Below are 144,179 nucleotides of genomic sequence, written 5' to 3'. Positions count from 1 at the left end.
CCTCCTCTTCCTTGTCCACGTCCTCTACCTCTTCCTCTTTGATTTCCAAAGTCTTGATCACGGGAGCGGTTGGAACCCTCATTCCTCTGGTTCCTGCTAGTACCCTCATCTTCATTTTTCTTTTGAGTTTCATTGCGGCCTCTAGATGATCTACCACTTCCCCTTCCTCCTTGACCGTGCCCTCTTTGTCTTCCTTCAAACCTTTTACTCAGCTTCTCTTCAACTCGTAGGGCACACTGGTATGCTTCTTCAACGCTGGCCATTCTTACCAGACTTAATTCCTCCTGGATGCTAGGTTGCAACCCACTGATATAATGAGAAATCTTCTCCTTATTTGCTTCTTCATGCCCTGCTCTAATCAGGAGTCGGTAAAACTCCTCTGTATATTCTTGGACTGATCTTCCTGCTTGCTTTAACCCATGCATCTTCTTAAACAGATCAAGCTCGTAGTCCACAGGAATGAACTACTTCTTCAATTTTTCCACCATGCGATCCCATCTTGTGATCTTCTCCTTTCCTCTTCTAAGTCTTTCCAGTTGAATCTCTTGCCACCAGATTTTGGCATGGCCTTTCAGTTTGGCCTTCGCAAACTTAACCCTATCTGGGTCCCTTATATCCTCATACTCAAAGTATTCTTCCAGTTCATTGATCCAATCGATCAACTCATCTGGTTTCAAATTTCTTGAAAATATACCCACTTCAATTGTAGGTCTTTTCCCAAACTTAGTAATGGCCCTAAAAAGCCTTTCCTCTACAGGATTCAGAACTTCCCCATCAACTTCCATTACTTCCTCTTAATTTTCATCCTCACTATTGTCATCTGCGGCAACATTTGCTCCTCTACGAAGCTCCTCTTGCAATGCTTGTACCTGTCTTTGGAGGGCTCTAACCTCCTCAGGATCAATAGCTCTGGCCCTTCCACCATGCTCTCTTCATGGAGGCATCTTCTAACTCGAACCCACAACCACACAGTCCTGGTGCAAACTGCCTCACAGTCAGCGCTCTGTCTACACAGTCAGGAAAACCCGCTCTGATACCACTTGATGGGGACACAACCCAACAACAGAATGGACACAATAGAAAAGGGGAATTATATTAACTGAGAAAATAAGCTAGTACAAATAGTGCAGAGAAAATAAACTTCAAAACATGCCCTACGGGCTTACAATAGCATAAATCTAGAGAATACTTCTCCTTTTAGCACCTCCTCTCAAGCTCCAATCCGAACTGCCTTTTACAATGCCAGAAATCTCTTTAAATAGACTCCGAAGGGTTAAGGACTAGGAGTACATTCTAGAAAGTGCTAGTAGGCATCCACCGACAAAATAGAAGGTTCCAGAAGCTGCGTTAGAAGTCTGTACAAATCTAGAAGAATCCAGAAATGGTAGCCAAACTTCTGGGAGGCATAACTTTTGAACCATAGCTCTTATTGATGAACCGTTTTCATTTTCAAAAAGCTCTCAAAGCACTCTATAGCCCTATGGACAAGCTTTTCTTGTCCCCCATTTTTTGACCTTTTTTGAGGTCATTTAATGCCCCAAACCTGACTTTGAAGCATTCTTAGGAGGTCTCCAAAACCCAAAAAACTACAATAACTTTCAAACCATGGGGCCTATTGACCTGATTCTTTTTTTGGAATGCTCTAAATCATGATTGCATTCATCTGGCCAATTCACACCTTCTAGTTTACCAAAATGATGGCCCAAATACATGCTCCTATTTTTTTGGAATTTTCAAATGCACTGATAGTTGAACTATGAGAGTTGGAACCTTTGTTTGAGCCAAATGGGTATCCAAAAATGTAAAGACATAAAACATAAAATAAGTCTAAGTACATTTTTTTGGGTGACACAGGATTGCCCTTATACCTCTAGATGCTCTTGCATCAAGAAATTAGTGAATTATTTTGGTTCTTCTACAAAAATATATTAGAGAAGGTCTCAATTTCAAACCCTTGGAATAGGAATTTGGGAAACCTAATTATGCCTATGTCTTTTGTGGATGTTGACCTAGTCAAGGCATTGTTGAAGTCTTAGAATCAGGTCAACAAGTTCTTCCATAGGAAAGATAGAAGCATATTATTGGCACTGGATAAGGAGACATTCATAGAAGCTTTTGATTCGGGAGGTCTAATGTCATTACCAATTGACATGGACAAATTGAATTAAAACTTCAAGAATTAAAAGAGCATCTACATGGGTACAACAATGACAAGGCACATCAAAATTTCAACAAAAGAAAAAGAAGAAATAACAAAGAAGGATGAGGTGGAAGATATTATGCCTCTTCAATTCTTTTAGAGGTATATGCATAACACTGTCTTTGTTTTAAATAAAGCCCTAGGTTTAGATGGAACCATGGATACTCTTGGTGGCACTACATCATGGCATTAGATATTCATAATCCCTACACAAATGTATGATATGATTTTGTCACATACATAATCACTAGGATCCATGATGAAATTGTTGTTGCACATAAGGGAAGAATGGAGAATTTCAAGTTCCATCATTACTCCTCGATCATGAATCTAAATATGTTCAAAAATTTACAATTCTTTGACCAATGCTTCTCTGAGTGTATAGAGGAATGGGGAGAAAAGATACCTATACAAAGATGGACAAGGGTATGAAAATTATTCTACCCATATTCTAATGCTATTTCTTTTTATAATGAATGTGTGCCCCCTATTCTAAATATGATAGGAGTTGTTAATGAAAGAGTACCTAGGAATATTAGAAAGGTCGTTAAGCCCAACTTATGTTTTGATGTGGGGAAAGAATTAGGGAATGACTAGGAAAGTGTGTTTATTTTTTAAGATTATAGTTTCATAATGGTTTATGGGTGCCCACATCCACCTCACCTTCTTCCAAAGTATGTCCCAGAGAGACTAGGATTAATAGAAGTCTTTTGATAGTTAATCGCATTAGATAGAGAATATCTAGGTTGAACTATCAAGAAGGGAACATTTTTGTGTAGATTTACCAAAGTAGGGCATTTTTATATAGGGAAGAATACAATAGAGGAAACTGATGCTTTCTTAAGAAGCTATAAATTGCCGACTGCACCTACAAGAACATATGACCCCTACAATGTAGTAAAAAATTCTTTAAAGCAGATGTGGGGATATAATTTTCTTCCAACAAAGTATTTATGGGAGGAGGATGTCATTGATGATTTTTTAGACGAGAATGTGTGTAGAGAAAGGATGATTATATTCAAAGATGTTCTAAGTTTTTAACATGAGATGAAAATGGTAGACCCATTCTTTAAGGGATTCTATCCTAAATTTGAGAACTGGTCTAGGTTTGACAAATGCATTTGAAACTTTGATGAGATATCATAACAAGTTCTAGAAGAAATAAGATAGAAAGTGGATCCCAAGTTTTGTGATGAGGACATTGTTGCGAAGGTTAGTGATGATGATGTGGAAGGCCAAGAAAAAAGTTTATAATGCACTCAACAAAGGACCAAGGGAAAAAAATGGTAGAAATTCCACAAAAATCTATGAAAAAAGCCTTGTAGATTATGCCATGAAATTTTCAATAGTTTGACAATTTAAGAAGAAATTATCTAGATAGTTCAAGACACTAAGGATGGAAAAAGTGCTAAATAGTTACAGCTTTAGGTTCAGATGATGTTAGGAATAAGTGTCTCAACCTTGGATAATTCCTATTATTATTATATTTTTTGCAAATAATGTAATTAAGTGTGAGTGTACATGTCTAGTTGGCATGTTGATGTATCACTACACTTACATGTGTCAGCATCTTGAATTTTATGTAAGGAAATCATGACTAAAACAATTATGACAGATTCCTATGATGCATAATAGCTATCTTTGGAAGTTGCCCTAAAAATGGAAAGCACATTATATAAGCACTTTTAGGGTTGTAGATAAAAAAAGTGTGAATAGTGTATTCTTGGTAGCTATTGGATAAGTCTTTTGTGTCTTGAAAGAACTTGCACAACAAGTATGTTGTAACCTTTGTGTTGAAGATAATACATTGTGTAGATTTTAAAGGGGTGAGGTTGTTTTACCGAAAGGTTTTTCCCCACTGACATATCTTTATGTTTATGTGTTATTATTTCTCTATCTATTTTTGTATTCATGGTTGACTGCAATATTATTGTTTACATAATATTGAAAATGATGTTTTAACGATTTAATAAGAATTTGCACAATACTTTCCTTCAGAGACTAGTGTAGGAAGTTTTTTTTTCACCTAAGTTTCCTTACAAGTGGTATAAAAGCTTGATCAACTTTTTATCCTAGTTGCTGGGTAGGGATTTTTGAGCTAATCTCAATTTTGAGTGGGAGTTTTGTGCAGAGAATTTGAAATCCTATTTGTAGATTGAGATGGCTAGTTCATCATAAAAAAAGAATGGAGGTGAAGAAATTTAATGGCAGTAATTTTGAGTTGTGGAAACTTGAGACAAAAGACTTTCTTGAAGATTATGATCTATGGGAGGTGGCTTCACTTGATGTGAGACTTGCAACAATATCTCAAGTAGATTAAAATTTTAAGGATCAGAAAGCTAAGGGTCTCATTAGACTCTATCTACATGATTCAATTCTCCCAAATGTTCTTGATGAGAAGACTGCAAACAGTTTGTGGACATGGCTTGGGTCTGTGTATCAGGCCAAATCTTTGGTGAACAAGTTGTTCCTGAGAAAGAAGTTTTATTCTCTAAGAATGGAGGAAGGAGGATCTATTATAGATCATCTAAATTCTTTTAATTTGTTGATTGCACAATTGACATCATCTGGTGTCAAGATAGAGGAGGAGGATTGATGTATGACCTATTATGTTCCTTGCTAGATTCATGGGACCATCTTGTGATGGCTCTTGGAAGTACTTTAATCACTTTCAAAATGGATGATGTGGTGTCTTTGCTATTATCTAAGGAGATGAGGAGAAAGCCATTAGACTCAACTAAGGAATCTTTTGCTACTCGTAGGAGATCTAACAACAGAGGGAAGAAAAAAGATAACAAGTATAGAAAGGGTAGATCCAAATCTAGTGGAAAATCAAAGACTCCTAGAAAGTCCAAGGTGAAATGTTAGAACTATGATAAGACTAGATACTTCTAAAAAGACTATAAAGAGCCAAAGAAGAAGAAGGCCTCAAATTCATGTTCAAAAAAATCTCAAGAAGACAGTGATGCTTTCATTGCAACCTTGGCAATGCATGCATTGGATGATGTGTGGTTGATAGGCTCACTAACTTATTTCCACATGACCTCTCATTAAAGCTTGTTCTCAAAGTATGAAGTTTTTGATGGTGGAAAGGTGTACTTGGGTGATGATTCTCACCTAAAGATAGCTAGATGAGGATGGGTCACTATCAGATTCCTTGATGGATGAGTAAAGGGGATCAATGGGGTAATGCACATCCCTATTTTGGCACAAAACCTATTATTTGTAAGTATGTTGAATGATGTAGGTGTGCAAGTTTTTTTTCCTAAAGATTGATGTAAGATGATGAGAAGAGCTATGGTTATTACTAAGGGTACTAGGAGAGGTACTTTGATTCAACTTGATGCATGCATTTCTCAGTGCAATAGTTGTTCTATTTCAAAAAAGAGAACAACTATCACTTCATCCCCACCATCTGAATGAGTAGTAAAGAAGACTATGGTTATTGGTTCTAATGGCAGTGCAACATGTATACCTAAGGGTACAAAAACATTGTAAGGAAAGCTTCCTACATAAAAGACAATGTTATGGCATATGAGTTTTGGCCACATTGGTGAGAAGGGTCTTAGAACCATTAAAAACAAAAACTTCATTAAGGGGTTAAATGATTGTAATCTTGAGTTTGAATTCTACAAAGATTGTGTTTCTGGAAAACAAAATTGTGTTCAATTTTAGACTAGTTCTCACAAATCTTTTGACGTTTTGGATCTTATTCATGTTAATGTATTTGGTCCTGTAAAAGTTCCTTCAATCTCCTATACTTTATTTTTTGTATCTTTCATAGATGATTATAGTAGAAGGACATGGATTTATTTCCTCAAAAGTAAGGCACAAGTCTTTAGCTAGTTCAAGGAATTTAAAGCCCTTGTAGAGAATCAAACTAGTAAGAAGATTAAGTGTGTGAGAACTGACAATGGTGGTGAGTTTTTCTCAAAAGAGTTTCAATAGTTCTCTAGAGAATGAGGTATTGAGAGCCATAAGATAACTCCTTATACCCCACAACAAAATGGAGTTATAGAAAGAATGAACAGGACACTAATGGTGAAGGCTAGGAGTATGCTTAGTGGAGCTAGTCTTGAACAAAAGTTTTGAGCTGAAGTTGAGGCCACTACTTTCTATCTGGTTAACAAATCTCCCACATCAGCTCTTGTTGGTAAGACACACATGGAGGTGTGGTCTGGTAAGAAGCCTTCAATTAGACATCTTTGTGTTTTTGGTTGTGAAGCTTATGCATGTGTGTTCCAAAGGAGAAAAGATCTAAGTTGGAAAACAAAGTTGTCAAATATATTTTCATTAGATATAGTGTTGGTATGAAAGGATACAAGCTTTGGGACCCTATGATTACTAATGTGTTGTATAGTAGAAATGTTATTTTTAGAGAGCTAACATTTTCTCCTATTGTGCTACAATAGATGAAAAAGAGAAGAAAGAAGATATTGTTCAGTTGCCTCCTACCCCTAAGAAGACTAGACAAAAAGACCATGTTGGGTCTAACGATGAGGTGAGCCCTAGTAGCTCTAATAGTTCAAAAGAAGAGAAAGAACAATCTCAACCTCATCCCTTGAGGAGATCCACAAGAGCAAGAAAACAACCATAAAGGTTTGGTAATTCTCTGTTAGATTCTAGTTGTGCTTTTCCTTTGATTACTAACACTAATAAGCCTAGATCTGTAAAATAGGCTTTGGATATGGAAGATACAAGTTCTTGGATTAAGGCCATGGACGATGAGATGGCTTCATTGGATTTAAAAAAAACTTTTACCTTGTACCTTTGCCTAAAGAATAGAAACCTATTGGTAACAAATGGCTATTCAAGAAGAAATTATGTGTAGATGGTAGTGTTGAAATGTACAAAGCTAGATTAGTTGTGAAGGGGTACTCATAGGTAGAGGGAATAGATTATGGTGAAATATTATCTCCTATTGCAAAGTTGACATCCATTAGATTTCTATTATCTCTTTCTGCATCATACGATTTAGAGATAGAATAGATCCATGTGAAGACAACTTTCCTTCATGGTGAACTGGAGGAAGAGATTTATATGTCATAGCCTAAGCACTACATTTTTAAAGGTAAAGAATCTTTGGTTTGCAAATTAAAGAGGTCTCTATATGGTTTGAAACAATCTCCTAGGATGTGGTACCTTAAGTTTTCTTTGGAAAGGTTCAACATGGAATATTGTAGACAATCATGTGTTTCTATTTCTATAGGAACAAACTTATTTGTAAATGATTGTCCAAAATATCCCAGTGAGGTGGAGGACATAAGTAGAGTACCTTATGCTAGTGTAGTTGGAAATCTTATGTATGCTATGGTCTATACTAGACCAGACATTTCCCAAGTAGTGGGATTTCTGAGCTGATTTATGGCTAATCCTAGATGGGTACATTGGGTTGTAGTTAAGCAAGTATTTAGATATTTGAGGGGTACATCAGATTAATCCATTTGTTATCATGGTAACTCTTATGGAGCTTTTCATTTAGTTTGTGTTCATGGGTTTACGGACTTAGATTGGGTAGGTGATATTGGTTGTAGGAGATCCACTAGTGCTTATGTGTTTGCTATGTTTGGTGGTACCATCAGTTGGATGAGTAGGCGATAGCCTATGGTTGCTTTATCCACTACAAAAGTTGCGTACATGACTACTACTCATACTTGTAACTAAACCATTTGGAATGGGAGATTGTGTTCTACTATTGGTGTTGATGCAGGACATATTATTATATGTTGCAATAGTTAGAGTGCTATTTTCCTTGCAAAGAATCCAAAATTCCATGCCAGAATGAAGCACATTGATGTGTAGTTTCAACTTGTGAGAGATATGGTGGAAGATGGAAAGGTAAATTTGGAGAAGATAGATACAATAAAGAATGTTGGAGATGCATTGACAAAACTAGTAGCCATAGAGAAGTTGAAATGGTGTTCATAGTCTATAGGCCTTTCAACCTATAGCGGTTAGTTCTTGTTATGTTCCTATTGCTCTTACAAGGTGTTCAACAAGTTAGAGAATGCTAGAAATAAGGTGTCTCAACCTTGGATAATTCATATTCTTATTATTTATTTTGTAAATGTATTTTTTTGCAAATAATATAATTAAGTGTGAGTGTACATGTCTAGTTGGCATGTTGATGTGTCACTCCACTTGCATGTGTTAGCATGTTGAATTGTGTGTAAGGAAATCATGACTGAAATGGTTATGACAGATTCCTATGATGCATAAGAGCTATCTTTGAAAGTTGCCCTAAAATTGGAAAGTGCATTATACAAGCTCTTTTAGTGCTATAGATAAAAAAAAGTGTGAATATTGTATTCTTGGTAGATATTGGATAAGTCTTTCGTGTCCTGAAAGAACTTGCACTACAAGTGTGTTGTAACCTTTGTGTTGAAGATGATACATTATGTAGGTTTTAGAGGGGTCAAGTTGTTTTACTGAAAGGTTTTTCCACACCAGCATATCTTTGTGTTTATGTGTTATTATTTCTCTATCATCTTTTGTTCATGGTTGACTACAATATTATTGTTTACATAATATCAAATCTAAAATTGTAATGATTTAATAGGAATTTGTACAATACTTTCCTTAAGAGATTAGTGTAGGAAGCTTTTTTTGCACCTAAGTTTCCTTACAGATGATTGATGACAAAATCATTGAGATCAATGAATTCATGAGTGATGAAAGTTTCATCAAATTGAAGAATTCAAAAAAAAAAATTGTTTAAGTTAAAATAGAATTAAATACCATTGTAGATGAAGCCTAATGATTTTGATGAAATAGTCACTTAAATAGTTTAAAAATTTCAAGAGTATGACCCCGTAAGTGAAACCCTCACTATAGAAGAGGCTAGGGAGATGATACAAAGGAGGGGAATGATTATCTTCCTAGGATGGGATATCAGTTCCTCATTTTTGTTAGATCAAATGAGGAGGCAAAAAATAACTATATCATTTGAAGATGAAAATTGGCAAGAGTAGTTGAGAGGTTCTATATATAACATTGATGCCCAGACCATGGCAATATGGAGTTTGGCTCTACAAAACCAAAATCCCACCCTCATGGAGATTAATGATTTCCTTAGGGGAAATGTAATATTTTGGAATGTCCATTCCACCTCAAGAAGCTAGATTTATGGGTTGCAAACTTCAACATCACTATTAGGGAAGAACAAAATTGATGTCATGGAAGAATAGTTACAAGGAGCATATGAGAGGTACATCAAGAACAAGAGGTAATATGAGGAGGAAATGAAGAAAAGCTATCTCCTTAAACAAAGAACCTCCAACTAGAAAATGAAATGGTAGCATTGAAAAATACTGTCAGATCTACTACAAAGATTGAAGACAAGGGCGTAAAGATAGAGGGCCATGCACCTATGATAGAGGATATGATAGGTCAAGCCATGATAGTGGATGAAGAGGAGTTGGATTCCAACAAGGAGATTAAAATTAGAACCATCAAAAATTTCTTGACTCATAAGCTAAATTCATTAAAATTGGTTTCTTAGAATGTGCATAACACTTACCTTGTTTTGCAAGGAGCAGAATATAAATGTTCTGAGCCAGTTTTCTTGTTATCTCTTTTCTTCACCACATGGGGTCACTTCACCCAATTATTTTAGAGAATTTTTCCCATCCTTCCTTAGAAATAGGACTCCCAAAGGGGCAAGTTATTACTTTCAAAAAATTAATTCACAAGGTAAAAGAGTTAAATGGTTTCTTTGTGGGCAAGTTGTAGTTAATTCAAAATAAGATGAAAATAGTTGCCATAGGAACACCTAATTTTCTACCTGTCATTTTGGATAATGATGGAGGAGTCAAGAAATGGCTAGAATGGTCATCCTCCTTTGATAACATCCTAAATCACTCTAGATTTTTGGCATACTGCAATGGTGAAGCTTACATTGTAGTAGTGTATGATTTAATAGACATGTTATATAAACTAGAGTCAAAGATGTGAAAGATAACCACATAGATTAAGATAATAACTGATGCTAAATGGATAAAGTGCCTCAAGGAACTAAATGGTATTAGAGATGCCACTTAGCTAGATGTGGATAATGACATAGCCATTTGGGAGGTTATAGCAAAAATAAAGGCTTTACCATCAAGGGATAGTGATTAAGTCGTTAAAGTCACAGTTAGAGGAAAAAGAGACAAAACAAAGAGAAAAGGAAAGGAAAGTAATAGTAGTTAAAGTACAAATAGATTCAAGCTTAAGACACCCAAAGAAAGTGCCACCTACCAATTTTGCAACCATTTCCCCATATTTTGAACTACTAAAGAGAATGTTTTATAAAAGTAACATGTAGAAATATGTTTGTATTTTGTTTCCAAATAATTTTTTAACATGTTTCCTCCCAGTTAAAGCTTATTCCAATCCTCATTAATAAAAGGATTTCCAAGTAATGAAGGGAGGGTCTGAGTCTAGTAGAACTTTTAGTGTTTATGCTAATTACAGTCGGTCCAAGTTTTGTGTCAATTGTATATTGTATTCAATTTGAAAATATGAGAATACAATGAATTTAAATTGATAAATTATGTCATATTTTGAGTTATTTATTGAGTTTATACCAGTATTGTGTCACTTTCAAGGAAAATTAATACAAAAGGAGAGTTCTAAATATCTGTGTCTTTGAGTTTTGTCTCCATTTTCTTGTATATGTTCTTTTGAGATTGAAATGATAAAAGTTCTTTAAGTTTAATATAACTTGGATGAGTTGTACATATCATTTGATTTTTTCTTTCAATTCAAGGAATCAAGCAAATGCTTCCATGAAGTTGATAGAGTTTCTAGGTATATGCGAGGGATATCATAAGAATGCAATTCGGGGTTAACAACTAATAAGTTTAATTGAAAGTTAATTAAATAGGTCAAGGATTATTATTTTGACTCTATATAATAATGGGTAAGGCACTGGTCATAAATTTAGGTGCAAATTTATATAGTCATGGGGTTGCACAATAAACATTTAAATCAAAATCAATTTTCCATTTCTGTAATAAAGAATTGAATTGTTGGTCATTCCCTTATTGTGACAACTTTCAATGATTTTATAGTAAGCTACTATGAATCAATAGGTTAATTACAATTCAAGAAGTTTTCTAACCATTTTTTTTCTATAAGGGATAAGTTTGAGAAGAAGATTATTAGTGAATAATTATTGAAGAAGAAAATCAAAGAAGAAGCGAATAAATCCCTTGGTGCATCCTCCTTGGCCATATAGAGCCTAAAGAGTAGAAAGCCCCATTGTGCTTTGGTGAAGTAGGTACAAATCTAAGATAATTCCTATTGAATATGGGAACTAGCTAATCCTTAGGCATTTATTTATTTTTTGCATCCCAATGCTAGTTATTAGAACCTATAGTTTTAAAACACCAATAGAATGAACAACCAATTAGATGAAGAGGCAAAAATAGAAGCATCTAGAAGAATCCATAGAAGTCTTTAAATGGGAATATCCAAACATTATTTTTTAAGAAGTGATGAGAGCTATCATAGAAGAGATTTTGAGGTGTGCGAAGGAAGTGAAGAAGTTAAGTTTTGGATGCTGCATGCATCATAGAGTTGAGAAGAATAGAGGTTAGCAACCTTATGAAGAAGTGAAGGACTAATAAAAGCTATATTAGATTGGAGATCATATTAGAGATTCAATGGAGGATATTTGTAATATAAATTAAAGTATAGACCAAAGGATCGGGTACTAAGACAATTCTAACAGATTGAATCAAGGAAAGTCTCTTAACAAAGTAGTTTTAATAGACCTTTATAAATCCCCTAACAATGTCCTTACATCATTGTAAGAAAAAATATTTTACCAAGGCAAGGCCTAATAGTTTTAAATACCTTTAGCAGAGTAGACCCCTAACAGGGCATATCATTAGAAGTGATCAAAATTGTAACCCTAACATATTAACTTTGTTACTATAGTAGTGAAGATTTATGGATGTCATCCCCATGCCAATTTTACCTTCACCTTGGAGAGTTTCTGTGTAACCAATTTTTTTTCATGTGTTTACATTTCACGGATGTGATTAATAGTTATCTATTTATTACAACATTCAATTTTACAAACTATGTTATGCATAAAGTAGAGATGAGAAGGTCAATATGGTGAATGCAAGAAAGTTATTTTGAAGATAAAAGCTTTATAGATCCTAATTCATCCCATCTCTCAGTATCTTGGTTTTCCAATTAAACTTCGAACGATAGGTAGTATGTCTAACCACCTTAATCACAATCAAATGATGATTTTTTTTTAAAGATTCTAGATATAATTAGTCTACTCATACCTTGATGTGATGCATATTATTTTGTAATTTTATTCCAAGTAAATAATTTAGTTTTATTTTTCTATTAAAACATTTTTCAAAATAAAAAATACCTTAACTCATTCAAAACTATACAAAATTAAAATTTGTTTTTATTTTCTCATAATTGAAAAAACATAGAATGTGATGCATCTTTCAAAATTTGAAAATATTATACCATTTTAAAGTTATAAATATTTTGAAATAATATGTAAATCAACACTTTATAGGTAACCTCATCAAAAAATAAGTATAATTACTTACTGAACTCATAATTTGACATCAATTATATCCATGGAAAGATGATAGTGTCCTTAAGAAACCCTTTTCATTTCATGAAAGTCAGATGAAAAGTAATTTTGTTTCATATTGCCACTTTTTGGCCCCTCATGATCCTGCATATACCCAAATGAATAATATTTTTTTAACTAAATATTAAAAAGATATTAGAGATCTAATTATATTTAAAATGTTTATTACATTATAATTCCTATAAACCATATCTCTAATATTTGAAAGGTTACATATAATTCTAATGTATTTTTAAAATAAAATAAATTTTTTATATATTCTCCATAATTATTTTAAAGTATGAAGTATTTTTGAAAGATGAAATAAACATACAATATTTTTAAAACATATATTAAAAAGAATCTAGAAAATTATTATTCATGTATTATGATGAAGCTAACCATTATCATTTATATATTATGATTAAGTGAAAAATGACTCAAATATAAATATTTAAGATTAATTAATTTATAATATTTTTAGTTCATCATAGTTATTTAATGTTTATTATATTTAAGATATACATTAAATCATGTTTTTTAAATATAATTCATTGAAAATGTAATTTAAGATAATAATTTTTGTATGATGATTCTTATTTTAATTTCTACACTAAATATATAAAACATAATTAGATAAATTAAAAGAACTTCTAAAAGCTTTTTATTAAGTGAAAGAAAACTTTGAAGAAGCCCTAAATTTTATACCACAAAAACCATTAAATATGGACTGACTAAGCTCTGCAAGACAATATAACTACAAAATGAAAAGTTGAGGAAAACAACAAAAGAAAAAGACTTGACCAATGAAAAAGACATCGAAAAGAAGACAATAGGTAGAGCAGTAGGTAGACACAAACTAGATCCACAAAGAACACTAAACCAAATTGTTGAATAGCCCAAGAACTTAAGCCTCAAGTTTCTCTATCTTCAAGAACCTTCATAATATCTTTATTTTCCTTAGTTAGGGCTTGATACTTCTTTCTAGTGCTAGCTCAAGTGCTTTTCCTATAGCTAGAGGAAATAACCCTAGGTTTGTCTTTATCACAATCTCACTATATGATATATTTTTTCATTACAAGAGGTCTCCAACTTTCCAACTCTCTAAGGATCATCCTTATAGGTCTTCAATATTTTTTAAATATCTTCAACAATTCTCTCAAGGGAAAACTTGATGCTAGCAATTTTTTTCCTCCAATTAAGAAAGGTGGCCCTCCCTCTTCTTGAATCTAGCATAATCCATATCCTTATTGATTAGCTCATCCTTGTCACAAATCCATAGACCCACACCTTCCACATAATCTTTTCCCACTATCACTACCTCAAGAAGATACGATTTACTCTTCATAGTCCATAGGTTTATTTCTATTTCTTTTATCTAATGGATAGACAATTTAATTTTCCTATAGAATCCAAGTACATCATTTCTAGCACCTTGAAATATATCAATACCCTATTCATAAATAGAATGACAAAGAATAATAATGGAGGGATCAATAAATGATTCCACACTAAAATCAAATCTATTCATTCCAACACTTGGAAAAACACCATTCTTTACATAGGACACTTGTGGTTAAAGGATAAGAGTGTTCAAACCCTAAATGTGAAAATTATGTATAAAAGCCTTGCTAGTAAACATGACCAACACAAGTAGATTAAGGATATGAATATAGGGCATATAAAAAATATCAAAAATTTCTAGTAGTCCATCACAAAAGAAGATCCCATGGTTGATTTAAGCTACTTGGATGATCCCCAAATGTCTAGAGAGTCCTTGCCTGGTTTGGTTCTAGAATAAAAATAAAAATGGATCTATTGATTTGGGCACTCTAACCCTCCACTCTATGAAGATGGCCTCTTGTTACAATAGATTGAAAGTGGTGGCTAGGTGGCTTCTTTTTCAAATGTATATGGATTGGAAAAATATTAATATACTAGAGGCAATTGTTGAAGCAAAGAGAAATTCTATTAACTTGATGGATGGTTGTAGGGATGAAGTCTAGTGGGAAGTGAGCTAGGAGCTAAGAGACAAGCTTAATTATAGCTGGAAGAAATTGAAGAAACAAGTGGATGATATAAAGAAAAAAGTTCCCCCTAAGGAAAAGTGAAATGAAGTTCTAAAAGCCTTTGTTTCTATTAAGAAGGCATAGGTCCAGTTAGGAGAGAAAATTAATAATCTAGCCACCCAAAGTATTCAAAATTAGACCAAGATGGAAGGGGAAATTGATTTTTTGGAGGTACAGTTAGAGGAGAGAGTGGTAGAGAGGAAACTAAAGAAGGAGACTTTGAGAAAGGAGGGTCAACATGAGAGCTTCCTAGGGTTTAGCAAGTACAAGATTTCTTTCTCTAAGTTCTCCTTTCTCGACTAGCTCAAGGAGTTGTGAAAGTTGTGGATGATTCATGCTTTGGTGCCTAGTGATTTTTTTGGGTTCCTTCATTTTTTGGTGTTGGTTCTTGATGTTGCGTATTTTGTTTTAGGATGGTTTCTGATTGGTGTGATGTGGTGGTTGGATGTGGTTTCTAATTTGGTCAACCATGGTCTACTCGTTAGAAAGTATTGTTTTTATGCTATATGCTAGTGGCGGCTTAGCTTGTCTCAAAATTCATTTTGATGGTAGGAAATTTTTTTTTAACCCATCTTGATTTAGTTTAAAATCTTTGTTTTTGTTTAGCTTTAGCTATTGGTTTTAGTTATGACTAGTTTTGGTTGGCTCAAGGTTGGTGATCCTTTGGGATATCTGTTTAAGACTCAATTTTACTTTAATGTTATGGGTTTGAGTCCTTCCCACTTTATTTAATAAAAAAAATACTAGAAGATGATCCAATAAGGCTATGAAGAAATACATATTTAAATATGTTAATATTTTTCTTATTTAAACATGCATCTTATATCAATGAAACCAATCAAATCAACATAATATCAAATCTTCATTCAAACTACATAAATATAAACACATAAACACATAAAAAATAACACATTAACACATAGATTTGGAAATTCAAAAAACCTTCTAGGTGAAAGAAAAATTGTGGTGGGGATGACACAGACAAAATCTTCACTATTGCAGCAATAAAGTTGTTCATGTTCAGGCTACAATTATTTAACCACTTCTCATGATCTACCCTTGGAGGGATCTGCTCTTTTAAAGGATAAAAGAACTGCTAGGTTCTACCTTGGTTAAAGGATTTTTACATCACAATGAAGTTAGTACTCTGATAGGAGATTTACATAAGCCTACTAAAGCTACTTTATTAAGAGATTTAAATCCCAAAACACCTGTTAGAATGTCCAATACTTGATCCTTTAGTTAGCACTTGAATTCTTGATAACACATCTCCTCTATGCAATAAAATATCACTTGACTATGATAGATCTCATCTTTCTCTTCTCAAAACATTCATAGAATTTCCTCTCTCTCTACTGAAAACTCTTGACTACACTACTCTATATCTCTACTCTGATAAACCTCAAAAACTTTACTCTTCACCTATTCATGTGCAAACATTTTATCAAATATGAATTAGGTCATAAACACTCCTTAAATAGATAATTGGGTGAATATTCTAGATCTAAATCAATAGTCTAGAATCAATCCTTTTTCCATTTGGTCCTTCCATTTTTCTGGTTAGTGGATTGCCATGACCAGGGATTAATGATTTCCCTTTGAATGCGTAATCACCTCCTTGATTATCTCCATGATCTTCAAAATAGGCTTCCAACTTGTTAAAGATGGTTAACATAGGATTTAGTGCACTTCTAAAAAAAATGTAAAATTGAGTTATTGGACACTTACATTGCATTGGTGCTGAACATATTTCATTTCTTCATGTCTTCATTGGGTCTTAATTATGCTCAGCATGAACTGAATAAATCAGCCTCCATATCACTTAGCAACTGCTAAACTTTGACTAACTTGAAAATCACTATAATCTCTAATAAGTCTTTGATAAGCTCAACAATCATTGGCTTTCTCGTTAGTAACTTCTTCTTGGTCCATTATGTAACACTCCACCATGTGACCCAAAAGAAGTTAACCTAAAGTTTTACTAAGTTTGTCAAACATTTTTATTTTTTTAAGAATAACATGTACAACAATCATAAAGTAGTGGAAGCAATTAACATACACTCATACATCAACAACATATAAACAGGTTACAACTCTTAAGGGTCCCATGACATTGAATGACATTTAATTTTAATTAATACTAAAACTAATATATTCATACTAAAAAATAACTACAAGTACCAATTCTTTCTACATAATATACAATTATATATGATGCCACTTGGCAATAAACAGAATGCACAATCATCCACTATATAGGTCACAGGGTATGAAAGGCTTAAATAATATACATTCTGAAATAAATTACATCATCTCTTAAGATCATATGAAATCAATTACAATATAATACTACAACCATCCATCATAGAAATACAAGAACAAATCAAAATTAATATTTGCGCAAACATATCCAACAGTGGCATCTGATGGTCAGATCTAAATGGTATAAAAAAAATCACTACCACCTAACCTCAAGGAACCAAAAAGGCCCACTCCCACCATGCTGAGGAGATAAATTCTAGTCCTAAATAGGATAACAAACTCAAAAGTTAGACCAACATCTAAGTTGAAGGAATCACCTTAAAGTAATCTAACTCAAAGTTACCAAGATACAAGCGACATCTAAACCCAGAGGTAACAATGACACTTAGGGAATCTACTATGCATTTGGGCAAGTGTCATCGCATGAACCAACTCTAGGGTTACCCAACTAGTCTTTTTATCCTCTAACCCCCTAGTGACTCTATGCAGCACTAGTATCTTTTTGTACTAACAAGGCATACTAATGAGTCAACTCTAAGGTTACCCGGCCAATCCTTTAATCCTCTAGCCCCTTAATGACTTTCTGTGGTACCAATATCTTGTTAATTCATTTCAATCCCATTTAATGAAATGTTATCACTTATTAAATAACATACAGATAACCTACCCTAAGCTCAGTAAAATCAAAAGATCACAAAAGACCACATACCACACATCAATTCTTAAACAAGCAACTAACAAGTATTGAAAAACATTGATCATAATGATGGATTTTACCAATACGACATCCTAACAAGACTGATCCCAAAATCAAGTATGCATAAACCAATCCATGTCATAACATGACATCACCAAGAACAAATCATAAAAACACCTTAGTCCTATAAAAGTGACTAGAAAGCAATCCAAATATAATTGATTGAAGACTCAAAGGTTATATTAGATAGGTCACACCATTCACCTCAGTTTTACAAAAGAACACTAGAAATAAATAACAATCAATAGATCAACACACATCATAGAGCATACCAGATACATTACCATGGTTGAGTATAAAAGATCATATAGAACACATCATCATGACATCATAGACAAAATCCCAAGCCTTTGGTAACATCCTAAGATTAGTCAACATTCTAGTCAACCCAACCCAAAACATAAAACAACATACAGATAATAGTACAGTTTCATAGTTTGGTTTGATTTTGAAAAAACATAGTTTTAGCTAGCAGTAAGGTTTGAATTAAATATCAAACCTTATTAAATATCACATGACAAGTAAAAAGTAATTATCTATCTTATTATTAAATTAATAAATATCGATTATTAAATAAAATACTCACGATTCTATTAATAATCATTTTATTAAATAATAATAAACTAAATATATTTTAACATTACCAATTGATTTCATCAATATTAATCTAAATTACTAAATTAATAATCATTAATTTAAATTATTTAATATTTAATATTATTAATTATAAATTAATTTAATAAATATTAATAAAAGCTATTAATAAATTTTATTAATAAATAATAACTTAAATTAAAATTAAATTAAATTAAATTAACTATCTTTTAAAACATTAACCCTGTGGTTTAAGGCCTATTGGCCAACCTTAATAGGTGGTTGTCATGCGACTGCAATCTGTCTGTTGTCCCAAGCAGTAGTAGAGTTTGTATCGTAGGCAGTAATTGAGCCTGTGAGGGGGTTGGGGGGGAGGAGAATAAATTGAGGAGGTTGGGAATTGGTAGCCCCACCTCCTCCAACCCATTTTATTTATTTATTTTCATATATTTTTTAATATAAAACAGTTTTCAAAGCAAGCCCCCCATATAATTTTTAATATAAATATTTTTTATGCAAAAGTTCTAGCTAAACTCTGATAGGGAAAATACGGCAAACCCATCAAATTTACAATCTAAAATTTCCATTTCATTTCAAACTATTCTTGATTAAAATAGTAATTTCTTTAATCTATAGATGAGGGTTTCTAATTACTTTTCAAATCTTGATATACAGATAGAATTCAATATGAATATCAAATAGATTCAAAATGAAAGATAGAAAGATTCATAAAAATGAAACTTGGAAAACATATTCCACAAACACAACATAGACAAGAATATCGAATTAGATAATTCATTCGGCAATCAAAACAAAAGACCCTGCTTGAGTCTGATGCTAATACGCAACCACCCGAAGATTATGAGAGAATTATCTTCTCTCTAAAAAATTCCCTTCTCCAGAAATCCGTGGTTCTCCCACAACTTCCATTTTTTTTTGAAAAATGAACTCTAAATTGCTGATAAGGAGTTCTCTCCTAAATTTGAGGCATTGATTGTGTGATCACTTGAGGGAACTCCTTGATCACAACTTTTTAACTCTTTATTATATTTTTTTTTATGTTTTCATGTATGCCTTTTGCAATATAAAATATCTTTATTAAATTATGCTCTCTCTCTCTCTCTCTCTCTCTCTCTCTCTCTCTCACACACACACACACACACACACACACACACACACACACACACACACACACACACACACACAAAATCATGAAAATGTTTTAATAATATATTTATTAATTTAACTAACAATATTATTTAGATTTTATTAATTAAAATAAAAAATCCTAAAGAAATTATTATTAAATTAAATAAATATAAAATACCAAAATTATAACTATAACTTTATCTTTAAATTGATTTTTTTTTAATTTAAATAAATTCATGAGATATTTTTAATAATATATTTATTAGCATAATTAATAGCATTATTTAGAGTTTATTATTAAAATAAAACTCCTAAATAATTATCATTAAATTAAATAAATATAAATATGTAAAATTTAGAACTTTAATAAAATCTTTAAATTTAATTCTTTTATTTAATTAATTTCTCAATTAATTAAATATGATTAAATATCAAATTTTTTTATAAAATTTTCATTAAATTAAATCATTAAATTGTCTTTTAATTTGATTTCATTACAATAGAAAATCACAATAGACTCACAAAACCAAATACGATAACTCAATTGCAAATCAAAGAACAAAGTTAGACTCCAAGGTCAAAGTCACCAATTCATGTCATTTGACAAATTCGAAAAGATGAAACTAATTTAGATACTTGTCCTATTTTCTAAGACAATTAGGTTTAGGATTGGACTCAAGAGTTATCTCCCTAGTTATACATTGAAATACTATGATAGGGTATGCTCATCCTAGCAATTTAGGGAAGTTGATACTTGGTACTTGCAATCTGCATAAAATCCACACATGTACAAACAAAATATTCTAAACTAAATAGGAAATGGAAGGAAGTGGTTGATCATGTAGATCTTGACTAGCAAGTGACTATGACTCCCTTCCTCAACCACATCAGAAATGTCAAACATAAAGTAAAAGAGACACACACACCATACACAGGCAAGTATAGGGTAAGTATCCATAGAAACTGCATAAAAATCATTCATCTAACTAACATCATTCAATAATTGAAAGTCAATATATGAACATATATATCATCATCGAACATAATCATAGCACAAGCCTAAAAGAATCTAGTCAAGACAAATCAAAAAATTCAAGTAGGGGTAGGCATTACACATTACTTGGAATATGTACAAGTCTTCATTCCAGTGTTTAGGCTATATAGTATGACTCACTCACAGTGATGATCGAATAATTCATAGTGAATGACTAATTATTTGATGCTAATAGCCAACATGGCTTAGGAATGTACACTCCTTTGCAGCCTTCACTTGTTCATATGCAAGTTAAACATCAATCTTCTAATTCTCAATGATATTTCCTAGTTTGTAGGGTTCCATCTTCAAGATATTTTACTCCCAAGTGATTGTACTCATGCCAAGAGTATGCTAGCTTGATTACAATTGTTGGAAATCTAATAGGAAAAGTGAGATACTTAGTTTGGGGGGCTGAATTAGGATCTATAGAAAATTCCACACTTTAAAAATCAAACATATTTGATATCACCACATAAATCCTTATCTCAATATTACAATAAACCATCAGATCTAGTATATAACTGCATGAATGAAAACTCATAAATATATAACATATTACCACACATATTTGGTAATGCAGAAACCCTCCAACATAAAGGTAAAACTATGGTGGGAATAACACCCACAAAACATTTACTACTAGAGCAATAAAGTGTGCATGTTAAGGCTACAATGTTTGATCACTTTTGATGCTCTACCCTATGAGGGTTTTTCCCTGATAAAAGCTAAAAGAACTGCTAGGTTCTACATTGGTTAAAGGATCTTACATCACAATTAAGTGAGTACTCTTTTAGGAGATCTACAATAGCCTGTTAAACCTACTCTATTAAGAGATTTAAACCTAGAAACTCCTTTTAGAATGTTTAGTGCACGATCCTTTAGTTAGCAATTCAATGCTTGATAACATATCTCCTCTATGCAATATAATATCACTTTACTATGATCGATCTCCTTTGTATCTACTTATAACTATTCAATGCACTACTCAGTCGATACGAACTTAGCACTCTAATTCACCTCCAAAACATCGAATGCAATCATAAAATTCATTCACATATACTCACACACGATCATCCATATGAACTTCTTCAAAGACGCTCTCAAATAGATGTTTTAGTGAACCTTCTAGATCCAAATCAATGATCTAGATTCACTTCTTTTTTTGCTTAGTCCTTGCATTTTTCTGATTGGTGGATTGTCTCACATAGGGATTAATGATCTTTGTTTGAATGCGTAATCCAAACCCCCTTCCCTCTTCGTTTCTCGCTCTCCCCTCCCTTATCTCACCATCAAATCCCTCTCTATACCCCTATCTCTAGATCTTTCTCTATTAAAAACATAATAGGATCTTGTGTGTCTCTCTAGATATACTCTCTAATCACCTACCCCTCTCTCTATATATATGCCTCCTAAGAACCTCCTCACTCACTCTCCCCTCCCTAGTCTATTTTTTGTTTATGATTACAGTTAATAAAATAATTAGGATTATTGTTAGCACAATTATTTATACCATAATTAGCATTATTTTTGGTGTTAGGATTTTGATTTAAGATTTATGATATAGTGTTATCAGTATCTTTAGGATTTACATTATCGTTACTATAATGGTTTGAGTAATATGTTATTAGCTTTAATGTTTAAGATTAAAATTATGTTTAGAGTTTAATAATACAATTATATTTATCATGAATATCCCTACCCTTCTCTTGGTACAACTCCCTAACTGTGTATCATTCATTCACTACGACTATATCTATTAAGCTATTTCTCAATCTCTCTTCTATATCACTCTCCCCGACTCCATTTTTCCCGCTCTTACCCTCCTGGCTCCCTCTCGCAATGTTCCCAACCTATTCAGCGTATTTATTACACATTAGGCTGTGATGGCTAGTTTTCAAATCTTTGAATGGTACGAGACGCTAATGTTGCTTCTAAACTGTTTAAACTGCCAAATATTTCGATTTTATGAATCGCCTGATTAACGGACCATTCTTTTTTTGTCACACGGTCCTTCTGAAAACAAGTCGTGTTTGCTGACAATCTCCTACTCACAAGTCTCGATTTTCCTTGCATTCACACAACGCATAACCATTCGTCTTCTTATAATCAGTGTGAATTGGAAGTTTCTAGTGCGCTCGCCCTCAGCTGATCGTGTATAAATACTCTTCTCCCCTTGCAACATTTCAATTCACCATCAACAATTGCAATGGCTCTCAATAAGCTCCTTCTACTTATCGCCTTGTTTGCATTTGTATTGGCATGTTCATCGGAGAGGCCATTTCCTCCGTTCCACCACAATCATGGAAATCCTTTACAAGGAGCTCACCCTCCTTATACACTTCCTCCACTCTTTCACAACCCACAACCACACAGCCCTTCTCCCTTCATTCACAAGCCCCCATTTGAGAAGAAGCCAGATCTCATGAAAGAAGCCCACCCGCCTACATTTCCAAACCCACAATCCCCCCACTCATCTCCTCTTATTCCAAAGTTGCCACCTTTCGACAAAAACCCACCATTCTCTCCTGCAAATGCTCCTCTCTATCACATGCCGGGCTCCCCCATCTTCAATGGCCCTGGTCAAGCGCATCCCCATATGAAGAGATCTCCTCCCAAGCCAATAGTGAATCCCCCACCAAAGCATCCTCATCCCATGCAGAAGGCTCCTCCACCTCATACAATTTATTAGATATTGTAAGTTGTTGATTCTATTTTAACTAGAATTTTACATTTTCATATTTTCATATATGCGTACTCTTAAACATTATATATACGGAAGAAAAAATTAAGCTAAAAGAAATTAATCATTGATAATTTAACACTTCTAGTTTAAAAATCAAATCTTACTATATAATGTTTAAAATAGTAGTGTAATTTTCCTTTCTTTTGCTTTGGCTTCAAAATTAATCATGTTTAATTTTTGTTGTTGTACAATAGAATATATGGACTATAAGTAAAGGAGGCGTGGTTTCGATTACACTGAACTATAGGAATATTACTACATATTGGTTTCTTCAACGAGAAGTATGGCTAGATACTTGAATTATATACATGGGATATTGTTGCCCGTGTAAGCAAAAACCATGGCTTCTTTGTGTATTATCGTGTTTCTATGCTATAACTAAATTTATATTAAACTATTAATTGTGCTTATACTATTCTAATGCCCTTTTCTATTGAATTTCATTTATGCTTGTCTTAGTAATGTGAAAGATGTGTAACATGCAATTATGGAAATACTAGGAAATCTCTTTATTCAAGGTATTAATTTATAATTAATATTGTATTGTTTGGGAAGGCAGGTAGTTTTAAAACAACTATGCCTGTTAAGCTAAAATATGTTCATAGTTATAATATTGCTTGCAATTTAGTTGTTTGTTTTGGTGTAAATGGAAATAAATTTGATCATATCTTCATAACTATATTGTGAAACTGTCAATTTTTATACATTAATATCCTAAGTGACAACATTTGGATATAAAGTGAAAACTAGGACACTTAAAAGGCTTCTCAATAATTGAATTTTTAAACATTTTTAGCATTACTAGAATTGTAGAAATATAATCACAGATTTCTATTTGACTAGTTAATTATATAATAAGTAGAAAGTACTAAAATTTATTTGATAATAATAATTAGGTTAATTTTCTCTAAAAATTGAAAATATTAGAAAATTAATTTTCTAATCTCAAAATCAAACAGGTATAATTTTTTTTTTAATGTTGATTATTGTTCTTATTTTTAATATTTGAAGAATGTAATTTTTTTCTTTATCATCGGTTTATGTGAAAAACAATTTTCTTAAAAATATATATAATTAAGATGACAACAATTTTAAAAATACTACACAATATATTGTGACTAAAGGGAGAAATATGAGAGTACATTCGGTTGTTATTGTTGACATCCCTTTCTTGTTATTCATGGTATTTCAATTGAAGGAAAAAAGTACAAAATAATTTTTTGGTGTTGACATTGTCTACCAGAGCACAAGAGATTTTGTGTTTTAATATGGATGTTGGATTCTTCGAATTGGTTCATTTTGATCATTTTTTACAAAAAATAAACTAAAAATAATGATTTTTGTAAAAGAGAGAATTTTAAAATTTAATGTAAATAATATTGGAAGAAGTAACATGTAAAATACTAGCAATTGTATAAGAATTAAATAAATGACATTTTGGATATCTATTGTAAGTGAAGGTTTTTTGAATGTGGAGTATATTAATGACTTGATTATAGATATTAAATTGTAAATATTAGGCCTAGCCTTTTCACCTTGCCAATATTGATGGTTTCTTTCGACAAAATTATCCCTAGGATTTGTGTATGATTATAGCCGATGACATTGTGAGTGATATTTTCCTTTGGTTCCTCAAAGATATAAGAATCATTGGTATACATTTTGATTGTTCATCCTATGCATGGTCATTTGAATTATTGATTCTTTCTACAATACACATTAGAATGTTAGGTTATTGAAAACCAAAATTGTAAACAATTTTAAGTACTTTAGCAAGAGCTCCATTAGCATGTATTTCTTGTGTCCATTTGTTGGTTGTGAGAATAATATGTTGAACACTATAACGAAGGACATATTTTTCAATGTTTTCATTGAGACTTGTATTTTCCATTTTGTTCCCAGTGCTTATTACCATACACAATGCAATTAGGCAATCAACATATTAAGAATTCTTTGATTGTATAGTTTGACAAAATTATTTGTGGCAAACAAATGCATCAATGTGCCAATTAGCTCATTTTCACTTAATGCAAGTTGATTACTTATTCATGTCATTAGGAACTCTCAATCTTATTGCATTGGACATTATATATGTATTTTGAAAATTGATGAATTTTTGCTTGTGTTCTACACTCTCGTTATCATCTGGACATTATTTGTAATGTCACAGCTATTATGAATTGGTCCCATAGTATTTTGGAAATTAAACATGATATAGAGATTGACTTGTCTATCATAGGAGACAATTGTCAAAGGACTGCAACCAAAAATATAGAGGCACCTTTTAAGCATATTATTCTCTCTAGAGATACTCTAAAATGTTAATACCAATTTTATACATTCTCATATGTTTCACAACCTAGAAGCTTAGTACAACAAAGAGAAAACTAAATATAATGTCAATCTGTATCATGTTATTATTATTTTTAATTTTATATAATAATTAGGAGAAATACAAACTAAAATGTAATACATAATATAAATAATGTAGAGTTAAAAATAATCAAAGTAAAAAATAAACATTTTAAAATAAGAATGATAAAATAATTATTTAAATAATATTGTTTAATAAATTCATCAAGTATTTTAAATAAGAAAAGGTGTTATCTATTGTAACTAAAAATCAATGATGTCTCTAAATCATTATTAAATTTTATATCAAAATTTACTTTCTAAACTCCTATTCATTTTATATGTATTAATTAAATAATTTTAAAAAAAATTATATGAACTTTTCATAACAACTAATTAAATAAATACAATTTATCAAATTTATCTATATGTGAGTTTTATGTGGTGTTGTCGCTATATATGTCATTGGAGAGGTGATCTTTCTATGCCCATTTGGGCTAGACTATTTTTCTTCCAACTGCTGATTCACATCAAATTTTATATCCTTCGAAAAGCTCAATCAACTAGGGGATCTTTCTCTTCATTTTTGGGGTCCAACATAATTTTGAGTTGCCCTCTATACTCCTTATTTTTTCACATTGGTTGTGTCATTCATTTGGTTTGAGAGCTCAGGCATTTCATTAGACGTGGCTACATTTTTGGTTTTGTTTATTTTCATGCCAGAGTATTTTAAATTTTTAAAAATGGGTTTCATGTTTTGGTGTAGTGAAGTGAAGTACGATAAACTTATGTTGCCGAAGATGGTATGAAATATTTCTTATATAATCAAACTCTAAGCATGGTCTTCTCTATTCTTGTCCTGTTGAACATTGTTGAGGCACAAGTTTCAATCGCTCGCTTAGTTGGTCTTCTTTACTTTCTTTGGTTGTTCTCTTCTCTTTAGTTCTTTCTTTGGATTTTTTTGAGAAATGATTGGATGTTTTCTTATTGATTCTTTCTTCTATGAGTTGTCAAAATGATTTAGTTAATAAATTCCACTTGTCAATTGTTTATGTATTATGATATTGCTAGCAAAATTTAATGTGTAGTTTTAGAGTAAAACTCATTAACCCATGTATCATGAGTAGTGATCAACACATGAATCCATTTTTCATGTGAATAAATGGAATACTTAACACTCATTGGATCTTGGTAATGCTCACAGAGGTGAAGCACTTAGACCTCTCAAGGGCCACCCATCCCAGTACTAATCCAAATCAAGCGCACTTAACTACAAAGTTTCCTCCATGGGTAAAACTAATATGTTTGCAACCCCATTTTCAAAGCCTTAACCAAGAGTTTTTCCTTGTGAATGATTCATTAGAAAGCCCCTTAAGATTATCAATTGATAAGTAGGATAATTAATTGTTAATATATTTCCAATAATTTTAAAAAAAAATTGAAGCATTTTGAAAAGACTAAATAAACTTACAATATTTTAAAAAAAAATGTTAAAAATAATTTGACAAATTATCATTCATGTATTGTGACGAGGTTAACCATCATTTTTAATATATTATGATCAAGCTTGGATGATATATAGCTAAATATTTATGATTAATTAATATATAATATTTTTATTCATCACAATTGTTTAACATTTATTATATTTAAGATGGACTAGGATATTAAAAAAGATAAAAGAAATGCTGATATGGGTTCAACCTGATTTATTCAATATAAACAATTTATGCAATGTTCAAATTGTAACAAGAAAGAACACATAAAAAACAAGTGTTGGGAGAAGTTTAGAGATAGTTTCCCCATAATTGGGATGATATTTGTGCCAAGTCTTTAATGGGTTTGTAGTAAACCAAAGCCACTTGTTTGGGTGAGAAACCCTAAAGAAAATCAATTGCATTAGTTGGGGGAAATCTCAAATGGTTATGGGTGAACTAGCTAAAAAACCAAAGCTAGTGACAAGAGGGACAAAGTGAAAGTGATAAGGGGAGCCAAATTTTAATGTTGTAAATGGGCACCCAAGAAGACTTGATGTTGGGACCCATCCTATTTCATTAAACTTAGAACACTGTTACATCTCACAGACATTGCTATTAGAATTTCTTCTTCTCATAATTTCTCCCACATTAAGAGGCACTAGTGGTAGAAATTAAGGGGGAATGTTGGAAGAAATTAGCACAAACCTTCCTATTCAAACTTAGTCATAACTGAACTACAGAAGATGGCATATACTCCCTAAAATATTTGTAAAGAATTGTCATGCTATCAAGTGGACTAGGCCTTACCCTCATTTAATCATCCACATATTTGTAATCTAGAACCTTCCTTCTACCATGTAGAGTTGTTGGGAGTCTCTATAAATAAAGGTAGAACCACAACTTGTATATCATTATAATCATAGAGATATAGATCAATATAAAATATTTCTCTATTTTGCTTAGTGTTATATTTGAAGTGTTTTTTCTATTATTTTTCATTTTTTTCTATTATTTTCTTGGCTACTAATATATTTATATCTAGTTTTCAACACATTGCACTGGTAGGGGAAATGATATTTTTGTCCTCTTATGATATTTCTATGTAAGACAATTTTGTTTTGACATGTGTAATTACTTTATTGGAAACTACTATGTACTGTGATTCACATTGTAGCCTTTAGATTAAAAAAAATAGAGCTCTAACCATCACATCACCCTAAATGATTCCCTACAAAGCATGGCCACAAAATAGTATTCTAAGACTTATTTACTAGTGTGTATCAACTTTTGATTGTAGGAAACTTAAGAGAAAATCTATTGCATGACTTTCATTACTCATTAAAAATATACTATAAACAACTTTTTTATGTGGAAGGCATACTATACTCAGGAAAACAACTTAGGCCTATTGATCAACAATTGAATTTCTATAAAACACCTTGCAAGACCATTGAAATGATCTTGTTCATAGATTAGTTCTCCATTATTTCGGTGGAGTTTGTTTGTCACAAGCTATTTTTGTTCCAGTTTCCCCTCCATATGTGACATGTTGATAAGGTGGTCACTGCATGTCTATTTTAGTTTCATGAATTATCTTATCAGTCACATTTATGCATCCATTCGATGCCTCCCCCATTCACTTTCCCCTAAATAAACTGAATTGTTCTATTTTCCAAGCAATTCTTATTAATAATTATTATCTATAACATAAATAAGAATATGTTTTAGAGCTATTTTTCATTATTAACTATAACATATATATGAATGATTTCTATAACTATTTTTCATACTCCACAATTGCTAAATTCCCAATGAATATATGTTTCAATTTGTATAAAAGAATGTAGATAATGAATATTATTCTTTATAGAAAAATATATTTTTAATAAAATTTAAACATTTAAATCTATTCATTTTATACATAGATATATATTAGATTAGATGAAAAGATATAATAAAAAAATTATAACTATTTTTATACTTGTAATATTGATCTTAAATATAAAGAATTATTTCTTATCTTAATTTTAATTCTTATAAATTGATTGTGAAATTATTTTCCAAAACATTAAAACAAAATCTATTTCTATATAATTAATTATGAAAATCAATTTAATGATGCCAGCATTGCAGACAATTAGGCTACCTTCGATGATGCTCTTAAAAAGGTGCTTAAGGAAATCAGGAATACTAGAGGGCCCTACTTGAATTATTTGCTCATATCATGGAAAGGAAGAAAGTTGTTTGGATGGAAGGTGCTCGAGGATGGACCTCCTAGATTGAAGACTATAGTGATCCTCTGCTCTAACTGCTATTGGCCCCTTTTTAGTGTTTATACTCTCAACAACTATTATCTATTGTAATGATCTATCCTACTTTGTATTACTTTTTTTTATGAACTTGGTGGGTTGAGGCTCCGCTTCTCCACCCCTCCTTTTGTACTTCTCCTTTTTGATCAATTGATATATAATTTTTAAAAAAATCAATTTAATACAAATTATAATTAAGATAAGATTAATTATATAGAAATAAATTTTGTTTTGATGCCTTGAAAATTGATTTGACAGTTAATTTAATTAGGATAGGCACCAATAATTACATTTAAATATAAGTTTTTTTTAATAAATATAAATTTTTTGAAGTTTATTGAATTAAATTAAATAAAAAAATTCAACCATGATTTATTAATTAGTAATTGATTTTATTTTTAAAATAATAATAAATAATTGATTATATTATTGTACTATTTCTTTTTCATATTAACACTATATAATATAATATAATATAGTATATTATAATATATACATAATAATTATTCTATATATTTTTAATGTCTAAGACTCAAGAAAGCTAGCATATTTATAATATTCAAACTTCACAAGATATTATTATAGAATAATTTAAATTAATATAAATTACACTAATTTATGATTTTTTCAATTTATTGAATGAATTATTCAAGTATAATTGCACTTTTAGATCATTTTTAATTTACATAATATTATATTATAATTTTTAATTTTAATGATTTTTTAAAAAAATATACTTTTATGAATTACTCAAATTTATTATTTATTATTAGATAATAGGCATATTTATTAAATAATAAATAACATTAAATAGTTATGATCGTTAGTATTATGGATAAAATTAGGATTTTGATTACCATTCATGATAAGGATTAAGGCTTACATCACCCTTACAATTATCTTAGGATAGTTATAAATATGATTGTAAAGTTTTAACTATTTTTTGATGCTCAGGGCTAGGGCTAGGGTCACAAGAAAACTCTAGAATTAGGTCATGGTAAGAGTTTGATTGGGTTTAGAATTTAGATGAACATGCCTAGAATTCAGATTTAATATTTGGATTAGGGTTACAAAACTGATTGTTGTTAGGGTTCTAATGAATAGGGTTCAAGTTGACAATTATTATTAGTGTAAGAGACTACATCATTTACCTATACTAATTTTTAATGATTTGTGTACCTTTTAATGCTCCATTTAGACTTTTGACCAACTCATGTTATTAGTTTAGATGTTGCTTCTTTTTTGACGTACCCATTGCACCCTAGAATGTGATTGCTAGTTTTAATTATACGAACTATTAAATTACTACATATGTCTCATGTTCACACATATTTCTTATATCTCATTCTACGTGTCTATCTCAATATCTTTATATCCCTTACTTATATCCCACCTTTTCTCTAGCTATAGCTCTCTTTATTTGTATCATTCACTCTCTCCAACAATATTATTAAGCTTTCTCTCAATCTTTTCTATCTCGCTTAGCTTCGACTCCATTTTTCTGCCCTCTCACCCTCGAGACTTGAGAATAATGTAACGTTCGAGTCAGATCCGTCCCTTTTGCATTCACACGGCTCAACGTTGAAATTCCCCATTTCTCCCTTCCCTGCGATTTGACTCCACAGGTGAGACGGCCTTCCCTTTGATAGATTGTTATAAGCAGTGTGAATTGGAAGTTTCTAGTGCTGGTCGAGTATAACTACTCTTCTACCCTAATTACCACATTTGAACTAACCATCAACTCCCTTCTGCTTGTTGTTGTGTTTGCACTTGTAGCAGCGTGTTCATCTGAGAGGCCATTTCCTCCCTTCACAATCATGTAAATCCTTTACAAGGAGCCCACAACCACACAGCCCTTCTCCCTTCATTCACAAGTCACCATCTCACGCTCACCCACAATTCCCCCGCTCATCTCCACTTATTCCAAAGCTGCTACCTTTCCACATATATGCTTAATTGTATCGTGAAACTGTAAGTTTTTATACATTAATATCGTAAGTGACAACATGTGGAATAGAAATTGAAAACTAGGACGCTTAAAAGGATTCTCAATGTTTTAATATTTCAACATTTTTAGCATTACTAGAATTGTAGAAATATAATCATAGTTTAAACTATTTGACCAGTCAATTATTAGTAGGTAGGAAGTATTAAAATTTGTTGGATAAAAATAATTAGGTTGTTTTTTTTATATTGAAAATATTAGAAAATTAAATTTTCAACGTCAAAATCAAAAATTATAAAAAATATTTTAGTACTAACTTTTTTGTTTTTCAATTAGAATTTTTTCCTTTTCTTTGGTTTATGTGAAAATCAACTTTATATAGAGAGAGAGAGTTAATCTAATGTCTCTTTTTTGAGACATTTATATATTTTACAATTTCATCCGTACAACTTTGATAATCTTCCTATATGATGATTCTTCTCCATAGTTGATTCAATATATATATATATATATATATATATATATATATATATATATATATATATAATTTTATTATAAGAGTCATGTCTTTTCATTATATCAATAATAATAATATAGTTATATTATATTAATTATATATTTATATTAATAAAATTTTCAGTAATTAATATAACTATATTAATAAGTATATCATTTATATTTTTTATCAGATATAAGTATTAAATATGTTATATAACATTCTGTGTTTATAATAACATATTCAAATATATGTTGTTATAAATACAATATCATATTGTATTATTGTTAATTCTTGTATTATTAATATATATTATATTCATTAGTCTATTAATCAATTTATTATTATTATCATTAGATATTAATATTATATATATTCAAATGTGAATGCATTATCTTCTTTGGTTTCATAATGTAATTATAATATTTATTATTATCTATTTATTATTATTCTTAATTATTATCATTATATAATATATTATTCAAATATTCATATATCCTTAAATTTGGGGTCATGACAAGTCCGCCCCTCTCAAATTTGCTTGTCCTCAAGCAATAATCATTTTCATATTTGTTTCACCTTATATAACAAAATTGACTACTAGATCCTATTCAAATTTTTACTTATAAGGTTACTTCATTCTATTCTATAAAAGAGCCGCACATGTAGTATGCATTTGAATGCAAAGTATACATATGAATGTATGAAGACACAAAGAAAACATGAGGCATACACATTGATGCATGAAGACATGAAGTAGACACGATGTAGACACATCATACATAACCTTGATTAGATCCAAAAATTAACAATGCACAATGATGATACTTCTTCATTAGGCTTATGGACCCTGCAACCACAAAATAAGCATCAGTACATGCATATAAATATAAACTTCAAAGAAATTCAAATGATAATAAGTTAATCCAAGCCAATTCCATACTAAGCCCAAGAGCAGAACTTTGGCCCACTTGGCCCAGGTGGTAGGTGTTAGGTATCTACCCGAGGTGGTCTACTTAGTCGATTGTTTGTTTGGTTAGAAAGGTTCTTGTGAAAAGGAGCCATTACTATCTTTCCCTTAACTAGCACTACAATAGGATGTCTTAACCGCTCTCCCTTGATTGCAAACTCCATAGGAAAGTTGGTAGGGTGCCCTTACTATCTTCCCCTTAACTAGTACTATAATAGGGTGTTCTCCCCTGATTGCAGACTCCATAGGAAGGTGGTAGGGTTCCCTTACTATCTTCCCCTTAATTAGTACTGCAATAGAGTATCATAGCAACTCTTTCCTAATTGTAGACTCCCTAGGAAGGATAGATGCCCTTATAGTCTTTCCCTTAACTAGTACTACAATAAGGTGTCTTAATAGACCTTCCTTAATTGCAAACTCCATAGGAAAGTTAAATATGGCCTTTCCCTTAACTGATACTACAATAAGGTGTCTTAACAGACCTCCCTTTATTGCAGACCCCATAGGAAAGTTAAATATGGCCTTTCCCTTAATTGATACTACAATAAGGCGTCTTAACAAACCTCCCTTAATTGCAGATCCCATAGGAAAGTTAAATATGGCCTTTCCCTTAACTGATACTATAATAAGGTGTCTTAATAGACCTCCCTTAATTGCAGACCCCATAAGAAAGTTAAATATGGCCTTTCCCTTAACTGATACTACAATAAGGTGTCTTAACAGACCTCCCTTTAATTGCATACCCCATAGGAAAGTTAACTATGGCCTTTCCTTTAACTAATACTACAATAAGGTGTCTTAATAGACCTCCCTTTAATTGCAAATCCCATAGGAAAGTTAAATATAGTAGGGTTTCTATATAGTATTTCCCTTAACTAGTACTACAATAAGGCATCTTATAGACCTTCCCTGATTGTAGACTCCATAGGAAAGTTACTTGAAATTCCTAAATCATTTCTCAAATAATCAATTTTACACCTCTATGATTACATTAATTAAGAAACTTATAATTTCATTTCATTATAACTAGAATAATTGATAGAGTATTCAATATTCTTGCAAATAAAAGGTTGATATTAATTCAGTTATCAATCTTAATGTTCATTCTTTTAATAGAAAGATTAAATGTTAACTTAACAATCAACTTAGATGTGTATGCTTTAATAGAAAAGCTAATGCCAATACAATTATTAACTAATATGTATATTCTTTAATAATAAAAACTAATATCAATCCAATTATTAATCTTAAATGCATATTCCTTAGTAGAAGACTAATGTCAATTCAATTATTAATTTCTTAGATGTATATTCCTTGGATAAAATGTTAATCACATCTTCTATCAACTAACATTGATTACTTTATTTGATTAACTATTGGAATGGCATTTATATAATTCATACGGATAAGGGTATTAGCCTACTTATGACATACATGCCTCAATCCTGCACAGGGTCTATATATCTGTCAATCATAGCATACTTTTCTGTGCACGAGGAGGCCGTAGAGGCCGTGGACGGTATCGACTTCAACTGCAGATCCCTTACATACAGGTTGGAAGAAGATTTATGACATCCTCTGATAATATTATTATCAATTTTATTCGAAGATTTCACTTTTTATATTATTACTTCTCTTTCTTTTATTTCCAACTTTGCTTTTTTCTAAGAGTCTTTGTCATGTCCCCTTTTCAAATAATTAAAAAATAATAATCTTTGCTAAGGCAGGCAAGCCCAAGAAAGTGAAGTTTCAGAAAAAGGGGGTTAATCTTTGGAAACCATTGGACTAATAAATGAAAATTATATTAAAATATGTTTCATTAACCTCTCTTGGACATGAGTTATGGTTATGCCCTCTTTTAAGAGGTTTGGAAGCATTTTGGGCTAATTCCAGAACTTGATTTTTGCTCATTTCTTTGTTATTCTTCAGAGGCTGCCAAACTTGTGGAGAAGGACACCCAAGAATGGGAGTTTGTAGGTTTCTAGGGAGACCCAAGAATGAGAGTTTGTAGGTTTCTAGGAAGGCTAAGGATGGGATTTTGAAGCCATTCCATGTGCATGCTCATACAGAGTTTGCCTTTGTGTTGAACAGTGCAGATTTGTGGGTTTTTGGGTGTGTTTTTGGTATGAGTTTGGTGTTTTCAGTTGAGTATTTCATATTAGTTTGGGTTGCTGCTGTATTTCAATCTTTAAGGTGTTAAAATAGAGCTGAATATATGTATTGGGACATGATTAAACTTCTAAGATAGATTATTAGTATTTTTGTGGTGTTTTTGGGCATTTTTGTGTTAATTTCGGGAGCCCGATGAGCATAGTTTTTGTCCTACATTTGAGAATTGTTGTGTAAAGACTATAAGGATCTGAAAATGTCATTTTGTAGGCTGTTATGATGATGAAATTTCTATAAAAAAATGTACACTTTTAGATTTATTAATAATAGGTGAAGCTATGAAGCTTTTGACACAATTTCTAGCATACCCGATTTGGGGTTTCTTGAGAAATTTGGTGGATCTTTGTGATATTAGTTGTTTGATCTTGAAAATCTGATTAGAGGTTAGAAACATCATACAAAATCAGAAAAGGGACATTTCAGTGGTATCAGAGCTATGATCTTGCCAGCCTGAGGGTTTGTAGAAGTTTGCATGTCAGTTTTGAGAACTACCCAAATCTTGCATGTCATAATTTATAGTTGCATGTTGCTTCTAATAAGCTGCATGTCAAAATTTATGGTTGCATGCTACTTCTAATCATTTGCATGTTAGTTCTTGGTGAATTTGGTGGTTTTAGAAGTTTGCATTTCAGTTTTGACAACTACCCAGATCTTGCATGTCAGTTTTGACAACTACCCAAATCTTGCATGTCAGTTTTGACAACTACCCAGATCTTGCATGTCATAATTTATGATTTCATGTTGCTTCTAATCAGCTACATGTCAAAATTTATGGTTGCATCCTACTTCTAATCATTTGCATGTTAGTTCTTGGTGAATTTGGTGGTTGCATGTTGCTTCTAATTAGTTGCATGTCAAAATCTATGGTTGCATGCTACTTCTAATCATTTGCATGTTAGTTCTTGGTGTTTGAAGAAGTTATATCCTATTGGGGTTACACTCTACTTTATCCAGAATGGACAGGTATAGTACAGAGTCTCAAAGGACACGATCTTGGACAATTGATATCCAGAGTCAAAACAATAGAAAGGATGGTTATTTAGACATTCGAGATAAACTTATGAAAATAAGCCATGACATGTCTGAATAGTTGGTTGAGCACCACCGTATAATGAATGACATGTTGTCTGACCCAGCTAAGGTGGATAAGTTGACTGAATTTCTATTTGGCATATTTTCTCATAGGGCAGATGACATAATTACCAAGAACTTGCATGAGAAGTTTGAGAAACTAGCTGATAGCCAGGTAGAGATCTCAGATTCTACTCTGCCACAGGAGGTGGTGGGAAAAGATATTACACAAATTGATAGTAACGGTCAACTTGATACTCAAATTGAGACAATTGTTTACAGGTCGTCAAAGGGTGATGCCATAGGTATTCAAGATGGTATAGTTACAATAGGCAGTGACTATAGTGTAGTGGGTTCAAATGATGATTATGAGGATGTTGTTGTGCAGGATGGTGAGATACCTAGTAGAGATGAGCAGGCATTGAGCATTCATGACTTTGCTGAGAAAGAGTATCAGGCATAGTTAGATGCTTCATCACATGAGGTTGAGGCTGGTAGTACTTCACATGATTTTTCCAGCCAGCTGAAGGTGAACAAAGATAGTATTGTGACTTCATGATCTCATCATGACAGGTATGTGGAGTTAGTTGGTATTGGTCATATTACTCAGGTGAGGAGTTTTCTTGAGTTACTAGTTGATTCTAGTTTACGAATATGGACTTGAGATTGTTATATTGGCATTTGGGATTCAGTTGATTGGAGATCTTTAACACTTTTTGGTAGCAGTGTTTGTTTGGGTGCTATCATGGATTTGATTAGCATATTACATGGTGTTGTCTTTTCTTGTGCCAGTATCTTGTCTAATGTTGGTATTAATTTTTATACACCAATGTTGGGCTTTGTTCATATATCCAATCGACCATACTTGCTGGAATGTGTTGATGATATTTCATATTTGGCAGTGTGTATAGATGAGTCCCAGGATCATATTGGCATTGATGACATCCAGGAGAATGTAGTGGGCAGTTTTGAAGACTTAGTTTCCTTGGGTACAGAGGATTTGGAAAATAGTGCTAATGTTTTTGATACTTTGTATGTTGATATGAGCTTTAGATTTGATTCACAGGATATGGATGGTAATACTCTAGAGACTAGTAACTTTGAGGATACTCCTTTAGACAGTGCATCAAAGGAGGTTTTTAGGAGACAGTCAAGCTAGTGCCATCATTTGTCTAATCAGTTGAGAGTTAGTGACCAAGACATTGCAATCACTCGCCAACATTTTGATGTTGCTCATCAGTTGTTAGTAGTTTATGGATGGGGTTATCCTCCTAGTGATGAGCAGGAAGGCAATTATCTTTCCTTGACAGAGATCTACTCTTTATGGGAGGCTATTCGAATTTTGAGATAGAATTATATACAGTTGGTAGCTGACAGAGATTATCTTATGGAGTGGGGCAGTACAACATATGATGCATTTTTGGCCAAGGAAGATGAGGTGAGTGAGCTTACTGAGCAGCTTGAGGTGACTTCTAAGATTCTTGAGAGTACACAATTGGCTTTCAAGGAGTCACAGTTTCATTTGGCTAAGGTGACCATGGAGTTAGAGCGACTACATTCTTTACCTAATTCTATATAGTCACAAGCTGTGGTGTTTGGTGATCCGAGGATGTCCATGGCTGAGATTGTCAGAGATAGTGGAGATGGGGATGCATCCATCCTTGATACTAACATTGGCATATCAGGTTCATTCCCACTAGAGTTAGGTTCAGTTGAGTTGGGTGTTGTAGCAGATTGTTGTATGCCTGACATGGTGGTGGCCTCTAGTATTGATGGCACAGAGACTAGAGATGTATCAAAGATCATGTGTGATGTTGGTGAGTCTGTAGTTGGCATGGTTCCTGCTAGTAATACTACTCCCTTGGTGATATCTTCGAAGGTAGTAGTCAGTTCCAACATCGTTAATGATCAATTGCAGTTAGTTCCATCTAGATTACAATCTAAGCCACTCACTGAGATTGGCGAATTCTATCGGCATTACACTGTGAGTTTGATGCCTCAAGATGAGAGTTGTGATGGGCATGACATGGTGATAGGTTCTGCAGTTGACAACTTGATAATATGTGACTTAGAGAAGGAGTTTGGGAGTGATGCTATAGTGGGTCTTGTTATTGATTCTACTCCTTTGGCTATGACATCTCCTGACTTAGCTAGTGATTAGTCATAGTGGGTTGTATCACTTGTTCATGGTGAGCTGTTGACTGAGGTTGGTTTTTTTAATCAACATTATATTGTAGGGTATGTACATCAGTTAGAATTTGATCCTTGTTTTGAGGAGTTTATGGTAGGCAAATTTGGTTTGGATTCCATTTCTTACTCTTTATCTTATAATGTCTTTTCACCATCAGCAGTGCATGGGAGTTATGGTTATGAGATAGTGGCCGATGATTTGCAGAGTTGTGTTGACTGCAGGAGTTGTACAGTGTGTGGATTCTCCATACTTGGTACAGTTTCATTCGAGAGCGTTCACCATTGTTGCAGAGTTGGATTGTACATTTTGTATAGGCCAGTGGGATGCGTTGATGGTATTTATTGTGTTGGTAGTTTGATTTGTCCACTTTACTTGGGTTCTGGTGCTCTAAGAGCTTGTGTCTCATGGGTTTTTGACTATGGTAGTGGTGATTTTGGAGTTTGGTTGAGCTATAATTGTCAGTTTGATTATGGATTCCTCTTGGTCATATTGTAGAGGATATTGCAGGAGCCTATGTTAATTGGTAGTAGTATAGTTCATGACTACATTTGGGATCCAGGTGGATTGATTGGTTTATTGTTCAACCATTGCTTGAGGACAAGCAATTTTTGGGAGGGAGGACTTGTCATGTCCCCTTCTCAAATAATTAAAAAATAATAATCTTTGCTAAGGCAGGCAGGCCCAAGAAAGTGAAGTTTCAGAAAAAGGGAGTTAATCTTTGGAAATCGTTGGACTAATAAATGCAAATTATTATTAAAATATGTTTCATTAACCTCTCTTGGACGTGAGTTATGTTTATGCCCTCTTTTAAGGGGTTTGGAGGCATTTTGGGCTGATTCCAGAACTTGTTTTTTGCTCATTTCTTTGTTATTCTTCAGAGGCTGCCAAACCTGTGGAGAAGGAGACCCAAGAACAGGAGTTTGCAAGTTTCCAGGGAGACCCAAGAATGGGAGTTTTCAGTTTTCCAAGAAGGCTAAGGATGGGAGTTTGAAGCCATTCCATGTGCATGCTCATACAGAGTTTGCCTTTGTGCTAAACAGTGCAGATTTGTGGGTTTTCGGTTGTGTTTTTTGTATGAGTTTGATGTTTTCAGTTGAGTATTTCATATTAGTTTGGGTTGCTGCTGTATTTAAAACTTTAATGCGTTAAAATAGAGCTGAATATATGTATTGGTATTTGATTAAACTTCTGAGATAGATTATTAGTGTTTTTGTGGTGTTTTCGGGCATTTTTGTGTTAATTTCGGGAGCCCGATGAGCATAGTTTTTGTCCTACATTTGAGAACTGTTGTGTAAAGGCTATATGGATCTTGAAATTTCATTTTTTAGGCTGTTATGCTGCTGAAATTTCTATAAAAAAAGTCCACTTTCAGATTTATTAATAATAGGTGAAGCTGTGAAGCTTTTGGCACAATTTCTGGCATACCCGATTTGGGGTTTCTTGAGAAATTTGGTCGATCTTTGTGATATTAGTCGTTTGATCTTGAAAATCTGATTAGAGGTTGGAAATATCATACAAAATTAGAAAAGGGAAATTTCAGTCTTCCTTCATTCTTTCATGAAAATCCATCCCTTAGATGAATATATATTTCTTATTATTTGATGTGGTTTCTCCCATAGATCATCTAGGATGGACGGTAGTTTATTTCCTGAGTTGTAGATTTGATATCCTTGTCTTAGCAAGTGTTTAACACTATTAGATGATCATTAGTGTAAATTTTCATGCTCAAGTTCCACCAAGGGCATCAGCTACAACTAAAATCACTCCAGATACCTCTAGCTACCAACACAGATTACTTACTATGAGATCACCTTAAAGACGATAAGGAATGATTGTATATGCTGCTTGTTGTGGTTCTCCAAAGTTATCGTAATTATGGTTTTTACAATGTTGCATACCTAAATTTAGTAGCAACCTATGCGCATTTCTAAATCTTGCCCTGAAACTGGCATCACTTCCTCAATTGATTCTGCTTTTTTCTACCTAATATGTCTGCCTGACAGTGGTTTGTTGACTCAAATGCATACAAGTCTACAAGCTGATTTACTTATTGAACCAAGTTTATTTTCTTACGCCACAAAATGAATGTTTTTCAATTATTCATGAAACTCGACACATATTCAGCCACCTCCTGTCAAATTACATTTGATTGACAAGTATATCTAGATTTTAAACCATTGTTCACACTTTGACTCACCAACACAACTTTTCATTATTTTGATTCAGAGTGAATTTTTGTCTAAAGATGGTAGAATATATTGTAACCATGTCTATTAAACCATAGGAGACAAAGAAACTAGTTTGTCTATGCCCAGTCTTCGTATCCATATAAACCAGTTTCATAAGTGTCATTCAAAGCCTTTGTATATAAACATTTCTAAGTCACTATTATCTTCTGAATATACAGAAAGTATCTATAGCTTCTCTAGTCATATCAAATGCCTGAAAACATCGTTGGATCAATAATTTCCTACAACCATCGAATCTTCATAACCAACTGTAGCATCACTATCTCCATAATTGGGATTATCATTGGAAAGTATATTTTCAAATAAAACACTTCTATCTAGTCTTGCATTATTTTCCATCACTTTCACATGGTAGCTCCAAGCTTGTTTAACAATAATTGTACCAATCTGTAGAATCAATAGATCTAATTTTAAAATTCTTCATGACTGATTTGCTTGCATTATCATTCACAGGATGGCAGGAACATGCTCTGATACCCTTTGTAATGTCCCCTTTTTGGGACATTTATATATTTTTCATTTTCATCCATACAACTTTGATAATCTTCCTATATGATGATTCTTCTCCATAGTTGATTCAATATATATATAATTTTATTATAAGAGTCACGTCCTTTCATTATATCAATAATAATAATATAGTTATATTATATTAGTTATATATTTATATTAATAAGTTTTTTATTAATTAATATAACTATATTAATAAGTATATCATTTATATTTTTTATAAGATATAAGTATTAAATATGTTATATAACATTGTATGTTTATAATAACATATTCAAATATATGTTGTTATAAATATAATATCATATTGTATTATTGTTAATTCTTGTATTATTAATATATATTATATTTATTAGTCTATTAATCAATTTATTATTATTATCATTAGATACTAATATTATATATATTCAAATATGAATACATTATAATCTTCTTTGGTTTCATAATGTAATTATAATATTTATTATTATCTATTTATTATTATTCTTAATTATTATCATTATACAATATGTTATTCAAATATTCATATATCCTTAAATTTGGGGCCGTGATAGTTAAAATGACAATAATTAAAAAAATACTTGTACAATATATTGTGGTTAAGGGGAGAAATACGAATTGTTATTGTTGATATCTCTTTCTTGTGATTCATAGTATTTCAATTAAAGACAAAAGGATACAAAAAAAAAAATTGTTGTGACATTGTCTACTGCAACACAAGAGATTTTGTGTTTCAATATGCATGTTGGATTCATGAAATTGGTTCATTTTGATCACTTTCTACAAAAAGTGAACTGATAAAAGAAGAAATTTGTGAAAGAGAGAATTTCAAAATTAAATGTAAATGTTATTGGAAGAAGTAACATCTAAAAAACTAGCAATTGTATAAGAATTGAATACAAGGCATTTGAAGTACTATTGGATGATATACAATTAGCACTTGAAATGTGATATATGTATGGGAAAGAGTTGCATACCTTGGTTTGTGTGTCTAGTGAGAGGGGGGTTGTTCTAGGAAAGCCTCCCCTTTTCTCCTTATAATTACGCAACTATATTATTTTCCATTTTGGAGTATCTCTTATTCTTAGAATAAATACTGATGATATTCCTATCATGGATGACCCTAGCATTGGTGGAGCATTTGGGAGATTCTTAGTATGAGTGTGTGTTGCACTCATGGCTATGTTTGGTCATTGATGTCAACATATTAATGATTCTATGAAGATTGATAGAGAAACATAAAGAGATTGAGACTGATAGCCCTCATTTTCACTATGCTAAAATTTTGAATATTTATTCTAAAAATTATCTGAACTGTATTGTATTGTTAGGGTTTTGTGTTTCATTCATTTTCAATTTTCAAAAGAAACCTAACCTAGTTATTTTTCCATAGCTCAATAATAAAAATCGTGCCTTAGGACAATAATTTTGCATCCTAAGGTCATGTTTTATGCCTTGTCATTAAAAGAATTCATTAAAAGAATGCCTTCTCATGATAATGTATTTTAAGCATCTGGTCGTAGGCCTCAAGTTTGAGTCTCCCAACCATAAGATACATTATGTGTTCATAGCATTGCTAGGGTTAAAATTGAGATCTCCTTTCTTATGATTCCCTTTATATCATATCAACTTATGTATTAGTTGGAAAGGTTTGAAGTCAAAGTCATGAAACTATGACAAGCTAGTGATTGGGTGATTGTAAGAAAATAAGTAAGGATTCTTGACAATATGATGAGGTACATGGTGAAGGATCATAGAAGTATAAAGTGCAAAGATTAAATAGGGTCCTGATGTTACAATAGACAATGTGTCATGGAATCATGAAAAAAAAAGTGAAGACCAACAACTATACGAAAATAAGGTGATTGTAAGATCAAAATGGCACAAAGGTGAAGATGGTTAAGTGACTTCTAACCACACAAAAAAGAGAGGATTGAGGCATCACAAAGCATTTCAAAAGGGTTTACGAAGATGTTGACCAACTTTTTTTTTCCTAGTCTATTGGTAAAAGTGAGTTAAGTTTTTTTAAATAAGATTAGTCTTTTCCTTGAATTTCTTGGGTGTAGATCTAGATCCTAGAGGGCTAAGGGACCTTTGTTAGATTTTCCCATTTTTCCTTCTCTCTCTTTATAGCCAAGTGGGTGTCTTTTTAACCTTGTGATTGGTTGAATAAGTTAGTACCTAGTCTGATAGAGATCAAATTTATTCATTGTAGATTATATATGTGCTATATTTTGTTGTGGTGTATCATCCCTTGATAAAATGGACATTTGCAAAAATTTAAGACTTCTCTTTTCCTCAGTGGGTTTCTAACCCATGAAGGCAATTTCTTGCAAAATATCATTTCGAGACATATATAACACAAGAAGTTCCAAAAGGTGTAGGATTTCAAAGAAAATTGATGTTTGAGTCCAAGATATGACTCCTAAACATTATTTGGATTCATTATTACTCTAATATTCAACCTTGGTAGAAAACCCAAAATTGTCTTCTCCTTGGCAGGTTTCCAACCCATCAAGACATTTTTTTGCAAAGTAGTATGAGATGAAAAGAAAGATTTATAATATTTCTCAACTAAATTCTTGCACCTTAATTAAGCATCCTTAAGAACTAGGAATGGAGTGGGAAAATATTCAACCTAAAAGGAAGCATTGGCAGGAAAACAAAAATTGTCTTCTCCTCAGTAGGCTTCCAACCCATGAAGACAATTTTCCAATTATTCAAGAAGGATCAAGGTAATGATTGAGTTAGGCCCCCATACTATATTTGAAGTGTGCCAGAATGATATTAGAATAGATTGAAATATTATGGAAGGAAGATTCCATTAGAATCTTACTAGGCATATTTTCCCCAATGGAAACATTCTGAAACATAAAGAATAAAAGAAAAACAAGCAATGAGCTTATAGAAACTTACTGTTGAGCTCAACAGAATAGTGAAAAGACCCCTAAATGTCTGTTGAACTTTTGCATTTACTGTCCAACATGTATTTCCTTAAATTTCATATGTGTGGCATAGATCCTGAAGAATAATGGCTCTCATATAAAGATGCACAAGCAGTTGAATGAGTTACATCTATTCCTTGTTTCCTCCTTCTATCAGTAAACATACCTTTTGAAAATTTTGTGACTATTGCATTTTTTGTCTCATTCAATCTTCCAATTCAAAATCTTATTCACAAACTCATGGCAACCAATTTTACAAGTATCGATGGTTTGACTGGGATCAAGTCCTAATTGTAGAATTTCATGGACACATCCCTATGCCTCTATGACGTGGAAGATTTCCAAAGATGGGTGAAATCTGAATGAATTCACCCCATTACTAAAAAAATCTAAGGATGTAGTTTAGTTGAGGTTGATGGTTTTCTAGTTTTAGTCCAAGCCCTAGAGCTGATTTATGAATACATTCATCACTACAACATAGAAAATAGGAAAAATGTTCTACCTGATGATATGATATTAATCTCAATAGATAGGAAAAAAATGGTGAACTATCTTCATGTGCCAAAGTGAGAGGAATTCTCTAACTTGACTGTTGATGGGGGTTCCTCAAAATTCTCAGCAAAGAAGATAATCTAGAGTAAGCAAATCATGATAACTTGGTTCTAGAAGCCACAAAGTGATAATCTAGCAAAGCTCCGAAAACTTTGTTCAAAACCAATCTTAAGCCAAAAATAGTTGACATTTTGGTCCTTCTGCCTAGGTTGAGAGGTGAGATAGAAGCTTTAAATTTCATTTATAAATACATCCTTCTAGTTCAAGTTATATGATCAAATACCCAATATATTGATTGGACACAAGAGGTAAGTGAGATTATGTCTAATGCTCTCTAGACGACCAAGTTTTACAATACATTCTATACATCTTCCTTCTTGATTTACATGTTGTATTCATTGCAATTATGGCCAAGCCTTCCAAGATTAGAGAATTTCCTTAATGATGTTAAGACTTATGACGTTTACCCATATCTCCAATTATAGAATAGTTATGCAAACTATGTTAAGGTGAATGATGTGTTTACAATGAGGATTTGGAGGGAACTATAATGATGCCCAGAAAGGAGATTCAGCCCAAAAACCATGGCCACCATTAACCAATTTGGATGTTACTTTATTTAGTTCTCATCATTTTCTTATTTGCATCTTGTAATATTTGATGGATTTCCCTTGAAACTACCAAGGTATCCAAGTGACATGATTGTGTTGATCGAGATTGTGTAGCAAGCTCTAGAAGTGAACATACTAAGCGAAAGCCTGAATAAGAAATGATACAAATTCTCCATGAGAATTAGAGCCTTTAGCTACAATACTGAGTTCAATGCTAAGAACATGATGAAGGTGTTTGAAATGAAATATAAGTTGGACATGTATGAAGTCTTAGGACCTATGTTCTACCTGAATGAGTGTGCTAGAAATGTCCTATAGATTGGGAGCATGATAAAAGACATCACTATCATCAAGGATTATTGGTCAGATTACAAAGATGATTTTGAGAGCTATGATTGAGCCTTTACGAGGTTGACAATCAACCAAGTGAAGATGTATAAGGTAAACATTAATGTAGGTGGGGTTGACAATGATGGTCATAATATGTATAGCAATACTTATTTGACTAAACTAAGGAACACTCCCATAAGTTCATATGCTTATGAATATGTTGTGGAGGATCTAGATATGATGATGGCCATAATCTACTTGGAACTAGAAAGTGAGTCAAATGGACCATAGCATGGTGAGGTAAGAGAAAAGGCACACCTGCCCAATCCTCCCCAAATATGGTAGCACCTTCATCTTCTCAAAGTGGTGCTTTAGGTATAATCCTACCTCTCACTCAAGGATCTACTCAACCAACTGGAGGAGGTGATCAACCTCCTAACAAGAACATACCACTTGATAAAACTTCTCAAGATGGTTCAGTGCTTATGATTGAAATAGGGACAAAGGCTGAGAAGAAGAAGGCAGAAGAATTGAAGAATAGTGCAGTCATAGTGGCTCTCTCACCCCACAATAGATGTTACTTGTATATTTGGTACCTTTGAGATAGATTGTTATCAAAACTCCTTGACCTAGATTCTTGTGATGAATTTTTGATTTTTATCCATATGTGACTTGAGATTATCTCCTCAACATGGTGGGAGTGGGCCATTTAGGTTCCATGAAGTTGGGTGGTAATGTTTCTTATACCACTGAGATTTGATAGCTAGATTTCAATGCTAAATGTACCTTATGTATTTGTTCTTTTCTTCTTATCTCGTGGTTATGTTATATGGTCATATTTGTGTATATTGTACTTCGATTATTTGAGATCTTATGGGATACTATATCTTATCATGATGTATATTGTTTTAAAATTTCATAACTTGCGACATGTGCAGAGGATGAGTATGCATTTTGGTTGTCATTTCACAAAGTATGTACTTGTATATTCTTTCATATGATTTTTTACCTATGGTTATTCTATGACATGAAACTTATTTACTTCTCAAATTTAATCTTATTAAAACTTATGTGTGTGATGCAACATTATGGAACCCTTGAGAGATGTAACTAGTATTGTATTGTTTATGTATGTATGTGAGTTATTGCTTCCTCTTTGTTATCTCTTGATCCTTTAGATCATTACAAAATATGTTTATCAAACTTAGTGACATTATAGGTTGATTTCTCTTAGGTTCATTATCAGGGCATTACATTTGGTATCAAAGCTGAAGTTTCTACATTAGGAGCTTTGGGCATATTGGAATGCCACTAGATGACAATTGTTCAACTTAAAACAAACTTAAACAACTATACTTACATATTAGAACTTGAACTACATAATCAAGTACTTAAATGTATATAAAAAAGAAAAACATGAAGTATTCCTCATTTGGTTATCAAACATATTTTTTTATTATTATTATTATTATGCTTTATGGTAGTATGTCTTTGTTGATTTTGTTGCTATTTTGTTGTTCTTTCTTGGATGTTGTGGGAGGATCATGATTGGGACTAGATCGAATATGAGGGTTTGTAGCTTGAGCCAAGGTAGAAGTCATGCTAGAGGGAAAATATCAGCAAGCATGCATGTGATTGATCATTAGAATCATGTCCTAGAAGAGAATGGGGAGGAGAACAGTGGAGAGTAGCATGCAAACTCTGAGGAACCTTGTACTAGAGGTAGGTATTGATGATTATTTTAGAGCACCTACCTAACCAGGAGAGGGTTGAGCAAGGGTAGTCACATCATTCAGGGAATGATGAGAGATACAGACCCAAGAGTCTTATGAGAGGTCATACAGGGGATAGGCCAGGGGCTATCGAAGCCAATCAAATGAAAAACCTCCTAAGAGTCAAGCTTAAGGTTTTTTTAGAAGCTAGTACTAGATTCCCTAGTGGGGTTTTACATAGTTCACTATAATTGGTGCAAAATAAGTACTCCCTCAAAATATGATTAAATTTATGCATGTCATTTTTAATGAAATTTTTAAAATTTCAGTAACTACTTTTGTTTTTAGATTGAATTATATGCTACATTTGATGTCATCTTTTAATGTTAAAATGTATGTTTAAATAGTCATGTTTGATAAATGAGAATTTGATTTTTTAAGGATTAATGTAGCATGAGAAGAGGAGTAGACGGATAATTCCATACTAGTTATTATATTAGTTCTATTTTACTATTTTCTATAGTTTAACAATTATATTGTTATATTAGTGACATCTCCTTTGTATAATCCTCCTTTTCCTTGTCCTCCTACTAATGGTTCTATTTATAATGTGTTTCTTGTTCTATTTCCCTAGAACTAGACTTAAGATAAGAAGTGACTAAGAAGGTATCCTTCTTATCTAGAAAAAGATTCATCTAATGATTTATCCATGTGTGGTTGTGACTTCTTGATTCATGACAACAACACACCTTAAGTGGTCATTAAGCTAGACATCAACCCTTGTACTAGGTGATTTGTATTTTTTTAGTATTTGGATAACTATAAGATTATTTTTTTTATTGGGGTTTGATATTGAGATTCACAACCTATTTCATTCAATCATTTATCATCTTTTTTTAATCCCCATATGGATTCAACAATTGTTTCTTCTATTGTGAATGATACTACCATACCTCACCTAAGAATTTTGAGGTCAATTTGTCTATTTAGCAATTTTACAAATACAAGAACTGCTATTTTTTTCTCACACTTCATATGCTTGTTTGTTAATTGGTGTTAGTCTTTACAAAGTTTTTCCTTCAAATATTATATTAATTCTATATAACTTTCATTAAACACAACTAATAAAATACAAAGTTCCCCTATTTTTTATCATTTACTCACCCTAGCTATATCTATTAAGTTATCTCTTAATCTCTCATGTCTCCTCTCTCCAACTCTTTCTACAACATTATATTTCATCCTCCTCACTTTTTCTTGCAATCTTCCCAATCTCTTTAACATACTTATTAGGCATCAAGATGCGATGGCTAGTTTCTAAATCTTTGAGTATTACCTTACTAGCTTGTATGTGCGTGCGTGTGTCTATGTCTATACATATACATACATACATACATATACACACACACATACAGATACATATACAAATGTACATATGTATATATGTATCTATATATATATGCACATATCTATAAATGTGTGTGTACATATATATGCATGTATTTATATATATCTATATATATATGTACAAATACATATATGTATATATAGATATATATGTATATGTGTGTATATATATATATGCATATATATATGTATATATATGTACATATATATATATATATACATATATATCTATACATATATATATATACATATATATCTATACATATATATCTATACATATATATATACATATATCTATACATATATATATACATATTAATATATACATATACATATACATATATATCTATACATATATATATACATATATATATACATATTAATATATACATATACATATACATATATATATATACATATACATATATATATACATATATGTGTGTATATATATATAGATATATATGTATATATATATGTATATATGTATATATATAGATATATATCTATAATATATATCTATACATATATATGTATATATAGATATATACATGTATATATATGTATATATATATACAGACATATATATATATATTTGTCTGTATATACATATATACATATATACATATATACATATATACATATACATATATACATATATATATACATATATACATACATATATATATAGATATATATACATATATATATACATATATATATGTATATATATATATAATTAATATATTGTATTAAGAACAATATATTAATTATGTATCTGTGTGTAGTTTCTAGAACATACTATAGTATGTCTTTATTACAAGAGTTAGTGTGCATAACCTAATTTGACAATGTATGGAATATATGATTGATCTATAAACAACCATATGGAAATAGAGCATTAGGAAATTAGATCCTATTGTGTGATTACTGTAGTTTATCACAAATGTAGTGAAAGGTTGCATAGTTAACTAGAGATAGTATATTGGGCATTTATGATGTTAGAGAGTGCGCATGTATGGGTGAACCCACAATAGTGGGTTACACTTTTTCAGAGGAAGAAATTCCTCCAAACAAGCGCGGGTCCAAAAAATTATCCGTATAGTTTCGATAGAAGCTCTTTTTCAAAGTTTCGATCAAAACTAATTACTTTCGATAGAAAGTAACTGTCGATTGAAACTAACCGCGCCGAATAGTTTCGATCGAAACTTGGAAAGCGGGTTTCCCCGTAGTTTTAAAGTTTTGATCGAAACTTTACTTAAGTTTCGATCAAAACTATGAAACCTGCTAGCATAAATAGCGGCGAGTCGAATTCTCTCCTCATTATTTCGATCAAAAGTTGGAGAGAGACTAGCATCCGCTTTATCAACCGTCTGAAAATGGTATGAAACATTTGTTTTTTCCTTTTTTTTATTGTTTTAGTTAAAATTTATATATATTTTTGTATATTTTATTGTTTTTTATATATGTTTCTTTGTATATTTTATTTTACTATTCATGCTTAAGCCTCTAATGTTATTATGAATCTCTAAATGCACAAATAATATTTTTTTAAAGATAATTTTCATCTATATTAGATCTAAGTATATAATATTGTCTTTTAATTTAAAGTTTATTTAAAAATTTATTATTTTAGATGTTTTGAAATGTATTTAGTTTATGTATTTATTACAATGTTGAATGATTAGATTAGATGTAAATTTATTGTTTAAGTTACATGTAATTTTACAAATAAATATAATTTTGACTTAGAACCATATAACCTTGACCTAGAACGATATAACCTTGACCTAAAACCATATAACCTCAACCTAAATTCATTATTTAAACTATAATCATGACCTAACCATATAGTTATGTACAATAAAACCCTAAACATATATAACTAAGTACTTAATCACATAAAAACTCGCCAAGGGATCCAAACAAAAAACTTCTAATACTATTTAAAATGATTTTACTTAAATTGTGTTGTACTTTGTGTCATGGATCGAAAATGGATGATGTAAACTATTTTATAAATGTATATTCTTTCAGCCTTTCATACCCTATGACATGTACAGTGGATGATTGTGCATTCTGAATTAATTTGCCAAGTGGCATTCGGAACAAATGTATATAAATTATTTAAATGGATTGAACTGAAGTCTAGTTAATATTATTTCATGTGAATGTGTTATTTATTTTACTTTTAGTCCTTATAATTATTTAAAAATGAAATGTAAATGTGCTCATTAAGGAATTTGCAATCTCTTATGTTTTTTATAATTGTAAATTATTGTATGTATGTTATTGTTTGCTTAGTAAAACTTTTGATTAGTTCTTTGGATCCCTTGGCTAGGCCTCATTTAGAATTAACTATAATGTCAGTTTGTAAATTGAATTTAAAAATAATCTAAGTATATAATTAACTATATTATAATTCAATCACATGTCTTAACTTGGGTCTAGATCCTAAATTAAATACATATATAAGAATGTCAGAGATTAATTTGCATCTAGGTAAGAATATAACATACATATACATACATAAGAATGTATATAACTTAGAATGTGTATGACCTAAAGAATACATGCTACAACCTTTAATTAATAAAAGTTAATTATAAGAACATAATTTGATTAAATAATATACAAGTTACATAAAAAAATGTACATCATATAATCTAATGTTCATGTAAAGATTAAATATATTTAACTTAAATTTTAAGTCTTAAGTTCCTTAATGCTAAACAGTAGCCCTATATTATACTAAACCTAGTCATAATCCTAACTGCAAAACCCTTTAATCATAAATTATAACCCCTAATCTTAGATGCACACTTGAAACCATAAAACTTTTCTAAATCTCAATTTGAACCGTAGAGGTCTAAATGATAAACCCCAACATTAAATAGTAAATCATATTAATACTTGATCCTAACTTTAATTATATAAATTTATTTAAACTATGTGTTAAAACCATAATCAAATTTTTTATTGCTAATACAAATCCTAACCCTCAGAATCATACTTCTAGTTCAACATGATGTAAACCCATACCCTAACCCTCTAACCATGTACTTCTAGCAATGATCATGTACAAACCTATAAGCTATAATCATAAATGTTAAACCATGAACCTAAATTATACTAAACCCTAGAATCAAGATGTATGTACACTAAGATCCTAAAATTTGTTAAATTTAAATGCTAAACTCTAATTTTAAAAGCTAGCTAGATATAAACTAATTTAAGTACTAAACCATTATTCTAACCCTAATCATAAATTAAAATGGTAAGTTCCCTTATACTAGATGATAAGCCCCAACCCTTATTCTAAATTATAAGCCCTAATCATAATCCTAGTTCCATAAATTTAAACCCTGATGTACAAACCATAACCCTAAAATAATACTAATACCAATGTCAACCCATATCCTAACCCTATAAATAGTACTAATAGAAATGTAAACCCAATGTACCCTAACCCTAGAATCATAACTATAACCCTAAATCCTAAATGCTAACTTGCCTACCTTACTAACCCTAATTGATCTAGACTATAATTTCTACTTAGGTACTTGGGACCTCCGACCACATGATCCTAACCCTTTAATCACAGTCTCAATCCTAAATCATATCCCTAACCATAATTCTAACTCTAACCCTAAAACTAAAACTAAAATTTAATTATCCAAACCCTAACCCTAACCTCAAGATCTTAAAATTTAATTTCTAAACCCTTATATTATAAATGATAATTTACGGGCTAAATCATAAGATTATATATATATAATCCATGCATATCATATCAAAAGAATCATATAGAAATGTCATTTATGACATGTCCATCATATCAAAATATCAAAAAATGAGTGATATCATAATTTAGCATTATATCTTAATATTTAACACTAAAATAAACTAACGCCTAGGTCAACCTTAAACCAAATTGAATATATCAAACTAGATTGAAAGGTAACCATGGCCCTTAACTAATTAATATTATACTTATAAACCAAATTGAATTAAACCATGATCATAAACAGGTAATTATATATCCCAAGTTAATAGTAGAAACCTTGAATTTAACCTTAAATCCTTTCCCCAACCATTAACAAAATTGAACCATTACCCTAAGATTGAATTGAAATGTTAATTCAATTTATTAACTCTTGTCCTAATTGAAACCTAAGTATGTAAACCTAATCAAATAGTACAAACCAAATTGAACCCTAATCCTAAAACTAATTAAACATTCATATCAAGGTCTCAAAATGATACATCAATGTTATATATATGTACACAAATAGATCTATATATGCATATGTGTCATGATATATATATTTGCACATATCATGTGCATGTGTATATATATATATATGCACATATATGCATATATATATACACATGTGCATGATAGATCTATATGTGCAAATATACATATCATGTACATGTATATACACATATATCTATATATACATATATATGCACATATTTAAACTTCGTGGACCTAAATTACATCTGACAAGTTTATGTGCACACATATGTCTAAAACCTTTGAACATTCAATCTAACTTAGATAGATATATAACTTGCACACATGTAGTTCTTAAAAGGTCCCTGAGTTACAAACATTATATATATAACAACATATGTGTTTTAAAATTTAGTTTTCTTTTAAGGTATATGTTAATTTAAGTTTTAGGACTTTTATATATATGTAGACATGTACGTGCATGTTTAATTTTATTAAAACAATTTAGATACAAGTTTTTTAATTTTTTCAAATTGTACATACATATATGTTAATATAAATTTCAAGTTTATTAAATGTCATACATTTTAATTTTAATTTTCAGGTTTACACATTATACACACACCTACATACATTGACATGGCTGATCAACAACCTTCTATCCCCTCCGAGTAGCCTGTCCCCCTCGAGCAGCCTATACTCGAGCCCAAGCAGCCTATCCCGGGACTTGAGCAGCAGCCTATACCCGAGCCCGAGCAACCTATCCCAGGCCCTGAGCAGCAGCCTATCCCCCCTGAGCAGCATCATGTCCCCCGTGATCAGCTACCTATCCCACCTCAGGAGCTCTATGATCGCACTAACTAGGAGATTCATAGACTCCAGGAATCTCTGACTAGTGGCACATGCTCCAGTGTTTATAGTGGTACATGCCAGACTATCTTATGTAGCCTGACATTTATTCGAGATGAGATTCATGGCGCTGCCCCATATTCTGCACATACTATACAGGCTGTCCTTGACAGTAAGAGACGAGAGGTCTCCTCTAGTCTTTCACTGTAGGAGGTGCAGGGCTTGGTGCCTAAAGATGTCCTGAAGAGGGAATGTTTCCCTTATTATCTTTCACAAAATTATGTGAAGGGGTGTTCTCCCCTTAAGTGTACAGATCCACAGATGGCTGCATTGATATACCCACGCTTCCTTGCTTCCCATGGTCGTTATCCAAATAACGACCAAATTCCACTCTATTTTGCCCGACAGCTTTATGCAGAGGTTCTCTTATGCAGGGCAGTAAACTACACAGATTTACCAGGACATTTAGGATAGGGGCATGGTAGATTGGCTGATAGGCAGCCAGGTCATCCCCCACTAGCACATAGATCAATTTTTAGATAGAGGGCACCTGCTATTTCCCCTATTTTAGGTCCATCAGTTGATGAGGCCATGTGTACCACTCAGTTACGTGGGGTCCTTCAGGGAGTTGGAGAGATTGCAGCATCTGTTAGATCTATTTCGAGTGATGAGGTTGGTCAGTATTTGATGTCTTGTCGGTGTTCCAGATCATCATCATATGCTTCATCTTCAGGAGACTTGTACAGTGCAACAGGCATCCCTTCAGTGGCTAGCTTAGAGGGTCTCACTGGAGTGTTAGCATGAGATACTATGATTGGTTTGGTTGAGGATTTATTAGATACATATAGATTTGTATCAGAGCATCTTGGCATACCCATATCAGATGTTCGAGGTCGTGTCCATGGTAGTACTAGGACACATCCTTAGCCATATTCCTCTCATTGATCAGGTAGTGGTCATGGTGGTAGTGCTCATGATGATCCATCTACTGACCACTCTTTTGCTCCACAGAGACATATACATACCATAGACCCTTCAACCAGTGTTACAGTGCAGGCTCAGAGTTCAAATGTGGGCCTTGATGATGTTGATTTAAGCTTGTCAACCACAGGGTGGATGGACTTGTTGACACGTGATGATTCTACTTCTATGCCATCTCATGTACATAGTCCACTTGGCTCGTCATTATTAAGACATGTGCCAGTCACTAGCCATGGGGCCCACGTAGATGCAGAGATTGAGCTTGATGCGACGCAACAAAATCTGGATGCATTAGTGGACACGATCGATGCTAGGCAGTTCGAGTATTATCAGATGTCACCATCTACACATGTAAAAAAAAATTCAAGTTCATGTTAAAATTTTAATCATTTCAAACTAATTTATTTTAGACATGTGGATGTGTGCACATGTACATGTATATCATGCACGTAGATTCAAATGTAATCATGTAGAGAAATTTTAATTTGATGTGTTGCCCGTGAACGTGTACAATGTAGGGGGACATGCCTATTTTTACTCCAGCTTTGATGCCAGATCGTGTACGTCGTCGAGACTCATTGGATGATGTCAGTAGTGGACAGGTAATGTTTATTTATGTTTTGATTAAATACATGTACATGTATTTCAATATCACTTTCTCTTGATTAAATGTATGTATGTATTGAGATCACTTTCTCTTGAATTTATATATAGGGGTCAGCACATCCTAGTGAGCACCTTGATACTAGTCAGTCTTCAGAGCGCATTGTGAGGACGCGTGGCGATGATAGTCTTGCACGTGATGATCTATAGTTTTTTTTATCTTGATGATTTGTTGTAGACTTTCATCCAGAGAGACATTCATATATGTTAGATAGACACTTTATATACACACATGATGATTGTTATATTTATATTTGATTTGATATAGATGTACCTAGATTTACATGTCTACATGTGTGCACACTATATTTATATTTGATATTATCTTCTGATAGATCTCTAGATAGATACATGTTTTTGTTATTTGTTCTCGAGATGATTGATACATGTTGCATTATGTTGTGGAATCTAATGTACATACTAGATCTAGAACTAGTATATTATAAATTGTTTCTATCTAAGATATGTAAGTAATTTATTTAGATATGTACGTGCATGTTTAATATATTGATTAAATTTAGATACACACACACACACACACACACACACACACAGAGATATATATATATATATATATATATATATATATAGTTCATGTAATTTAAATGTTTGGTAATATATTGAAAATGTATTAAATGTTAAAGTATCAGGTAATTAGTTGTACATAATTCCTAACTCGAGTAAATCTATAGAACTCATCCCTTTTATTTGTACACATATCCTAGAATTTTATCCCCTTAAGCCCAATATTGTAAAATTCAAGTCCAACTTAAAACATGTACATGTTCAAAATTTAGTTTAAACAAATTGCAATTTGAACTTGAAAGCTCACATGTCAAGTAATTAGTTAAATCGAAAGCTCACATGTCCTAAAATTGAAAGCACATGTCCTAATTAGTTAAATTGAAAGTGTACATGTGTTCTAAAATTGACAAGTTAAATGAAATAGAAAGTTCAATATAATAGAAAGTTAAATGAATTCTTGCATTGAGTTAAAAATGAAAGAGTAAACGTTCAATTTAGAGAATTAGTTATTGGACACCAAATTTCAAATTGTTCTTGAGTTACATTTCAAATTTTAATCATAGTGAAATTTTAATTCAAGTGCACACATGTATCCTAGGATTTTATCCCCTTAAGCCCAATGTTCTAATTCAAGTCCAACTTAAAACATGTACATGTTCAAAATTTAGTTAAACAAATCGCAATTTGAACTTGAAAGCTCACATGTCCTAAAATTGAAAGCTCACATGTTAGGTAATTAGTTAAATTGAAAGCTCACATGTCCTGAAATTGAAAGCACATGTCCTAATTAGTTAAATTGAAAGCGTACATGTGTCCAAAAATTAACAAGTTAAGTGAAATAGAAAGTTCAATATAATTAATTTTACAAACTCCTAATTTCATCCTCTTAAGACAAGTGGTGTTCGAATTTCTTTCCCTCAAGGTGCACATGTTAGGTAATTAGTGTACACACATGTACATATAAGTTCATAATTTCTATAATTAGTTACTTTAGAAAATTCAAAATGAAAGAGTAAAAGTTCAATTTAGAAAATTAGTTATTCCACAAAATTTCAAATTGATCAAACGATTGTTCAACCAAATTTCAAATAGTTTGAACCAAATTTCAAATTGTTCTTGAGTTACATTTCAAATTAGGAGTTGTTTCTATCTCATATCAAGTGGATCAACTCGTTCTTGGATAACATTTAATATTTTCTCATGATCATCAATATGGAGCCTCCACTTACGTATTCCAGGTCCTTTGACTGGATGAAGAGTTAGACCAGTGGCAATAACATGGTTACTATATTGATATACCTTATTATTAGGTTGATAAGCGGTGAAATGAATCCCACTTTTAAGTACTTTTATTTGCTTCAAATATGTTCCTTGTACAACAACAGAACCTGCACATTTACACATTTAAAAAATACATCAATCTTGAATTTAAGTCAAAGAATTTGAATTCATTAAAAATATAGATACTTGACATACATATATACATAATTCAACTATATACTAACCTGTGGGAAAAACAATTTCATCACTTATTTCAGTCTTTGTTAGCTTCTCTCTTTCCATGGTGCAACATAATAAATAATAGCTAGCACCTTCTACATTTTCCGATTCTGCTATGACTGTAAAAACATTTCCTACACAAACTTATATATGTCAAAATTCTGGATACACGTCATTTACATAAGTACATATATATAATAAAAATTAACCAAAATTATGAAAAATGTATACATGTACATGATCCAGGTATATATATAGTTCATACATACCAACTCTGATCAATCCTGAAATATGGTTATAATCACTAGAAATCAATGGAATATCATCATAGCTTTCGTCCTCAAACTCATTCGTATTAATAACATCTAGAGGCACCAAAGTCCATTCACCCACATATCCATGTTCTTGATTAATGCAACCACCATAGTCTTCATCAATACAATTAGGACAAAAACATGAGTATTCTGTTGTATACAATGACCACACATTACTATTTGTACTCATGACTAAATGCAAAGATCGTGTCTTCTCTACCCTCTTGCATGCATGCATTGATCTTCTATCAACAACTGAATGTGTACACAAGGTACATAATTTAGTTAGAGATCATCTAAGGTAACATATTAAATATAAATTTAAGATTCAATTTAAAAATATGAACAAATTAATTTATATATACTTGATACCTCCCAAAACACTCTAAATGGTATGACTCGATCCGCTTCTGATGATGTGTTATCTATATTTGTTGGCACCGAAAAATGTGTTTTGCACCACTCAACCACATCATGAGCATTATTAATGTGATATCCTTTATAGTCCATTTGATATTTTCTTAAAGCAGGTTTGATACAAGCTCTTGCACCATCATGCTCACCCTTTCCATGTCCACTCTCAAAAAAACTCCAAATGTGTGGTATATTAAGGTATCAATGATATCCACATAATGCATAAAATGGTCTAGCTGATTTAAATTGTGCTGCACATCCATCTGACCATACCAAATGTTTTTCTATTTTAATGTTTTTTTTTTTCAAATATTCAAAAAATGTCTTAAAACAATGTTCCACAAAATGTGTTTCATGTTCTTTGTCATCACTAATATAAAAGTGATACTCTTTTTTAATGACTCGTGCTTGATTTTTACTTTCCACACCATCCAGATCAATTTGTGCATGTCGATAAGACACTTGAACCATAATAGTAACCTGCTCTGTATAGTAGTATTTTGCTTGAAGTTGTTTTTGAGATATGAAAGAGTAATTCTCTGCAAAGTCAACAACAGATAGAATTGTTCCAAGTGGGAAAGTTTCTCTTAGTGTTTGAAATTGTTCTGCTTGCCACTTAGCAAAAAATACATGGCGTATATATGGTTGAATCAATTTACGAAAATTTGACATAAATTCTCCAGCCGATATCTTATCCTCTACATATTCTAACCTTGTTGATTCTTTTTCAGCTTTTGTTTATGACTTTATGTACTTATATCTCTTACATTTTACCATCCTTGTCGTATTAGTATCTTCTTCTCTCAAAGGAAATTTAGTCAAGTTACCACATGTTTCACAAGTTCCTCTTATGCAATCTATTTCACGGACACAATCATTTGGTTTGTCACATAAGATTGATGTTATGAATTGACTCGATCATTTAGGAAAAGTATTTTGAGAAGTTTCACCACTTTCTTCTATCATCTTTCAAAACCCTTCATAGTATAGATCAAATTAAACATGATATCGACAACAACATGTTTCAAAAGATTTATTTATCTTCACAAAATAGGGCTTCAATCTTTCAAACATTGTTTGTCCAATCTTTATGTTAGGATTTAAATTACAAAATGAGAGATACAATTCATGTTGAGTGACATCCAACCAATGTTTTGCGTGTTGAATATATTCCTTAGGCCCAATCCTCCACTTGATGATATAACTTCTCTTTGGTGAAGGACGAGTATTATTAATCCAAAATTGAATAACTAAGTTCTTAACTGTTTCCCCAATCATGTCAGATCGAGGAGCTCTACACATTAGTGCCCAATTACCTTCTAATGTACTATCATTCAAATTGTTTCTCCTTTTTAGATAATGTAGTACTGTCTTTCGACTATACCCAAAATGAGATGATAATGAAGAGATCTGTCTATTTTGGGATGTTTTCTTATTTAAAATAGATGTTAGTATCACTCTTCGTGCAATGGATTTATCTACAGATCTAGTTTTTTTCCCAATGGAATGTAACCCTTCGTTAACACTTTCAACATTATCTTTTTCTAGTTTAAAAGTCCTCATCTTTTTTATACTTGTATCTATACCCAATAGTCTTAATGGCTCTTTTAATTCATCTTTGAGAAGTGAAATTGATAATAGTTGAGTTTTCTCCACTGTTGATAGATTCTCAAATTGTGCAATTATGTCTTTAGACTTTTTATTCAATTTCCTCTTCGTAGTATGTGTAGGTTGATTAGCATATTCTCTCAATGTTTCCACATCCATTTCAATTAAATGATCTATGTTTCTATGATTAATTTTTCTCTTCAATCTTTGAGCTAAATTAACATTCTCATTTGTTGTTTGATCTCGGGCTGCACAAGAAAAAATGAAACAAAGTCTTAAGATACAATCTCTTTAAGGGACATATATGTATACATATATACATGTTTAACTCAAGAGTGAAATATTATGTACTTGATTAAATTATCTAACCTTCAGATGGTCCTTCTTCAATATCCATTGCTTCATCTTCAATTTCCTCATGTCCAACATTTTCATCATCTACTAGAATTGCACGTGCACGATATAACAAATAAAATCAAGTAAGTTTATAAGGGGAAATATCGCTCACTAAATTTAAAAATTAAAGATATAAAGTTTGATAGAGACCTAGAATTCTAGAAAGATCTATATTATATACTTGCAAGAGATGCACATGTACCTGTTTGAACTTGGGATGAACCTTCTCCAATGTCAATAGGTTGTCCTAGTTTACTACGTCCTAAATAAATTCATTTATTTAATTTTAATAATAATCTAATAAACCTTAATGGACTATAAATTATTAACATAATTGAATAAACAAGGTAATTCCCATGCTAAATAAATTCATAATTTAAATTTATTCGTAATGTAATATTCACCCTAAGGACTAATATGGACATAATTGGATAAACCCTAATGGCCTAAATATGAACATAATTTCAAATAAACTCTTAATATTAAGTTAATATAGTAATGCTAATTTGCGATAAATATGATATTCCTAATTGGATTTAGACCCTAATCCTAACTAAATAAACTAATTAAATACATTGGAAAAAAGATTGTGCATGTGTAACTAATCTAAGATAGTATCTTGCTAGCGTTTTTTGACGATTTTCATCTTCTTGTTCCTTAGTTCTTCTTCGTGCATATTTACTTGCTCTTTTATCTTTATTGCCCATGTCGTAAATTCTTCCTCCAAAATTCGAAAATAGGTTGAAGTTTGTCAAATATTTCTTTCTACCCAATTCAAAAGCCAATAACTTGATTTCACATAAATGAAAATTGTAAAAAATGAAACTCATATTTATATACAAATTTCTTTTTAAAAAAAACCTCTTTATTAGCCGACTAGGGAAAAATCCTAAGGAGCCGACTAGAAAAACACCCCTATGGTCTGCTTCTTACATGGAAGTTGCACATGTGATAGTTTTTTGATAACTATGAGACAACATCATTAATTAAATGTGTATTCATTTAACTAACATATTATAATTAAGTGGGAAGCTAACTCAAGGATTTATTATTTAGCATGGTATAAAGGAAAGATGTTTTCTGTGTTTAACATATGGAGAGTAGATAAGACTTGTGAATTATTGAGAAACAAAGAAAAGTGACTTTCTAATGCGTATAAGTGACCTTCATGGTTATTGTTACTAAGTGCATAGTTCTAGATTTGATTGCATGGTCTGAAGGAGAAGAAGTCTGACATACTAGATAGAGTAAGAAGTAAAAGCTTGTTTCACATCTATTATTCTAAAAGGAATAGTACTAAGGTCAATTAGATAGTCCATTCATTGATCTGATCCTGAAGCTATTTCGACAATGGGTTCAACTATCTTCCACAACTCCCAATAGTGTTGGTACAACTCCTAATAGGGTTGGAATATCCTAACAGGGATTCAAAGTCTCCTAATAGGGACCCTTTGTACTAAATATTGTAATAGACTCCTAATATGGTCCATCGTCTAACAAGGAACATTTATATTAGTACATCATCTTTTTGCCATCATTCCCATCAGGGTTTTCCCTCTAATCAAGGGTTTCCCTAGTCAACATATCTAGTGTAATTATTTATATGCATATTTATGGTTGTTGTTTACTTTGAGTTAATGGTTAATTTTGTTTAAAGAGGATAAATTATTTAATTGTAGATTAATTTATTCACCCCCCTCTTAGTTATCTTGGTGGACTATCATTTCTAAAAATAGGTATCAAAGCTTCAAGTCCTTAAATAAAATTTTTAACAACTTTGGGAGATCCATGGTGAACATGTTCAGAAAGGAAAGTCTAAGATTTGATGGCACCAATTATGACAACTGGAAGGATAAGATGAAGACTCATCTTTTGTGCATGGCTCCAGGATATTAGCTTGTAAACAAGGCATCTAAGAATATTGCAGAAGAAGACAATATTGAAACTTGTACTGAGGAACAAAGAGAAGTATTTGTATGCAACATAAGGGAAAGAGAAGAAATATTGTCAGCTCTACCTGAAAGTGAGTTAAGCGCGCTTAGGCTAGAGTAGTACTGGGATGGGTGACCTCCCGGGAAGTCTCGGTGCTTCACTCCTGTGAGCATCACCTATATCCAATGAGTGCTAAGTGTTCCATTTATTCTCATGAGAGATGGATTCATGTTGAATCACCACTCATAAAACATGGGTCATCGAGTTTGACTCAAAATCACATAGTTAAATCTTCATATTCACATCACAACTACCTTTCAAGATAATAACATAGATAATTCAATTGATGATACCCTATGCTAATAATTTTACCAAAGAAACGTTGCTTGTTAGATTGGGAACTAAAAAATTTGATCTGAAACAATCTAGAGAATTAGAAAAAGTTGAGATAACATTTAGTGCATTAAATATTAAACCTAGTCAAGCAATGAACACAAAAGTGCAAGGAGACATTGCTAGTAGTAGCAATTTTGTTGAGCAAAAGATCAAGGAAAGAGTGGTTCTTCTTGTGGAAAGAGAAAAAGATGGTAAGAATATCTTTAAGTGTTGGACATGCAATGAATATGGTCATTATGCATCTAAGTTTCCTAAAAGAGAAAGGAAGTATAAGGAAATATTCAAACCTAGAAGACCTAGAAATTGTTTATATGCTAATGAAGAAGAAGAAGAACAAAAATAATCTAATCAAAGTAAAAGTGAAGATGAATTGGGATTCACACATATAAAGGAGGATGATCTTGACAAGGATATTATAGAAGAAAGTGTGTTGATTTCACAAGTTAAAAGGAAATATTGGATCATTGATAGTGGTTGTTCACATCACATGATTAGTGATATGAGAAATTTTTCAAATTTAGAAGCCATGATGGATGGATCATCAGAGTAGGGAACAATGCAACCTCTCACATTACAAGAATTGGATCTATCACACTTGATGGTAAAACAAATACTGATGATGTTTACTTTGTTGATGGACTAAAACATAACTTGTTAAGTGTTGGATAGCTTATGGACAAGGGTTATCAGTTATAGTTTTGTAATGAAACATACATATCATCAAAGCAAAGGAAGGAAAATTACTTGGTACTAGCATAAGAAGCAAAGGTAATGTATTTCAACTAAACATATTCAATGAAGAAAGTCTTGCATATGACAAAAAGAGAATTCGACACACAAGTTATGGAAATTCTTAGTGAGTTATCATATTTGTGTAAAGAACAGAATATTGAGTTTATAGATCCATAATCCTTCTACTACATACAAATAAATACTCGCACAAGAAAAGATAGATGTAGAACTAAAGATGATAAAATGATAAAAGAAGACATTGATCTGTTTATAAGGAGAGAACTTGAAGGTATGAAGTTTCTTGTTTATTGGACATGTAAAGAGTTTGGTCATTTTTCAAGTAAATGTCCTAAGAGTTTGAGAAAAAATAGAAAGAGTTTTCCTTCTAATAAAGATGAAGAATTCTTTGTTGGATACAATTGTTCAATTGTGCGTTGTCTTTGATGTCACACAAATGTCATATTAGTCATTAGATAGTGTCTACTAAGCTCAAAAGGTCAGCAAGGAAATAGAGGGTGTCTATCAAACTCAGAAAGTAAGCAAGTCACTAAACAGTGTCTACCGAGCTCAGAAGGTTAGCAAGGCAATGGACAGTGTCTACCGAGCCCAAAAAGGTTAGTAAAGATACCTTGCAATGTCTACCGAATAGACAGTTGGTTATCAAGCCTTCAAGGTAATCAAAGAAATTTAGTTCTTACTGAGCTCACTCGGTAATCGAAGAAAATATGATAGAAATAGTTCTTACAGAGTTCACTCGATCATCAAAGGTAATTTGGTAAAAGTAGTTCTTACCGAGTAAACTTGGTAGCCAAAGGATTTTAAGATATTGTAATGTTAACCAAGTCATGAGGGTTAACTCTGGAAATTCCTGGAAGCAATATTTATCGAGCAAGGTCAGCCAGTAAATGACATTTATTTGTTTAAGAATAACATATGGAGCTGGTCCTGATGAATGGTTTATTGCTAAATATAACATGTAAAAGGGCCGACTTGATAACCTAAATCGTATAAGTAAGAAGTCAAGTTGTGAATTCAAAGCATGGTATGGAGATATGAGAAGTTAATGTGATATGAAGACTGATTATTGTGGAAGCAAATTTTGAAAAATAATCAGAGATCATTAAGGAGCAACAAAGTCATATTTGATCAAGGAGGATCTAATGATGCAGAATAGAGACCTGTATCCAGCAAATTTAGTTGCATCTTGTTAAGGTCAATTCATTGTTACTTTCTAACCATTGTGGCAGTGATTTCAAATCTCTTAACATAGTTGGTTTAATAGCCATTTGTAAATCCTCTAACAAGGTGACAGTTCAGTTGAATTGTTCAAAAAACCTCTAGCAAGGCCACTCTTAACAGGTTGACTAAATCCTCTAACAAGGTCACACCTAACAGTGTGTATTGTAACCTTTAATAGGGTTGGCTCCTAAGAGGGCTCACTTCAGAAGTGTGAAAATTGGTGACTAGATACTTGGTGGTTTTTCCCATATTGGGTTTCCATGTTAAATCTGGTGTCTCTTGTGTTTATTTTATTTTTAGTTACATGTATGAATGGTTAAAGATAAGTAATAGCTTAATTTATCGAGTTGCAGCTTTTGTTTACCAAGTATCATTAGTAACTAGTTCATTAAGACATCTAAGGGATTTGTGGATTAATTTTTGTGAGTAACTGATTCACCCCCCCCCCCCCCCCCCCCCTCTCTCAGTTACTCTATCTTTAATTCCAACATTCTTGAGTGATTGTGATAAGATTAAGAAAAAGGAAGTAGTAAAAGAGATAGCTTTGGTAACTATTGTTGATCTAGAGTCTAATCATGAAAATATGGAAGTCATGACTAAAAATGACTTCTAGAATAATGTGCAAACTAGAGAAATAAGAGAAGAACAAAATGCAATACCAGAAATAAGAGTTGAAGTCGCATCCCCTACCTCAAATACGAGTATGATAAAAAATCATCCTGCTGATCAGATAATAAGAAGTAAAGAAAAAGGAATAATCAATGAAGAAAAATGCCTAATATCTCAAGTAGAACCAAAGAGTGTAGATGAAGCAATTAAGGGTGACCATTGGATGAAAGAAATGGAGGAAGAACTTCAACAAGTTATAAAGAATGACACATGGGAATTAGTTCTGATACCTAAGAACAAGAATGTAATTAGCACAAAGTGGGTATTCAAAAGAAAGATGAATGAAAAAGGAGAAGTAAGAAGAAACAAAGAAAGACTAGTATATAAAGGCTACTCTCAACAAGAAGGAATATACTATGAGAAAACATATGAACCTGTAGCAAGAATGGAATTGGTCAATATGTTCTTTGCATATGGACCAAATAAAAACTTCAAGATATATCAGATGGATATTAAGTCAGCATTTTTGAATGGAGAACTTGAAGAAGAAGTTTATATTAGGCAGCCAAAAGGTTTCCTTTGGCAGAAGAGAAGGATATGGTTTACAGATTAAAAAATTCCTTTTATGGATTAAAGCAAGCACCTAGAACTTGGTATGAAAGGTTAGATAAATACTTAGCAAAGCTTGGATTTGCTAAAGGAACAATAGACAATAACTTGTAGTTGAAAGAAATAGAAAATCATTTGTTGATAATCATTGTATTTGTTGATGATATCATTTTTGGAGGAAACGATGAAGCCAGTAACAAATTCTCAGAAGATATGAAGAATGAATTTGAGATGACTATGATAGGAGTAATGAAATTTTTCTTAGGATTGAAAATTGTTCAAAACAAAGAAGGTATCTTTATTTCTTAGACCAATTATTTGAAAGATTTTCTAAAATTATTTGGACTAGAAAATTGCAAACCAATTTGAACTCCTATGGTAACTAGTCACAAGTTATCAAGCAAGGACGAGACAACTACAATTAAACAAAAGAAGTATAGATCTATGATTGGAGTTTTTTAGTATCTAGATATAGGTAATGCAATTAGAATTGTGGCAAGATTTCAAGTTGATCCTAAAGAATATCACCATGCATCAATAAAAAGGATATTCAGATATCTAAAAGGAACATTTCATTATGGCATTTGACATGACAAAAGTAATGATTTTACTCATTGCACTTATACTAATGCTGATTGGGTTGGAGATATGGATGATAGAAAAAAGCACCTATGGAGGAGCATTCTTTCTTTATGGAAGACTAGTTTGTTCGCTCAACAAGAAACAAGATTGCACTTTACAAAGTACTGTAGAGACAGAATATGTTGCAGCAACAAACAATTGTAATCAAGTTATATGGATGAAGTAGATGAAGAAAGATATTGGAATTACATTCATAGAACATCTTATCATTTTCTATGATAACAAAAGAATAATAAGTATGTATAAGAATCTTGTTTTTCATTCTAAGACTAACCACATCTCTATAAAGTATCATGTGTTGAGAGAGAAAGTTGCAAAGAAAGAAATCAAATTGGAGTATATTAACACTAAGGAAAAAATTGTAGATATTTTCACAAAGGTCTTACCAAAGGATACATTTGAGTACCTAAGAGGTATGTTTGGGGTTATGCCCCTACCTAATTTAGAATAGAAGATGCAAAAGTGCATCTGTCCAGAGAACAAAGCACAATTGTTATACTAGACTGAATGATGATGCTCCCTCAATGGGGGAGTATCCATGATGAATAGAGTCAAAAAATGACTCTTTGTAATGAATCTTTTTTGGGGGTCCATCATTTATTTATGAATTTCTTTTTGTTTATATTCTTTTTGCCATATTTTCTAATAATTACTTTGATAGATGCTAAATTTTCAACACTCACACCATTGAAACTAAGCAAGAAGCTACTCAATTTTCCATGGGTTCCTGTTACAGACCTGTTTAGAGAAAATTTCTTATTTGCTTCTCCTTTCTTATCGATAATCTTTCTTGGTTCTGATGATCGATTTTCAAATTTATTCTTCAATGGCAATTGCTGATAATGTGTATTCTAAACCTACAGGTTAAATCAATTTTGGGACTGCAATATATATTTGTACTTGATATGTTCAGAAAGGTATTATTACTAAATATAATATGTATTCTTGATGAATATCTCCTAATCACTACCTCTAAACATATATTTCAATTTGAGTTGATATCTATTCAATGTTTATGTAATATTCGATCTCAAGTCTGTTTTGGATATATTGAAGGATCTATATATATATATATAAAATCGTAAGAGCTCGAGTACCTATAAATAGTTGCTAGTTGTTCATGTCAAATAATATTAGCACCCAATTTCTTCAAAAATCATAGCTTACAGTGCCTTTATTTGCATTGGACATTCATTTTGCACGAGGTCAATGACAAGAATCCATTGTGTAATTCCTCTCTTGAAAATAAAATCTTTTTAAGGATCCGCTCCAAGGTTTAGTATTTATCTTGCAACGTACCAAAATTTTCTCAGTAGAAGATAAAATGTGAGTGTTCACAAGGAGGCCTTTTCTGGTTCTAAAAACTCTTTTATCTCAGAATTGAAATGAATCTGTTGGTTGTCTCAAAATATCACACCAAAAGAACAATATTTTTATATATTTTTTTTTACAATGCATGGAACTACCAATGCAACTAAAATGCATTCCTATTCTAAAATGAGGTTAGGAAAGAAAATAACAAAATTAAAAGAAAATAACAAGAAATCAAATGACTTGAAATTGAAATTCCAAAATAGACATAAGCTATAGAACACAACATGCTACGAGTTAAACCTTCGAAGAAATCGGTAGGAAACCAATGAAAATAGGAGCAACGCTTCCTAGAATCCACTGATGCAATCATCGGTGAGAATCTTTAACAAGTCAAATGATGTTTCACTCTTCATCAAATTGCAAGGCCATGGAAAGTACACTCATGCGAGACAAAAAGCTATGTAGATACAATCAGGTGATCTCTTCTCAAGCTCCTTATGTCAACAGAATTCATATATCTGAGCAAACATAGGAACTAAAAGATTGCACAACTAGAAACAATAAAATAAACCTTTGGCTCAATCACAATCTCATGAATAAAATCCACAAAAAAATGACACATTCAAGGAAGAATAATTACACTCTGAATGCTAGCACCAAAAGCATAATTTTATTGCATAATAATGGCGGCCCCTTTTTACATTTTACAATGGGGTATTTATAAGAAATCGTCTCCTCAATTTGTGTTGAGAGCAAGAGATATCCTCATCCAATAAAATTCTTTTAAAACATTAAAAAAAACTAAATATATACAAACTAACAATCTAACAGGTCCTTAGAGGGACTCCATCCATATTTTATTGATTAATTGGATGCATGAGCCCTTTACATGTCAAAAAAAAGAAAGCATGAGAGATAAAGTAGGAGGTAGCTATCAGTCAAAGTGGAAGTGCATGGAGACACAAGAAATAGAAGCTAGTCCTTCACTAGGTGTGTGTTAGAGTTAAATTGCCATCAAAATGCGCTCCCAATGCATGGAAAGTGCTATTTTTGAAACTGAAAGTTAACTGTTGGTGCACCTCTAAATTACAAAGCTACAAACCTGCATACCTATAGACCTATGAACCTACATGAAAACACAAAGCTATAGACCTACGAAGCTGCATGAAAATGTGAAGCTGTGGACCTGTGGACCTGCGAACCTACACACCTAGGAAGCTCAATATACCAAAAAATCAAAGTTCTCAATTTTGAAAACGGTTTCTGATTTTTGCTCAAATGTGGTTTTAGATCATTTTTTGTGTACACACTTTGCCTTTTTTTGATGATTTATACCCTCTTTATAGCCAATCACTTTCATAAACTTGAACTCCTTATGCTTCTTCAATCTAAAATCCCAAGGCACCTACATTGAATCTTTTCATTAATAGCTCCATAAGATGAGGAACCTATTCTATTTCATGTGTCAAACTTCTATATCTTTGACCTTTGTCTTCTCTCCAACTGCCCTATCCTTCCTAGTGAGGAACCAAGTGATCCAGATTATCCAAAATGAATAAATGTTTGAAAAATTTTCGTATTTTTTTGCAAATTTTTCTAGGCATTTTTAAATGGCTTCTTTTGAAGGTCTTCTACTCAAAATTTCAAGTTGAGACCTTCATTGGTCCCTAAAATTAGGTAGTCGAAGGTCACTATTTTAGGGATTGAAATGAGATCTTCAATTCTTCTTTCCAACAGTGTAAATGATTCTAAATTCTGACCTCCGAGTCAAAAGTTATGACCTCGACAAGTTGAGGATACCTTTTTTACCTACAAAAAGAAGCAAATACTACTCTATAGTGATAAAAAAAAACTTAATTTAGGACACACCCTAAGGACACCAGAATAAAAAATGCTAAAAAGTAGTTGTGTGGTGCATTGTGGTGTGCACAACGCATTTGATGCATGTACGCAGTACGAATGAAGCACATGTGGCATTTGGCATGCGTACATAGCACGAATAAAGCATGCGCAACACATATGAAGCAAGCGCATGATGCAATTTGGCACACGCATGGTGCATTTTGGCATGCACATGATGCTTTTTGGTGTGCATAGTGCCTTTTCATGTGCATGGCACTTTTTGGCATGCACATGCACATTTGAAGCATGTGCAACACCTTCTGGCACACAATGATTTTTTGGCACACGTGGCACCTATTCATGTGTGCGGCAATTTTTTGATTTTTTGAATTTTTTTTCCTATGTTTTTGTGTTTTTTTGAATTTTATAATTTTTTTTTTTGTAATTTTTTCGAATTTTGACTCTAAAATTCTAACTCTAGCAAAACTTTCTTCTCTTGACTCTTGAACTGTGAGTCTGGGAGTTGAGAAAAGTAGGGGGTCCCCATTCCTAGTAATGAATGGGGCATGTGTTGTGGACACCACAATAATTTGTAGTGACCAATGCAACAATAATATGCACACATGACCTTCATAATTCTACCCAAGACGTTGCATTTGTATCAGCCATGATCTTTAATCACTTTCTTCTCTTCTCATTCATTGCTCTTGCACTCCAAAATAATTGTTTAATATAATGCACACCCAAACTCTTTGTATATCATATAGGCAGTGACTCTCTTTAATATAGGTAGTGGCTATTTAATATGTTGGAGAATTTTTCTAAATATATTATCATTTCTCATCTAGTAATAAACTTGTTTGCTCATATATCATCTTCAGTCATCAATCACAGACAATGAAATATTTTGTTAAATCTTATTCCACCATTGGACAATTCATCTCAGCCTAATGGATAATGATCTTCTAATCTATTCTGGATTTGCTAAAAATGGGTCTCTCTAATAACATTATCCTTAAATGTATATTTTTGCTCAATGCCCCAAACTCAAATTCAAGAACCAAATGTCTTCCTTGTCACATCTTCAATGCACTCTGATTCTCTGATGAGAGAAGCTCTCTCTCTGATATATCTTAAACCAATTATGTTTCTAAGGATGTCGACCCTGATATGAAATATGAATTTCTTGCTAGGGAAACTTGTTATGGTCTTATTGAGTGTTTAACACAGAAGATATATATATTTATCCAAATATCTAATCTGCCCTCTTTGTGATCTACAACACTTGTATTTGTAAATGCCATCTTGCATGAAAGGATGTAGTGGAAAAGTCGCCACCCTTAATAAATGATGATGGAAGGTTTGTTGGTTCACTGTGATAATCATTGTTAGATTTAGTATTATCGATATTATTTTTACCTTTATTGTAATCTTGTTATATATAATTTCATTTTCTTCATTTACTCATCATCTATTTATATTGTAATTAAAATAACATAGTTAATTTTACATTATCAAACTTCCTGAATCCCATTTCTTTTTTAGATAGAAAACTTGTATATATATATATATATATGTTAGACACTCACATACTTACATGATAATATTATATATCTATAGACTCTTTACTTTTTTTTATTAATAATATTTAATTCTCAATTATATTATAATATTATCCCACGTAGGTACATTATAAAATTATTATTGGTAGTTGTTATCATTTATAATCAAATTATTTATTTTTAATTTAATTTATTTAACTCATTAGTATTATAATTATAATATAATATTTTACATTACAATTATGCTATAAGCTTATATATTATTTTATTTTATATTGTCAAATATATCACTATTATAATAGATTATAATATTATTATTCTTAATTATTATCATTTTATAATATGTTATTTGAATATTCATATATCCTTTTAATTTGTGCTAATGACAAGTTTTCCCTTCCACAAATTGCTTTCCCTCAAGCAATTCCTAATTTCCACTCAACTTCAGAATCAATAGCCTATTCCTTGATCATTTTAGTTTAGATTATTAAAATAATGATTATGTTAACAAAATTATGAAATACAAATCTATACAATATTTGGACATTAATGCATGAAGACACAAAGTAGACACGAAGTAGACACATTAATGCAAGAAGACATAAAGCAAGCATGAAGTAGACACATACGTGCATGAAAACACAAAGCATACACGATGAAAGGACATCATACATTTTTTTTTGATTCTCTATAATTTAATTTTTACAATGAAGTAGAGTAAAGGGAATTATTTATAACATATACTTTCCTAATACACCTTTTGATCATGGACCTGCAACACAAATAATTATCAGCATATAATAGCTCTAAAGAAAAAAAGAGTTTTGTGGTGATTCCTTTTATCATTTACATAATCCTTTGGAAGGAATCTTTCTCTTTCCTTATTACGATCATCTTGAGATGGTAGATTTACAGTGCAAAGGGCACATGAAATAGGCTACAAGCGGTTCCTTGGAGGATATCCGTCATGTGCCTAAAATTACTCCACCTCTCCCTCCACCAACTCCCTACCTTAAGATGTCTTAATGTGGATAAGAAGATGAGTGTTAACCTAATGAACCTAATCATTTGGAAGATTTCTTCTTATAGTATACAGACACTTTCTCTCTCTTTATTATGATAATCTTGCGATGGTAGATTTATAGTGCAAAGAGCGCGTGAAATTGACTACAAGAAGTTCCCTGAAGGATATCCATCATGTGCCCAAATTTACTCTGCCTCTCCCTCCACCAACTCCCTATCTTAAGATTTTCTAATATGGATGAGAAAATATGGGTTAATCTAATGAACATAATCATTTGGAATAGGGATCTTTCTCTCTACTTATTATGATCATCTTGAGATGGTAGATTTACATTGCAAAGGGTGCATGAAACAAACTACAAGCAGTTCCCTAGAGGATATCCGTCATGTGCTCAAATTTACTCTGCCTCTCCCTTAACCAACTCCCTATCTTAAGAGATCATAATGTGGATGAGAAAATGAGTGTTAATCTAATGAACATTATTATTTGGCATAGGAATCTTTCTCTCTCCTTTTTATGATCATCTTGAGATGGTAGATTTACAGTGCAAAGGGTGCTTGAAATAGGCTACAAGTGTTTCCTTGGAGGATATCCTTCATGTGCCCAAAATTACTCTGCCTCTCCCTCCACCAACTCCCTATCTTAAGAGATCATAATGTGGATGAGAAATATACCCCTATGTGCTATAATTATAATATGAACTCCTAATGTCATCACGATCCTTATATATTATACATGTATCTACTTAATTTGATATAATAATTTTATAATACTAAATATTCTCCCCACTTACAATTTAGGATTTCATATAAAAAATCTTCCACATCAATACTAACTCAAGGGTGCTAACTGACCTAGACTCTATTCAAGGTTCTTGATCTTAGAAATGAGTTATCTAACAAGAATAATGACTTTCCAACTTGAGAAGATCTATTCATTTGTGACTTAAAGGCTTACAAAAACCCTTGCACTTCTAAGCTCTCTAAGGGAACATAAACTTCTTACATCACCCATGACTGATCACAACTCAAGGATAAACTTCCCACTCACTCCTATAATGGATGCTCAACATATCATGGACAAATCCCCAAGGATATCAAGTAGATAGCTAATAGGACTTATAATATTAGACTTAGAAAAATGAAATCCAACATCAACACAGTTATTCTTAAGTATTAACAACTTGTCATCTACTCAAGAGTATAGTTGCTTATTAAAAATGGTTAAATCTATGCTATTCACAATTGTTAGCCAAAACAATAATAATGAAGTGTGTAACTATAGTAAACTAAAGTTTACTTGGGTTTGTATGATAATCTCAATAGCAAATCAGGGGACCTGAACTTACTAGACAATCCTTCCAAGTTTAAACTGGTATTATCATAAAGAACATAAATCTTAATTGTCAATCCATATTTTGGAAACATAGACCATGAAAACCATTCTGAATGTCAACCCTGTGGTCCACTGAACTTCAAATCATACTTATGACTACAAATATCTTGAGCATATAGTCCTTCAAATTTTAAAGCATAGTTATGACTACAAGTTTTTTTAGTGTCTTGTAGGTACTCATAATAAGTGACACATAGACTAGTATAACCTCAAAGAAAAAAAAAATCCATTTTAAGTCAACAAAAGAGAACTCATAGAATGGTATATTCTCAAAGCTTTTAGCTTCTCTATCCAAAACAAGAAAAGTGGGTTAGCTACTTTCTAGAGATTTATAACTTAACATCTTGAACTAGAGATTCTAACCTTTAATTTAGTATAGAAGAGTAGAATCAATTGGAATTCTTACAACTCCTCCAACCCTAACTATTTCCTTTCTTTAAATCTACATGCTCTCAAGGATGGCTACCATAATAATCCCTTTATAGTACTTTGTGAAGCTATTGGGCTATAAAATTCCTCGAAGATCAACTGTTGCAAGTATGCAAGTGGAGTTGCATTCAAGGGTAAAAATATTAATGGAACTAGCATGAGTAGGTGATGGGAATGGATTTTCCATGGCCATTATTCCTGAAATCCTTTCTTCACAAAACCCAAATTACCAACAGAACTCCATCCCATCAATTCAACTTCCTAGTTAAGCATGGCTTGTTTGGAAAGCTTCATGTCATTGAAGAATTTTATTAAATAATATGAGTTTCTTATTATCCTTCCTATCCATGGTGAGGTTATATTAATAACTCTAATTTCCCCATCACCATATGTTAATCATGCATGAAATTTCTTCAATAACCATCTCTTCCATATGTCTTGACTGCATCACTTATGTGAAGTTAGGAACAATATAAAACTTAAAGCCGATAGATAGATATGTACGAATTAATAATAGTCTTAGGAATTAGGTTCAAGCAATAGGATATAGGTTCTTATTTTGTTGGAACCTTAGTTCTATTAGAAGATCCAAACCAATTAAACCATAGATATTAGCAAAAAATCCAATCTCCTCAAGATGGTAACTACTTCAACTAGGAACATAACACATCTTAAGGTTCAATAATGAATTATCATGTTGTGTCATGATACATAGACACTACCTATCTAAAGTCTACTGCTGACTAGATATGTCATAATACTCTCTATTTCAAGTAGATTTCCTTGCTAGCTCGAGGATATATATACGGATGATTCATAATCCTTGTCCTATTAATATATGCTCACAACCAATCTGTTATTAAATCTACTATTGAATATTGTTCTTTCTACTAAGCTCTTGAAATTTTTCTATAGGATGGTAGGAAATAGGCTCTGATACCACTTGTAATGAGCCCTTTTTGGGGGTCCATCATTTATTTATGAATTTCTTTGTGTTTATATTCTTTTTTCCATATTTTTCGATAATTACTTTGACAGATGCTAAACTTCAACACTCACACCACTGAAACTAAGAAAGAAGCTCCTCAATTTGCCATGGGTTTCTATTATAGATCTATTTAGAGAAAATTTCTTATTTTCTTCTCATTTCTTATCGATAATATTTCTTGGTGCTAATGATGGATTTTCAAATTTATTCTTCAATGGCAATTGCTGATAATGTGTATTCTGAACCTCTAGGTTAAATCAATTTTGGGACTGCAATATATGTTTGTAATTAATATGTTCAAAAAGGTATTATTGCTGACTATGATATGTATTCTTGATGAATATCTCCTAATCACTACCTCTAAACATATCTTTCAATTCGTGTTGATATCTATTCAATTTTTATGTAATATTCAATCTCAAGTTTGTTTTCGATATATTGATAGATCAATATATATATATATATATATGTGTGTGTGTGTGTGTGTGCACACACACACACACACACACACATATATATATATATATATATATATATATATATATATATATATATATATATATATATATAGATATATATATATATATATGTACATATATGTATATATATGTATATATATGTATATATATACACATATATATATATATATACATATATGTATATATATGTATATATATGTATATATATACACATATATATATACATATATATACATAGATATATATACATATGTATATATATGTATATATATATGTGTATATATATACATACATATACATATATGTACATATATATATATATATATATATATATATATATATATACATATACATATATGTACATATATATATATATATATATACATATACATATATGTACATATATATATATATATATATATATATATATATATATATATATATATATATATATATATATATATAAAATCGTAAGAGCTCAAGTACATATCCGTAGTTGTTGGTTGTTCATGTCAAATAATATTAGTGCCCAATTGCTTCCAAACACATAGCTTACAGTACCTTTATTTACAGTGACCAATGCAAGAATAATATGTACACATGACCTTCATAATTCTACCCAAGACTTTGCATTTGTATCGGCCATGATCTTTAATCAATTTCTTCTCTTCTCATTCATTGCTCTTGCACTCCAAAATAATTGTTTAATATAATGCACACCCAAACTCTTTGTATATCATATAGGCAATGACTCTCTTCAATATAGGTAGTGGTTTTTTAATATGTTGAAGAAACTTTGTAAATATATTATCATTTCTCATCGAGTGATAAACCTGTTTGCTCACATATCATCTTTAGTCTTCAATCACTAACAATGAAATATTTTGTTAAATCTTATTCCACCATTGGACAATTCATCTTAGCCTCATGGATAATGATCTTCTAATCTATTCTAGATTTGCTAAAAATTGGTCTCTCTAATAATGTTATCCTTCAATGTCTAGTTTTTCTGGATGCCCCAAACTCAAATTTGAGAATCAAATGTCTTCCCTGTTACATCTTCAATGCACTCTGATTCTCTGATGAGAGAAGCTCTCTCTCTCTGATATATCTTAAACCAATTATGCTTCTAAGGACATCAACCCTGATATGAAATATGAATTGCTTGCCATGGCAACTTGTTATGGTCTTATTGAGTGTTGCACATGGAAGATATATATATTTATCCAAACATCTAATCTACCCTCTTTGTGAGTTGCAACACTTCTATTTGAATATGCCATGTTGTATGAAAGGATGCGGTGGAAAAGTTGCCACACTTAATAAATAATGATGGAAGGTTTGTTGGTTCACTATGATAATCATTGTTAGATTTAATATTATCAATATTACTTTTACCTTTATTGTAATCTTGTTATATATAATTTTTTTTACTTAATTTACTCATCATCTATTTATATTATAAGTAAAATAACATATTAATTTTACATTATCAAACTTCCTGAATGCCATTTCTTTTCTAGATAAAAAACATGACTATATATATATATATATATATATATATATATATATATATATATATATATATATAAGACACTCACAATATGATAAATAATTTTATATATAATTGATATTGAATACTATTATAATGGTATACTTACATGATAATATTATATATCTATACTGATGCAGGAGCATCTAGAGGTATAAGGGCAATCTTGTGTCACCCAAAAAATGTACTTGGGCTTAGTTTCTATTTGATGTGTTTTCATTTTTGGATACCCATTTGGGTCAAATAAAGGTTCCAACTCTCACAATTCCACTATCAATGCGTTTGAAAATCCCAAAAAAATAGGAGCATGTATTTGGGCCATCATTTTGGTAAACTAGAAGGTGTGAATTGGCTAGATTAATGTAATCATGATTTAGAGCATTCCAAAAAAAGAATCAGGTCAATAGGCCCCACGGTTTGAAAGTTATTATAGTTTTTCGGGTTTTGGAGACCTCCTAAGAATGCTTCAAAGTCAGGTTTGGGGCATTAAATGACCTCGAAAAGGGTCAAAAAATGGGGGATGAGCGAATCTATCTACATGGCTATAGAGCGCTTCGAGATCTTTCCAAAAATGTAAGCGATTCATCAATCGGAGCTACGGTTCAAAAGTTATGCCTCCCGAAAGTTCAGTTACCATTTCTGGATTCTTCTAGATTTGCACTGACTTCTAACGCAACTTCTGGAACCTTCTATTTTGTCGGTGGATGCCTACTAGAAGTTTCTAGAATGTACTCCTAGTCCTTAACCCTCCGGGGTCTATTTAAGGAGATTTTTGGCATTGTAAAAGGAAGTTCGGAGTGGAGCTTGAGAGGAGGTATTGAAAGGAGAAATTATCTCCAGATTTATGCTATTGTAAGCCCTTAGGGCATGTTCTGAAGTTTATTTTCTCTGTACTGTTTGTAATAGCTTATTTTCTCAGTTAATATAATTTTCCCTTTCTATTGTGTCCAATTTGTTCTTGGGTTGTGTCCCCATCATATAGAGTCTTTACTTTCTTTATTAATAATATTTAATTATCAATTATATTATAATATTATTATTCTTAATTATTATCATTGTATAATATGTTATTTGAATATTCATATATCCTTTTAATTTGGGCTCATGACAAGTCTGCCCTTCTACAAATTGCTTGCCCTCAAGCAATTCCTAGTTTCTAGTCAACTTAAGAATCAATGGCCTATTCATTGATCATATTACTTTAGATTATTAAAATAATGATTATGCTAACTAAATTATGAAATATAAATATATACAAAAAAAAAATGATGATGTAGAAGAGGTATATTTTGTATTCTTGGAACTTAGATGTTTTTCTTAGAACTTAGAGGAATGCTGATGCTATGGGGGAGCATTGTAGAACATTGATATGATGTATTCATGAATATGCTTGTCATTGATGACAACATGGTAATAAGTTTGTAAAAACTAACAAAGAACTAGACTATGATTTTTTTTATTAAGAACAATGTATTAGTTATCTGTCTATGTGCAGTTTCTAGTGCATACTACAATATGTCTATGTTACAAAGGTTAGTGCATAGAACCTAATTTGACAGTGTAAAAAAGATATGATTGATCTACAAAGAATTATATGGAAATAGAGTATTAGGAAAGTATTGGTACCCAATATGGACCTGAATATTAAATTTTTTAATTTATGGTTATGAACCTCTTTGAACCAAGGTTCAAAGTAGTTTGAACTGGTTTAGTGGTTCAAATGGTCCATCCTGCAAGATCAATTCAAAAAAATTTCACATTCATGGCTATAAATGCAGATTCATTGATTCATAAAAGTTCAAAATTCAATGGTTCAAGTTCAAAGTTTTAGAGATTTGGAATTCATTTTGAGGGCTTGATAGGTTCAGGGATCTAGACTTAGCCTAAATAATCAAATTTAGTGTGTTGAGTTCATTATTTTGGATAATTTAAATAGTTGAAAATCCACAACACCCCAAAGTTAGAATTTCCATTTCTATCAATGCTTGAAGGTATATATGAAGGCATCACAATGCTTGGTCTCTAGCATCAGGGGGAAGAAGTAGTTTATGGGATAATGTTGTCTTAATGATGAGATACCTACATGAACTAATGATATTCAAAAACTTTGTGACACTTTTAAAGATATTACATTTCATTATCTACAAAGCCAATACATTCTACACTTCATGGTGGAAGTTAAATATAAATTACAAGTCTCATTAGATCATGTATTCAAGGAATGGACATACACCATACAAGGTGATCAATGATATTCTTGATGAAACAGACATTGAAGGCATATGTGTTCATTTGGAAGAGTCATGTCCTCATCTTGATATGGATAACATTTAATATAACTTGTAGGCACAAATTTTTTGATGATAGAAAAAGAGTCACGTTTTATGGGTTGTATCTCATGATTCAATTGTTGGATCAAGCTCAATTTTGGATATGTATGAGTAATCCTACTTTTCTAGCTTCTGACCAAAGAAATCTTTAAAAGTTTCCCAGGTGCATGAGATACATATGACTATTTACACCACTATTAGATCAACAATGATAGTCATAAATGTGGATGATAGGAAAATCAGTCTTGGTGCAAGAGCAATAACTCTTAGGTCCACTATTGGATCTTCCTAAAATTGAAATATGTTGGGTGTACTTTGGTCATAAAAATCTTGAATAGAGTGATCTTCCAAATTATATTTAGTTTGTGAGATATGGATGACTATGTGCAAGTCTATGAAAATTATCTTGAATAGTCAAAAAATGTAGAGCACAGTAAAATAGTCATATTTTTGGGTTATAAATCATAATTCAACCATTGGATTGAGCTCAATTTCAGGTATGTTGGACATAAACTAATTTTCTAAATTCTCACTAGAGTGATCTTCAAAATATTTTCAAGTTCATGGGATACATGTGACTATTCACACCACTATCAAATCAACACTCTGTCACCAACAAATGCTACTTGTCCAAATCTGTTTATAAACATTATAAAAAGATATTTTTAAACTATTAGTTATAATGTTTATAAAATATTTATGTTATAATAAAAAATGAATAAAGGTAAACTGATGGGGGAAGAATGAGAAACTTCTCAACAATATGAAAGAACTCAAGCCAATTTCCATAGTTGTACAAGCAACATTCTTAAGTAATGGTGAGTAATCTCACAGGACATGTGGATAGAGGAAGCTTCTACCTATTGGCATAAGATAAAGTCAGTTTTTTCTATTATCTCATATGATAAAATTCAAAGGGGTAAATGTAAAAGGTAATAAAGATTGTTGATGGGCATGCAAAGGTTTCTATTTCAAGATTTAGTTATGAAAACTAAATATCATTCATTCATACTTATTTATTGTAAAAAAATTTAGCAAAAAAGGGTTCCACTATTTCCCAAAGACTACCGACTATGTGCTACAGCAAGAAGGGAAAGCTTTTTCTCAATTTATTCCAGCTCTTATAAGGAAGAGAGGGAAACACTTTTATTTTTTGAACTATGTGTTGAAAAAGTGGGAAATCTTGTTTTAAAATGTAATGCAGGAGAAGGAGTTTTAGTTTTCTTTAGATGGTGACTTTAATTGCAAATTTGTAATAAGGTCATTGTTATCTTTTATGCTTTAGGGAAGGGAGATTTGAAAAATGATTACATATCAAAACCTAGAGTTTGAACAGTTTTCTTTCCACTAATCATGATCTTTGTATCACTTTTAGTTTTCTCTATAATATGCTTTAATTCACTATTTCTCGTATATGTTTGATTACAAGGTATCTTTAAAGCTTGTTTCTTCACTTTCTTAAGAGAATGGAAAATGCATTCCTTGATTTTGTGCTCTTTATAATGCAACATCTAGGTGAATAGACTTTGTGTTATTTGTTGTTCTTTTCTTTTCAGTCATTTAGTTTTCACATCTATTTTGTGTTTATGAGTAGATGTTTGTAAACCTTTTGTATTTTTTGGGTAAAAGAATCCATATCTAATTCATTTTAAATCTTGTATGGGGAGCTATACCCTATAAAATTTAGATGAAGGTTTTCAATCCAATGATAACATATCCAGTTGTTAGTGCAAATTCAATCTTCCTATCTAGGCATTTAGAGTTAATTTATGTTTATTTCTTCGGAGGACAATCTATTCACTAATAGATTTTTGGAAACTCTACTGGGGATCCTAAAGTTAATATTTAAGTGCCTAAGATTTTCTTCCTTAGTTTTATGATTATCTCCATGGGTAGGAGATTGGTGACTCTATACGAAGACCATGTTGGATACAAAAGTCATGAGAAGATCGAGGCAAGACCCTTGTCTCCTAGAACTTTATGAAATTAATGATAAAATATTACATGATTTTGTGGACAACTTTAAAGAAAGTATTTCTCAGAGTATGCAAAATAATATAAACCTTGAAGATGAAGACTTGTCTTGGATACTATGGAAAAGCCTCTACATGAGATTTCACAAGTTGAAAGACTTGCAAGAGCTTGAGGAGAAAGTGGCTTGATTAAAGAAGCATTTGGAGGTGGATGATGATGAAGCTTCAGTTATCTCAATTTCACCCATGTAATTCAATCACCTTGTCATGAATGACCAAGAAGTATAGCCATAGTTACCCCAACCTCATGTTGATCCAGTTTCAATGGATGATAATATATGTGACAGCAATGGAGAAAGGGTAAGCAATAATGATAAAATCTTGCCTCAATATCTTTCTTCACCTCATGTAGAAATTTTTCTAGTTGAAGATCATGGCAATCATTCTTTTCTTAAGAATTCCATTGAAATGATTTCTAGTAATACTTTTTTGGAAGATGAATCTTTAAGTATCATGAGAGATTGTGAGAACATTGGCTCTTTGAATGTGAATGCCAAGAATAACCTTTCACTTTGAAAATAATGTAGTAGAAAACCTTATAGGTAATGCTAATTTTAGTGAAGGTGCCTCTAAATCTTTCTCTTGTCTAGCTTTAGAAAGTTTCAGTTTTGAAAGTGTTGATAGTCATCTCATTTTAGAAGCTCCTATTTGTGAAAAATTAGACAACTTGCTACTAGAATTTCAATCTTTCACTTTTGATGAAATGGGTGAAAATGATATTGATGATCTTTCTTTAAAGAGTCTTCTTGGTGAAAATTTTTAGAACAACCTACAATCTAAGATTGAATCTTATAATTTCATAGATAATGGAAATGATTCCTCATGCCTGAAAATTCATAATCAGCTCATAGAAAGATCTGATCAGTTTGAAGGTATAATTTGTAAAGATAATGATGAAAAGGTAAAAGTATGTGTAGAAAAGTTCTCCTTTCATGCTGAAAATCAGATTGAAGAAAGAGATGTTGAAGTTATCACTCAACCTGTAGATAGCCATGTTGAAGAAGAGAGAATCATAAGTGAGTTTTTATTATCTCTTCAACCAGAAGGCCTTTCTCGGGTTAGTTCATTTGATGGCAATTTAATCCTTCATAGAGATCAGGTAGAGATGTCTTTGGATGGAAGTCTTCCTACTAAAATTCTTTTTGAGAAATGGATGTGTAAAGCCGAATTTCAACATAGTGGTGACTCTACTCTTCTCAATGAGGAAGAAGAAATCATAGACACATTCCTATCCTAGATCATTCCTTTAATGATGACTCAAATATTCATTCAAATTAGATTGAGAATGAAGTGTTCACTGATAAATTTTCTTTTTATTCATCTATACATGGTTTTGCTGATTTGGATTGTGAGAGTAATGCTAAGACATGAGAGTAATGCTGACACATGTGACAACACTTTGAAAAAGGAAAAACATGGAATTTGTGGCATGTTTGATGACAATTTGGTTCTTGAAAGAGATGAAGAAAAAACATATTCATAGGTTGATCCCATGTTGGATAAGGCATCTCTATGGTTGCAAGTTGACCATGACATTAAGGACCATGTGCAAGAAATGAACTTTGATGAAAATATTTTTGGGTATTGTGCATCATCTCTTGGTGAGGTTTCTACATTCTCTTTTTTTTCAGTTTGAAATGGAATCTAACCCTATGGATGTGAGATATCAATTCTCAAATGAAGAAGAGTGCTATGATGATTTATGGTTGTTTGGAAAGGAGTGTCGGATCAGCATATGCCTGTGCACTTTTAGGCTGAAGTCTGGTAATGAAAGAGTTGTCATTAAGCAATGGTATGGAGCTGCTCAATTGAGACATGGTTTGTTGATGTGAAAAGGCTTCTACTTCTCCTAGTTGGTAAATGGATTCACTTAATTCTTTTATTACTACTCATTTTTGGTTAGGTTCTCTGCCTACCTTTGTATATACTTTGTAAATATGTCTTTTTTTTGGTGTGTGTAGTGTTAGTTTGAAATAATGTGCAAGCTTCGAGCTTGCTGGTAGTTTAGGTGTTTTTTTGGTTGGCTTTTCCATGCTCCCCTACACCCTCTCTACAAGTAGTTCCCAATTTTCTTATTGACTCTATTGCCCATGGATAAGGCACTTGACTTTTGTCAGAGATTGTTGGAGTTCTCTATTTTTGCAATCAAAATTAGTCTCACAGTTAGAGTCCCTACTAGTACCCAATATGGACCTGGATATTAAAAATTTTAATTGATGGTTTTGAACCTCTTTGAACCAAGGTTCCAAGTAGTTCAAATTGGTTTAGTGCTTCAAATGGTCTATCTTACAAGATTGATTCAAGAAAATTTCACATTTATGGTTGTAAATGCAAATTCATTGATTCATAAAAGTTCATAATTTAATGGTACAAATCCAAAGTTTCAGAGATTTGGAATTTAGTTTGAAGGCTTGATAGGTTCAGTGATGTAGACTCAATGCAAATAATAAAATTTAGTGTGTTGAGTTCATTATTTTGGATACTTTAAACAATTGAAAATCCACAACACCCCAAATTCAAAATTTCCATTTCTATCAATGCTTGAAGGTATATATGAAGGCTTCACAATGCTTGGTCTCTAGCATTAGGGGGAAGAAGTAGTTTATGAGATAATATTGTCTTAATGATGAGATACCTACATAAACTAATGATATCCATAAACTCCATGAACACTTTTAAAGATATTGCATTTCATTATCTACAAAGCCAATACATTTTCACTTCATGGAGGAAGTTTAATATACATTACAAGTGTCATTAGATCATTTATTAAAGGAATCAACATACACCATATAGGATGGTCAATGATATTCTTGATGAAACATACATTGAAGGAAGGGGTGTTCATTTGGAAGAGTCATGTCTTCATCTTGATATGGATAACATTTAATACAACTTATAGGAATAGATTCTCTAATAACAAAAAAAGATTCATGTTTCATGGGTTGTATCTCACAATTAAACTATTGAATCAATCTCAATTTAAGATATGTGTGAGTTATCCTAATTTTATAGCTTTTGATTACAAAAATCTTTAAATTTTTTTTGGGTGCATGAGATACATATGATTGTTTGCACCACTATCAAATCAGCAATGACAGTCATAAATGTGGATCATAGGACAATTAGTTCTAGTGTAGGTGCCATAACTTTTAGTTCCACTATTGGATCTTATTAAAATTTAAATATATTGTGTAAATATTGGTTATCTAAATCCTAACTAGAGCGATCTTAAAAATTATATTTATTTTGCGAGATATAGATGACTATGTGCAAGTCTATCAAAATTATCCAGAACTATCACAAAATGCACAACAGAGTAAAATAGTTATATTTCTGGGGTCATATCTCATAATCTAACCATTGGATCAAGCTAAATTTTGATTATGTTGGACATAACCTAATTTTATAAATTCTCACAAGAGAATTCTTTAAAATATTTTTGGGTTCATGAGATACATGTGACTATTCACACCACTATTGGATTAGCACTCTGTCACCAACAAATGCCTCTTGTCCAAATATGCTTATAAACATTATAAAAATATATTTGTAAACTATTATTTATAATATTTATAAAATATTTATGTTATAATAAAGAAAGGAATAAAGGTAAACCGATGGGGGAAGAATGAGAAACTTCTTAGCAATATGAAAGAACTCAAGCCAATTCCCATAGTTGTATAAGTGACATTCTTAAGTAATAGTGACTAATCTAAAGGGACATGTGGCAGAGGAAGCTTCTACGTATTGGCATAAGATAAAGTAAATTTTTTCTATTCTATTATATGATAAAATTGAAAGGGGTAAATGTAAGAGGTAATAAAGATTACTGGTGGGCATGCAAAGGTTTCTATTTCAAGATTCAGTTATCAAAACTAAATATCCTTCATTCATACTTATTTATTGTAAAAGTATTTAGCAAAAAATGGTTCCACTCTTTCCCAGAGACTACATACTATGTGCTACAATAAGAAGGGAAATATTTTTCTCAATTTATTCTAGTTCTAATGAGGAAGAGAGATAAAATCTTGTATTTTCTGAACTGTGTGTTGAAAAGGGGGAAATCTTGTTTTAAAATGTAATGTAGGAGAAGGAGTTTCAATTTTCTTTAGATGGTGATTTTAATTGCAAATGTGTAATAAGTTCATTTTTATCTTTTATGCTTTAGGGAAGGTAGATTTGAAAGATGATTTCATATCAAAACCTAGAGTTTGAGCAGTTTTCTTTCCACTAATAGTGATTTTTGTATCACTTTTAGTTTTCTATATAATATGCTTTAATGTCACTATTTCTTGTATATGTTTGATTACAAGGTATCTTTAAATTTTTTTTTCTTCACTTTATCAAGAGAATGGAAAATTCATTCCTTAATTTTTTGCTCTTTATAATGTGACATCCAGGTGAATAGACTTTGTGTTATTCGTTGTTCTTTTCTTTTTAGTCTTTTAGTTTTTGCATCTATTTCATGTTTACAAGTAGATGTTTGTAAACCTTTTGTGCTTTTTGGTTAAAAGCATCCATATCTAATTCATTATAAATCATGTATGGGGAGTTGTACCTAATAAAATTCAAAGGAAGGTTATCATTCCAATGATAACCTATCCAATTGTTAGTGCTGATTCAATCTTCCTATTTGGGCATTTAAAGTTAATTTATTTTTATTTCTTCGAAGGACAATATGTTCACTAATAAAAAGCAATTCCTATTGTGATTGCTGAAATTTATCACAAATGTAGTGAAAGGTTGCACACTTGACTAGATATAGTATACTGGTAGTTGATGACATTGGAGAGTGCACATGTACAAAAGTCACACATTTGAAAGTTTGTTTATAACTATGAACCAACAAGATTAATTAAATGTGTATTGATTTAATTAACATATTATAATTAAGTGGGAAGCTGAATCAAGGATTTATTATTGAGCATGTTATAGAAGAAAGATGTTTTCCATGTTTAATATATAGAAGTAGATAAGACTTGTCAATTATTGAGTAGCAGAGCAGAGTGACTTACCAATGTGTGTAAGTGACCTTAAGGGTTATTGTTATTAAATAAAGAGTTCCAGATCTGATTGCATGGTCTAAAGGAGAATAATTCTAATGTTCTAGATAGAGGAAGAAGTAAAAAAATTGCTTCACATCTATTATTCTAAAAGGAATAGTATTGAGGTGAATTGAATAGTGGGTTTGTTGATCTGATCTTGAAACTATTTGGACAATGGTTTCAGCTATCTTCCACAACTCCCAATAGGGTTGGCACAACTCCTAATAGGTTTGAAACTCCTAACAGGGATTAAAAGTCTCCTAATAGGGAATCTTTTTACTAAATATTGTAATAGACTCCTAACAGGGTCCATCCTCTAACACGAAACATTTATATTAGTACATCATCTTGTGGGCATCATTTACACCAGGATTTTCCTTTTGATCAAGGGTTTCCATACTCAACATATCTAGTGTAATTATTAATGCACATCTTCATGGTTGTTTTTTACTTTGATTGAATGGTTACATCTATTTAAAGAGGACAAATGCTTTAATTGTAGAATAACTGACTCACCCCCGCTCTCTGTTATCTTGGTGGACTATTGTTTCTAACATATATGTGTGTGTGTATGTATTTATATATGTATATATATACATGTATATATATATATACATGTATATATATACATGTATATATATATATACATGTATATATATACATATACATGTATATGTGTGTGTGTGTTTGCCAAGAGTAATCCTTCCTGAGGTAACTATTTTCATCAAATGCTAAGGTCCTTTTTGCATGGGTTAGGATTATAGGAAAATAGGTTCCTTAATAAGGATTACTCTCTCTCTCTCTCTCTCCCCCCCACCCCTTTCCTTCTCTTTCTAGTTCTGCCCTCTAATTATTTCTATATCTCTATATGTGTCTATGCTTGTGTACCCTGTAATCACCCTTTCTCTTACTCTCTCCACTCCCTTAGCTCACCATCATCTCTCTCTTTCTATTAGGAACAAAATATGAGAATCTCTCTCTATGTTTATCTCTCCTCTCCTCCCTCTCTCTCCCACTCCCTCTAACTCATCCCCTATCCTATGGTACTCTGTCTAATTATGGTTCCTGATCATCCTCTCTCATTCTCCATCCTTATTATGCTATCATCTCTTTCTTCCTCTCTAGATATGTTGCCTATATTTATCTCCCTCTCTATTTTACTTCCCCCCCTCCCCCCCCCCTCTCTCTTTATATATAAATATAATATGCCCCATAATATATATGCCCTCTCTCTCCCCTCCCTCATCCCACCATCAAATCCCTCTCTCTACCCCTATGTCTAGATCTCTCTATTAAAAATGTAATAGCATCCCTTGGGTCTCTCTAGATAAACTCTCTAATCACCTACCCCTCTATATGTGACTCCTAAGAACCCCCTCCCTTCTCTTTTGCTAAAGGAGATGCTAATGTCATTTCTAAACTACTAAAATTGAGAATTGTCTAGATTTTATGAATTGCCCAAATATTACTCCAACTCCTTAACTGATGCATGTTAGTCTTAGATTGGTTTTGAGAATTGAGTGTCAACAAACTCAATCAATTTTCAAGATGATGCCAAGTATAATATAGAAGCCGAGCTACAATGTATGCTATTTTAACTTCAGGTGTCAAGTAATCTTTAGGTTCTAAGTGAAGTTCAAGTGCCAAGTGAAGTATAGATGAAGAGCAAAGTATAGATGCTAAGTGAAATAGAATTACTATAGGAGCTGAGTGAGCCAATTTTCCTATATGTGTTGAGCATCAACAACTAGTAAGTGTCGAGTAACACAGAATTAACATAGGAGTTTTTTCCTTCACAAACTTAGATGTAAATCATTTTTAAAGCTAACATGGGATGAATCTTGAAGGATCTTAAATGCAAGATCAAATCTTTCACGTTACCTATGTAATCATCATGCAACCAACAAGAAAAATGGAGAAGGCATGTAACCAATAGTAGAAGTGAAAGAAATGAGCGAGAAATGAAGATTTAATATTGATTGTAGACTTATACCTAACCCTAAATCTTCAAAATCTTTAAAAGGAGGATGATACCCCATTATGCAATGGAGAGGATGTGCAAGAGAGAAGTGTATGGGTGAATTATAGAAAAGTATAGAAGAGTAAAAATATTTGGTCAAGAAGAGAGCAGCATTTCAGAATCCAGTTGATCAAGAATAGAGTATCAGGACTTGGAAGAGTGACATATCAGATCAAGCAAGGATCAGAGTAGACTTAGTAGAACAAGGATCTAGAATTAAAAATTAAAGATTACAAAGTTATTAGGTCAAAGACTTTCTAATACTCTCTAGAAATTGTATTAGATATGGAAATCCTATGGACTTAGGTTGGCATAATAGCCATTTGTAAATTCTTTAACAGGGTCGAATTCCAAGTTAATGTACAAAAGTCCTTTAACTAGGCCTACTTTTAGTAGGGTAGTGAAATCCTTTAATCAGGTCACTTTTCATAGGGTGTAAAGTCTTTAATAGGGCAGGCCTTTCATAGGGAAAACCATTGGAAGTGGTCAAACATTGTAACCTTGAATAGTTACACATTGTTGCAATGATATTTTGTGGGTGTCATCCCCACCTCAGTTTTGCCTTCTTATTTTGGAGGGTTTCTAGGTAACCAAATCTATTTATTATCTATTTTCATGCATGTCATTACTTTTATGTTTATTAGATGAATTAGATGCATGTGAATGGTTTTAGTTAAAAGGATTTGATAAGGTTAAAATTAGTTACTTCTAATTCACCCCCATACCCCCCCCCACTCCCCCTCTCAAAAGTAAATCTTCCCACTTGTTAATTCAAAAAATTGGTATCAGAGCTAAGTAATCACAAGGAGGAGCCTTATAGGTTGGAGAAAAGATATAGAAATGGAAGTCTACAAACTTGAGAAAATCATAGAGAATCAAGCAATTGATATACAACTAGCTTTACATACTTTGGAAGAAGCTAGAGAAGAACTCAAAAAATCTGTAGAAAGAAGAAGAGAGATTTCCATACCTAAGAATGATATACAATACAAGGAGATTGACACCTCAAACATGTTTTCAAATGGAGATTCCAAAGAATTTGATGCAGTAATACTAGACCTGATGGAGAAGAATAGAGCTCAAGTAGAAGAAATTAGAACACTCAAGCTTGAAGAAGAATTACAAGCCATGATGCTTTGTGAAGTAATTGTACAAAAGAAAAGAGCCATTGAAGACAAGGCTATGCTAGAAGAAGACAAGAGAAACCCTGCCAACAAATTGGAAGAAAAGTCAATTGAACTTGCTAGAATTTCAAACATGCAACTAGACACCCTGAGCTAGATGATGAATGCACATCATGAACTGAATGTCAAGGATATTAAGATCTCTACACTAAAAATACAAAATGAACAACTACAAAATGACCTAAAAAGAGAAAAGGAGATTAAAAAAATCTTCAAGAAACCTAGTGAGGCCATCAAGTACTTTGAGTAGCTACTGAAATCACTAAGGGCTATTAATGATACCTCAAGACTAAGTTACACTAGCACTAAACAAGGAGAGTCATCCAAGACTATAGAAGAAAGGAGTAATAAAGGTAAGAAAAATAAACCTACTTGTCATTTCTATGGTAAAAAGGGACATACCTCTAATGTGTGTAGGAGCAAGAATGCTCATCAACATGACAATCCCAAGAATACAAGTCAATGCTATACATGCAAAAAGAAATGACATCAAGCACATGACTGTAGGACTATGACTATCAAAAAAACAAAATTTTAAGATCATTGATACAATTGCAAGAAGTATGGACATAGAGCTTTTGAGTGTAGATCAAAGCCTATGTGGACACCAAATTGAGCAGCAAGGGAAGGTAACCATGGACATCACTATAATTGAGACTACAACACTAGGTATAGCTATCATTAATATAAAGAATATGGACACATTCCTAAAAATTGCATAAGGACACATTTTAGAGGGAACTATAGTAGATGGTTGAGCCAAATCACATGTTTCAGTTGCTTGAAAACTAGTCATATCAGTAGGAATTGTCCAATAAACTCAAAGGCACCCAACACAAATAATGGCAAAGGCAAAGAGAAGGTAGATTTTGAACACATCAAAGGAGAAATGAATAAGAAATGGAAGAAGAAAGATGGGTGTAGCACATCAAATGAAGGGATCACTTCAGCTAACAGGGCAAGTGATCACACTTCATCAAACTAAGAAAGAGAAGGCATAAGGGACTGATTTACAAAGTTTTATCATACATCAGTTCCTAGACAAGTAAGTTCTAAAAAGAAGAGATCAACATGATCAAAGATGCAAAGTTAAATTTTCAAGATATTGTACATGTTGTCGAGTTGCCAGTACATGCCAAGTTGATTGTCAAGATTGTAGGAGCCAAATGATTATTAGGAGCTAAGTTGGTAGAGGAAGCTAAGTAAGGATAAATTCTTAGTTGAAGTCAAGTAAAGGGATACTCCTATAGAAGCTCAGTGATGAAAAGGCAATGGAAGCAAAGTAATGCAGAAATCCTCCATAAGTTGAGTGGACAACTATAACTACACTAAGCGTTAAATGCAAGGAAAATAAGGTATATTATCATGACTTCAATAATTTTTCTTCATCGTAAACAAAGAGCAAAGAAGGGAAAGAGAATAAAGTGAGTTCAAAGAAGAGAATCTAGTGTATAAGAAGATTTCAATAGCATTCCAACATGATTCCATCAATTTCAAGGTATTTATGTTTGTGCTGAGCTACGTAGTTTCATATTTTCTTTGCATACAAACCCTAGATTGCAAAAATGGCTTCTAGCTCTAGGAAAACTTAGGAGAAGGAAGCATTTAAGGTCCAAATGGTGTCAAATGAGGTCAAAAAACTTGATTTTTTCCCAATCCTAGAGGTAGCTTATAAGAACAACCCCACTAGAGCCTTATCCATTATACACCCTAAGGTTCTAATGGTTCAGGATGTAAGAAGATGTTATAATTGCAAGATTTGAGATATAGGTGACACAAAAATGAGGGAAGCCTATGAGAGAGTATGTGAGAATGGAGTGTTAAAAGAAGAATACCAGATTGTCGAGAGGAAGGATTTAATGTGTGCCCTAGAATTCCCTACCATTTTCAAAATTAAATGGATTAGAGTAGTACTTAGCCGAATACATGATTGAAGTTTATGGTTGGAGGATGGTCTAATAAAAATCATGAAGAGAATTGTGCATAGAGTGATAGGGTACCCAAACTTAGATCAACTAAAAACCCTCAGGAGTGATTCTAAGAAGGAAATTGAGAAAAACATAGGTGCTAAGTGGAGTAAGAGAGGGATGACAATTGACACCATATAAGACCCTCTTGTTGATTTTTTTGTTAAGGTTATAACACAAAAATTCTACCAATCTAGCAGACTTAATAGTGTGCCTTGCATTATAGTGGATGTAGGATATAAATTGGTGAAGAAGGATCATACATATGATCTTGTAGAATTTCAACTACAATAGATTAATGAGAATCTAACAGCAATCAGTAGAACCAAGGGAGCCCAATGTAAATTTAGTGTCATTTTGATTTGTCTATTCTTTTACATGTAAAATGAATTTCCTTCATTTGGTAAATTAGCATGGAAAACAAATAGGTCAAATATAGCTCAAGTCAATGAATACATAGAGTAGAGGTGAGCTAATTTTGAGACCTTGATGACTAGCTATTTTGAAGACTTCAAGAAGTCAATGAAGCATAGGCTAAGAATCCCAATTTCCCTAGTAGAGAAACATGTAAATGATGCATGTTTTCTTGTAGATATCAACTATACACACATTCAAGTTGCCATACCAAGAGTGAGGTGGTTGAGACCTCTTGGCTATGAAATTAACATAGATGAAGCATCAGTAGCAATAGTTGCATTATTAACAGAGGAATGACAAGGATACACCACATTTTGGAACCTATAATGTGGTGGGATCAAAAGTGCATATGGAGTTGAAGACTACCTCCACTTTGAGAAAGAAAGAAAAACTTGTTAAGAAATTAAAAGCTAAATTTGGGGAAGGTACTGCAAAAGAAGCAGAAGAAGAAGAAGAAGGAAAAGATGCCAAGGGTGATGAATAAGAACAAGGTTACAGACCACTTGCCTTAACCCAAGGTATGGGAAGGATGTAGATGAGGTGGAAGGTGCCAAGAAGGAAACACCAAAGCCTAAAGCAAAGAAGAGAAAAGCTCAAAAATAACCAGTTGCACAACCCAAGGGAAAGAAGAAGGCTACAAAGCCAAGCCTAGCTAAGCCATCTACAAGGGTTGATACCAGAGCTACAACTCAAGTAGAAAAAGAGTAGGATAAATAGAAGGCAACAGAACAAGGAGGACTTGCAGAGTATAAGAAGAGAAGAAAATATGTTGCACCTCTTGAATCAAATGAAGAAAGGACAAAGTCTAATAAAGAACAATTCAGATTGGTAAGTCACTCTACCACATCTAAATTGGAAAGTATTTGCAATAATATTAGAGATAATAAAAATTTAACCTATCTAAAGATCATTGATTTTAATAAGTTGTCAAAGGAACAATAGAACATAGTGGAAGAGGCTTTCTACACTATGATGGCTGAGTTCAAGACCACTCCACTTGAAGTAGACAACTTAATGCCTAAGGAGCTAAGTTCATTAGTTGAGAATAAATGCCACTACTGTCTCAAAATGGAGAAAGAAATAAGGGAGTCTACATTTTCTCATGTAATGCTAGACCTTACTAAAGGTCAAATAACAAAGGATAGTAAGAAGAATGGGAGCAAATTTGCACCCAAATATAGAGCCTTTAGAATTTTCTAGGACCAAATAGAAGATGTTGTGCAAAAATCCACACAAATGTGGAAATTAATCTATGGATTGATAATAGTCAAAGAAGGGTAGGAAGATCCATTTGAGGGGAGAAATGATGAAAATGAAGAGAAAAATGAGAAAGATGAAGAGGTAGAGAAAGAGAAAAGAGAATAAATAGTAGAGGAGACACATGTTGGAGAGGCAATAGCCGAGGAACAATAGGAAGAATAGAGTGTCCAAGACACCCAACTGCTACCACTAAGTCCTCCATATACAAAACCTATAGAAATAATAATTGTAAAGGATTTTCCTAACACCTTAGGTTAGAAGATCAATCCTTTAACTACAAAGGATCTTAAAAAGATCCTTCACCAATCTACATTGTAATCACAACTTTGTACAAATCCAACTTTGGTGAGTGTTGATGAATTGTAGAAGGCTATAGTAGAGATAACAAGGGAGAAGGAAAGCACACAAGAACAACCTACACAACCTCCCACAGCCATAGCAAATCAACCTAAAGAGCATGAAGAATAGGGTAAAATTGTTAAGGTTGATGATATGGTTACAACAACAACTACTATCGAGGAGCAAGTAAAGGAACAAATATGACAAGATTTTCCTACTACACAAAGACAATGTGCACCTCCTCAAATTATCATTATTTATCAAGGTAGCAGAGAAGAGGAGAAAGAAGAGAAGAGATCCCCTAAAGAAAAGGAACATGAGGCAATACAAACATTAGCAAACTTGCCTACCTTGGGGACACCTAAAAAGAAGCCAAGCATTGATGCAGTACCATTGTAAATTTCAGCACCAGGCTTGAGCTCCACCAAGATTACAAGGTTACTTCACTATGGAAACCCTACAATTGATGAATAAATAGTCAAACCCAATTATGACTCAAGAACTATGAACCTACAATAGATAAATGAAGTGCAAGAGGCACTAGAAAGAAGGAAGAAAAAAGGGATAATAAAAAATGAGTATATGTAGAAGCAAGCACTGGTGGAAATTAAAGATATATTTATTGACACTTTCAGCTTGTAAGTACTTGATGAAACCTAGCCCATCATGGACCAATTGTCCAACATTTTTGACTAGGTATAGAATGACGACCTTATACCTGATGTTAAATTATTAGAATGGCCAGAAAAGAAGTTTTAGAGGAAAGTGAATGAGAAGATATCAAGTGAAATAAAACTTTCTCAAGTTGAATTGGCTAAGAATATTGAAAAGGAAAAAATGGTACTTGGGAATGTATTCTCATTGTACTCCAAGTTGTGTGATTCATCATATTTCACATAGGAAACTAGCCAAAGGATATTGGGCTTCAAACAAAATCTCAAGATTTCTAGCACATAGCTACCCAAAGATTTATCTCAAAGTGAGAAGCATTTTGCAACTACACTTCACACACAAAAAGAGTTAGCTATATTAATAGTAGAATATGCCAATATTAAGGCCAAATTGATGTAAATTCAATCTTCCATTACCCCACATCTGGAAGTACTCCATAAGGAACAACCCTATGTAGAGATTGTTCTAAAGAAAGATCCTAATCTCTCTAATTTAGAAGGCCTTGTACATCTTGTAGCAGAGATAGCCATCCAACACAACTCATTGTAAATTGCTTTAGATAATTGGGATTCTTCTCTCAAGATGATTATTGAGGTAAATAAAACATTTTTGGAGAAGTATTCTATTCATTCTTAGGACCCTTTGACATAAGTGTCAAAAAGGGGGAGAATATATTCATGAGGGAGATAATTTATTATTGCATCTAATAAGAATGGGTAGATATAATTATTTGGGGGAGATTTGTATAAGAATGGTTACATAATACATTCTTTGACGGAAGTAATAAAGAATATCCAAAGGGGGAGATATTCAAATTCACATTTTGAGGAAGAAATAAAGCAAGAAGCAGAAATAGGGTACACACATTTAGAAGAAAAGGTCAATAAGGCAAAGAGTATTAGATACATCAGCATGAGACACATTCAACATAAGAATTTTGGTTATGGGAGTGGAAATGGCACATCAGCTCAGGGGGAGTTACAATTTCTTTGAGATATACCAAATTTTTAACAAGTTTTCGAAGTCTTGTATATATAATGAACAAAATATATAGTATACTCATAGAGATCAGATGCATAATGTTTAGTTAAGTGTTTTTACCTCTCATGTCAAAGGGGGAGATTGTTAGTCTCAAATTGGTTTTGACAATTGATTGTCAACACACTTAAACAATTCTTAAGATGATGCTGAGTATAATACAGAAGCTAACTATAGTGTAAGTTGAGTGAACTTCAGGTATCAAGTGAAGTTCAAGTGCCGAGTGAAGTATAGATGCTGAGTAGAGTATAGATGTTGAGTGAAAAAAAATTACTATATGAGCTGAGTGAGCCAATATTCCTATATGTGTTGAGCATCAACAACTAATAAGTGTTGAGTAACACAGTATCAACATACAAGTTTGTGCCTTCACAAACTCAGATGTAATTCATTTTCAAAGCCGACATGGGATGAATCTTAAAGGATCTTGAACATAAGATTGAATCTTTTGCATTACCTATGTAACCATCATGCAACCAATAGGAAAAGTGCAAGAAATGAGTAGGAAATGAAGATTTAATATTGATCATAGACTCATACCTAACCCTAAATCTTCAAAATCTTTAAAAGGAGGATGATACCCCATTATGGAATAGAGAGGATGCATGAGAGATAAGTGTATGGGTGAGTTATAGAAAATTGTTGAAGAGTAAAAAAACTTAGTGAAGAAAATAAGAACATTGTAGAATCTAGTTGATCAAGAATAGAGTATCAGAACCTTGAAGAGTGACATATCAAATCAAGCAAGGATAAGGGTAGACAAAGAAAAACAAGGATCTAGAATCAGCAATTGAAGATTACAGAGTTACCAGGTCAAAGGCTTTCTAATATTCTCTACCAATTGTATTAGATATGGAAATTCTATGGACTTGGGTTGGCCTAGCAACCATTTGTAAATCCTTTAATAGGGTGGGATTCCAAGAGTAGGGTAGTAAAATCCTTTAACTAGGTCACTTTTAATAGGCTGTAAAGTCTTTAACAGGACAAGCCTTTCATAGGGTAGACCATTGGAAGTGGTCACACATTGTAACCTTGAATAGTTACACATTGCTGCAGTGATATTTTGTGGGTTTCATCCCCATCCCAGTTTTATCTTCTCATTTTAGAGGGTTTTCGAGTTAACAAATTTGTGTGTTATCTATTTTCATGCATGTCTTTACTTTTATTTTTATTAGATGAATTAAAGGCATGTTGATGGTATTAGTTAAAAGGATATGAAAAGGTTAAAATTAGTTACTTCTGATTCTCCCCCCCCGCACTCTCAGAAGTAAATCTTCCCACTTGTTAATTGTAATAATGCATGACTAATGGAGTATTATTTTTATCCTACATCCTTCTAAAAAGTAGTCTTGACAATCTCCTACTCACAAATCTTGGCTTTTCTTGCATTCACACAATGCATAAACATTCGCCTTCTTGTAATCAATGTGAATTGGAAGTCTCTAGTGCATTTGTCCTCAACTGGTCAAGTATAAATACTCTTCTACTCTTGACATATTTCAATTCACCATCAAAAATTGTGATGGCTCTCAATAAGTCCCTTCTACTTATTGTCTTGCTTGCATCTATCTCATTGTGTTCATTGGAGAGGCCATTTCCTCCCTTGCACCACAATCATGGAAATCCTTTACAAGGAGCTCACCCTCCTACACTTCCTCCACTCTTTCACAACCCACAACCACAAAACCATCTAATGCAGAGGTAAAACAAAATGGAAGCAAACATAATGGCAATAGGAACTAGCACCAGCAAGAGACAGATTATAAAATTCTTCTAATTAATTTATCAAATGAACCATACATACATTAGCTCTTCCTACAGATTTCTTCTCTTTGTAACTTTGTTTCTTGAAAATTTTCTCTCAAACTTGACCTAAACCTAAACCTAAGGCTCTACTTATACTTGCTAAGAAGGTCTATGGAAAATTCTAGATTATTACAAAATAGAAAATTCTAGATTAGTATAGAATGGGGAAGAATGACCCCACAATGATCTGTACAAATCCCAAGAAAATTATCTTATCCTAATTATGAAATCAAGATAAATTTCTCAAGTCATTTCATGCATAAAACTTGACCTAAATACATAAAACTTGCCCTACTTGACCTAAATACATAAAACTTGACCTAAATACTTTATATAAAACTTTAACCTAAATAATTTATGTGGGTGCTCCTGCACCGTACTCCCCAAGAAATTTTATCTCAAGCTCACTTGAGATGAGCTCCTGTAGAGTGGTACCTTGCTTCTTGATATCTTGTTTAGTCATGCACACAACATCTACATCTAAATAACCTTTAGTTTTACCAAATACTGATTGGACTTCTATCCTTTTCATTGCTTTATGACTTTGGTGTCAAGTATCCTATCTAGTTGTAGTGTTTTCTTAAATGGTAGATGTTGAATGCCTTCTATATCAGCAATCTATCTTGTATCAATTTCTTCAATGGTTTCTTTGAATGGTGTGAGGTCTTCTATGTTGAAGATGGGAGAAATGCCAATCTCAGGTGGCAATTGAATCTCATAAGCATTTGGTCCAAACTTCTTTAATATTTTACAAGGACCTAGTTTTCTCAAAATAAGTTTGGTAGATTTACCTTTTGGTAGCCTCTCCTCCTTGAGATTTGCTCATACTAAATCTCCCACTTCAAATTCTAAATGTCTCTATTTCTGATCTGCATGCTTCTTATACTTGTTAGAGCTATTTTGGAGTTTTTCTTTGACTTCATCATGGATTTCTTTTATGAAAATAGCAAATTCTTCTCCTTGGGCACTAACTTGTTGCTATGAACTCATATCCTGTAACTCAAAAATCCCTCTAGGATGAATTCCATATACCACTTGGAATGGCGATTTTCCTATACTTCTATTGATGGAGTCATTATATGCAAATTTAGCTTGGGGTAGGATTACATCCCATTTTGTTGCATGTTGTCTTGTGAGGGTTCTTAACAAATTGCCCAATGTTCTATTAACTACCTCTGTTTGGCCATCAGTTTGAGGGTGGTAGGCTGATGAAAATGATAAATTGGTTTCAAGTTTCCTCCATAAAGTTCTCCAAAAGTGTCCTATGAACTTCACATCCCTGTCTAAAACTATATTGAGGGGTAGCCCATGAATCCTTATGACTTCCTTGAAAAAGAGATTTTCTATATGAGAAACATCATTGGTTGACTTACAGGCTAAGAAGTGAGCCATTTTGTTGAACCTATCTATTACAACAAATACACTATCATACCCCTTTTTTGTCTATGGCAGCCCCATTACAAAATCCATTGGTATGCTTTCCCAAGGTCTAGATGGTATTGGGAAAGATTGATAAAGCCCAGCATTTGTAGTCCTTCCTTTGGCCCTTTGACAAATCATACATGTCATACATGTTGCCATAAAGTTTCTCGAATTAGTCTAAAGTTTAGGCCAATAGTAGTACCTTCTAACCAATTCTAAGGTTTTATCCAAACCAAAATGTCCACCCATTGTTCCACTGTGCTTCTCTTTGACAATGTTTGTCCTCATAGAGCACTTGGGTACACATAGTTGTCCTCCTTTGAAAAGAAGTCTACCTTGTATCAAGAAATTAGGAAAATCAGCATGGTATCTCTCACCAAACTCCATACATACCTTGTAGATGTCACCAAAATTTGGATTTTCTACATACATGTCCTTGAGTACTTCAATGCGCACACTTTCTAGCTGTATCTGGGAGACAGTCAGACTTCTTCTACTAAGAGCATTAGAAACCTTATTTGACATGCCCTTCTTATGCTTGATGGTGAAGGTATAGGCCTGTAAATACTCCATCCATTTCATGTGCCTATGACTCAATTTTTCTTGGCTATTTAAAAAACTAAGTGCTTGGTTACTGATATACACAAAAAACTCCTTTGGCAATATGTAATGTCTCCACCTTTTGAGAGCTTGAACAAATGCATACATTTCTATGTCATATGAAGAGTATTTCTGCTTGGCTTCATTTAGTTTTTCACTTGAAAAAGCCATTGGTTTTCCTTCTTGACTAAGAACTACCACTATAGCAACCTTGCTAGCATCACATTCTACTTGGAAAACTTTATTAAAATTAGGTAAAGAAAGAATTGGCTGCTCACTAACCTTTTTCTTAAGAAACTCAAAAGCTTCATTTGCTAATTGAATCCATGCAAACTTACACTTCCTTCCTCCTTTAATAGTTTCTAACATAGGAGCACATATATGACTGAAATTTCTTATGAATTTCCTATAAAATGTAGCAAGACCATCAAAGCTTCTAACATCTCCGACCATTTTTGGGGGTGGCCAAGATTGTATAGCACCTACCTTTTCTTTATCCATCTTCAAGCAACCTTGAGAGATCACAAAACCTAGATATGTCAGCTCCTCTTGCATAAACAAACATTTTTCTAAAGTTATTACTGATTTCTCCTCATGAAGTCTTCTCAAAACCATGTCAATGTGCTCTAGGTGTTCTTCCTTTGTCTTGCTGAAAATTAATATGTCATCTAAATATACTATGACAAAATTTCCATTGAAGTCCTTGAGTATTTCATTCATAAGTCTTATAAAGGTACTAGGAGCATTAGAGATCCAAAAGGCATTACCTTCCATTCATATAATCCATCATTGGTTTTGAATGCTATTTTCCACTCATCTCTAGCTCTTATCCTTATTTGATGGTACCCACTTTTTAAGTCAATCTTGGATAAATACTTTGCACCTCCCAAACAATCAAGCAAATCTTCAATTCTTGGCATTGGAAACCTATATCTGTTTGTAATCTTATTAATGGCTCTAGAATCAATGCATAACCTCCAGGTTCCTTCCTTCTTAGGTGCCAAAATAGCAGGTACAACACATGGGCTTAAGCTTTTCATAATCAAGCCAAAATCAAGTAACTCCTTTACCTATCTGGAAATCTCTTCATTTTGTTGTGGTGTCATCTTGTATACAGCCTTATTGGGTAAAGTAGCTCTATGAATTAAATCAACACAATGACTAATGTCTCATATAGGTGGTAAAGATTTTGGCATACCTTCTGAAATCAAACCTTCATATTTATCCAAAAGTTCTTTCACTTCATTAGGAATTTCCTTCTTTGTTTCAACCTCCTTTCTATCTTTTCCAATGAGTTCTTGTGGTTGTGGGTTAGGCATCAAAAGAAAAAAAAGGCTTAGGTTCATCCTTTATGTCTCGTAAGAATTCCTTTTTATTAACCATCATAATGTTGGCTTCCCTCTCCTTATTTTCTTCCACTTCCTCATGATCAGCAAATAGAATCAATCTAATCACCTTTCCATCCTTCTTGATGGTGTATATATTGAGTTTTCCATCATGTTGTGCCTATAAATCATATTGCCAGGGCCTACCAAATAATAGGTGGCATGCATCCATATCAACTATATCACACAAAATTCTATCGTTATACTTTCCAATCTTAAAATCAACCCATGCTTGCTCATTTACGAGAGTTTGTTGACCCTTGTTTAGCCATGAAACCTTCTAAGGAAAAGGATGAGGTATTCTCCTAAGTTTTAACTTCTCAACCATCTCAACAGAAACTAAATTCTCAGTAGATCCTGAATCAATAATGACTTTACATACCTTACCTCCAGATTTGCAAGCAGTCCTAAAGATAGTTTTTCTTTGTGGTGGTTCCATGGTAGTAGGCACTTTCAAAAATTTTCTTCCCATCATTAAACTTTCTCCTCTTTCAGGTACACTATCTGAGTTAGCCATCTCCTTCTCTTGGTAGTCATCATCTTGTACCAAATGGGTTCTTCTTTCACCTTGTGAACTTGAACTTGCTCTATCTGGACACCTAGATGCATAATGTCCCTCCTTATTACAATTGAAACAAACAATTGAACTTTCCCTTCTATTACCAAATCCACTCTTGAATTTCCTCTTCTACCTCTGAAGTTACCTCTGAAATTTCCTTCACTTTGACTGGTTTCTTTCTTTATCTCCTTGTGATCTTCATGGTTTTGTCCTCTTCCTTGGAAATTTCCTCTTCCCCTTTGATTTCTTCCTCTTCCTTTGCAATTTTGTTCTTGTCTTCTTTTCAATTTGGCTTCCAACTTCAATGCTAATTGATAACATTTTTGTATTGTCTCTAGATGTAATAAATTAAGTTCTTTGTTAATGTTCAACCTCAATCCATTGAGATATCTAGCAACTTTTATACTTTCACATTCACTTTTTTTTGACCTCAAGCTTAATTTTTGAAATTCTTTAGTATAGGCAGTGACATCTAGCTCCTTTTGTCTTAAACTTTGTCTCCTTTGATGAAGTTGGATTTCATAATCCTCACATAAGTATGTTTCTCTCATTTTGGCACACATCCTTTCCCATGAAGTTATCATATTCTTACCTTCTTTGACCCTTTCTCCTTGAATGAAATTCCACCATGTGAGGGCTAGTCCCTTCAACTTTGACTTGGCAATTTTTACCTTATCCTTCTCTGCTATATTTTCACATTCAACATGGTTGTTCAAGGCTTTTATCCAATCCACAACAACATCAGCATCCATCTTTCCTGAGAAGATGGGTAGGTCACCTTTGGCATCCTTCTTACCAACTCTCTCAAGGGCTTCTATAAAGTATCTCTGATCTGCAGGTAAGTTAACCACCTCCTTCTCTGGGGTATCCTCTTCTTCCTCTTTCTCTAAGGAGACCTTTGCTTTCTTTTCCACCCAGTCCTTCATCTTCTCAAATTCATCTAATAACCACTTATTGATTTTCCCTTGTTCTTGCATCTTCTTTGCAAGTTCAGCATTAGTGACCATGTTTGATGTTTCAGCTTCTGACTCCAATCTAGACATAAAATCCAATTTCCTCAAGAGCTTTCCCCAAGCTCTGATACCAAAAATGATGCAAAGGTAAAACACAATAGCAATAGGAACTAGCACCAGCAAGAGATAGATTATAAAATTCTTCTATTTAATTTATCAAATGAACCATACATACATTAGCTCTTCTTGTAGATTTCTTCTCTTCATAACTTTGTTTCCAAAAACTTTGCTCTCAAGCCTGACCTAAACCTAAACCTAAGACTCTACTTATACTTGCTAAGATGGTCTACAGAAAATTCTAGATTATTACAAAATAGAAAATTCTAGATTAGTATAGAATGGGGAAGAATAACCCCACAATGATCTGGACAAATCCCAAGAAAATTATCTTATTCTAATTACGAAATCAAGATAAATTTCTAAAGTCATCTCATGCATAAAACTTGACCTAAATACATAAAACTAGACCTACTTGACCTAAATACATAAAACTTGACCTAAATACTTTATATAAAACTTTGACCTAAATACTTTATGTGGGTACTCCTACACCACCTTCTCCCTTCATTCACAAGCCCCCATTTGAGAAGAAGACAACTCTCATGAAAGAAGCCCACTTGCCTACATTTTCAAACCCACAATCCCCACTGTCATCTCCTCTTATTCCAAAGTTGCCACCTTTCCACAAAATCCCACCATTCTCTCCTACAAATGCTCCTCTCTATCACATGTCAAGCTTCCCCATCATCAATGGCCCTGGTTAAGCACACCCCCCCATGAAGAAATCTCCTCCTAAGCCACCAAAGCATGGATTCTACAAGCCTCCTACCATGCATAAGGCTCCCCCACCTCATATAATTTACTAGATATTGTAAGTTAATGGTTCAATTTTATATAGAATTTTATATTTCCATAGCCCTCACATACTAAATATTCAATTCCTTTTCTAGGATTTGGAATTAATCAAGTTTCCTTTTTGTTCCTGTTATAGATGTCAAGTCTTTGGAGACTATGTAGATTATAAGTACCTAAGAGGTGGTTTAGATTACATTGAAAAATAGTAGTATTTCTACATGTTGGTTTTGTTGATGAGAAGAATAACTAGAAACTTGAATTATTTAATCAATATGTTGTTGTCTATGTACTCTAGAAGCCGCGACTTCTTTATGTATTATCATATGGCTATGTTATAACTAAATTTATATTACACTATTGATTATGGTTATCCTAGCATTGTAATGAACTTTTATGTTCGATTCCATTTATTTTTATGTATGCTTGCATTAGAAATGTTAAAGATACAACACAAAATTAGGGAAATGGAGAATCTCCATTAATCAACATATTATTAATAATTAATAATTCTAATCATTTTGTTTGAGGAGGCCGATAATTTCAAAAGAGATGCATTTATTAAGAAAAAAATACTTCATGTTATAATATTGTCCCCCATTTGGGCCTATTTTGTTCATGGAATATGATTTGGAAATTAGAATTTGAACTTTTGGATATGGGATTCTAGAACTTCAAATCCATATTACAATTTTGGATTTGATTTGGAACTGTTTGGTTAACCAAGAATTCATTATGAGAATACACATTTCCTCCATTTACCAAGAATTCATTATGAAAATTCAAATTATATAACAATATATAGTTTTATAAAGAACTACAATTTTGGATGAGTCAACTAGATGAATCAAAGCTTCAAATATTAGATAAAAATGGCACAAAGTTTAGATTGTTTATATGAAATCATTCTAATAAATGATACTATTGAATGAGTATGATTTTCAATGAAAAATCTGAATATATCAGATCTTAAGATAAGTTGTTTAAGCCCAAGCATCAACAAAAGAGAAAAATGTTCAAACACTTATGAGAGGTCCTCCTGCTATGTATGGTGCTTAGGCTTTTCTTTGTGACCTTGCTCTATATCTTTTTTTTATTGATTATTTTTCATTTTATTTATAATTCAAATAACATATGACTTGTTATACTAGTTTTATCACATGGGTTTGTAGAACCATGATAATTAGCTACAACTAGTCTAACATCTCTAGATCTGGAGGCTAAACTATTAGAGAAGTCATTGTTGTTTCTTAGGCATCTTTCCAACATGTACTAAATCGTTGTGATTTACTATTAATGATAGGGCATTCTACAAAAATATATAGTCAGTTTGATTGAATCTCATGCATCCTTCATAGTCCAATGCTTTCCAAATTAAATTCTATTGGGAGGTCTTTAGAGATGTCTAATTTGATGAGATTAGGGAAAAATAGTGCAACTAAAATCTATCAAATCTTCATCTATAGACATGTAATTCCCAATGGAATTGCTAATTGCAAAAAAACAAGGTTCAAACAAGTAATGAAAAGGGAGATTTGACAATAGTCCGAAGATGCTTAGATTAATAAAATTTCAATGGCTCGGATGAAATGTAAATGTCATGATTTTGATATTTTGTTCTCATGACCAAACACAACTCCAAATGGCATATCTATCTTTCTTACTATCAAAGATTGTGGTTAAAAAAACTTTAGTATATGAATAGGTCTCTAAATTATGATGAATGTATTCATGAATCAAACATTCATTTATATCTATACCAAAAATTTCATAAGCCCAGATATTGAATTAGAGCTTGATGTGTATAGATCTGGGCCCAATTATAGTTCATGTAAGTATTTGTCTATAAGAAGAGTGCCTCTAGTTGTCATAACTTAACATATTCAAATTTTTATTGGTCTAGCTTGTACATGAACAAGGAAACATATTCCTATGCTTTCTCCTTTAATCACAATATTATATTTTCCAAGGCAGTGAGGTGCTCTACATGATTTTTTTTTTTTTCAAGTTTCCTTCTTTATGTAAGGAAACCTGAAACCAAAAATTTCACCTTTTTTACACAAACCATAATATATTTAAAATAAATAAACACTCATAATCCACATGCAAGACAATAGATATCATATCAACAAAAAGTATAACATAAGATATACCCTGGGAAACCCTCATTGAGGGAAAGAAAACCTAGCCTCCAAAAGCATTGATCACGGTGTATTATTCAACAAAATATTATTGCGATATAACCATGGGAGGTATCAAATACATAGGGAAAACAAATCAATCCATGTGAACATGCATGAATTTGGACATCTCATGCCATGATTCAAACCTTTAAAATGCTCCTTTGGATAACCTACCTCTTATTTCTTCCCTTTACAACCACCCTTATGGTTGTTTTTATAGAAGCAAGCTCCCACAAAATCACCGAGTGACATTACATAAACTATATTCTACCAAACCCCCATTGACCCACATTTAATATTAGGCATTTAACTTATTTTTTTCAATATTAAATAATTAGATAAAATATTATCACAATGCGTCAATACAACTAATTAGGAAAATTCCATAATTTTCTCTACAAGTTGCCCTTCCATCTAGGTGCTCGGTGCAACATTATATAATAAAGTAAAATAATGATATAAATAATTTTTGCAATGTGTGCAACACACATAATCTCAATAATCTTCCACTTGTTTTATAGATTGTAAATGGTCAATCCATACACACATAAATGAACAAGGAAATAATCCATCTTAGCACTTCCACCATCATGGATCAAAGACCACCATGCTCTCCATATAGGTACCTATAACAAAATAAAAGTATCTTGCATCTCAAACATAAATGATCTCACCTCATATTATGCCACTACCACTAGACATACATATATGCCATCCAAAGAGAAAGCCACTCAATGTGTCACATAAAAATCATAAAATCTTGTACCAACTAAAATACCAAGCACAAACACATGATCCAAATGTAATCACATCTATCTATTTCTACCAAAATTCATAGCTAAAATAATGACCAAAATAAGTGTCAACCCATCCAACTATCCATACCTCCAAAAATATACTAGGTGAGTCTCACACCATCAACATATCCAATCTACAGCATGGAATCACAAGGCTCAAGAGAAATATCTTCCACATATACACCAAGAATCTTCCAATACAAAATATAATGTCAAATCTACAACCAATCCAATTACAATACATCATAAAAATAAATCAATGTAGCATTAATGATATCCACAATGTGTAAAGAAATGACCTACTAGTAAAACTCTCATAAGAGGTCCCCTAAACTCTCCCAATCTCTTCACAACCAATCGAGGAAAGAGATTAAGAATAACTATTTCATCTCTCATGTGACATACATGAATACAAAGTACTGGTCAAATTTTACAATTAATACAAAATCTAGTGTAAGTGAAAACATACATCTATGAAGATAACCAAGACCAACAAGAAACCATGCAAATCATCACCATTATCATGCCCTTCTAGACACACCTCTAGATGTAAATTGTTCCAAGTAAGATCTCCTATGTAATACCCCAACCAAGCTACAATAACACCCCTATAATGCCCCACCTAGAGATCCTTAGAACAAGGATAAATATAGACTAACATTGCACTTTATGTTAAATTATAATAAGAAAAGAACATACATATATATAAGACAATGGAAGACAACTAACTAAACAACCAAATATAACCAAGAATCCATCACTTACAAACACATCCATTTCCATCTATATGAATTAATCATGACTAGGTTCATTTCTTTAATCATACTAACATTCTAATTGAGGTTCATTATATATATATATATATATATATATATTTATATTTATATTTATATTTATATATATAACAACAATCATGTTGGAAGATTGGGGAGATTGTTGGAAGATTGTTTGGAAGCATGAATGTTGATGATATTCCTATGGGGGAGTACTACTATGATGATATGTTACATTCATGACTGAGTTTGTGACTGATGTCAACATAGCAATTTTCTACGGTATCTGATAGAACAATAGTGGAAAGATCAAGTTGGTATGGATGGCTAGTTGAGCATTATAACCATTTGAGGTTATGGGAGATACCTCTAAGTATCTAGTATATGTAGTTAATGTCAAAAGAAGAAAGGATAAGTCTAGAAGAAGTTATGTAAGTTTTGGTGATGTTTGTTATAAGATAGAGTTTATAGAGGCATGTTCTGGTAAACTTGTTATATCTCTTAGCAACATTGATATCTTAAGGATTGAGGTTCATGACATGGAGAAGACATGTTGAGGGTGATGTGGCTAAGCTTTCTCATCATAATATTGTGTGTATGAAAAGTTATTTAAGTTGCAAGGTGGAAGATTAATGTTATCACTAAGTGTAACGTGTTCTTAATATGGTCCTATAATAATTAATTGAGAAGGTCTAACAACTGACTTAGAGAATTGTTTTATGGACTTGGTATAAAGGAAGGACATTTTCCTTTATCATATGTATTGAAGGAATGCAATGTGAATTGATGATAAGTAGAAGATAGTGTAGAATGTGAAGTTGAGCAAAGCAGTGCGAAACTGAAGAAAAATTCATTGCTGAAGTTTTGTTGAGTGATCTGATGTTTGGTATTTGGATTTGAAGTTTGTGACCAAGTCTATAAGGTCTAACAATGATTGGTTTGGTTGACAGGATAGAGGAAAGAAAAAGATAATAATAAATTACTTGTTTGAGTAGTGAGCTTTTCTTATAGTTGAAATTGCATGTTTGGGCAGTGGGCTCTTCTTGCATACATTACACCACAACTCCTAATAGGGATTCAAAGTCTCCTAATAGGGACTCATTGTATTAAATTTTGTAATAGACTCCTAACAGAGTCCATCCTCTAGCAAGGAATATTTATATTAGTACATCATCTTTTGGGCATCATTCTCACTAGGGTTTCCCTCTGATCAAGGGTTTCCGTAGTCAACATATCTAGTGTAATTGTCTATGAGCATTTTATTATGGTTGCTATTTACTTTGGTTGAATGGTTAAGTTTGTTTAAAGCAGATAAATGTTTTAATTGGATAACAGATTCAACCCCTCCCCCCCCACCCAAGATATCTTGCTATACTAGTGTTTCTAACAATTCTTACATAATTAAACCATACAAATTCATTTACCAAGCTAAAATGGAACGCTAAACATATGTCTTCACATTTGCATCCCAAATGTCCAATAGGAAAACTATTAAGGTTTTGGAGTAACATCTATCAAAAGGGTATCCAAATTACCAACCCACATTCCTAGAGCAAGTCAAGAAGTATTTTTTGTTTGAGGATTAAGATTTCTAGAGTATTGTAGCACAACATTTCTCCTTGAACTAGACAATACTTCTCTCAACTAGGGATGATACTTCAACAGTATCCTAAACTAGAGATGATACATCACTAGTACCATATGATATGCTTACCTACTATGAACAAGCATAAAAACACTAACTTATAAGGTAAAAGGATAAGAAACTCCATACTAGGGAGTACCAAATCCACATAGATAGATGAGTGAACACTTCAGAGCATGGAAAAACTCTACTATCCCTAAATTAGCACTTTAAAAATCACATAGAACATTCAAATATCTAAAACAACATCCTCATAAAATACCATAAACAACATCATAATGAAGGGGAAATACAAGCATAAGATACAACCAAATTAAATCAACCTTTCTCTTTTCCTCCCAATCTTAATGAAATTATGAGACCTCAAGGATCCTTACCATACCCGAAATCAAGAATTCTGATTTCACCAATAAGATCATTGGTGTTACCTTAAGAATTATATCCTACCAATAATCCATCATATAACCTCACATGAAACATGCTAATCTATCAATATCATCACTAAAGCATACCAGTGGTAAGAAACATCAAGTAAGAATTAAGATACAGCATCATGATTGTTAGTAAATAGACTTGTCCTTCAAAAAGAATTGCAAAATATGACTCAAAATTCTTAAATAGAAGAAAATAAAGATACAAATAGTTGGATGAGTTATCATTGATTGATAACTCTCCTCAGAATTGAGAGGTACAACTCCCTCATTGAAAAATCTACAATGAATTAAATAACTGGAAATGTCATTATTACTTTAACCTAAAGACATGAAGGTGTTTTAATAGTCATCCATAAATATGGAATGAACATGATTACAAATGTGAGTAATTAATAAGAAAATTTATAAGTAACCATAAGATTAGTTACTAACACTCCCCCATGACAGAGAAATGAAAGAAGACAAATGCTTTAATCCAAATCTTATGAGTACATAAATCAGCAGATTTATTCACTTGATGGGAACATAGAAAAGTGTTTGAAGATTGAAAAGAAACAACTTCGAGATTGATTACAATCTAAGGAACTAGATACTTAGACTACACAATCTAATCAGCATCGAGAATCGATTATCTAAAACACAAACAAAAGAACCACATGATTATTATCTCTCTATGCTATTAAACTGACAGTAAAAGCCCATTATTTCCCTTCTATCACAATAATATTCAGAAAATATGTCTTCCCTCTTATAGCCTTAGGACTTCTTAGAAAAATAAGAACCCTTAACTCTTCCAAAATTTTGGAATAAATAGATTTACAAGCTCCATGTTTTGTTTCATAAGATCCTCCTTTAATGCCCATAAATCCTTTTGGTCATGATAACTTCACATTACTCTAGTGTTTCAAATATTCTTATTAATTAATCCCTCTAACTCAAATATACAGACCTGGACATGTGTTTTATTATATCCAAGCGGTAACCAGGTTATGCCCAAAACAAATTAATCGCCCAACACTTGGATCTTTATCTTCTAAATTATTTTAATCTATAAGTTGGCTGAGTATGCTTATCAAAACAAACGATTTTCATGCTGTCTAGGATATGTGTCCTGGAATAGTTGGTTGAAGAAAATTGTCCTCTTGACACCTAGAGATTATATCTCATTGGAATCTCTAAGCGGTGCAATGATCTGACCACATTCGTGTGTCCCTATATGTGTTCCTCGGAGAATTCAGATGCTCACTTTACCTGACCAAGCATCTAGCTATCCTTCTCTATGCTTCACCAAAATTGGGAAATCAACCTCAAAATGGTCATGATTCAGTATGTACACCCAAACGTCATGTCAAATTTTTAGATGGACACAACGATTCCACTGATGATTCGGGATCTGACATGTATGAATCAGTATTTTGTCCAGCAGATGATTGAGGTTCTGATGTGTACCAGTGTGTGTGAGACTCTAGGCTCAATGAAGAAACTATTATGCTTGTGTCATGTGTGGGATGGTCATGTCACCATGTTCTGAGGCTCATAACTGTCAGTCTGGCTATGGACAAGCTTAGAGTTGATTTGAGACTCCCATATCTCCATCGAGATAACCTGATCAAGATCTGAATGCTATCGGGTTCTCCATAACATCAATATAATTCATGATTCCATTAAGACTCTAGCCTTCTGTTGTGTAATTCCATGGGTGGTGCTTGATGGAAATGATTGGGTTTTCATTGATTTCGACTAGCTCAAAATTATAGATTGTTGGCAGGTCAAATGAATTTTTAATCATGACCGTAGTGATTGTGAAATATAATTACCTACGGCTTGAGACTTAGAGCTCTAAAACATGTAATCCAATATGCAAATTAGAGGTGATCACCCTCACATTCAATCTGGCTCAGCACTCACTAAAGAGTCCATGCATAGACACCAATAAACGCGAGAGGAAATCTCTTTTCAGTTATCGCCCCAATCACAAAGTGTCACGAGATCCATTACTTGACAACTTGTATTGGGAGTTCATGGCACCAAGTTGTGAAATATCCCCATTCTTGAGACCGTCAAAGCCACAATTCCTCACCTCTAATTTGCATATGGATTTTGTGCCATGATGCCATCGCAACGTGTTGGTCTGCGGCCTCTATCTTTTCTAATTGAGCATTCTCTTTCACATACTATCGTGGTGTATTCGAGCATTTTGACAAACAGTTGTATGCTCCTTTGATACATTCACTGTGCACATGATATTTTATCAAATAATTTGTTGTTCTTTTCTCATCTTTTTCTAAAAGACATCGGGCTCTTAATGGATTTCAATAGATTATGGATCGATACAAACATTACTTCTGGGTTTCCCATGTTTATGAAGTATTATATTCCACTAACCCAAATGCTTCAAACAAAAATCAAATATAGAGAGGAGATGATTTTTTCGCTTTGCTAGGGTTTTCTTGCTTCATGCGAACTTGCAGTTTTTTTGCATATGGCCTTCCGCTTGCACTCCCCTTCTGTCGGCACTTGTCATACTGCATTTACTGCGGGAGCTTTAGGTTAGGATATAATGGCTCCGGCTAGCGGTGAACCAGTTGTTTCTCATGTTCACGCTGCTGCTTCGGACTACCATGGCGCTACCACCGAACAAACACCCACGCAAGTTTGTCCCAAAGGTTTTCTACGAGGTAAGCCTGATATTGTCCTTCCTTTGCCAGAATTTGATGCCGCATGTGACTGGTTAGAACAACATACCTTGATTTTTTGTTGGTAGGACCCCACTTGAAGCTATGCTCAGAGAATGGGTTAACAAAAGCTAGACCCCGCATGGCGTTTGCCTTGACGCTGTACAAAACCTTACCAAAAGTTTTTTTTTATTTTGCTGCGCTAACCCATCACAAGCTGACGTGGTTTTTACCAACGGCCCTTGGTCTGTGCGTTCCTCTCTGCTTGTATTTCAGAAATGGTCCCGAGACTTCTTTGTCTCGGACAATAAAAAGCTTAGGGTTCCTGTTTGGGTTGAATTCCCAAGTCTACCCTTGCCTTGTTGGCCTTTTATTGAGTCTATTGCCCAAGCCCTTGGCAAAGTTGTTACCAAGGAGCCAAAAAAAAATTTTAATGCTTGCCCTCAGCGGCATGTTTGCATTGAAGTTGATCTTTCTAAAGACCTCAAGGATTCGGTGGAAATCTAGATTGGCGCTCAAACCTTCGCATAGAAGGTGCTTTAGTTGAACCTACCTAACACCTGCTATAGGTGTCAGTTTGCGGAACACAAGATCAGGGACTGCCCTTTGGCCATGCCTAGGGTCAAACCCTAGCCTAAAGCGACGCTTGTCAAGCAAGTTGAAGGAAAAAAAGAAGAATGGGTTACTGTTGGGCGCAAAGGCAAGCCTGCTTTGAATCCTTTGGCCCGCAAGCCATCCTATGCGGTCGTAACTGTGATTCCTCCTACTTCCATTGAAGTATCAGCGCCTGCTAGCGTGGAGACGCCAGTGGCTTCTATTGCGCCAGTTTTGGTTACACAGGTTTCAAACCCTGCTGGCTCGCAGGGGATTAAGGTAGCCGTCAGGACCTCGTCCTTGGCTGGGGTTCGTTCTCCTCTTGCAGTCTCTTCCATAGTACCACCAACAACAAGGTGTTCTCGCAATCCTCCTAGACATGCGAAGATATTAGGAGTCAAACGGCAGGCTGTAAGTTCAAAGGATTTCCTATCTAACTTCCACCCGATTTCTACCTTTTTGCAGAATAGTTACTCCTCTCTCAAGGACGAGGATGATATGGAAGAGTTTTCATGAACTTCCTCTCTTGGAATGTTCAAGGTCTTACAGACCTCCCCAGAAAATTCTATGTCCGGGATACCCGTCATAGACTTGGGAATTTAGATTTTCTTTGCCTGCAAGAAGTTAAGATTTCTAGTTTCATGCTTTCTACTGCATGCTGAGTCATTTGGCAAGATAGCATCATGTTTTCTTCTTAGCATGAAGCTGGCCGAGGTGGTGTAGTTACTCTCTTGTCACCTCGCCTTCATTCTGCTATTATTTTGCATGGTTCTGACCCCACACACCATATTATTTGGCTTTTTCTTTCCATCAACAATCATTCTTTTGGAGTCATTAATGTTTATGCCTCCAATGATGCTGTGGAAAGGGCACAAATGTGGGTTTGGCTTGCTGACAACCTGCCGCCTGCTACTTGGGTCCTATGTGGGGACTTCAATATGGTTGAAGTGGCCTCTAACAAAGATGACATTCTAACTTTCTGTTGGACAGCTGGGGAAAGACAAGCCTGGTTTCACATGTGTCATAAATTGGGCCTCTTTGATCCCAATACTAGCCGCCATCATGATAATGGGGCTTGGCACACTTGATCCAATTTTTGAGCTGGTCCTGATTGCATATTGAAACATTTTGATCATGCTATGATCTCGGCGCAATCTTTTTTTTATTTTTTTGAAGATTGTGATCTACCTGTCATTCCCCTGATAGATGTGACATTGTCAGACCACTATCCCATTTATTTTGGCGTTCCTTGGCAAACAACTATCCCCAAAGTGGTTAAGTCTCAATTCTTCCTCAACACGTCTGTGCTATTACATGCCTCCACTATCTCCTACATACAATGTGTTTGGAATTTGGAACCACGTCCACATTCCCATCGAGGTTGGATTCAATGGTGGAATGATGCCATTACCAGAACATGTCATTTTTGTGCATCTACGGGCGTTAGATGGCAATTTTCAGAAAATTTTCTTATGAAGCCAACACCCTTGCCCTCAAAAAAGCCTCTGGAGCGCTCACCTTCAACCCTTTTGATGTGGATCTACAGCTTTAGCTTGCCAAGCTTCACCATGAAAAGCAAATTGTTGATAACTATGCTACCCGAGGAGCTCAAATGAAAGCCTGTCTCCACTGGTTGGAGGTTTGTGACAAAGCCTCGAAGGAGTTCTTTTAGGCTCTACGAGCTCGTCATACTAATATTGGGGTTAAAAAGATAAAACAGGGAACTGAGGTTCTTTCCAATCTGCCAGACATCCTGCAAGCTTTTGTTCTTCATTATGAGAACGTTTTTGCTTCGCAGGGCCATTTGGTTGCTCAGGAGGAGGCTCTCAGAAAGTGTATTTTTGTTACTCCAAACTGCCTCGCAGTTGAGCAACACGCTTTCTGTAAGAAACTTCTTTCCCTCCGAGACCTTAAAGAGGTAGCTTACTCCATGGCGGATGACAAATCCCTTGGGTGTGATGGATTTCCCTGTGAATTTTACAAACATCTTTGGGAGCAAATTGGTCCTGATCTGCACAAAGTCTATCTTGAAGCATACCATTCTAAAAGCTTAGGAATGATCATAAATAAAGGCAATTTTAAGTTCATACCTGAAGCTGGCGATCCTGAGGACATCTGCAACTGGAGGCCCATCACCCTCGTCAATGTGTCTTATAAGATCATTGCTAAGGCGCTCTCTCTCAAAATTTTCCATATGCTTCCTCTAATTGTGCGGCCTAAACAAGCTAGCTTCATCAAATCTAAGTATATTCTTGACAACATCATTGCTATCTGGGAAGGTATGGAATGGGCCCGTAAGTCCAAGCAGTAGGCTATCTTTTTAAAGATAGATTTTGCTAAAGCCTATGATCGTATTGAATGGCCTTTCATTTTGGCTATGCTTTAGGCTCTGGGTTTTGGTCCCAATTTCCTTCAGTCCGTGGAGATGCTCTTTAGTGATGCTAATGCTTACATCACCATCAACAATTCACAATCTAAAGCTTTTGGACTTTTTCATTCCATCAAACAAGGTTGTCTGTTAGCTCCTGCGCTTTATGTCCTTACTGCCGAAGGCTTTGGTTATTTACTTGCTCATTCTGTGTCTTTTGGGCTGGTTTGTGGCATTTCCTTGCCTGATTCTTCCTCCCAATTAGTCAATGGTCATTTTGCTAATGATTCTTTTCTCACTCTTCTTGAGGATGAAGAAAACATAAAAAATGCATTAGATTGTCTTGACACTTTTTGTCAAGCCTCTGGATCTGCCATTCAATGGCATAAAACGCTCTGTTATCGACAGTTTTTTTTACCAGCTCCACCTTGGCTCAACCAATTCAAATGGAAATGGGTTACTCATGGAGAAATTTTCCGGTTTCTTGGCATTCCCTTTGCTTTCCATGCTTCCCCTATGGAACTTTGGAATGTTGTGCTTACAAAGATTACCAAAAAGCTTGATTATTGGATCACTAAGCCGCTTTCTCTTGCTGGTAAATTCCAGATTTGTTCTAAGATTTTGGCTGCCACCCATGTGTTTTATTCTTCTTGTTGGGCTCCCTCCAAAGCTTCATACCTCAAATTAGAACATTTGCTCAGAGATTTTCTTTGGGCCTCTGGTTCTGATCATCATGGTTTTCATAGAGTTGCTTGGGATTTCTGTTGTCTCCCGAGGGAATCTGGAGGTCTCGGCCTGCTTTGTACTCGGAAGCAGGGCCTTGCCCTCTATGCTAAATGGATTATCAGAGCTATTTCTGGAGATGAAGCCTGGAAAATTCTTGTCAGACATTGCATCTCTTCAAGCTTCCCTGCTAATAGACTAGCCTGGAAGGGAATTGGTTTTCAAACTATTCTCACTATGCGAGAACCAGTGGTCATACAGGGCTCCTTCGTTATAAAGAGCATCTGGAAAGCCTAGGAAGATGTTAAACCTTGGCTTCGTTGGGCTAGTAATGAGTTCCACAATGGGCCATCCTTAAATCATCAAAACATTTGGTGGTCTCCCCTATTTTCCTTCCAGGTATTCCTCTTGCCAAGACTCAAGGTGCCAGTGCTCTGCATTTCTATAAACGAGGCATTCACACTACTAAGGATATTTTTTCAAGAGTCACCATGAATTTCAGGTCTTGGGAGGATATGCAAGTTCAATACTGCCTTGTTCGTTCCGATCGTCAGACTTATGAGCTTCTATTGTCTTCCATCCCTGTGCACTTACTTCATAAAGTGGGGATTCAATCTATTTGACCTTGGTGGTATGATTGGAAGTGGTTTCCTGCCACTCCATTTACCAATTATAAGCCCAATATGGGATATAGATGGCTTTCACCCCACCTTCCGATGGTAGACACACTTAATCAACGGTGGCATTTGCATTCTTTGCTTTCTCAATGGAGAAAACGGTTCGACACCATTTGGAGTGCCATTACAGAACCTAAGATTGCTCACTTTTCTTGGTGCCTTGCTTTCCAAGGTCTTCCCCTGGGGCCTCAACTCAAGCACATTGGGGTTCTTGACCCTAGATGCCCCTTCTGTGGCCAACCTGAGTCCTTTTTGCATATTTTTTGGTTTTACAAATGTGCTCAGAATTATTGGCACTAGATCCATGATTTTTTCAAGCCTTTCAGGCCTGAACCTTTTTCATAGCACATGATCCTTTTGGGTAATTCCCCCAAATTTCCTTGAAAGTTTTGCCAGATTTGGTATACCTTCAGGATGGAAATTTTGTTTTCTCCATGGAAAGCTAGGAATGCAGTTTTATTCACTCAAAGTTTTTTGGATGTTAATATTGCAATGATGACTAAGGCATGCATTTGTAACAATGTCATTTTGCAGATACAGGTGCAAGCTAATAAAGTTGCATTGGAGGTTGCCCACTTACAAGAATTGTTAAACCACTGGGGCAATCCTCCTTGTACCATAGCCAGAGTGCCTCCGGAGGCCTCAGTTGATGCTTTGTCATCCCGTAGTCATAATTCCAGATGCCAATTCTCTGGCCGCCATTCTCACATGCCGCGCTCCCAGGGTCCCCGCCATCACTCTCCCGACAGTGGTCATGGCGGTTGGAGGTACCACTCCACTTCCCCACCATGTGGTGGTGTTGGCTGGTCCTTGGCTCCCCCCCCTAGGTAGGCTTTAGGCTGGTCTCCGACTCCTCCCCCTAGATGGGCACACTCTGGCAAGTTTCCCCAGCTGGCCTTGGCAATTTCTCCTCCGTGGCCAGACAAGAAGGATGCGGAGACTGCAATGACCCCAGATCCTACAGATGCCACTGACAGCTAGACTGTTCCTAGTCTACCTTACAATCCCACTGATGCATGGGGATTTCTAGATAAAGATGATCCTCCTCCCTCTGCTGGTACTGCCTTGGCAGTATGAGGATTGTTATTATTTTTTTGATGAATAGTTTATAGTTGCTGGCTGCGGCCATGTTGTTTGCTCCAGCTTTGGCCAATTGAACTCATTCGTGGGGTGATCCTGTATCCCTCGACCCTTTTTTGTGAATTGTAATCTTAGTAAATTTTATTAATTGAAAAGGACTATTCATAAAAAAAAAAAAAAAAAAAAAACCGATTCATGTCTTCAAAAGAAATATTGAAAGTTAGGTATATACCTTTCAAGGTATTGGTTGCTCAATTAGTTTTAACCACACTTTCGGTCACATTAATGGTTGGGTAATGCCTATCTGCATAGAATGTCAAACTTGTTGAAATAGGAAGGATACTCAATCAGAACCCCCTTCTCCTATAACCAATGGTGTAAATCATTGCACTGTTATGGGTAACCAAGGTATAATATCACATGCACTATAGAATTGTAAATTAACCACAAAGGGATTCTCAGTTGCGAAGAAAATCTCAATTGTGTGTTGAATCAACCCATCAAGGATAGGGCTTCTTTATCTAGACTTCATGCAACCCATATTCATAGATTTAAATATTGACCTTTCACGTAATAAGTGAAATGCACTTTGAATTTAGGTTTACTATATTAGTACTTTTAGTATGAATGTATTCTCTGATACTTAGTTCCAATTGAAATGCTTCTCTAAATATTCAACTTGAATCTTGGAACTAAACCACTGATATGGGGATGTTTTAATTTTCATTCTAGAATGTTGAACTTGAACTATGAACTAAACTTGAATTTAGAACATGAACTATGCATCTAAACCTTCAAACATTGAACTTCACTTGGATTCATTTTTTTCGGATCTTGAATCATTTCAATTTTCCTTGAATAAAAAAACCATTAAGGTCAAATGAACTAAAAAGCACTATCTGAATCACTTTGAACCAAGATGTATCTTGTTGTACTTGGAATACAATCTTGAATTTGGAGCCCAAATTATAAAACTGTGTTGAACTGAAGATGGAGTCTAAACCTTGGGCCTAAACTCTCAAACCAATGCATCTACATTTCAAACTTGGAAGTTAGTGGTTCATGTTCAAATTTGAAACAATCCTAGAACACCACTTCTTCATAGATCAAACTTTACAAAGGCATCATTAGTAACAAAAACTAATAAGAAACTAAATCAATTTCCCCACAAGACCAATTTGTAAAGTTTTAAAACTCGAGTGTGAAAGAATGCTTATTGTTGTGATGTGGAGCCTAATAAGACTCAGAGGTTTATTTGGCATGGTTTCCCTTCAAATTATTTCTATGGGGTTTGGGGGCAGCTCCCCCAAGACAAGGAAAATGCCCTTATATTGTAAAAGACATTGGCTACTATTTTTCTACTATTCTAGCCCTAATTTTTAAGTAGGAAAAAGCTTGTATAAAAAGGCTTAGGGTTAGGGATTTTTCATAATATGTGATGCAAAATTTGGTTCTTGTTGCGATATTGAGCTATAAGGGATTACAGATTGTAATAAGGTTGTAATCACTAGATGGTAATAATATTGGACTTGTTGTTGGTGGATGTAGCCAAGAGATTGGGTGAACCATGTTAAATCTTGGTGTCTTGTGTTCTATTCTATGTGATCTATTATTTTTTGATATTGGTTATATTTGCATGTAACTATTATTTATGTGTGAGGTTAATCCTTATGCTTATAGGAATAAAGGAATGCATCAGGTAACATACTAATCCTCATCTAAAACATGATACCAATATATCCAAAGTAAACATACTTTAACAAGAAAACATACTTTAGATACAACAAGAATCCAAGTTGTTATCTAGCACTGGCCTAATGTGAAAGTAGTTCATCTCTCTACACTAGTCCTTAGGATTAGTATCAGTAGCCATGCCTCGCAACCATGTTGTACCCTCAAGTTTGTACCCTTTATGTTTATCGACATAGTGACCTGATAATAATCATATAAGATAATCACCCATGGTTTACACACATGCCAAAAGAGTATAATTCTAGTAGTTGTATGCTTGCAAAGATAATGTAGTATATTAGGTCACTGGTATGATACTCTAAAGGATAAATATTTAGAGACTCTAGTGGATTGTAGATTTATTTCTATTGAGAAGCCAAGGTATATGTTGTTTGGTAACACACTCCCCCAGGGAGTCCCAATAGTTGATGTGGTAACACACTCCCATAGGAGGCCAAACACCTATTGTGGTACCACATTCTTGTAAAATTCCCTACACTACACCCTACCACTCTCTCCCTAACGATAGTTGATGCAAAGGCCCCTAAAATACAAGCTACATGAGGTTAAGAGTCATTAGATCAGATATTAAAATAGATTTGAGTCTTTTGTGATGTATTTGAGTTCATATGTAAGGCTATGTGAAGCCATTTGTACGACATTGTTAATATTGTCATGTTAATAATGGATAAAACTAATGAAAAAAGTATATTAAGTCCTTTTTAGGGTGATTCAAGTGTCCATGCAATAATTGTTAAGTTTGGAGTTGAATTTGTGAAGTTGTCAAATTGACATAAAAAGTTGTAATACAAAATGTATAAAATATTGTCAAAAAATGCAAGTATGTTATAAAGGGTTAAAAGAGTTTAAGGAGGTGGTTCAATAAGTGGTTGATAAGTTGTAAACCACCAAATCACTATAAAATAATTTTATTGGTTGTTCCAAATCAGATTTGAATAAACGAGAATAGGAAGATCATTTTGAAACAATTGGTATCTTCGTAACTTGTAGTTTTGATTGGTGTTAACTATTTTAATATACTTTCTAGGTCTTGTATAGACCTGCATAGACTAGAAATTTTGTAAAACGTGTAATTTATTTAAATTATGATGAATAAGATTTCATTTTTTTCTTGTTTGTAGTGATTACGTTGAGAAATGAATAAGTTATCGTAGATTTGGAAAAAGTTGTTATTTGCAAATTTGAGACTGGTTGACCACTGTCTGAATGAAACATTTGGTATAGACACATTTTGGAGAAAGAGGAGCTCTAATAATATTAATTGGAAAGATATGTGTGCTAAATTTCATTCCCTTTTGTTTCAAGTCATTCTGGTGCATATATGTGAAAGTTATATGCGTTTGAGTGGAAACTAGTTTTTAAAGATCTCCATCAGTGTTGTAGGAAATGGTTTGTGCTTGTAAAATGATTTATAAATGGGAAAAGTAAATGGCTTATAGATCACGAAACTAGAGTAAAAAATGATTAATTATAAATTTATTTGGTTTTATTTGGATTTTTTTTGAGAAATATATTTGATGCCCTAGGCAAGGTTACATGTTTTACTTCTAGTTTATGACAGAGAAAATGGGTCCAAGTACAAAGACTATAACTTGCAATATATTTATTGTTTTTGGATCATCTTTGGATATGTTTTAGTATTCATAATTTGGAACAACTACACTAATGGATATTTCAATAATATTTTTATAATAGAAGTTATGAGCAATAGACTTAGATATAGAAATTAGGATATCTAAGTGGAGAGGGGTTGATATTTTTATGTTGGAAAATGCTTTTTTTTCCTCATGAGATGCCTATAATTAATGTAATATATATTTTGAAGGGATTATAATGTATCCCACTTATTTGTTTCTTTGTAAGTTGCACTGCATCAAAGTGGTATCGGAGCTTGAATATTCTAAGTGTTTGGGTAGAGGGCCAAGGTAGGCAATCCACACCAAGACCTTGGAGATTTTGTATTTATTTTGATGATGAGTTTTGGTTGTAGGTGCTCATCCTTCTTGTTGCATGTGAAGGTAGGGTTGTTTTTATAGATATTGAAAGTCTATCAAGGACCAAGAGAAGGTCTAGGGCCAAAGAGTGGTCCATTTGATTACCAAGAGACTAGGGAGAGAGGCAAAGAGGAGGACTCCTAGGTGAGGCATAAGGGTGAATTGTGGTGATTTTGAAGCATCATGGTAAAGGTGGATCTCTAACTGATAAGGCACCATGAAGTTGTAGCCATTAAAGCTCTACTAATAGGAGTATTTGAGAAAGCAATTTTGAGGAAAATCTTGTGTCCTTGAAGGGTAAGTTGATGAGAGAAAAGGAATGAAGAGGCAAAGTTGAAGGTGAAGATTTCTGGTCTACTTTTTAAGGTTGGGAGTATTGTGCAAAGGCACCTAAAATAAAAGCTACATGAAGTAAAGATTCATTAGATAAGATATTAAAATATATTCAGGTCTTTTGTGATGTATTTGAGTTCATATGTAAGGCTATGTGAAGCCATTTGTATGACATTGTTATGTTGGATAAAGTTTTCCTTGATGTCACACAAATGTCATATCAGTCATTAGTCTCAAGTTCACCAAGCTCAGACAATCTACAATGCAATCTACAGTGCCAACCAAGCTCACTTGGTCATCGAAGGAAATTTGGAAGTCAGTGTTAACCGAGCTTCACTTGGTCTCCAAAGGGCAGTTTCCACTGAGCTCACTCAGTCATTAAAGGAATCATGGAGAAGTCAGTGTTAACCAAGCTTCACTCGGTCTCCAAAGGATAGTTTCCACCGAGCTCACTCGGTTATCTCAGGAAACTCAGTACTTACCAAGTTCTCCCGGAGATTGAAGGATTGTCATGAAGTTTGTTGTATTAATCAAGCTTAGTCGGTTAACATAGGAATTATCTTCTGAACAAAGTTTACCATGCAGGGTTGGCTAGTATAGAGATTTGCAAATTAATTACTTCTAGCCGACTGTTTTAATTGTTTGTTTAGTCAGTGATTCGAGCTGACTAAGATAATCTGAAAGGTACATATGGTCATTCAAGTTATGAATTAAATGTGTGTGAGATTGTGAAAAGAGAAATTATGAATGTGAATTATAGTATGAAATGATAAAGCAAATGTTGAGCAAAGTGTGATGAAGGACCATATGTGTTGAAGGAGCTATAAAGTTGCATTTGATCAGTGAGGATCCAGCCAAGCATAATAGAGATCTGTAATCAGGAAAGATAAGTTGTACTTTATATTAGGTCACTTCATTGTTGCTTTCTAACCATTGTAACAGTGAATTCAAAATATCTTAATAGAGTTGGTTTAATATCCATTCAATAAATCCTCTAACAAGGTGACAGTTCAGTTGAATTGTTCTAAAGACCTCTAGCAAGGCCACTCCTAACAGGGTGATTAAATCTTTCAACAGGGTCACACCTAACAGTGTGTTTTGTAACCTTTAACAGGGTTGGCTCCTAACAGGGCTCACTTCAGAAGAGTGAAAAACATTATCTAGTTACATTGGTGGTTTTTCCCATATTGGGTTTCCACGTTAAAACTGGTGTCTCTTGTGTTCTTATTTTCTAAATTACTTTGTGCATGATAACATATTAATTCTTAATATTTATCATTTCCTGCATTATCAAGTTTCAACATTCTATTAATCATATCAAGGGTCTATTCAGACATCTTAGGAAGTATGGAAAGTTTTTGGAGTAACTGATTCACCCCCTCCCCCTCTCAGTTACTCTATTTTCTTTTCCAACAATTGGTATCAGATATTTTGGTGCTTGCAAGAAAATATTTCAAGGATCTAAGCCAAAGATCGAGATGTCTTACAAAAGAGAAATTCCAAAACTCGACAGAGATAACTTCTCCGCATGGCAAGGATTCATGAGACTTCATCTGGCTACTGTTGGTGATACTGGACTAAAATACCTTAAAGAAAAATATGAAGAACCTCTTGGCACATTGTCCGTCAATGACATTGCTGAAAAGATGACTCACAACAATATGATGATAGACATAGAATCCGCTCTCAGTTATGAAGAATTTGATGACATTAAGGATTGCAAAACTTCCTTTGAGATGTGGAACAAGCTAAAAGAGATCTATGGAGGAGATTATAATGTGAGAAGAGAAAAAGTAGAAAGTCTAAGAGGAAAATTTGATCAAATGAGGATGAGAGAGGATGAAAACATTGCAAAGTATGTTGAAAGAGTTAAAGCATGTGTGAGTGCAATCAGAGCATCTGGAGGTGATATCAAAGGAGAAACAGTTATAAGAAAAGTTCTCAGAACCTTGCTTCCCATTTATGCAATCAGAGTTTCTACAATTCAGGAAAGAAGGTGTGAAGCAAATCATTAGATAAATCTTGAGGCCATAGTTGGAAGACTAACTACATTTGAACTAGATAACTTTGGCAACTATGTTCCAGCCTCCAAGAACATTGAATCAGCATTTCAAGCCAAGTTCTCACTCAAGGAGAAAAAGAAGAAGAAGGAATCTCAGCAAGAAAGTGAAGATGAATCAAGCCAAAGTTTAGAAAATGACCTCGAAGTGATTGAAGCACTACTTGCAAGGAAATATTTTAAAGGCAGAGAAAAATACAAAGGTAAAGTTCCACTAGTTTGTTTTTCTTGTGAAGAAATTGGTCATATTGCAGGAAGGTGTCCAAACAAGCAAAACAATGATGAAAAGAAAGACTACAAATGGAATGGCAAGAAAGACTTCAAATCATCCAAGAACAAAGGTAAGAAATCATGCTTCATGGCTGAAAATTCTGATAATAGTGAGGATTAAATTGTTTACATTGTCGTTAAAGATGATTCTGACAGTGATGAGGAAGATAAAATGGCAATTGTTTCTCATATAAGTAAGAATGATAAATGGATTATAGACAGTGGTTGCTCACATCATATGACTGGTGATAAAACTAAGTTTGATCAGTTTGAAGACTATGATGGTTGTAGTGTAAGGTTTGGTAATAATGAACCTTGTCTCATAAAAGGAAGAGGAAGAATTTGTCTAACCAAAGAACTTGTATGTAATAATTCCTATTGGGTTGAAGGTCTTAAACATAATTTGCTAAGTGTGGCATAGTTACTCAATACTAGATTCAAGGTGGAATTCATACATGGAAAGGTAAGATTTTTGAATGAGAAAGGAAAGCTGATAGGATCTGGCACCCAAACTAAAGGTAACTTGTTTTATCTAGAACTTGGTGAATGCTCATGTTTTATTGCTCAAATTGAAGAAATTTGGCTATGGCATAAAAAGTTGTGTCATGTCAATTTTGATAATTTGGTAAAAATAAGCAAATTCAAGAAAGTAAGAGGCATTCCTAACATTAAGAAACCTAAGGTTGGTCTATGCAAGAATTGTCAGATTGGTAAAATGGGAAAGACTAGTTTTAAAAGTAAGAACTATCAGTCTGAAGATATATTAGAAATTGTGTATACTGATTTATGTGGACCCATTGGAATAGAAAGCTATACTGGAGAAAAGTTTTTCATTCTTTTTGTTGATGACTACTCAAGAATGATGACTGTCATGTATGTAAGGAATAAATTAGAAGCATTTGAGAAATTCAAATGGTATTTGGAAAGAGTAGAAAAAGAAATAGGAAAAAGACTAAAATGCTTAAGGTTAGATAGAGGTGGTGAATTCACCTCACATGAATTCAACAACTTCTACATTGAAAAGGTATTAAAAGATAGGTCTTAGCACCAGGAACTCCTGAACAAAATGGAATAGCTGAAAGAAGAAACAGATCCATCATGGATTGTGCAAGAACCCTAATGATAGAAAAGAACATTGTTATCAAATACTGGAAGGAAGCCATTAGCACTGCAGTTCATACCTTAAACTGAGTTCAGTTGAAGAAGGACTCATTCAAAACTCCCTATGAATTATGGTATGGCTACAAACCCAATGTAAGTTATTTGAAAGTATTTGGAAGCAAATATTATATTTTGAAAGAATCTAGAAAAGGAAAATTTGATGTAAAAGGTGATGAAGGAATATTTTTAGGATATTCTTGCAAAAGCAAAGCATATAGATGCTTAAATCTATCCACTCACAAAGTCATAGAAAGTGCACATGTGAAAGTTGATGAGTTTGTAGACAAATCTGAAGAAGAAAGCAAAAAGGTACCTAAAGATTATAGAAGATTTGTTTACATTGAACTAGATACTATACCAAGCATACCGTTCACTCAAGAATCCTCAACTCCCGAATCATCAGTAACCGAGTTGCAAAAAGTTCAAACCGAGACACAACAACATTCAGACAATACCGAGCAAGAGTCTACCGAGTCTGAAGCACCTGAGCCAATTCTTACCAAGCCAGAACAGCCTGAACATGAAACTGAAGCACAAGCAGATAGCAATGAAACTCATTCAAGAGGAAAAGAACCTGTATTAGCTAAATATGTCAGAAGACATCATGCATCAAATCAGATCATTGGAGACAAATTTGAAGGAACCTTGACAAGAAGCAAGCTGAAAAATACTTGTTTACTTGCTGATTTTGAACCTAGAAGCATTAAAGATGCATTGGCAAATGATGGTTGGATTGAAGCAATGAATGAGGAAATCGAAAAGATAGAGAAGAACAAGACATGGACTCTTGTACCTAGGCCTAAAAATAAGAATGTAATTGGAACCAAGTGGGTATTTAGAAACAAGTTGACTAAAGATGGTAAGGTATCCAGAAACAAAGCCAGATTGGTATGCAAAGAATACTCTCAAGAAGAAGGCATAGATTACGGAGAAACCTTTGCTCTTGTTACAAGATTGGAAGGAGTCAGAACCTTACTTGCATATGCTGCTCACAAAGGATTCAAAGTTTATCAGATGGATGTCAAATCAACATTCCTCAATAGAATATTGGATGAAGAGGTTTACATTGAACAACCTAAAGGTTTTGTTGATCTAGATAAAAGGAACATGGTCTACAAATTACACAAGGCACTGTATGGTCTGAAACAAGCCCCTAGAGCATGGTATGAAATATTTCATAACTATCTTATTCAGATTGATTTTCAAATAACTAATAATAATAGTAGCTTGTATATAAAGGAAGGACCAGATAATAAGATTGTCTTGGTAGAAATATTTGTAGATGATACTGTTTTCATAGGGCATGATGATCTTTGCAAAGAATTTTTAGAACAAATGAACAAAGAATTTGAAATGTCTATTTTTGGTGAAATAAAATTCTTTTTTGGTCTTCAAATTCAATAGAATAAGAATGGCATCTACATCACTCAATCAAAATATATCAAGGAAATATTGAAAAAGTTTGGTATGGAGGACTGTAAACCTATTGGAACTCCTATGTGTACTGGATTGAAACTTACAAAAGATGATCAATCTAAAGAGGTAGATCAAACATTGTATAGATCTATGATTGGAAAGTTGCAATACATAGTTCATATCAGGCCAGATATTTCCCTTGCAATTGGTATTGTTGCAAGATTTTCAGCAAAACCAAGAGAAACTCACCTGATGGCAATCAAAAGAATAATGAGATATTTCAAAGGAACTGAAGATTATGGCTTATGGTACAAATTTGGAGGTAATTTAGATTTGAAAGTGTTTACTGATGCTGATTGGGCAGGAAACCTTGATGACAGAAAAAGCACAAGTGGAGGAGCATTCTTTCTTGGAAAAAGATTGGTTTCTTGGACAAGCAAAAAGAAAAATTGTACATCCCAATCTATAGAAGAGGCATAGTATGTTGCTGTAGCAGTAAGCTATTCAAATATTGTTTGGTTTAAGCAATTATTGCAAGGAATGAAGATGGAAATCAAAGAACCAGTTGCCATGTTCTGTGACAATACTAGTGCAATCAACATATCTAAGAATCCAGTAATGCATTCCAAGACCAAGCATATTGCAATAAAATATCATTTTGTCAGAGAATTGGTGCAAGACAAGGAGATCAGATTGGAATATGTCCATACAAAGGAACAAATTGTTGACATATTCACAAAGCCTTTACCTAAGGATGCATTTTTGTATCTCAGAGGTAAGGTAGGGGTCATTCCCCTATCTGAAGTCCACTAAAAATAAGTTCTAGTGATGCATCAATGCATACAAGATTGAAGATCTATTGGTTGATGTAGTTTAATTAGAAATCATTGCATATGAATTAGTACTAAAGGTACATTACAATTCACTTATTTTCTATTGTCTTTGGCATGTGTTGTCAAAGAGGGAGAGATTTACTGTGATATCCTTCTGAAATTTGTGAGATTTGAAAAGTTTGCAATGAGGTCCCTTAACAGAGGGAGACTATTAAAAGAGGGAGAAGTCTGTTATCTTGTTGGACTTGTTTTCAAATTTTCATTTTGTTATGACATGTTGTGTTGCCATCAATGCCAAAGAGGGAGATTGTTGGATAAAGTTGTCCTTGATGTCACAAAAATGTCATATCAGTCATTAGTCTCAAATTCACCAAGCTCAGACAATCTGCAATGCAATCTATAGTGCCAACCGAGCTCACTCGATCATCGAAAGAAATTTGAAAGATAGTGTTAACTGAGCTAACTCAGTCAACAAAGGAAAGGTGAAAGACAATGTTCACTGAGCTCACTCAGTCAACGAAGGAAATTTGGAAGTCAGTGTTAACCGAGCTTCACTCAGTCTCCAAAGGGCAGCTTCCACCGAGCTCACTCGGTCATCAAAGGAATCATGGAGAAGTCAGTGTTAACCGAGCTTCACTTGATCTCCAAAGGATAGTTTCCACCGAGCTCACTTGGTTATCTCAGAAAACTCAGTACTTATCGAGTTCTCCCGACGATTGAAGGATTGTCACGAAGTTCACTGTATTAATCAAGCTCAATTAGTTAACATAGGAATTATTTTCTGAACAAAGTTTACCTTGCAGGGTCAGCCAGTATAGAGATTTGCAAATTAATTACTTCTAGCCAATTGTTGTAATTGTTTGTTTAGTCAGTGATTCAAGCCGACTAAGATAATCTCAAAGGTACATATGGTCATTCGAGTTATGAATTAAATGTGTGTGAGATTGTGAAAAGAGAAGTTATGAATGTGAAATATAGTATGAAATGATAAGGCGAATGTTGAGAAAAGTCTAATGAAGGATCAGATGTGTTGAAGGAGCTGTAAAGTTGCATTTGATCAGTGAGGATCTAGCCAAGCATAACAGAGATCTGTAATCAACAAAGATAAGTTGTACTTTATATCAGGTCACTTCATTGTTTCTTTCTAACCATTGTAACAGTGAATTCAAAATCTCTTAACAGAGTTGGTTTAACAGTCATTCAATATATCCTCTAACAAGGTGATAGTTCAGTTGAATTGTTCTAAAGACCTCTAGCAAGGCCACTCCTAACAGGGTGATTAAATCCTTTAACAGGGTCACACCTAACAGTGTGTTTTGTAACTTTTAACATGGTTGGCTCCTAACAGTGCTCATTTCAGAAGAGTGAAAAATAGTATCTAGTTACATTGCTGGTTTTTCCCATATTGGTTTCCCATGTTAAAACTAGTGTCTCTTGTGTTCTTATTTGCTGAATTACTTTGTGCATGATAACATATCAGTTCTTAATATTTATCATTTGCTGCATTATCAAGTTTCAGCATTCTATTAATCAGATCAAGGGTATATTCAGACATCTTAGGAATTCTGGAAATTTTTTGGAGTAACTGATTCACCCCCTCCCCCTCTCAGTTACTCTATTTTCTTTTCCAACATGTTAATATTGTCATGTTAGGGTCCTAGTTTGGTCAAGAAGATCAAAATATGAAAGAATGTCTAATAAAGGCTAAAACTAATGTAAAATGTCTATTAATTCCTTTTTAGGGTGATTCAAGTTTCCTTGCAAATAATTTTTAAGTTTGGAGTGGAAATTGTGAAGTTGTCACATTGACATAAAAAGTTGTAATGCAAAATGCATAAAATATTGTCCAAAAATAGAAGTATGTTGAAAAGGGTTAAAAGAGTTTAAGGATGTGGTTCAAAAAGTGGTTAAGAAGTTATAAATGACCAAAATCACTGTAAAATAATTTTATTGGTCATTCCAAATCAGATTTGAATGAATGGGAAGAGGAAGATCATTTTGAAACAATTGGTATCTTCATAACTTGCAGTTTTGATTGGTGTTAACTATTTTTATGTGGTTTCCAAGTCTTGTAGGAACCTTTACATCTTGGAAATGTTGTAAAAAGTGTAATTTACTTAAATTAGGATGAATAAGATTTCATTTGGTTCTAGTTTGGAGTGATTATGCTGATAAATGAAAAGTTATGGTAGATTTGGGAAAAATTGTTATTTGCAGATTTGAGAATGCTTGACCACTGTCTGAATGAAACATTTGGTATAGACACATTTTGGAGAAAGAGGACCTCTAATAGTATTCATTGAAAATATGTATGAAATTAATTTTATTCCCTTTTCATTTGAGTCATTTTGGTGCACATTTATGAAAGTTATATGGATTTGAGTGGAAACTGGTTTTTAAAGATCTGCATTGGAGTTGTAGGCAGTGATTTGTGCTTGTAAAATGATTTATGAATGAAAAAAAAAATTTCTTATAGATCATGAAACTAGAATCATAAAGGATAAATTATAAATTTATTTGGTTTTATTTGGATTTGGTTTGAGAAAGATATTTGATGCCCTAGGCAATGTTACATGTTTTACTCCTGGTTTATGATAGAGAAAATGGGTCCAAGTATAGAGACTATAAATTGCACAAAATTTATTATTTCTAGATCATATTTGGATATCTTTTAGTATTCCTAATTTGGAATAACTACACTAAAGTATTTTTCAAGAATATTTTTATAACAGAAGTTATGAGTAATGGAATCAGATATAGAAATCAGGATATCTAAATGGAGAAGGGTTGATATTTTTATGTTGGAAAATGCTTTGTTTTTCCTCATGTGATGCCTATAATTAATGTAATTTATTTATTTATTTTGAAGGGATCAGAATGTATCCTACTTATTTTTTTCTTTGTAAGATGCACTACATCAACAGTTGAAGAAGCTAAATGTGTTCACTTATCGTATCCTTAAGTTTGATCATCCCATTAGTTAATTTCATTATTACTTATTATAACTTCTTCATATTACCTAGTTGGTCACTTTTGGACTAGGGTACATGATAGAAGAAAATCCACACATCTACCCTACATACCCATGTTTGTAGAATGATGAGTGCCCATGGGCAATGAAAGTTCCATATCCCACCCCCAAATCAACAATACCTCTATTAGCCTATATTGGGGAGTTTGGGTTTTACAAAGTCCCATCATATGCACACACATGTTCTTCTGTGTGGGTATAACCAAATTCATGAATATAATAAATAGAACTAATCCAAGATTTGGATATGAGAAATTAAAAAAATAATATAAGTGTAATAGATTCACTCAACTGACCTATTTTTTGGAGTATAGATTTGACACGATTCCTAATAAGGAAAAAAATTTCAAGTATCATGAACTTACTCAATTGGCCTAAATCTAAAAGCATGGATTTGAAATATATCCCAAAGTCTATGAAGCAAAAACATAACATATAAGGAAACATGAAATATAATCCATTTCCAAAATCAAAGGAAACACTAAAATAATCCCAAAAAAATATGAATAGCATGTGAATGGAGGCATGAGTAAAAATTCCAAATTTCAAACTTGTTAGATAACAATGAAGCTAAAAAGCCCACCCTATAATGTGGTCACAAGACTATGAGTCTAATAAAATTTGCAAAATATGCTTAGATTCATAATCTGACAAATATAGATCTTAATTTTTGAAGCAAGCGCTATAAAATCAAACCCCTAATTAAGCCAAATAGTGAAATAGGTGAAAACTAGATGACACACAAAATGAGATGATTCTAGAAACATCCAAAAATCAAACATCAAATAAACTAAAAAAATTTAAACCTAGTGGTATAAATACACCCAACATCACAATTTTCAAATAAAATCATGGATCCTATTGGGACTCAAAATTGCCTTCTCGATTTGAGTACCATTCCAAGCTTTTGAGCCCCTTAAAGTGCATTTAAAGCATGTGTACCTGGCTGTCCATTTGAGGCCTTAGAGGTGTCTAATGTTTCTAACACCTTGCATTCATCATATCCACTCATCCCATGAAGATAAATTTCCATTCTGATTCATTCTATGAAGTTCCATTTTGAGCAATGTCCAAATGCGCATTTTTGCCTAAGTATCAAATAGTGACGGGAGGCTTAGTTTGTAATTGAATATCTTGTACCCAATTATGTTTCATGAAATACCAATTTGGGAATGTTTAGTACACATATTAGAGAACCTATGTTTCACATTTTGAGTCAGTTTAATATGTTTTTGCTAGGGTTTGAATCCCTCAAAGTTTGTTGTTTATTGTTGTCATGTTGACATAAATTGTTTAGAATTTTCAGATGCCCTATTTGACTAGTTATAACTTTCACCCAATTACCACAATGAGATAATTCCTTTTCTATTGTATTCTAGATCTCAGAGATTTTTTATCATTCAATTTTGACATTATGATGAATCTGTTTGATCAGTTTTTGAATGCGATACCAAATGCAATTTGTAAAGTTTTACTAGTGTCATAAAGTGCAAATTGATTAGTACCCCTATTTGGGATGTCATATCTTTGAGTATATGATAGGTGATATTGAATGGATTGTACCATTGTGTTCAACTTTGGAGATAATTTAAGTTTGTCAATTTTCAAGTCTTGATGAATCCATCTACACACTTTCCTAGGTCAATTGCATTTCCAAAAAATATTTTTTTGTCATTGTTCCCAACTCTACAATTCTGAGTAGCCCACTTTGACTATTTTCCAAATGCGTCCAATTATGCATCATGAGCCCAAATAATATATTTATACTCTCCTACTGATAGTGAACCAACGACGTAGTTTCTATGCCCCCAAGTGTCAGGTTAACCTATTTCAAGAGCCAAATCCTAACACATTTTATGGTTTTCTAACTTTTTTTCTTGAAGGTAGCTTTGAAGAGGAAAATTTAATGGTCAATATCTTTTGAATAAGAATTTGTGATCAAATGATATTTGACAGGGTAGGATAAAGTGGAACAAAGAACTAGTATGTCAGCTTTCCGAGCTCACTCAGGTGTTTTGGTCAATTTTTAAGGCCAATAAGAGGACCTTTTGGAACAAAATTAGTAGTCTTGAATGAGTATTAAAGTGAGTTATAGATTGTAAAGTAGTGATTGATTTGGGATCCAGTTGGTATGACAAGCTCAATAACTCAATTTGATAGTTCAAATGTTTCAAAACATTTTTTTTTAGCTGAACCTATTTTTGGGGCCCAACTAATCTCAGCAGATTGAGAAGATGTTTGGGTAATAAAAGATGCTTTCAGAAGACTATAATGATTGTGATGGTCAAATTTCTTTAGTAATCACATACTTTCATTTGAGATTAAAAGGTCTTGTTGAGTTATGTGTACAAAATAGACAATAAAAGATATGGCTTGAGCTTATTAATGAGATTTGGTGTTTTAAAATTGTCTTTTAGGATCAATCCACAAGTAGCCCTCTTTAAAATTGCAATTTGAAAGATATTCCTCATAAGATAATATGGCACAAACTTGATCATATTATCTAGTTGTATGAAGTGGCTAAACCATAAATCAGATTGACTAACATCCTAATGGGACCAATTAGCAACATGAGTGAAGTAGTGACATTAAATTTTTTATAGAGGATTGTTACACTTTTGAAAGGTAGATAATGAATGGTTGATTAGTTGATGGTCTAATGATATATGAACCATTTTCAATTTCCTTCAAACCCACCTTTGTGTTTGATTACAATGGCACTGTGCACAATACTTTTGAATGCTTGTTCTTGGCATGGAGGTGAAGGTTCTAAGTGAAATGGTGCGGTCAAGCATCAAATTTTCCATGATTTTCATCAAAGTCTATGCATAGACCAAAGTCAATAAAAGAGGAAGGAGATGAATGTTAGATGCCACAGATTGTGAGGAGGGGAAATGAAGACTCCAACATTTGGAGTAGTTCTCTTGGGTTAGAGAAAGGTTTTATGAACCATCCAAAAGGTGCAATCTTCACAAACTAAAGCCACTAAAAGAGGAGACACCAAATGAAATTGGTGATAGGTTGTGTCCTTTTGCCTTGTATTAATAGACGCCAATGATTGTGAGGTGCTACCCTTTAACAACACTACTATAGAGGATTTTTTTCATTGCTCATGCATGGAAGACGAGGCATATATACAAACTTTTTCTATTGTCTTTGAACAAGTCAAAGCATGTAGGGAGCTCCATGACATTGGAAAACAAACATAAAGGATACTTTGTGCTCATTACATAGTAGTAAGATTGGGCCACATATTTTAAATGATTTCTATAGTCTCCATATCAATTAAAATTAAAAGGAAAAAACTACAGGAGAAGTGTTGGGTTGGAATAAGAGAAATGGAGTGACATTTGCACGAAAGAAGTGGAAGAAGGCTTATGTTCACTGGACAGGGGAGGTTTTCAAGCTAAGAACAAAGCAAGCACCTGTAGTATAGGTTGTTATCTTCATTTTTGTTTTTGATTATGACCCATGGATAGCTTCCTCCTACATATAACTTGGCATAACCATTGGTTGAAGAGATGTAGGAAGAACTGATCACAATTGAACCTCTAGATCAGTGACATAGTCATGTTTTATATTAGTCTTCTGTAACAATAAGTTTTATCTACATTCTACCTTAGTCTCTTTATCCCACATGGCTTATGTGGTAAGTATTCTATGTTTTAAATATGAGGTAACTCTATGATCAAGTGTCTAATGCAGTTTTCTTTATGACACATGAGACCTAGTATGTGCATGGGTCTCAGAAATGAGAAGAATGAAGAAATTTTGACCAAACACATTGCTCAAGATATAGATGTTAGCTAATGACATGGATCCACTAGACAAATTGTAATTTGACATGTGGCAGTTAGAAGGATGATTTGTGAAGTGACACATGGTAGAGGACTCTTGATGTGGCACAAAAATAAAGGTACTAATGTGGCACAATGGGACATGTATTGCAAGGGTGCATTGTTGATGATGTGGATCCACTAGAAAAATTGGAATTCAACACCTGGTAGCTAGAAGGATGAGTCATGAAGTGACATGTGGTAGAGAACTACTAATGTGGCATGGAAATTGAGGTGCCAACATGGCACATTAGGACACATGTCAAAAGGGTGCATTTTTGCATATGATATAGTAGCTGCTAACTGGGCATGCAAGAAAGTGAGAAGCTACCATGTGGTAGTTGGCCTAGCTTAGTAGTGACATGACAGGGGAAAACTTCTAGCCAATGATGAAGTGCCACGTGGTGTTAAGGTGGCAGGTGCTAGACAAATGATGACATGGCGATGATGTGGTAGTTGGAAGGGCCAATAAAATGGCAATACATGGAAGCATGTTAGGTAACTAGTGGACCAATTAGAGGTTGCCACATGGTGCTTGAGTGGTTGATGACATGGCAGATGCCAACTAATAGCATGCTACCACATGGCATAGATGGTCAAACTTTAGTTGGCTCAGATGCATGGGCAAAGGAAAAATTCAAAAGCGGTGAAAAGTATTTTTCAATTTTTTTTTTCAAACTCATGTGGAGGTTAGTTTTTAAATCAAAGGGATTTTTATTCTAAAGTTTAATCTTTAGAAAGATTTTAAATTTTTGAAAAATCAAGTGTAGACTTGTGAGGTCATTCCTAGAGCTTGATTTTCATTTTGATGCCTTGGGCATTTCTAATAAGTAGATATATGACTATTATATATCACCAGAACAAGGAAATAATGAAAGTTCCATTATTGGAGCTTTTTGTTACATAGAAGGCCACTTGTTCAAGTTATTCAAGGTTTTGTATTAGGTATATCTTTTCAATTTCATTTAGTTAGGGTAGCTCAAATTTGATTTCCAGTGAAATGGTGAACTAAATGAACATTAGAGGTAGTGAGAATGTAGTTAGGGGAAAATTTTGTCACCTCTAAGTCAGTTGAATCAAGGTATTGTCAGCATTTCAAATATGTTGGTAACACAAGGGTTTTCATCATTGAAAAATAGATATTTCAAGTTTGTTGCAAACAATGATGAGAATCATATCATATTTCAATTATAAAAAGATGAAAGATGTTTTATAATAGTAGGGAATGAAGATTCAAGTAGACACAAGTCATTTCTACATCAGATCCAAGATTTCATTCCTTATTTATATCTTTCTCTTTTTGATTCATTGTAAGGGTTGGTTCTAGTTTGTCAATGAGACCACATGGTTGGATCCAGAGTTGTGATTCCACCACATTATTCAACATATTTCTCTTGTATGAATAGTAGTAGTTAAGCTAATATAGCTAGTTTTGATCTATTTAGTGGTTTTATGAATTTTTTTTACATGCATTTGAATGTATAGTTTCAAAGAAATAAATACAAATGAGCAGGAATCTCCTTAGTTTCATTCTGATTCTCATCTCCTATCTCTATAATCTCTAATATTTTGAGGTTTAGGAACAAAGAAATTAGACCCATTTGCATCCCTGTAAGGTTGTATGTCTGATATATTTTTCTATTGGAACAAAGGGTCAAGTAAATGCTTGATGTATTTGACAGGGTTGTTGGTTATTTGAGAAGGATACTTCATGCGAATGAGGTCTTTATGAATACTGATGCATGATTCACAAAGTGATATGATAGATTTGATATCTTGATGTATGGAATATATTAGTGGCATCATAAATGCATATGTGTGATTCATGGAATTGCCCAATAGATAAGGCATTGATCAACTACAAGATCAACTTGTTCTTATTTTGACATATTTGGGTATTTGTTGAAATCAAATTTAATAAGATATCTTTTTCTTTAATGTTGAAGGAACTAAAAAGGATGCCATCACTTAGCTTATCAATTTATTAGGTCATGTCATTAGCTATTTCATGTCTAGGATCTTTGCATAAGTGTTAGAAGATTACGGGTCTTATCTGCTATATTAAATTCAAGTGTATGTTTTAGCACTGGTACCATATAAGTGAATCTCAAGTCCACCTACCTAGGCTTTGTAGAGTGTAAAGTACAAGAAGGGTCTAGCATTATAGTTGGCTCAATGTCTAAAATGATATGTTTCAAATGGGAAGTAGCTTCCCCTAGATGTATTCTATTCTTATCAAGGTAATTTGAAATCGTAACGTTTCAAAACACTAACAGATCCAAACACATAAAAAAAAATCCAACAACATAATAGCAGAAAAACATACAAACCCACATGCTGAGAGCATAAAATGCTCACATTGGTCTAACTACATGGTGGAATTATGTAAAAATGGAGGGGGACACTAGTTCTTCACACTTGAACATTTAGTGCTTGAAAATAAGAACTAAAATTAAACCAAACTAAATAAACCAACAAGCCCTACCTCATAGAAAAAATGAAAAAATGAGAAACACCAACATAAAAAATAGGGTTGCTAGATTAGATGAAACCATCAAGGAAGTGTAGCAATCTTTGCACAAACCCAATGAGCCACCCCATCCTCAAATCTACCAAACTGATCGATTGCAGCAGGAAGATGAAAGAATTTATCCAAGAGGTATTGGAGGAGATTCCATGATTTTAAAAAATGTGAAATAGAAAAGTGAGAAGAGAAATGCACTTTTTAGCATAATATAAGAAATTTATCAATTCACTTATAAAATAGTATAATAATTTACTTAATAATCTATTTGCCTCTTTTTCCCAAATTAAATAAGGAAATTCCAATTAAATTAGAATTCAACTATGAAAAATTGGCTAACAAGAAGATAAATTAAATGAATAAATATAAATCCCTCACACACATTAAATGAATATTTAGTTAACATTTCACATGACCACTATAGAACACTAAATTAATGTAGGAGTATCCTTTGATAGTTGATAATCTTGTATGTTGGGAATACTTTAGACCTTGTTGTTGGATAACTTGGTGAAGAAGGGTTGATGGTTGGTCATCTATTATTGGTGATCAGTAGGCATATAACACAAAAATGCTTGGCTTGCTTGGTAGGCATGCTAGCTTGGTGATATCTATATTTCTTAGTAGTTTTGCTAACACTCAGTTGTGTGATTTTTGGAATGGTATTCTAGTGGATTTGATCAACCAACTTGTTCCTTTTAATGTTTGTAGACTGTGATCTTGACATAGAGAAATCGTAGAGATGTCTGTGGACTTATTTGGGTCTTGGTCATTTACCCTATGTGTATTTAATATTTTTATAAGCTTACATGTGAAATATTGCATTTCTTTTGGTTCTAGGTGATTCTATTTGCAATAGGCCAATTTTCCATCATGCAAGTATAAAAGAAGGGCTTTGATAGAGTTTTAGACAATTCGATTACAAAGTTGGGAAGCACAAATTCAAATTTAGAATCTAGAGTTGGAATTTTTAAAAGGATCTAGTGGTTGTAGCTTAAGAAATAAGGAGATTGGTTTGTGGCTTGTGAGCACAAGTTTACATCTCACTTGACATTTCTCCAAATTTATATTGTATCAAAGATTTGGGCTAGCTAGGGTTTGGGTTGGATCTTGAAGGATCTTGTAGAACTGTTACATTGTTTCTTTTTGGCTATAAATAGGATGGCCTCATATCCCAAAACATTTCATGTAATTAGTTAATGTGTGAATAAGAGTTGTTTGATATCAGATCATGCATCTTGTGCAGTGTTTTTGCTATGTGGTTAGTTGTTGGGAACTCACTCTTATTAGTTTACGGTGATTGATTAGGGAAGTACTATACACTCTCCAAAATTTCTCGATGGGCTTTGGGGTTATTTTTTCAGAAATTTTTGGTCCAACATTTTGTAACTAATTATAACCCTAAAGTGGTAAAAAATTTGTATAAAATAGCTTAGAGTTAGCGATTTCATAGTGTGTGATGTGATAGTAGATTCTTGCGATAGTATTGAGTTGTAAGGGATTGCATATTGTAATTAGGTTGTAATCACTAGATAATAAAAATATTAGACTTGTTGTTTGGTGGATGTAGTCTAGGGATTAGGTGAACCACGTTAAATTTGCATATCTTGTGTTCTCTTCTCTGTACATTATTATTTTTGGTTATTGAATATATTTTCATGTAATTATTATTTCTACATCTTTAAATCCTAACATTTTGAATAAGAGTTGTTTGGCATGAGATCTTGGCTCTTGTGTAGTGTTTCTTCTATGTGGTTACTTGTTGGGAACTAGATCACCTCTATTGATGGTACATCTAGGTTCGTACTGCATCATAAATGCATAGAAAAAATCACTTGTCTAATCACATAATACGTTATGAATTTAGATTTACCAACAACTATAGGGTTAAAATCACAATATAAAGATAAATTTCTCATATAGAGATGATATTGGCTAGTTATGAAAGGTTAGAATGACTATCTCTATGTAACTCTATTGGGGATATAAGTTTGGAAAAGTAAATGAATATAATCAAATGTAGATGTTCAATATATAATAGCCAAAGCACCTAGTATATATAATCATGTACTTATTGCATCTAATTAAATTCCATTTAAATAATCAATTGACATTATTTCATAATTCTTCTATAAAAATGATATAAATATCCCTAGCATTGAATTTCATAAACCCAATATGGATAGTTCATTTCTAATTATTCTAAACATTCAGTAATGAAAATAATTAATAGACTACCCAACAACATAAAAGGGTACAATATAACATATGATCTGAAATAATCATCCTATAGAAACATCATAATTTCCTAATATAAGATACACAAAATAACACATAGTGCAAGCACTAGTAATATCTCAAGGATACTAAAAAAAAACATCATGATACCATATAGACCTAGGTAACCACTGACACAATCCTCATTGAAATCATCTAACATATTAATATCTCATCAATCATGCATAAGCATAATCAACTTGATAAAAAAATTAACATAAATCAAATCACCCAATTGTGTGTTGGAAATATAGATGGAGTAACTAAGTGGAGAGGGGGTGTGAATCAATTACCACAAAAAAAATCCATAGATCCCTTAGATGTCTAATAAACTAGCTACTGCTATCACTTGGTAAAAATATAGAAAAATGATGTAACTCAGTAGATGTAGTGTATGTTTACTTATTGCTGATCTTTAAACATTCACAGTAATTAACATGAAAACATAAAAGAAATAACATGAACACATGAGACACCAAATTTAATGTGGAAACCCAATATGAGAAAAACCACCAAGTAACTAGCTACTGATTTTCTCTCTTCTGAAGTGAGGAGCCAACCTGGTTAAAGGTTACAAAACACACTGTTAGGTGTGACCTTGTTAAAGGATTTAATCACCTTGTTAGGAGTGGCCTTGCTAGAGGTATTTAGAACAATTTGATAGAACTGTCACTAAGTTAGAGGATTTACAAATGGTTGCTAAACCAACTCTGTTAAGTGATTTCGGAATCACTGCTACAATGGTGAGAAAGTAACAATGAAATTACCTAAATGAGATGCAAATGAATTGCTGATATAGATCACTGTTCTACTTTAGTAGATCCTTCTTGATCAAATACAACTTTTTTGCTCCTCAAGGATATATGATCATCCTTCAAAGTTTTCTCATGCTTTCTTCTTCAATCAATCACCACACTTGCATTCTTGCTCATTACCCATTAGAATTCTCAACTTGACCTTTTATTTATACCTTACAAATTATCAAGTCAGCCAAATTACAACTTACAAATATCAATAATCATTACATCAGTTGGCTAAAATCAATGCTTCAAACAATTAAACTTTATTTCCCAAAACAACAATATTTTTCATTGGCTGACCCTGCTTGGTAAAGACTATTCCTAAAATGATTTCCGATGTCAACCAAGAAGGGCTTAGTTAACACTACAAACTCTACAAAATCCTTTGGAGGCCACATGAATTTAGTGAACACTAACTTGCCTTCGTTAACCATGAGAACTTGGTTAATATTGACTTCTACCACAAAATTCCTTGATGCCTGAGTGAGCTTAGTAAACACTATTTTCATAGAGTAATCTCCAAGAATGCTTGATAGACTCTGAAATTTTCTTTGTTGACCAAATAAGGTTGGTAGAAACTCACTAATAACTAATATGACATTTTTGTAACATCAAAGACAACACACAATTGGACAATCGTATCAAAAAATCTCCTCTTTGGCATTGATGGCAACACAACATGTCATAGCACAATGAAATTTATAAACAAATCTTTCTCTGATAGAAAATTTTCTCCTTCATAGATTTTATGCCACAAACTTCACTAATGTTTTAATCTCCCTCTATGAAGGAATTGCATAGCCTCTTTTCTAAACAACAAACTTTCCCTTAAACAAATTCAAATTCTAAGAAAGATATGATAGTAAACTCTTCCTCTTTGACAACACATGCTAAAGACAACATAGACCAAATGAGTATCAATGTATTTTAAGTACTAATTCATATGCAATGTTCCCATGAAAATGCTACATCAACTGATAGTTCTTCAACTTGGTTCCTATTGATGCATCACTAAAACTTTATTTTAGTGAGCTTCAGATAGGTGAATGACGTCTAACTTACTTGTTAGATACAAGAATGCATCCTTATGTAATGACTTGGTGAATACATCTACAATCTATTCTTTTGTATGAACATAGTCAAGTCTGATCTCTTTATCCTATGCCAATTCTCTAACAAAATGATATTTTATAGCAATATGCTTGGTTTTGGAATGCATCACTGGATTCTTGGATATGTTAGTTGCACTTGTATTATCACAAAACATGACAACTAGTTCTTTGATCTCAACCTTCATGCCTTCCAATAACTATTTAAACCAAACAATATTAGAATAGTTTACTGCTGCTACAACATACTCTGCTTCTATTATAGATTGGGATGTGCAATTTTGCTTTTTGCTTGTCCAAGATACTAGTCTTTTGCCAAGAAATAATGCTCCTCCACTTGTACTCTTTCTTTCATCCATATTACCATCCCAATTAGCATTAATGAACACTTTTAGGTCCAGATTTCCTCCAAGTTTATAACCAATCCATAATCTTCAGTGCCTTTCAAGTATCTCAAGATCTTTTTGATTTCCATAATAAATTTTTTCTTCTTAAGAGTAGCCTTTACACACCAATCTACCTTTGTTTCTTGATACCTTACCATCTTCATTCAACTTATTCCTGAATACCCATTTTGTTCCAATCACATTTTTATCTTTGGACCTAGGTACAAGAGTCCATGATTTTTTCTTCTCTATTTGTTCTATCTCTTCATTCATAGCCTCAATCCAAATTTCATTCTCCAATGCATCTTTGACATTTCTAGGTTCAAAATTAAGAAGTAAATAAGTACCTTTTAGCTTATCTCTTATCATAGTGCCTTCTGATTTGTCTCCAATAACCTAATCTAGTGCATGATGTTTCCTAACATACTTGGTCAATACAGGTTCCTTGCCTCTTCAATGAATTTCATTGTCATTTTCTTGCTCTTCAAATTTAGGTTCTGGCTACTTGAACTTGATAGGCATTAGATCAGTAGCTTTAGAATGTGACTTGAGTTCCTATAACTTAGTTTGAATTTCTTGCAACTTGATGACTGAAGACTCGAGAGTAGAAGTCTCCTGATTGACAAATTTATCTAGCCCTATATTAGGTTCAATGAAAACAAATATCCTATAATCTTCTAGTTCCTTTTTACTTTCTTCTCCAGTCCTTTCTGCAAACTCATCAACTTTCACATGTGCACTTTCTAGGATTTTTTGAGTAGACAAATTCAAACATCTATATGCATTACTCTTGCAAGAATATCCCAAAAATATACCTTCATCAACCTTCACATCAAATTTACCTTTTCTAGATTCTTTCAAGATGTAAAATTTACTTCCAAATACTTTTAGGTAACTTACATTGGGTTTATAGCCATACCATAACTCATAGGGGGTTTTGAATGAGTCTTTCAACTATACTCCATTCAAGGTATAAGCTATAGTGTTGAAAGCTTCCTTCCAGTATTTGATAGCAATGTTCTTTTCAATCATTAGAGTCCTTGCATAATCTATGATATAGAGTTCCATGAGTTGATACATGTCTTTTGATTCCTCTTTTAATGAAAAATTTATTGGATTCATTGGAAATGACTTCGGCACCTTTGTCCGATCTCAAACATTTCAATCCTTTCCCTATTTCCTTTTCTACTCTGGCCAAATACCATTTGAATTTCTCAAATGCTTCTAACTTCTCTCTCAGATACATAATAGTCATCATTCTAGAGTAGTCATCAACAAAAGGAATGAAGAACTTTTCTCCAATATAGCTCTCAATTCCAATAGGTCCACACAAATCAGTATGCATAATTTCTAAAATATCTTCAAGTTGATAGTTTTTACTTTTAAAACTAGTCTTTCTCATTTTACCAATCTAACAATTCTTGCATAGGCCGACATCAGGTTTCTTTATACTAGGAATACCTCTTACTTTCCTAAATTTTGTTATCTTTACCATGTTATCAAAATTCACATGACATAACCTTCTATGCCATAAACAACTTTCTTCAACTTGAGCAATAAAAAATGAGCACTCACCAAGTTCAAGATAAAAACAAGTTACCTTTTTTTTGTATGCTTGATCCAATCAGCTTTCCTTTTTCATCTAGTAGTCTTGCCTTTCCATGCATGAATTCCACCTTGAATCCGATATTGATTAGCTATGCTACACTCAATAGATTATGTTTTAGTCCTTCAACCCAATAGGCATTATTGCATATAAGTTATTTGGTTAATGAGATTCAGTGTCTTACTTTTATGCAACAAGGTACATTATTTCCAAACCCTGCAATACCACAATCACAGTCTTCAAAATGTTCAAATATAGTTTTATCACCAGTCATATGGTGAGAACAACCACTATTGATGATCCATGTATCATTTTTTCTCACATGAGATATAAGTGCCATCTTATCTTCCTCATCATTATTAGATTCAGCATTCACAACAATGTAAACAATTTCATCCTCACTATCATCAAAATCCTTAGAGTCCTTAGCCATAAAATATGTTTTCTTACATTTTTCCTTCAATGATTTGAAATCTTTCTTGCCATTGCACTTATGACTTTTCTTCTCATCTTTTCTTTTCTTATTTGGGTACCTAGCAGCAATATGACCAATTTCCTGACATGAAAAATAGATTAAGGGAACCTTACCATTGTATTTTCCTTTGTCCCTAGAATATTTCCTTTCTAATAGAGCCTCAAAACTTCAAGATCATTGTCAGAACTTTCCTTTGATTCTTCTTTACTTTCTGAGTAAGAGTCATTTATCTTCTTGCCCTTTACTTTGAGTGAAAGCTTGGCTTCAAATGCAGATTCAATGTTCTTGGAAGCTAGAACATAATTTTCATAGTTATCGAGCTCAAATGCAGTCAACCTTATTACTATGGCATGCAAATTTATCTTCTTATTTGCTTCACATCCTCTATCTTGAATTGAAAATACTCTAATTGCATAAATGGGAAGCAATGTTCTAAGAACTTTACTTACAACTATTTCTTCTTTGATGTCTCCTCTAGAAGATTTAATTGCACTAACAGTTGCTTTGACCCTCTCAACATATTTGGCAATGTTTTCATCCTCTCTCATTCTCATCTAATCAAATTGTCCTCTTATAATTTCTTCTTTGGATCTCCTCACATTGTCATCACCTCCACAGATATCTTTCAACTTGTTCCACATTTCAAAGGTAGTTTTGTAATCCTTGATATCATGAAATTCTTTATAGCTTAGAGCAGATGCAATATCTATCATCATGGTGCTATGAGTCTTCTTCTCAGTAATGTCATTAACAAATAATGTACTAGAAGGAGTTGTGTATTCTACATTAAGTTATTCCAATCCTATGTCTCCAATGGAAGCCAAATGAAGTCTCACAATCCCTGCCATGTTGAAAAGTTATCCCTGTTAAGCCTTGGAATTTCCCTCTTGTAAGACATCCTGATCTTTAGCTTAGGTCCTTGAAACTTTTTCTGCAAGCACCACAAGCTTTGACACCAATTGTTGAAAATATAGATGGATTAAATAAGAGGATGGGGGGGTGGGGAGGGTGAATGAGTTACCACAAAAAAAAAATCCACAGATCCCTTAGATGTTTGATAAACTAGTTACTATTGTCACTTGGTAAACATATAGAAAATAATTGTAACTTGGTAGATGCAGTGTATGTTAACTTATTACTGATCTTTAAACATTCATAGTTATTAAAATTTAAACATAAAAGAAATAACATGAACACACAAGACACCAGATTTAACATGAAAACCCAATATGGGATAAACCACCAAGTAACTAGCTACTGATTTTCTCTCTTCTGAAGTGAGCCCTGTTAGGAGCCAACCTAGTTAAAGGTTACAAAATACACTATTAGGTGTGACCTTATTAAAGGATTTAATCACCCTATTAGCAGTGGCCTTTCTAGAGGTCTCTAAACAAATTCAATGGAACTATCACTAAGTTAGAGGATTTACAAATGACTGCTAAACCAAATTTGTTAAGAGATTTAGGAATCACTATTACAATGGTGAGA

This window comes from Cupressus sempervirens, chromosome 4, assembly GCF_028749045.1.
Source record: "Cupressus sempervirens isolate cs-2001-9-10 chromosome 4, ASM2874904v1, whole genome shotgun sequence".
NCBI classification, from domain to species: Eukaryota; Viridiplantae; Streptophyta; class Pinopsida; order Cupressales; family Cupressaceae; genus Cupressus; species Cupressus sempervirens.
Note: the sequence above shows the minus strand (reverse complement) of the source record.